Source organism: Pecten maximus, chromosome 2 (genome assembly GCF_902652985.1).
Source record: "Pecten maximus chromosome 2, xPecMax1.1, whole genome shotgun sequence".
In the NCBI taxonomy this organism is placed as follows: domain Eukaryota; kingdom Metazoa; phylum Mollusca; class Bivalvia; order Pectinida; family Pectinidae; genus Pecten; species Pecten maximus.
Window position 1 is genome coordinate 6,812,436 of NC_047016.1, and position 144,179 is coordinate 6,956,614.

General features: G+C 39.0%; 1 protein-coding gene, 1 long non-coding RNA gene and 1 other non-coding gene across 4 annotated transcripts; 2 read left to right on the forward strand and 1 right to left on the reverse strand.

Annotated features, from left to right (window-relative positions):
- Positions 1-25,339: 25,339 nt before the first annotated feature.
- Trnat-agu lies at positions 25,340-25,411 on the reverse strand. The gene has a single exon. It is a non-coding gene; the product is annotated as a tRNA-Thr (tRNA).
- Positions 25,412-41,156: 15,745 nt separating this feature from the next.
- On the forward strand, positions 41,157-91,377 carry LOC117315392 (LIM domain transcription factor LMO4.1-like). Of its 2 annotated transcripts, XM_033869568.1 has the most exons (4): positions 41,157-41,608; positions 46,774-47,041; positions 61,663-61,900; positions 89,417-91,377. In XM_033869568.1, the coding sequence occupies exons 1-4, from the start codon at positions 41,563-41,565 to the stop codon at positions 89,423-89,425; spliced, it is 561 nt and encodes a 186-aa protein (XP_033725459.1). In that variant the 5' UTR covers positions 41,157-41,562; the 3' UTR covers positions 89,426-91,377. The 2 variants fall into 2 exon arrangements, with proteins under 2 accessions (XP_033725459.1, XP_033725450.1); XM_033869559.1 differs by lacking the exon at positions 89,417-91,377 and having other exon boundaries at positions 61,663-63,021.
- LOC117315402 lies at positions 83,834-88,713 on the forward strand. The gene is made up of 2 exons (XR_004529697.1): positions 83,834-86,984; positions 87,073-88,713. It is a non-coding gene; the product is annotated as an uncharacterized LOC117315402 (long non-coding RNA).
- Positions 91,378-144,179: the final 52,802 nt, after the last annotated feature.

Genomic DNA, 144,179 nt, shown 5'->3' on the forward strand with positions numbered 1-144,179 from the left:
GTGTTTATACAGGAATGTTGGTTCCCGATATCGGGACTCGTGTTTATATCGGGACGTGTGTTTATACAGGAATGTTGGTTCCCGATATCGGGACGTGTGTTTATACAGGAATGTTGGTTCCTAATATCGGGACGTGTGTTTATACAGGAACATTGGTCCCCGATATCGGGACGTGTGTTTATACAGGAATGTTGGTTCCCGATATCGGGACGTGTGTTTATACAGGAATGTTGGTTCCCGATATCGGGACGTGTGTTTATACAGGAACATTGGTTCCCGATATCGGGACGTGTGTTTATACAGGAATGTTGGTTCCCGATATCGGGACGTGTGTTTATACAGGAATGTTGGTTCCCGATATCGGGACGTGTGTTTATACAGGAATGTTGGTTCCTAATATCGGGACGTGTGTTTATACAGGAATGTTGGTTCCCGATATCGGGACGTGTGTTTATACAGGAACATTGGTTCCCGATATCGGGACGTGTGTTTATACAGGAATGTTGGTTCCCGATATCGGGACGTGTGTTTATACAGGAATGTTGGTTCCCGATATCGGGACGTGTGTTTATACAGGAATGTTGGTTCCCGATATCGGGACGTGTGTTTATATCGGGACGTGTGTTTATACAGTAATGTTTGTTCCCGATATCGGGACGTGTGTTTATACAGGAATGTTGGTTCCCGATATCGGGACGTGTGTTTATACAGGAATAACAGGAATGTTGATTCCCGATATCGGGACGTGTGTTTATACAGGAATGTTGGTCCCCGATATCGGGACGTGTGTTTATACAGGAATGTTGGTTCCCGATATCGGGACGTGTGTTTATACAGGAATGTTGGTTCCCGATATCGGGACGTGTGTTTATACAGGAACATTGGTCCCCGATATCGGGACTTGTGTTTATACAGGAATGTTGGTTTCCGATATCGGGACTGGTGTTTATATCGGGACGTGTGTTTATATCGGGACGTGTGTTTATACAGGAATGTTGGTTCCTGATATCGGGACGTGTGTTTATACAGGAATGTTGGTTCCCGATATCGGGACGTGTGTTTATACAGGAATGTTGGTTCCCGATATCGGGACGGGTGTTTATACAGGAATGTTGGTTCCCGATATCGGGACGTGTGTTTATACAGGAATGTTTGTTCCCGATATCGGGACTCGTGTTAACACCTAAACGTTGGTTCCCGATATCAGGATGTGTGTTTATACAGGAATGTTGGTTCCCGATATCGGGACGTGTGTTTATACAGGAATGTTGGTTCCCAATATCGGGAGGTGTGTTTATACAGGAATGTTGGTTCCCGATATCGGGACGTGTGTTTATACAGGAATGTTGGTCCCCGATATCGGGACGTGTGTTTATACAGGAATGTTGGTTCCCAATATCGGGACGTGTGTTTATACAGGAACATTGGTCCCCGATATCGGGACGTGTGTTTATACAGGAATGTTGGTCCCCGATATCGGGACGTGTGTTTATACAGGAATGTTGGTTCCCGATATCGGGACGTGTGTTTATACAGGAATGTTGGTTCCCGATATCGGGACGGGTGTTTATACAGGAATGTTGGTTCCCGATATCGGGACGTGTGTTTATACAGGAATGTTTGTTCCCGATATCGGGACTCGTGTTAACACCTAAACGTTGGTTCCCGAATTCGGGACGTGTGTTTATACAGGAATGTTTATTCCCGATATCGGGACGTGTGTTTATACAGGAATGTTGGTTCCCGATATCGGGACGTGTGTTTATACAGGAATGTTGGTTCCCGATATCGGGACGTGTGTTTATATCGGGACGTGTGTTTATTTAAGCATTAAACTGTCTAGCTAGCGCATTATGAAATGATTGTCTGCAAAGCTCTGGCATCTATATAGACCATATAATCCATAAAAAGACAGTTTAATGCTTATATTTACGTTTTCTATATTAGTTTCTTTTCGATTTCAACTTTAATTTTCATTATAATTTGAAATCTGACTTTTACCGACGTTTCCATTGTCAGAGGTCAACAAATTGAACAGCCTATTGTGATTCACGTGCTGATTGGCAAAAAAAAAAAAAAAAAATAGTGCGTGGAAATAATTAAAAAAATACTGAAAACATCATCAGATATTTTAATAACAATATCAATAATATTGGTAGTCAGTATTTCAGAATATACGGATGAATTATTCAGTTTGTTAACGATTTCGGATTTTTTTTTAAAAATTTACCATCCGGAACAATTATGCGGATGGAAATTTCACCCGTCACCACGCGCAAGCAACGGCTGACAGCATTGACAGAGTTTAGCTATGGAAGTTGAATGTGCAGTAGGAGAAAGTGGAATTCGCCAAAAAAACAGATGTAAACATGTTCTTTGATTGCATGGAAACCTGATTACAGTTTATAGTAGCTACAACAGCACCGGTGTCAGGGATACGACCAATGAGAGAAGTGACAGTGGCCGAGGGAGTTAGACGAGCTTCAGCGACAACGTTGCTTGTGACGGGTACCAAAAAACTTCCATGGCTGTTTCAAGTTTAGGATGCGTTAGACACGATAATGCTTTCTTTTGTGAAGAAGAAACTGTTCTATTGTACGACCGGAGAGAAGCCTCTTTCTTATGATTTGACATAACCATGATGTGTCGGGTTTCAAAATTTTTGTCATTCAAACACTGGATGGCGGTGGCGCGCAAACAATGTGGTGTGTAATGATTTTCCACTCTGGCCCCGGAACAAATATCTGTCAACATATGTGTTTATTAAATCTTGTTTTATTTCCATTTTCGTGATTGTTAACCATTCTTACCTTTCTTTTCGTTTTACATTTTAAGATTTGTTTTCTGGTCTCGTACTCTATCCGATAGCATGATGAGCAATGATAAGATGCCATTTGTTTACATTGGTGCAAGCTTAAGTAGTTCCGGGGGATCCGGTCGCGTATGAATAACACCCGAATGCACGATTTGGGTGTCAGTTATGCATAGAATGGTGTCACGCTTTGGGTGTCAGTTATACTCTCATAGACTGCAAATTTGTTTAGTTTGTTTATATCATGGCTTTGCCATCCAAATGTAAATATTTAAGCATTAAACTGTCTTTTTATGGATTATATGGTCTATATAGATGCCAGAGCTTTGCAGACAATCTTCATAATGCGCGCTAGCGCATTATGAAATGATTGTCTGCAAAGCTCTGGCATCTATATAGACCATATAATCCATAAAAAGACAGTTTAATGCTTATATTTACGTTTTCTATATTAGTTTCTTTTCGATTTCAACTTTAATTTTCATTATAATTTAAAATCTTACTTTTACCGACGTTTCCATTGTCAGAGGTCAACAAATTGAACAGCCTATTGTGATTCACGTGCTGATTGGCAAAAAAAATAATAAAAAATAGTGCGTGGAAATAATTTAAAAAATACTGAAAACATCATCAGATATTTTAATAACAATATCAATAATATTGGTAGTCAGTATTTCAGAATATACGGATGAATTATTCAGTTTGTTAACGATTTCGGATTTTAAAAAAAAAATTACCATCCGGAACAATTATGCGGATGGAAATTTCACCCGTCACCACGCGCACGCAACGGCTGACAGCATTGACAGTTTAGCTATGAAAGTTGAATGTGCAGTGGGAGAAAGTGGAATTCGCCAAAAAATATCAGGTGTAAACATGTTCTTTGATTGCATGGAAACAGCATTACAGTTTATAGTAGCTACAACAGCACCGGTGTCAGGGTACGACCAATGAGAGAAGTGACAGTTAGACGAGCTTCAGCGACAACGTTGCTTGTGACGGGTACCATGGCTGTTTCAAGTTTAGGATGCGTTAGACACGATGATGCACCACTTGATGCTTTCTTTTGTGAAGAAGAAGCTGTTCTATTGTACGACCGGAGAGAAGCCTCGTTCTTATGATTTGACATAAACATGATGTGTCGGGTTTCAAAATTTTTGTCATTCAAACACTGGGTGGCGGTGGCGCGCAAACAATGTGGTGTGTAATGATTTTCCACTCTGGCCCCGGAACAAATATCTTTTATTAAATCTTGTTTTATTCCATTTTCGTGTTTGTTAACCATTCTTACCTTTATTTTCGTTTTACATTTTAAGAATTTGTTTTCTGGTCTCTTACTCTATCCGATAGCATGATTAGCAATGATAAGATGCCATTTGTTTACATTGGTTGCAAGTAGTTCCGGGGGATCCGGTCGCGTATGAATAACACCTGAATGCACGATTTGGGTGTCAGTTATGCATAGAATGGTGTCGCGCTTTGGGTGTCAGTTATACTCTCATAGACTGCAAATTTGTTTAGTTTGTTTATATCATGGCTTTGCCATCCAAATGTAAATATACAGGAATGTTGGTTCCCGATATCGGGACTCGTGTTAACACCTAAACGTTGGTCCCCGATATCGGGACTGGTGTTTATATCGGGACGTGTGTTTATATCGGGACGTGTGTTTATACAGGAATGTTGGTTCCCGATATCGGGACGTGTGTTTATACAGGAATGTTGGTTCCCGATATCGGGACGTGTGTTTATACAGGAATGTTGGTCCCCAGTATCGGGACGTGTGTTTATATCGGGACGTGTGTTTATACAGGAACATTGGTCCCCGATATCGGGACGTGTGTTTATACAGGAATGTTGGTCCCCGATATCGGGACTGGTGTTTATATCGGGACGTGTGTTTATATCGGGACGTGTGTTTATATCGGGACGTGTGTTTATACAGGAATGTTGGTTCCCGATATCGGGATGTGTGTTTATACAGGAATGTTGGTTCCCGATATCGGGACGTGTGTTTATACAGGAATGTTGGTCCCCAGTATCGGGACGTGTGTTTATATCGGGACGTGTGTTTATACAGGAACATTGGTCCCCGATATCGGGACGTGTGTTTATACAGGAATGTTGGTTCCCGATATCGGGACGTGTGTTTATATCGGGACGTGTGTTTATACAGTAATGTTGGTTCCCGATATCGGGACGTGTGTTTATACAGGAATGTTGGTTCCCAATATCGGGACGTGTGTTTATACAGGAATGTTGGTTCCCGATATCGGGACGTGTGTTTATATCGGGACGTGTGTTTATACAGTAATGTTGGTTCCCGAAATCGGGACGTGTGTTTATACAGGAATGTTGGTTCCCGATATCGGGACGTGTGTTTATATCGGGACGTGTGTTTATACAGTAATGTTGGTTCCCGATATCGGGACGTGTGTTTATACAGGAATGTTGGTTCCCGATATCGGGACGTGTGTTTATATCGGGACGTGTGTTTATACAGGAATGTTGGTTCCCGATATCGGGACGTGTGTTTATATCGGGACGTGTGTTTATACAGGAATATTGGTTCCCGATATCGGGACGTGTGTTTATACAGGAATGTTGGTTCCCGATATCGGGACGTGTGTTTATACAGGAATGTTGGTTCCCGATACCGGGACGTGTGTTTATACAGGAATGTTGGTTCCCGATATCGGGACGTGTGTTTATATCGGGACGTGTGTTTATACAGGAATGTTGGTTCCCGATATCAGGACGTGTGTTTATACAGGAATGTTGGTTCCCAATATCGGGACGTGTGTTTATACAGGAACATTGGTTCCCGATATCGGGACGTGTGTTTATACAGGAATTTTGGTTCCCGATATCGGGACGTGTGTTTATACAGGAATGTTGGTTCCCGATATCGGGACGTGTGTTTATACAGGAATGTTGGTTCCCGATATCGGGACGTGTGTTTATACAGGAATGTTGGTTCCCAATATCGGGACGTGTGTTTATACAGGAATGTTGGTTCCCGATATCGGGACGTGTGTTTATACAGGAATGTTGGTTCCCGATATCGGGACGTGTGTTTATATCGGGACGTGTGTTTATACAGGAACATTGGTCCCCGATATCGGGACGTGTGTTTATACAGGAATGTTGGTTCCCGATATCGGAACGTGTGTTTATACAGGAATGTTGGTTCCCGATATCGGGACGTGTGTTTATACAGGAACATTGGTTCTCGATATCGGGATGTGTGTTTATATCGGGACGTGTGTTTATACAGGAACATTGGTTCTCGATATCGGGACGTGTGTTTATATCGGGACGTGTGTTTATATCGGGACGTGTGTTTATACAGGAATGTTGGTTCCCGATATCGGGACGTGTGTTTATACAGGAATGTTGGTCCCCGATATCGGGACGTGTGTTTATACAGGAATGTTGGTTCCCGATATCGGGACGTGTGTTTATATCGGGACGTGTGTTTATACAGGAACATTGGTCCCCGATATCGGGACGTGTGTTTATACAGGAATGTTGGTCCCCGATATCGGAACGTGTGTTTATACAGGAACATTGGTCCCCGATATCGGGACGTGTGTTTATACAGGAACATTGGTCCCCGATATCGGGACGTGTGTTTATACAGGAATGTTGATTTCATATCGTAGTGAGACTAACATCCAGTGTCCTGACGGTACATTGTAGACATAGATTTAGGTTTCAGTATATCCAGTGGTACACAACAAGTCTATAAAGTGACTATGTCTTTTCCTTCAGAATTGAAAAAAGTATGCTGTGCCATTAGAACGATAACTACGTGAAAAACTAAAGTATATTATTTCCTCATATGTTCTGCCGTTGTGTGCTAAAGTCTTCAAGTCTGATATTATACGAGAACAGTTAAAGCATTAATGTGTGTGAAGTAATGAACATGAGAATGAGAGAATGAATAAGCTAATTGTACATATAACAGGAGATATAGATTTACACATCAAACCGATTATACAACTGTGCACTGAGTAGAGTGAACCCTGCGTTGTGTGCCTTCTTATATCTCGATTTGCTGACAAGCTTTTGTCAATACTTCTTGTTTAAGAAAATTATTTCTTTGTAAGTCTTTTAGAATATCAAATATGTTCTTTTGGCATGCTATACGTAGCTCGAAGTTTTCGTTTCGGAACAGTTTGAAGGTTTCAGAATCTTTACAAAAGCAAAAATAAATTCCAAAAAGTTAACGAATGACTTAAAAATGTACCAATATATCCTATTTCCTATCGGCGTGTAAGAATATCTGTTGATGCTGTGTAGGGGCTATAATCAAAGACAAATGAAGCCCTACAAATCACGCGCAGCTCTCGCGCGCTAACGAGATTGTGAATTGACGTACACGGGGAATTTCCTTTGATGTGAGTTTCCTATTATCCCAAATAAAGCAAAACATGGAGTCCTGTAGAGGAAGTCCTACAATACGTGAAAAACGGTTATATGGACGGACAGCTCGCAGCTTAAACACTTAGACAAGTCAGGGATATTTGGAAATCCCTCCTATTGAATTGTAGTCCAGGTACTTCAAATTGGACGATACGGATGTTTCTACATTGATAGGAAAGCCGAAATTGAGTTGTATAATTTGATATTCTGTAAAAGTGTCATCCTTTGTGACTTCTCGGGGACTTGATCCGAGTCGTACACATTTCCTAGAGGAGTTTGACCTACATGTAAGCAGTGAAATGTTTGTAATCAGCAACAGCTGTTCAGTGTGTACATGCTACTTGTCTTTATTTAAAGGGATATAATGGTAAACCAATTTTTATTTTGCATTTTTTTTCATGTTATTGCGTATATATTTAAAAAAAATATATAACCTTATGAACGATGACAATTTGATTTTGATGAAATCTGTACATAAAAACATAAATTATTAATTATAACAAGAAGTATCTTTAAAAAAGATAAACGACATAGTTTAAATGCTGGTGGTTATAATGTAAAACCTCTGGTGAAATAAATTAACGAACTACTTAATAAATGCGCAGTTTAAGCACGGATAACAAAATTATATCAGTTTGAATCATTTTTGGTGATAATAAGACTGCAATTGAATCAGGAATATGATTTTATTAATGTGTCATTTGAATAGATACATCCACTTATTCAGCTTGCATTCAATCTAAATTTTGTTTCGTCTTTAATTGCATGTCTTCATTTTGCATTTACCGCTACATTGACCAATCACACACTTCATCTTGACCAGTAACGCCACCTGTCGCGTCATATCCGGGAACAAAAGAAAATTATACGGCTATGCCGAAAAATGTAATCACAATTCGTTGATCAACAGTCTGGATATGTACATTTTGTGTCATACATAATGCATCCGCACAATAAACTACAACACTTGAAAAAACAAAAATGGCGTCCCGCGTGAGTCGACCGCGGTTGGAAACGGTAACAGCCTCACGAGCAACCAAACAGAAGAATTGCCAAATGGTCAAATACAACCCTAGAATTACACTGGTGGGAAGCAGTACAGTAGATGGGAACAGTTCACACAAGCGAACAATGAATACGTATACAGTCTGTACTAGCTACTTCGCTAATGTCTTCCACTAGATTTCTTCTATATTTACGACAGAATATATGCAGAACGTGTTGAAACATTTGAAACAATGTATAATATCGTTATCCAACTAACCCAGATGGAATATTTCGACTTGTTAGCTATCGTGTGTTTGTGTTTACGGATGGAAATGTCTCGATTTCAAAACAGTCACATGATGATTTAAAAATAATTTCCGCGCTAAATTTAGAAGGGGTTTCCAAACTAAATAGAATGGTCAAGCTGGGGGTTCGACTGTGAATATTGGGAAAGCACAGGCACATAACTGTAAAGGTACAAAACACGTACATTCAATGAAAATAACAAATGTAAAAAAAAAGGAGTTTTAATTCGTCGACACGAAATAGTCACAAATAATGCTCTCTTAAACGAGATTGTAGTAAATATACATATAAAAACTGAATTAGATTATTACAAAACTCCGTATTACTTCAAGGAGGATGTAAACCCATCCTTACTAAAATGCTGACCTCTGACTAAGACAAATTGTACCCAACCTAACTAAAATGTTGACCTCTGACTAAGACAAATTGTACCCAATCTAACTAAAATGCTGACCTCTGACTAAGACAAATTGTACCCAACCTAACTAAAATGCGGACATCTGACTAAGACAAATTGTATCCATACTAACTAACATGCTGACTCCGACTACGGGAAATTGTACCCATCCTAACTAAAATGCGGACATCTGACTAAGACAAATTGTATCCATACTAACTAACATGCTGACTCCGACTACGGGAAATTGTACCCATCCTAACTAAAATGCGGACATCTGACTAAGACAAATTGTATCCATACTAACTAACATGCTGACTCCGACTACGGGAAATTGTACCCATCCTAACTAAAATGCGGACATCTGACTAAGACAAATTGTACCCATCCTTACTGAAATGTTGACCTCTGACTAAGACAAATTGTACCCAACCTAACTAAAATGCTGACATCTGACTAAGACAAATTGTACCCAACCTAACTAAAATGTTGACCTCTGACTAAGACAAATTGTACCCAACCTAACTAAAATGCTGACATCTGACTAAGACAAATTGTACCCTACCTAACTAACATGTTGACCCCGACCAGGACAAATTGTACCCATCCTAACTACAATGTTGACCCCGACCAGGACAAATTGTACCCATCCTAACTACAATGTTGACCCCGACCAGGACAAATTGTACTCATCCTAACTACAATGTTGACCCCGACCAGGACAAATTGTACCCCTCGTTAGTATGATAGAGGTCTATAATGTATCAATGTAATGGTATGACTTTCTATAACCTCAGCCAGCACATTCACATTGTCACAAGGACCTTGAAACAGTGATGAAGAGTCACAAAATGTAGATCGAGATAACTCTCCAGACACTCGTTTAGAAAGGACAAATATGAAGACGTAGTTTTTGTTAATTATTTTTCGGTTCTGCCTTATTACCGAATGTAAATTCTTTTACATTTTGCAAAGATTCCTCGGTGGTTTTATTACTTTAACCAGCACTTGTAAGCTATGGTCGGGAAGCCAGTACTCAGAAGTTCCTCTTTCCCGCCATCAATACCTACAGTTTAAGGTGGGGCTGTGTTAACAATACCCGGAGGTGCCATCCAAACTACACAGACTCAAGTCACAATGTCACGTTTTCACCTGATGTGAGTATCGTTAGGTGAAATTGTAAATGAAATGTGAATTACAAGTCTGGAGGTGGTGCCATCCCGCCGCCATTGAACGTTACTGAAATGTGCATTTTAGTATGATTATACTTTCAGTAAAGTGGTGGAAATTATAACGATAAAAGTCACTTACAAAAAAAGTACATTAAAAACACATAATATATCATCTATTATCTATTAAACGGCGGCCTTTTTAATCTGGGTAGTATTGAAAGTGATCACGTGCTATTCTTACATAGTAATATTTAGAGAACTCAATACACGTTGCACCAACATGGTTGTCATGTGACTACCATCGTGACGATATCCAGATCATTTTCACAAACGTGCGTAAGGAAAGAGAAATAATCAAACTTGAAGCATGTGCAACTATTGTATTTACATGAAACTAGTGTATGTATAGGCGAATAATGCATTGATATATACTTATATGTTGATATGTAACTACTGTATTGATATATAACTACTGTAACTACTGTATTGATATATAACTACTGTATTGATATATAACTACTGTATTTATATATAACTACTCTATTGATATATAACTACTGTATTGATATATAACTACTGTATTGATATATAACTACTCTATTGATATATAACTACTCTATTGATATATAACTACTGTATTGATATATACATGTAACTACTGTATTGATATATAACTACTGTATTGATATATAACTACTGTATTGATATATAACTACCGTATTGATATATAACTACTGTATTGATATATAACTACTGTATCGATATATAGCTACCGTATTGATATATAACTACTGTATTGATATATAACTACCGTATTGATATATAACTACTGTATTGATATATAACTACTGTATTGATATATACCTACTGTATTGATATATAACTACTGTATTGATATATATCTACTGTATTGATATATAACTACTGTATTGATATATAACTACTGTATTGATATATAACTACTGTATTGATATATAACTACTGTATCGATATATAACTACTGTATTGATATATAACTACTGTATTGATATATAACTACTGTATTGATATGTAACTACGGTATTGATATATAACTACTGTAACTACTCAATCGATATATAACTACTCTATTGATATATAACTACTGTATGGATATATAACTACTATATTGATATATAACTACTGTATTGAAATATAACTACCGTATTGCTACATAACTACTGTATTGATATATAACTACTGTATTGATATATAACTACTGTATTGATATGTAACTACTGTATTGATATATAACTACTGTATTGATATATAACTACTGTATTGATATATAACTACCTTATTGATATATAACTACTGTATTGATATATAACTACTGTATTGATATATAACTACTGTATTGATATATAACTACTGTATTGATATATAACTACTGTATTGATATATAACTACTGTATTGATATATAACTACTGTATTGATATATAACTAATACTGATATATAACTACTGTATTGATATATAACTACTGTATGGATATATAACTACTGTATTGATATATAACTACTGTATTGATATATAACTACTGTATTGATATGTAACTACTGTATTGATATATAACTACTGTATTGATATATAACTACTGTATTGATATATAACTACTGTATTGATATATAACTACCGTATCGATATATAACTACATACTGTATTGATATATAACTACTGTATTGATATATAACTACTGTATTGATATATAACTACTGTATTGATATATAACTATTGTATTGATATATAACTACTGTATTGATATATAACTACTGTATTGATATATAACTATTGTATTGATATATAACTACTGTATTGATATATAACTATTGTATTGATATATAACTACTGTATTGATATGTAACTACTGTAACTACTGTATTGATATATAACTACTGTATTGATATATAACTACTGTATCGATATATAACTAGAAAACAAGATGGCGTCAACCGATACGGTCGATGAAACGGACGCTCCACAATTTTGTGAATTTTGAGGTGTTTCCAGAAGTACGCCGTTGTATAGAGACGGTACTGTGTGAAGATGTAATATCACTCATTGCAGGTATCTTGTCGATTTGACATATAATTGTCGCATTTTCGAACATTTTGAGATTGATTTGTGCATCATTACTATATATATACAGTTGTATGCTATAGATATCGACACAGGTGAGCGATACTCACCCCGAGGGTCGCGGTATAGCCGAGCGACCGTCACGCTCTACCATCATTTCATAATGAGTTTTTCCACCATTAGCGATACTCACGACGGTGATATTCAACAGTATGAACCCCATGAACAATCGTATACACCACAGTATACCGAACTTGTGTCCGTAAATTCCCTCGATTTAACAGAATGGGAAAATGGTCAGATTCCATTGACGTTTTACGATATGAACGAAACAATGAGTGACAGTTTACGGGATGTAAGTCTCGCGTCACAAAGTGAAGAGTGTAATGAAACCACGTCACAAACGATTGAAACGTCATCTTACCTCACTGAAATAGAAAAAATGAAAGATACTCCTAAAGACGTCATGATAGACCATATACGGAATATCACACGCGATAGTGTTCCTGATCTTGAGGCTCTACGTTATAAACTGTTTACAATTGCAGTTATTAGAGACGATTTCCCTAAGAAAGATGGTTACCTAAGGAAACGTCGCGTAGCCCGTAGTACCGGGGCAGCACCCGCATGTAAAAAGCTTGCGAAAGATTGTTTTGTTCTGACCCGCGCGTGCGAGGGTGAATACACAGAAGACCTGTGTGAAGTGGTGCCGTCCAAAAGCAGAAAAGCGCTTAGCACTGTCAGCAACAAAGCACAGAATACGGAACAATCCGATGTTGGTGGTATTGTATCTTTAAAAGAAACTGTTATCATCCTACAAAGAGAAATTCACGAAATGAAGTGCGAGTACAATAAAGTCGTGAACAACCTCGAACAGAAAATTGACAAGTTATATAAAGAAAAGGACACAGCACAGAAAAGAAGGGAAAAAACACAAACAGAAACGCGACAACAGCTAAAACAAGTAACAGACAATAAGCATGAAAACAAAGCCCTACTTGAAACTGTGAACGAGCTCCAAAGAGAACAAACAGCAAACAAGGCGGAAATTGAGGCTCTGAAACTAGAAAATAAAAAAATCAGAAACGAACTTAATGAAATTAATGTAATTTACCAAGATTCATGTAAGAAAATTGAAGATGTCGAGAAGCAGGTAGTCACCGTGAAAAAGGACATGAAACAGATTGTTGAATCCGCTTCAGACTTCAAAAATATGGCGAGTCGGTACGACAATGACCAGTTAAACGGCGTCGCAAGTACTAAAAAGTCGCTCAAACTATTATCGGAACGCGTTGGTAACTACATCAAATGCTACGATTCCGACATGACCAAAACTCAAGATTCAATACAAACATGTGCATCTTCTGTAGAAGGGATAAAAAAACAACTAGACAAGTTGAGGAAAAAAGTTGATAAGAGCGAGTCTCAAGGTTCATGTAAATCAAAGTCTACTATTGATGATCGCGCAAAGCATACTGTAGAAACATACAACAGATTCAGTGTGCTAGACGCAGACACAGTTCCTCAGTCGAGAGGTATACAACGACATGACCCCGAAACACAATCGAACGCACCCCTCAGCCACAGGTGCGTGGATATACCAGAGACTCACACGAATGCGCCTATCCATTCGAACTCCGCAACAACGTCAGGCGCGAGTCCACCCAGTAGTACAGGAGTAGAAAACAACGACAGTAAGGTTTGTGGAGAGAAAGCCAGAGAAAGGGAAAGTCGATCGTACTCCACGGTTGCATCAAGTGCTATCCCTGTACATTTTCCCACTTCGGCTTGTCGAAGTAACACATCCGCTCCCCGTTGTGAAAAATCTGATTTTGTAAAAGAACAGTCAAGCTTGGCAGACCGATTTGTTGGATACAAGGCTGTGTCGAGACAAAAAATAAGCCGGTTCTATATACATGGTATTAACAAGAGAATAGCGTCAGAATCAGCGATGAGGGATTTTCTTCATAAATCAGGTGTGCGCGTGACGCATATAAAGTATTTTCAGAACAGTTGGAAATCCACAGCCTCCGCCCAACTAAATATACAATCAGAGGACGTCGGAATCATATCGGCTGGTGGCTTCTGGCCTAGTGGAATCGGTATGAGAGAATGGGTTCCGAGACAAGTCTTTTACAACCAAATCAATGATGGTTGACTCAATTAACATGATGTGTTGGAACATAGAGGGCGTTATGGCTGGCTCTCCATATTTACTGGAATGTTTAGAAAAATATCATATAGATATTTGTGGTCTTTCAGAACACTGGGTGAGAGAATATAATTTATCTTTCTTCGACATGTTTAAACAGTATGGTTATACAGCTATAGTTAAACCGGTTCATGAAATTGACCCTTTCCGGTATAAATGTAACGTTAGAGGTGGTGTGGTAATTCTTTGTAAATCTAACAATTTTATTTTTTCGGAAATAGAGGTTGAAAGTTCAAGGATAGTTGGTGTGGAGATTCAAACTCCCAATAAGGAATATTTGTACTGTTTCGCAGTTTATATGCCAGCCTCATCAAGACCAATTGATGTTTTTATTGAGCATGTTGAAATTCTAGAGTCACTAGTTACAGTTTACTCAAAAAAGGGTAGGGTTTTTATAATTGGTGATCTGAATGTTAAAATCAGAGGGCACAGAAGTAATTTTGAAAAAAATGAAAGGTCAAGTGTATTCCAATCTTTTTTAGATAGAACTAATTTGTATTCTGCTAACGTTCAGTTAAATTGTAAAGGACCAGTGTACACCTTTTATCCTCAAACAGGGCACTGTACTACCATTGATCATATCTTAATTCAGTCAAACGTTTTTGACTTGATAAATTACTGTGAAGTACTAGACGATGATCTTCATAATTTATCGGAACATCACCCTGTCATATGTTCCATATCCATACCAGTTTCTGCCCCTCATTCTGCGGGATCTGCATATGTAAAATATAATTGGAAAAAGGCAAAAACAATCAATGCCTTGAAATGTTATACAATATGTCTAGATGATAATTTAAGTTCAGTGATTATACCTGAAGGTATTATATCGAATAACGACATTGACGGATATTATTCTAACATAGTATTGTCAGTCAAGAAAGCTGCTGACTTAACATTACCTAAAAGTGAATACAAAAGTTATCTTAAACCGTATTGGAACGACGAAGTATCACAAATGCATAAGGTAATGACTAATAAAAGGAAACGTTGGATCTTAGAAGGTAGGCCAAGATCCGGAAGCGTCAGTTTTTTGGAGTATAAACAAAACAAAGCTATTTTTCGCAGAAATTTACGTACTGCCTTTCATACTTATATGTCAAATCAGTTTTCTGAAATTGATAAGTGTGGTGAGATAGATCAAACATTGTTTTGGCAATTGTATAAACGTAAAGTTAATAAACGACCCCAATCACAAACTGAATTAAGGTACAATGGTAAAACCTTACGTGAGCCTGCTGACATTGTAGAGGCATGGGCGTTACATTTTGGTACGATATTTCAAGATAAATCGGATGAATGTTTTGAAACAGGCTTTGAAAATGATATTAACACGCATATTGACAATATTGAGTCCAATGTTAAGTTTGAACAGGATAATTTCCTGAATGACGTCATTACGTCAGTAGAGATATCGACGTCATGCAAGAAACTCAGCACAAATAAAGCTGGAGGGCATGATGGTTTAGTTTATGAGCATTTTAAGTACGGAAGTAATAAACTATTCGAACATATGGCTGCGTTGTTCAATATGATAATAAAAAATGAATACATCCCAAAACAGTGGAAAAAGGGATTAATTGTTACGTTGCACAAAGGTCAAGGGAAAGTAAAAGATGATCCCAATAATTATAGAGGCATCACCCTACTGCCAGTCATGTTTAAGTTATTTGAAATGTCTATATCAAATAGAATCAGCCCAGTCATATGTTCTGATACGTTTCCCAATAAGCAGCAGTCTGCATACCAAAGTAATCTGTGTAGCCTATGCACATCTTTTAACTTACAAGAATGTATTAATTATAATTTAGAAAATGGATCAAATGTATATGTTGCATTTTTAGACAGCAACAAGGCGTTCGACACAGTGTGGCACGCAGGTCTTCTTTTTAAAATACATGAAATTGGACTGAGAGGCAAGATATGGGTTATTCTTAAAGAAATGTATACACATGTAGAAAGTTCAATCTTATTTAATGGCTTAACATCACCTTTGATCAAAATGGAGAGAGGGATTTTGCAAGGGGGATCTTTGTCTGCCAAACTGTACCTAATTTTCATAAACGAATTATTGAATGAAATGGAAAATTGTGGAAACGGCGCAGTTATTGCAGATTTAAAAGTTAACATCCCAACTCAGGCAGATGACATTTGTCTTGTTAGTACAAATTTTCAAAGCCTACAAAAAATGGTTAATATATGTGAAACCTATAGTAAGAAGTGGAGATTCACTTTCTCATCTACGAAAAGTAAAATTGTATTGTTTTCTGAAAAACGCATATCCCATAATATACAAAATGTCTACCTATACAAATTTGTACTGCCTGTAGTTGAAGAAATTAAACATGTCGGAATATTGTTAAACGGCAGAAGAAATTCAGTTGAAAGAACTACTAGAGCATGTTGTAAATTAAAAACTGGTGTTATGTCTCTTCTAAAATCTGGGGCTCATCCCAACGCACTTAACCCTCTCACTGTTGCTAAAATAGTCAAAATTAAAGTGTATCCTTCTGCACTTTTCGGATGTGAACTATGGTTACTCTCCAAAACTGAAGTATTATTATTAGAAAAGGCACAAAATTTTATTGTGAAAAGTATTCAAAGGTTTGAAAAGAGAACTAGGACAGACATGTGTGTATCATTGCTTGGCTGGACTAGTATTGAATCTTATATTAATATCAAGAAATTATTATTTCTGGGACGAATTTATAATATCGATAATAGTATGCTAGTACACAAGATATTTATTACTAGATTTTTTATGTTCATTGTAAACAACGAAAAACAACAGGGATTTATACCCGACATTATTTCTATTTTAAGAAAATATTCATTGTATGAGACTTTTGTTGACTATATAAAGCTAGGGTATTTTCCGGGGAAACTACAATGGAAAAAAAGTGTCTATGAAAATGTATATAGAGTAGAGGAAACTGCATGGTTAGAACGTATGCATAACCACAATGACTTTTTCAGATTTAAATTTATTCATTCTAAGATTAAACCACATTATTTATGGAAATTGGCTATTAAATATCCTCAGTATTATAAATCTATACACTGTATCATAAAATTATGTACAACATCTCGTATGTTGGACCATATGGCTTTATGCCACTACTGTGGTATTTTATACAACGATACTTTAATGCATATAATTCTACATTGTGAAAAGAATACTGCTATTCGTGATAAATTATGGTGTTTTTTATTTAATATGTTGGGTATTGATTTTATTGCGTACCTTCACAATTTATCAGATTTTGAACTAGTTAATGCTTTATTAGGAAGCAAGTTAGACTATGACATGTCTAACGAAGACAACGAATATGTAAGATTAGCAAATGTAAATTTTCTGAATGAAATGCTTAAAAATATAACCCAATTTGCTAACAATTGATGTTTCAATATAATTACTTGTGTGTGAAATAACTTTGTATATGTATATTCAGACTATTCTTGTTTATATGTTGATTGTATGATGTAATTATTCTATTTGTGAATCTTCATTTGTGGAGGAAATAAAGAGAATAATAATAATCGATATATAACTACTGTATTGATATATAACTACTGTATTGATATATAACTACTGTATTGATATGTAACTACGGTATTGATATATAACTACTGTAACTACTCAATCGATATATAACTACTCTATTGATATATAACTACTGTATGGATATATAACTACTATATTGATATATAACTACTGTATTGAAATATAACTACCGTATTGCTACATAACTACTGTATTGATATATAACTACTGTATTGATATATAACTACTGTATTGATATGTAACTACTGTATTGATATATAACTACTGTATTGATATATAACTACTGTATTGATATATAACTACCTTATTGATATATAACTACTGTATTGATATATAACTACTGTATTGATATATAACTACTGTATTGATATATAACTACTGTATTGATATATAACTACTGTATTGATATATAACTACTGTATTGATATATAACTACTGTATTGATATATAACTAATACTGATATATAACTACTGTATTGATATATAACTACTGTATGGATATATAACTACTGTATTGATATATAACTACTGTATTGATATATAACTACTGTATTGATATATAACTACTGTATTGATATATAACTACTGTATTGATATATAACTACTGTATTGATATATAACTACTGTATTGATATATAACTACCGTATCGATATATAACTACATACTGTATTGATATATAACTACTGTATTGATATATAACTACTGTATTGATATATAACTACTGTATTGATATATAACTATTGTATTGATATATAACTACTGTATTGATATATAACTACTGTATTGATATATAACTATTGTATTGATATATAACTACTGTATTGATATATAACTATTGTATTGATATATAACTACTGTATTGATATGTAACTACTGTAACTACTGTATTGATATATAACTACTGTATTGATATATAACTACTGTATCGATATATAACTACTGTATTGATATATAACTACTGTATTGATATATAACTACCTTATTGATACATAACTACTGTATTGATACATAACTACTGTATTGATATATAACTACTGTATTGATATATAACTACTGTATTGATATATAACTACCGTATTGATATATAACTACTGTATTGATATATATCTACTGTATTGATATATAACTACTGTATTGATATATAACTACTGTATTGATATGTAACTACTGTATTGATATATATCTACTGTATTGATATATAACTACTGTATTGATATATAACTACTGTATTGATATGTAACTACTGTATTGATATGTAACTACTGTATTGATATGTAACTACTGTATTGATATGTAACTACTGTATTGATATATAACTACTGTATTGATATATAACTACTGTATTGATATGTAACTACTGTATTGATATATAACTATTGTATTGATATATAACTACTGCATTGATATATAACTACTGTATTTATATATAACTACTCTATTGATATATAACTACTGTATTTATATATAACTACTCTATTGATATATAACTACTGTATTTATATATAACTACTGTATTGATATATAACTACTGTATTGATATATAACTACTGTATTGATATATAACTAATACTGATATATACCTACTGTATTGATATATAACTACTGTATTGATATATATCTACTGTATTGATATATAACTACTGTATTTATATATAACTACTGTATTGATATATAACTACTGTATTGATATATACCTACTGTATCGATATATACCTACTGTATTGATATATAACTATTGTATTGATATATAACTACTGTATGGATATATAACTACTGTATTGATATATAACTATTGTATTGATATATAACTACTGTATTGATATGTAACTACTGTATTGATATATAACTACGGTATTGATATATAACTACTGTATTGATATGTAACTACGGTATTGATATATAACTACTGTAACTACTGTATTGATATATAACTACTGTATTGATATATAACTACTGTATTGATATATAACTACTGTAATTACTGTATTGATATATAACTACTGTATTGATATATAACTACTGTATTGATATGTAACTACTGTAAAAATCTATAAATGTACGAGTTGGGACTTTCACACTCTATAAATGTACGAGTTTGGACTGTCGCACTCTATAAATGTACTAGGTTGGACGGTCACACTCTATAAATGTACTAGGTTGGACTGTCACACTCTATAAATGTACTAGGTTGGACTGTCACACTCTATAAATGTACTAGGTTGGACTGTCACACTCTATAAATGTAATAGGTTGAACTGTCACACTTTATAGATGTACGGGTTTGGATTGTCACACTTATAAATGTACTTGGTACATTCTATAGATACTAGATAATATAACTTCGCTCCATAAACATTCAAAATAAATTACTATACTCTACAAATGTACCAAATTAGACTACTACATTCTATTAATATACTAAGCTGAAATCAAGTACGCCTATTACTTATACGAGTACTCTCCCTTCTTACTCGATAGGATTATTAAAGATATATAAGCTTGCTTATTTTGCACCGTTTATCAATTAAAAACAGCATTCGTATTTCAGTAAATTTAGAGAATGTCTATTATGTTTTGAAGTGATTTCGTTAGAATTAAAATCGATACGTTGGACGGCACTGTTGTTACTGTAATACAACAAATCATGCTATACTTTTGGTGGTTCAGTTTGCCCGAATAGCGTTAGTTACATATAGTATGGACAAAATATGCTTAAAATCCTATGCATTTTCAAAAATTAATTTCGGATATACTCTAACAATGTAATATAGGAGTATATATACAAAAGTGCGTTAGTCAAAGAATAAGGCGTCGCACTTGTTTCAAATTACTTTACACGCGAGGGAACCTTGCGCAAGAAGACCGTGCGAGACCCGTAAATTCGTTGGCGTTTTTGTTTGTTTGTTTTTGTTTTTATATAACTCACGTAGAGGAACTATAGGGACAGGCTGTGACCAGGGATTATACTTTTATCAAATAAAAGTTGGTCATTTGGCAGAAGAAATTGAAGTAACTTTTAAAGTGACACACTGTAGGCAGTATGGGATGTAAATCGGGTTGATGCCCACTAACAGTGATTGTATATAGGTTACAGTAGACTTTGCCTCATTACTGTAGGTCACGGCTCAATGGCCAACCCAGCTCTCCTGATCACTGGTTCATTAGAAGGATTACTGGTGAGTGGAGGTGAGGATCTTACCTCATAGCCACTTTGTTAACGTCCAGTAATGGCCAACTGGACATAATTACACACACATGGGTCACATTTAATTGGACAAAATCCCACGAAGGAATGTTAAGGTGTCTCTACCACTGACCACTTGACCGAGGCAGTATTATATATAAATCGACATGTTCGGTACCAACAGATATGTCAGAAAGTATGTACATACTCTATATGTACAAAGTCTTACAGTTACTTCAGAATAAGATAAAATAAAACAAAATAAAATCTCTGTATAATGTTGTTTGTTTTTTACGGTACAAAAATTGTATCCCCCCCCTAGCTGGAAATATCCTAGATGTGTATAATGTTAGCTTATAATAGACTGTAAACGAAATGATTATTTTCATTCTTCTTAACAAATGATTTGTTTTATTTTTGCTTCATGTTTGTCGTGAAACAAAAAATTTAAAAAAAAAATCAATAACTGATTTAGTCTCCAATCACAAAATCTGTAATAACCATTCAAATGTGTTGTTTGTTATATCTCAACCAAAATCTCCAGTTGATAAAATCGAAAGAATAACAATATCCATGGGAAATCCTGAGACATCAAACGTCAATAGGAAATGTACTGTAATTGAAATTCAAATCATATCAATTTATTTAAAATTCCAAACAAATCGAAACGCAACTTCATAAGGCATCTTGTCAATAGGAACAAACTCAACAATGCAATCTCAATAGACACAAACCTAAACAATGAAATGTCAATAGGCACAAACCTAAACAATGTCATGTCAACAGGCACAAACCTAAACAATGTCATGTCAACAGGCACAAACCTAAACAATGTCATGTCAATAGACACAAACCTAAACAATGTCATGTCAATAGGCACAAACCTAAACAATGTCATGTCAATAGGCACAAACCTAAACAATGTCATGTCAACAGGCACAAACCTAAACAATGTCATTTAAACAGGCACAAACCTAAACAATGTCATGTCAATAGACACAAACCTAAACAATGTCATGTCAATAGACACAAACCTAAACAATGTCATGTCAATAGACACAAACCTAAACAATGTCATGTCAACAGGCACAAACCTAAACAATGTCATGTCAATAGGCACAAACCTAAACAATGTCATGTCAATAGACACAAACCTAAACAATGTCATGTCAACAGGCACAAACCTAAACAATGTCATGTCAATAGGCACAAACCTAAACAATGAAATGTCAACAGGCACAAACCTAAACAATGTCATGTCGATGGGCACAAACGTAAACAATGCAATATCAAAAGGCACAATCACTAAAAAGACTAAAATATTTAACAATATATAGACAACTCTATGTATCATTTCGCTGTACATGGAACTATGTTCACTTGTAGCCTGTCAATGTCGCATCATTATCAACATAGCTATATGGTGATCTAGTCACTGCGTCATTTAATGTCTATACGCCATTGATATATGTCATAGGACATTTAACATGAAAACATGTAATTACATTTACGATTAATCAGTACAAAATCGCCTCACTTTATAACATAGCAAGGGACACCTGTCGCTAACAAAGACCTCTGACCTCTGACCTTAGACCTTGTGCATATGTATACAAAGAACAATTCATGGACGACTTAAAATAAGTCAGAAGAAAAGTAGACGAGCAGACAAATAGCGATTGAATTATTCTTGTCGCCGAAACATTAATTTACACGAAGTGGTGTTAGTGGCGGTCAATAGAATACGCTGCAGATTCCATTTACGAGAGTAGAACATTGGCTGTGTATTAACATATAAACGTCTGATATCGACGATGACACTCGGCAGGCTAGTCGGCCCAATTAACCCCAATAACAGTAGTAGTTCAGGCGCGTTTGATCAAATACCTCGACAACGTTGTGGAATTCGTTCGATTTGATGTAAATGGATAAATTGGTATCAGTTTCGGAAACCAATGCTCTCATGATAAAAAGTAGCGCATCACTATAGGGTATGCACCCGTCATCAGTCTATGTGCTGAGAGTGTATCCTGGTCGGGGAGCATTTTGTCCGCTCCTGTGTGCGAAGACAGATCTATATATATCCAGTCAATTTCTTTATTGACTATGGACCATACGGTCCAAAGTTACATATTATTATGGAGTACGGGTTAAAGATGGTATAGAACAGTAATACAAAGTGGAGTACGGGTTAAAGATGGTATAGAACAGTAATACAAAGTGGAGTACGGGTTATAGATGGTATAGAACAGTAATACAAAGTGGAGTACGGGTTATAGATGGTATAGAACAGTAATACAAAGTGGAGTACGGGTTATAGATGGTATAGAACAGTAATACAAAGTGGAGTACGGGTTAAAGATGGTATAGAACAGTAATACAAAGTGGAGTACGGGTTATAGATGGTATAGAACAGTAAAACAAAGTGGAGTACGGGTTAAGATGGTATAGAACAGTAATACAAAGTGGAGTACGGGTTATAGATGGTATAGAACAGTAATACAAAGTGGAGTACGGGTTAAAGATGGTATAGAACAGTAATACAAAGTGGAGTACGGGTTATAGATGGTATAGAACAGTAATACAAAGTGGAGTACGGGTTAAAGATGGTATAGAACAGTGATACAAAGTGGAGTACGGGTTATAGATGGTATAGAACAGTAATACAAAGTGGAGTACGGGTTATAGATGGTATAGAACAGTAATACAAAGTGGAGTACGGGTTAAAGATGGTATAGAACAGTAATACAAAGTGGAGTACGGGTTATAGATGGTATAGAACAGTAATACAAAGTGGAGTACGGGTTAAAGATGGTATAGAACAGTAATACAAAGTGGAGTACGGGTTATAGATGGTATAGAACAGTGATACAAAGTGGAGTACGGGTTATAGATGGTATAGAACAGTAATACAAAGTGGAGTACGGGTTATAGATGGTATAGAACAGTAATACACGTACAAAGTGGAGTACGGGTTAAAGATGGTATAGAACAGTAATACAAAGTGGAGTACGGGTTATAGATGGTATAGAACAGTAATACAAAGTGGAGTACGGGTTATAGATGGTATAGAACAGTAATACACGTACAAAGTGGAGTACGGGTTATAGATGGTATAGAACAGTAATACAAAGTGGAGTACGGTTATAGATGGTATAGAACAGTAATACAAAGTGGAGTAGGGTTATAGATGGTATAGAACAGTGATACAAAGTGGAGTACGGGTTATAGATGGTATAGAACAGTAATACAAAGTGGAGTACGGGTTATAGATGGTATAGAACAGTAATACAAAGTGGAGTACGGGTTATAGATGGTATAGAACAGTAATACAAAGGGGAGTACGGGTTCAAGATGGTATAGAACAGTAATACAAAGTGGAGTACGGGTTATAGATGGTATAGAACAGTAATACAAAGTGGAGTACGGGTTAAAGATGGTATAGAACAGTAATACAAAGTGGAGTACGGGTTATAGATGGTATAGAACAGTAATACAAAGTGGAGTACGGGTTATAGATGATATAGAACAGTAATACAAAGTGGAGTACGGGTTATAGATGGTATAGAACAGTAATACAAAGTGGAGTACGGGTTATAGATGGTATAGAACAGTAATACAAAGTGGAGTACGGGTTATAGATGGTATAGAACAGTAATACAAAGTGGAGTACGGGTTATAGATGGTATAGAACAGTAATACAAAGTGGAGTACGGGTTATAGATGGTATAGAACAGTAATACAAAGTGGAGTACGGGTTATAGATGGTATAGAACAGCAATACAAAGTGGAGTACGGGTTATAGATGGTATAGAACAGTAATACAAAGTGGAGTACGGGTTATAGATGGTATAGAACAGTAATACAAAGTGGAGTACGGGTTAAAGATGGTATAGAACAGTAATACAAAGTGGAGTACGGGTTAAAGATGGTATAGAACAGTAATACAAAGTGGAGTACGGGTTAAAGATGTACAGATCGGATCTTATCGTTGTCTGTCTTTGCGTCCGCTTCTATTGGGTTAGATATGTTACAGTCTGTCTATTTTTGATTTCCGTCCGTCGGTGTGAAGGCATGGTTAGTTCTCCCACTCCTGAATGTCACTATTTTGACTGGTATAAACGAGGTTTGTATCCGTCCGTTCCTCCTGTCATTATGTAGTAGGAGTGGAAACTGCACGGCCAGACCGGGGTTCGAACCCGGGACCTCCGAACACTAGCCGGATGCTCTACCAACTGAGCTACCTGGTCGCCGATGATCGACCCGTGTCTATGTATGTAGACTCTTTGTGCCGTCGGTCTGTGTTTTGATGTATATTTTTATTGAGGACTTCTGTGGTCGAAAGCGTATTGTTGCCCAGTTACGTTTTTTCTTCAGTTTCCATCTATTATAATTCGTAAGTATCTCGATATCTGTGAGAATTTTTTTTAATCTGTCTATTCGTCACGTTCTGTGTGTGAAGTTTAACCTCGTTGATCGTCCTTCAGTCTGTCTCGTAGCATGAGGAATGTCTCTCCGTCCGTTCCGTTTATAAAAAAAAAACTTCATTAACTCAAATTCGGTCGATGTCCGTCGTACGTCCGTTTTTGTTTGTGAGTTATGGACTAGTGTAGTTCGTAACCCTATCCGTTTGTGGGGTTTATTTCCAAATACTATATATAACAATGGTATCTGAGGATCTAACAATCGACGCGACGTAACGAACTATCTTCTCAGTATCCATATAATTTTCTATTAAATTCCTTTTCCTAAATCGGGAGCATTCATTCAGTCTGAACAAGAGCATACCCAAACACGACGAACAGCATAAAGGAGTTTGAAATGTTTGCTTGTTTGTGTTTAACGTCCTATTAAAAGCTAGGCCAGGTTTTGGAGGTGGAGGAATGCCGGAGTACCCGGAGAAGAACCACCGACCTACGGTAAGTACCTGGCAACTGCCCCACGAAGGTTTCGAACTCGCACCCCTAGAGGTGGAGGGCTAGTGATTAAGTGTCGGGACACCTTAACCACTCGAATACCGCGGCCCCATTTCAAAATGTGACACCGACATATCTTTTTATCGTAAACGAAGTCGTATGAAAATAACCTTTAAGGTAATAATTGAATTGCTTTATCGATAACAGATCATTGACTGATGTGGGTTGTCATACCTTTGACAATTCACAGTAAAGTGTGGCTGGCCGGATTCCGGACGGTGAGGGTGCCGCATTGATGTTTAAGATGACTACTCGTGACACTGCGGTCCTTACCGGGAGTGTGTTATCAAAGATAGGTCGGAAAATTGGAATTGAATTATCAAGATGGTTTTTATCGCTTCTAATGTTTGATTTTTAAATGCATGCAATCAAGTTATTTTCATTACAGCGCAGCATTATGTGCTATACCAGAAGAGATACGGCAGCCTTACGATGCCAGGCGACTCGACGATACCACACGGCCCGTCGGTATGTACTGTTTCACGGGTGTCATGTGACATAACGATGTCGTACTCCACAGTTACAGGGGGAGGGGGCTTATAATGCCATTGTACAATGTACTCATGATGTCAAGCTATCGATGTTATCCGAACTGTTAACTTGAAGCGTGCGATGCTGAACTGTCTCCCGATGGTGTGTGATACTGAACTGTCTCCCGATGGTGTGTGATACTGACCTATCTCCCGATGGTGTGCGATACTGACCTATCTCCCGATGGTGTGCGATACTGACCTATCTCCCGATGGTGTGCGATACTGACCTATCTCCCGATGGTGTGTGATACTGACCTATCTCCCGATGGTGTGTGATACTGACCTATCTCCCGATGGTGTGCGTCCTCTGTCGCGTGATTTCAATGCCAGTACAATCCTATTTGGATTTGTGATAACTCACAAGATCGATATATCGCGTTTTCTTGTGATATCAAGTGTGTTTGATATAAACAACTAAATAGGTCGGATAACCTTCCTTATTTCATTTTCAATCCACAAAGCTTCGCTCTGTTCATTATCTTTATGATCAGGATTTTAACCCACCATTTCTAATCGTAACGTTAGTCCGAGGTTTAACTATTAGTGTTTACACAAGAAATGCTTGCGAGTTGTTCGGAATTCTCGAACAAGGTAAAAATGTATTGAAATCAATTTTTAAATCATTTTTGTTCAAAAGTAATTGTTTCTTTCAGGTGTTACCTTGTCTACTAATGGGTCCCAGTTCTCAGCTCACATGACACGGTATTGAGAGTAAACAAACATCCTCGTTTAAATAGTAAATAAGTAAACATGAGTATTTGAATTTGTGATCCATCATAACAAGTATGGAAGATCTACAACGTGTGTGTGATAAGGGGAGATAACTGAACAATAACATTTAAGTTAGATTAACATAGACCTGTAATGACGAGGGTCTGTAATGACGAGGGTCTGTAACATAGACCTGTAATGTCCAGGGCCTGTAACATAGACCTGTAATGACGAGGGTCTGTAATGACGAGGGCATGTAACACAGACCTGTTATGACCAGGGTCTGTAACACAGACCTGTAATGACGAGGGCATGTAACACAGACCTGTAATGACGAGGGTCTGTAATGACGAGGGCATGTAACACAGACCTGTAATGTCCAGGGCCTGTAATGACGAGAGTCTGTAATGACGAGGGTCTGTAATGACGAGGGTCTGTAACACAGACCTGTAATGACGATGGTCTGTAACACAGACCTTTAATGTCCAGGGCATGTAACACAGACCTGTAATGACGAGGGTCTGTAACACAGACCTTTAATGACGAGGGCATGTAACACAGACCTGTAATGACGAGGGTCTGTAACACAGACCTGTAATGACGAGGGTCTGTAACACAGACCTGTAATGTCGGGGGTCTGTAACATAGACATGTAATGACGAGAGTCTGTAATGACGAGGGTCTGTAATGACAAGGGTCTGTAACACAGGCCTGTAATGACGAGGGCATGTAACACAGACCTGTAATGACGAGGGTCTGTAACACAGACCTGTAATGACGAGGGTCTGTAACACAGACCTGTAATGTCGAGGGTCTGTAACATAGACATGTAATGACGAGAGTCTGTAATGACGAGGGTCTGTAATGACGAGGGTCTGTAACACAGACCTGTAATGACGAGAGTCTGTAATGACGAGGGTCTGTAATGACGAGGGTCTGTAACAGAGACCTGTAATGACGAGGGTCTGTAACACAGACCTGTAATGTCGGGGGTCTGTAACATAGACATGTAATGACGAGAGTCTGTAATGACGAGGGTCTGTAATGACGAGGGTCTGTAACACAGACCTGTAATGACGAGAGTCTGTAATGACGAGGGTCTGTAATGACGAGGGTCTGTAACACAGACCTGTAATGACGAGGGCATGTAACACAGACCTGTAATGACGAGGGTCTGTAACACAGACCTGTAATGTCGAGGGTCTGTAACATAGACATGTAATGACGAGAGTCTGTAATGACGAGGGTCTGTAATGACGAGGGTCTGTAACACAGACCTGTAATGACGAGAGTCTGTAATGACGAGGGTCTGTAATGACGAGGGTCTGTAACAGAGACCTGTAATGACGAGGGTCTGTAACACAGACCTGTAATGACAAGGGCATGTAACACAGACCTGTAATGACGAGGGTCTGTAACACAGACCTGTAATGACGAGGGTCTGTAACACAGACCTGTAATGTCGAGGGTCTGTAACATAGACATGTAATGACGAGAGTCTGTAATGACGAGGGTCTGTAATGACGAGGGTCTGTAACACGGACCTGTAATGACGAGGGTCTGTAACACAGACCTGTAATGACGAGGGCATGTAACACAGACATGTAATGACGAGGGTCTGTAACACAGACCTGTAATGACGAGGGTCTGTAATGACGAGGGTCTGTAACACAGACCTGTAATGACGAGGGTCTGTAATGACGAGGCTCTGTAACACAGACCTGCAATGACGAGGGGCTGTAACACAGACATGTAATGACGAGGGGCTGTAACATAGACATGTAATGACGAGGGTCTGTAACACAGACCTGTAATGACGAGGGTCTGTAACACAGACCTGTAATGACGAGGGTCTGTAACACAGACCTGTAATGACGAGGGGCTGTAACACAGACCTGTAATGACGAGGGTCTGTAATGACGAGGGTCTGTAACACAGACCTGTAATGACGAGGGTCTGTAATGACGAGGGGCTGTAACACAGACCTGTAATGACGAGGGTCTGTAACACAGACCTGTAATGACGAGGGCCTGTAACACAGACCTGTAATGCCTGTAATACAGACATGTTATGACACAAACATGGAGATAGTCTTGACATGGATTCCTGGGCTATTCCGTATACATATAGACTTCCGATATACTAACAATTTGTTTGCTAGCAACAGTGTCATGGTCATATATACTGTATCCATGTTACTATTTGACTATCCAGACCAGCGAGGGGTACCAAAGGCTTCCGTAATATACGGCATGTTCCTTTATACACTGGAGAAAATTACGAATCTCATAGTCACGAAATTCAAAGGGGGGAAATGGTTTCCAATTTGAAAATAAAACGTCCATTAGAAATTGATTTTGACTAAAGATGAAATTAAGCTATAGGATCTAAATTAAGGCTATACACGACGGTATTGTACACTGCGCAACCCGACATCATAGAACTGCTGTATGTCGTTCCCAATCAGGGGGTAAGGTCCCTCATGAGACACTGACATAGAATTGCTGTATGTCGTCCCCAATCAGGGGGGAAGGTCCCTCATGAGACACTGACACAGAACTGCTGTATGGCGTTCCAATCAGTCAATCAGGGGGGAAAGGTCCCTCATGAGACACTGACATAGAACTGCTGTATGGCGTTCACAATCAGGGGGGAAAGTCCCTCATGAGACACTGACACAGAACTGCTGTATGGCGTTCCCAATCACGGGGGAAAGTCCCTCCTGAGACACTGACACAGAACTGCTGTATGGCGTTCCCAATCAGTTCCAAATCAGGGGGAAGGTACCTCACAAGACACTGACACAGAACTGCTGTATGGCGTTCCCAATCACGGGGGAAAGTCCCTCATGAGACACTGACACAGAACTGCTGTATGGCGTTCCCAATCACGGGGGAAAGTCCCTCCTGAGAAACTGACACAGAACTGCTGTATGGCGTCCCCAATCGGGGGGAAGGTCCCTCATGAGACACTGACACAGAACTGCTGTATGTCGTTCCCAATCACGGGGGAAGGTCCCTCCTGAGAAACTGACACAGAACTGCTGTATGGCGTCCCCAATCAGGGGGGAAGGTCCCTCATGAGACGCTAACATAGAACTGCTGTATGGTTAAGTATAGCTTAACCTCAAGTATAACAGGTTGTTTTAATGTAAACCCCAAATATAGCTGGTTTTTGTTGTAAACCCTAACTATACACTGTAGCTGGTTTTTGTGGCAAGGATAAACATCAAGTATAACTGGTTTTTGTTTTAAAGATAAACCTCAGGTATAGACGTTTTTTGTTGTAAGGATAAACCTCAAGTATAACCGGTTTTTGTTTAACCGGTTTTTTGTTGTAAGGATAAACCTCAAGTATAACCGGTTTTTTGTTGTAAGGATAAACCTCAAGTATAACCGGTTTTTTGTTGTAAGGATAAACCTCAAGTATAACCGGTTTTTTGTTGTAAGGATAAACCTCAAGTATAAACGGCTTTTGTTGTAACCATAAACCCCAGGTATAACCGGTTTTTTGTTATAAAGACAAATCTCAAGTATAGCGGACTTTTGTTGTAAGGATTAACCTAAAGTATAGCTGTGTTTTGGTTATAAAGAGAAATCTCAAGTATAGCTGGTTTTTGTTGTTATGATAAACCACGATTATAGCTGGTTTTTGTTGTTATGATAAACCACGATTATAGCTGGTTTTTGTTGTTATGATAAACCACGATTATAGCTGGTTTTTCTCCGAGTACTTATGTTATGGTTCAAGAAACATGAAAAGCGAGTACTTGAGTTTAGAATATCAAAAACAGTAAAATGTTATACAAAACGAACTTATACATAATCAAGGTACTTTTCACATTAGAAACCACATAAATAAATAAATAAATATATATATATATATATATATATATATATAGTAAAGCCATCCCTTATTTCTCCATGTCTGTGTCTTTTATATGAAAGTCTTCATGGTTCATTGATCTCCATGGAAACGTGGTCATAGTATGTCGAAATGATGTACATTTGTATATAAAACAAGTTATTTAAATTGGAACCATGCAGTAGATGTATTAATATAACTAGAAAAAATCAAATAACACCAGCTGAACACGTTTCTTATTTTGGTACCCTATCGTTTACATTTTGACATAAAGTTTATTTTAATTTTAGTTTTGTCTCAACTGAAGAACTGCGAAAATTTTCATTACGAAATTCAGCTTTGTGATATGTAAAGAGTGACAATTCTGTAGTGAAGAGGTTACTTTCACCTACTGGAAATGTAAATAAAATCGTCCAATAATGGTAAACATGTATTTATAATAATAGTGCATGATAATCTTGTAAACCCCACAATTACAACTTCAGTTGTGACAATCAAAATATGTAAATTGTATCTTTCGATCAACTATCTGGTAATTTTTATATTCAGGACGGGTTTCTGTGATGTTAATCTCTTTTTAGCACCCATCACCTCCAACCTGAAGTTCATGCCAACGTAATAAACTAGAATTGTTTTCGTAACATAGACAGGCATAAAGAAAGTTTTGTTTATTTCAATTATTAATTGCAATCATTTAAAAATAGGTCTGGGATATGTTTTATTGAAAAATTGCTTATATTCATGGGAAAATATCGAAGTAAAAAAACTGCGGTTTGATATAGCGCAACTTCCGGCTTCGTTTTTGCCGGGGAGAGATGCATGTGCTCGAGAGAAACAGAACTGTTACTTGAAGATAACTGGTAAATCGTCCAGGTTACTAGGTTAGACTTGATGGTATAATTGTATGGTCTAGGGCGTATCGATCTCCTGTACTCGATATCTAATTATGACAATACTTGTCATTCACAATGGCGACCATCTTTCCCATTCGCTTTAAAAAAATTGTTGTCAAATTGTCTCAAAAGTAGCAAAGAACGATAATGTTAAGCCCGTATGCACTGTCATGAATATTACAAATGCAAAATATATTGTTTCCGTAGTTGAAAACTGCTGTCCGACAAAGTTTTTGTTTCCCAATGACACATTGACAGAAATGTAATGGAACTGTACTTATTTCCCATACCACTTCTAATAGTGGGCCATCTATTTCAATATACTGTATGTCTTATCCGAAATCATAGTCTTGTCGCCAACTGTATACAATGTTACTGATCTCATTAGCTCATTCGCGGGGCTATGTCAACGCCATAGACTAACAAATAAACAATGATCACGTGATCCAGGCAAAGCATCTTAGACACCCAGATGTTTTCATAACATCCTGTCCCAGTCTTTATGCACGCTACTGCTCGAAGCATTCCTAAGACTTGGACGACGACATAAGCTTCTCATTAATTCGACTTTTCTCGTACAATTAGCATCAAGCGTAGGCAGCGCCGTAATGAGCTGAAAATTTATATACCGAACCAATCATCGGCCATTGTAAGCAAACAATCTCATTTTCCCATCGCGATAACTAATTATTTTTCGCGATTCATTCTATGCCATCCAGCTCCGAGCTTTGGGGGTAATTGGCAATTACGGTAACGATAAGAGCTCCATGGAGACCTAAGAAATGAAAACTCTCATTATAACCTAGACAAAATTGGTTTCAAATTAATTATTTAGACTTCGTCTGAATAATAAATTTTTCGGCTATATATGAAATATTTAGTATGATAGGAACTATAGAATGTTACTCACAAAGACCAAACTCACTGGAAATAAAATTCTGAAGACAAATATGGTTTATTAATTAATTCCATACATCGACCTCGTCTACTCATTGGCGTTCTTCGTCGACTAATCTACTTTCTAAAAAGAGCGCTGTGTTGACACATTTGGTACGTGTATAGTAGCAGTTGACGTGATAAACCTGTACCATACACAATAACGATACTTTGTGATTCTCGTACTAACTTATATCAAAATTATATATATCAACAGGCTTAAAACAAAACAAACAGATTCTCATACCAACTTATATCACAATCATATATATCAACAGGCTTAAAACAAAACAAACAGATTTTCCATGCTATCGTAGCTTGTACATATTGTGTACGTCTATTATTTTAGATAAATGCCACATTAAATATATATCTACAACCAGATGGAAGCAGCAAATCCCACTTTCACGTTTTTCTCCCTTTTTATTGATTGCAGTGTATTTAATTATTTGATCATATTGTTGTGTTATAGCATGTCTATGTTGTTATATTACGTCCACTTATATATAAAAGTGTCAGATTTATATAAGTGTCTTGACACTTGTTTCTGATTCCTTTTTGTATAATTGATGTATTGTATATATATTGTTAAATGGAAATCGACAACACAGTTTAAACTAAACACAACTTGTATACTATTGTTTGAAGCTTGCATCATGTCGAATACAATATGTTATAGACATTACAGTTTATGTATTATGCATGTAGTATAATTGTATTAACATAATTGTTTTTAGTTCTTTTGTATTTTGCTAATTGGACATTTTTTCCAAATTTTGTTATTCGGGACCTGTTATGAATCTACGTGTACTTCAGTAAAAACTTTTATATCTTTATACCACTACTCGTCACACGGAATTCACCTTAGATTATACCACCGCTCGTCACACGGAATTCACCTTAGAATATACCACTGCTCGTCACACGGAATTCACCTTAGATTATACCACCGCTCGTCACACGGAATTCACCTTAGAATATACCACCGCTCGTCACACGGAATTCACCTTAGAATATACCACCGCTCGTCACACGAAATTCACCTTAGATTATACCACCGCTCGTCACACGGAATTCACCTTAGATTATACCACTGCTCGTCACACGGAATTCACCTTAGATTATACCACCGCTCGTCACACCGAATTCACCTTAGATTATACCACCGCTCGTCACACGGAATTCACCTTAGATTATACCACCGCTCGTCACACGGAATTCACTTTAGATTATACCACTACTCGTCACACGGAATTCACCTTAGATTATACCACTGCTCGTCACACGGAATTCACCTTAGATTATACCACCGCTCGTCACACGGAATTCACCTTAGATTATACCACTGCTCGTCACACGGAATTCACCTTAGATTATACCACCGCTCGTCACACCGAATTCATCTTAGATTATACCACCGCTCGTCACACCGAATTCATCTTAGATTATACCACTGCTCGTCACACGGAATTCACCTTAGAATATACCACTGCTCGTCACACGGAATTCACCTTAGATTATACCACCGCTCGTCACACCGAATTCATCTTAGATTATACCACTGCTCGTCACACGGAATTCACCTTAGAATATACCACTGCTCGTCACACGGAATTCACCTTAGATTATACCACCGCTCGTCACACCGAATTCACCTTAGATTATACCACCGCTCGTCACACGGAATTCACCTTAGATTATACCACCGCTCGTCACACGGAATTCACTTTAGATTATACCACTACTCGTCACACGGAATTCACCTTAGATTATACCACTGCTCGTCACACGGAATTCACCTTAGATTATACCACTGCTCGTCACACGGAATTCACCTTAGATTATACCACCGCTCGTCACACCGAATTCATCTTAGATTATACCACCGCTCGTCACACCGAATTCATCTTAGATTATACCACTGCTCGTCACACCGAATTCATCTTAGATTATACCACCGCTCGTCACACCGAATTCATCTTAGATTATACCACCGCTCGTCACACCGAATTCATCTTAGATTATACCACTACTCGTCACACGGAATTCACCTTAGATTATACCACTGCTCGTCACACGGAATTCACCTTAGATTATACCACCGCTCGTCACACGGAATTCACCTTAGAATATACCACCGCTCGTCACACGGAATTCACCTTAGAATATACCACCGCTCGTCACACGAAATTCACCTTAGATTATACCACCGCTCGTCACACGGAATTCACCTTAGATTATACCACCGCTCGTCACACGGAATTCACCTTAGAATATACCACCGCTCGTCACACCGAATTCACCTTAGATTATACCACCGCTCGTCACACGGAATTCACCTTAGATTATACCACTGCTCGTCACACGGAATTCACCTTAGAATATACCACCGCTCGTCACACGGAATTCACCTTAGATTATACCACTGCTCGTCACACGGAATTCACCTTAGATTATACCACCGCTCGTCACAGGGAATTCACCTTAGATTATACCACCGCTCGTCACACGGAATTCACCTTAGATTATACCACCGCTCGTCACACGGAATTCACCTTAGATTATACCACCGCTCGTCACACGGAATTCACCTTAGATTATACCACTACTCGTCACACGGAATTCACCTTAGATTATACCACTGCTCGTCACACGGAATTCACCTTAGAATATACCACCGCTCGTCACACGAAATTCACCTTAGATTATACCACCGCTCGTCACACGGAATTCACCTTAGATTATACCACCGCTCGTCACACGGAATTCACCTTAGAATATACCACCGCTCGTCACACGGAATTCACCTTAGATTATACCACTACTCGTCACACGGAATTCACCTTAGATTATACCACTGCTCGTCACACGGAATTCACCTTAGATTATACCACTACTTGTCACACGGAATTCACCTTAGATTATACCACTGCTCGTCACACGGAATTCACCTTAGATTATACCACCGCTCGTCACACGGAATTCACCTTAGATTATACCACCGCTCGTCACACGGAATTCACCTTAGAATATACCACTGGCCGTCACACGGGATTCACCTTAGATTATACCACCGCTCGTCACACGGAATTCACCTTAGATTATACCACCGCTCGTCACACGGAATTCACCTTAGAATATACCACCACTCGTCACACGGAATTCACCTTAGATTATACCACCGCTCGTCACACGGAATTCACCTTAGAATATACCACTGCTCGTCACACCGAATTCACCTTAGATTATACCACCGCTCGTCACACGGAATTCACCTTAGATTATACCACTGCTCGTCACACGGAATTCACCTTAGAATATACCACCGCTCGTCACACGGAATTCACCTTAGATTATACCACCGCTCGTCACACGGAATTCATCTTAGATTATACCACCGCTCGTCACACGGAATTCACCTTAGATTATACCACCGCTCGTCACACGGAATTCACCTTATATTATACCACTGCTCGTCACACGGAATTCACCTTAGATTATACCACCGCTCGTCACACGGAATTCACCTTAGATTATACCACCGCTCGTCACACGGAATTCATCTTAGATTATACCACTGCTCGTCACACGGAATTCACCTTAGATTATACCACCGCTCGTCACACGGAATTCACCTTAGATTATACCACTACCCGTCACACGGAATTCACCTTAGATTATACCACCGCTCGTCACACGGAATTCACCTTAGATTATACCACCGCTCGTCACACGGAATTCACCTTAGATTATACCACCGCTCGTCACACGGAATTCACCTTAGATTATACCACCGCTCGTCACACCGAATTCACCTTAGATTATACCACTACTCGTCACACGGAATTCACCTTAGATTATACCACCGCTCGTCACACGGAATTCACCTTAGATTATACCACCGCTCGTCACACGGAATTCACCTTAGATTATACCACCGCTCGTCACACGGAATTCACCTTAGATTATACCACCGCTCGTCACACGGAATTCACCTTAGAATATACCACTGCTCGTCACACGGAATTCACCTTAGATTATACCACCGCTCGTCACACGGAATTCACCTTAGAATATACCACCGCTCGTCACACGGAATTCACCTTAGAATATACCACCGCTCGTCACACGAAATTCACCTTAGATTATACCACCGCTCGTCACACGGAATTCACCTTAGATTATACCACCGCTCGTCACACGGAATTCACCTTAGATTATACCACCGCTCGTCACACGGAATTCACCTTAGATTATACCACTGCTCGTCACACGGAATTCACCTTAGATTATACCACTACTCGTCACACGGAATTCACCTTAGATTATACCACTGCTCGTCACACGGAATTCACCTTAGATTATACCACCGCTCGTCACACGGAATTCACCTTAGATTATACCACCGCTCGTCACACGGAATTCACCTTAGATTATACACCGCTCGTCACACCGAATTCACCTTAGATTATACCACTGCTCGTCACACGGAATTCACCTTAGATTATACCACCGCTCGTCACACGGAATTCACCTTAGATTATACCACTGGCCGTCACACGGAATTCACCTTAGATTATACCACCGCTCGTCACACGGAATTCACTTTAGATTATACCACCGCTCGTCACACGGAATTCACCTTAGATTATACCACTACTCGTCACACGGAATTCACCTTAGATTATAGCACCGCTCGTCACACGGAATTCACCTTAGATTATACCACCGCTCGTCACACGGAATTCACCTTAGATTATACCACTGCTCGTCACACGGAATTCACCTTAGATTATACCACCGCTCGTCACACCGAATTCACCTTAGATTATACCACCGCTCGTCACACGGAATTCACCTTAGATTATACCACTGGCCGTCACACGGAATTCACCTTAGATTATACCACTGCTCGTCACACGGAATTCACCTTAGAATATACCACCGCTCGTCACACGGAATTCACTTTAGATTATACCACCGCTCGTCACACGGAATTCACCTTAGATTATACCACCGCTCGTCACACGGAATTCACCTTAGATTATACCACTGCTCGTCACACGGAATTCACCTTAGATTATACCACCGCTCGTCACACGGAATTCACCTTAGATTATACCACTACTCGTCACACGGAATTCACCTTATATTATACCACCGCTCGTCACACGGAATTCACCTTAGAATATACCACCGCTCGTCACACGGAATTCACCTTAGATTATACCACCGCTCGTCACACCGAATTCACCTTAGATTATACCACTACTCGTCACACGGAATTCACCTTAGATTATACCACCGCTCGTCACACCGAATTCACCTTATATTATACCACCGCTCGTCACACCGAATTCACCTTAGATTATACCACTGCCCGTCACACGGAATTCACCTTAGATTATACCACCGCTCGTCACACGGAATTCACCTTAGATTATACCACTGCTCGTCACACGGAATTCACCTTAGATTATACCACTGCTCGTCACACGGAATTCACCTTAGATTATACCACCGCTCGTCACACGGAATTCACCTTAGAATATACCACTGCTCGTCACACGGAATTCACCTTAGATTATACCACCGCTCGTCACACCGAATTCACCTTAGATTATACCACTGCTCGTCACACGGAATTCACCTTAGATTATACCACCGCTCGTCACACGGAATTCACCTTAGATTATACCACCACTCGTCACACGGAATTCACTTTAGATTATACCACTACTCGTCACACGGAATTCACCTTAGATTATACCACTGCTCGTCACACGGAATTCACCTTAGATTATACCACCGCTCGTCACACCGAATTCACCTTAGATTATACCACTGCTCGTCACACGGAATTCACCTTAGAATATACCACCGCTCGTCACACGGAATTCACCTTATATTATACCACCGCTCGTCACACGGAATTCACCTTAGAATATACCACCACTCGTCACACGGAATTCACTTTAGATTATACCACCGCTCGTCACACGGAATTCACTTTAGATTATACCACTACTCGTCACACGGAATTCACCTTATATTATACCACCGCTCGTCACACGGAATTCACCTTAGAATATACCACCACTCGTCACACCGAATTCACCTTAGATTATACCACTGCTCGTCACACGGAATTCACCTTAGATTATACCACCGCTCGTCACACGGAATTCACCTTAGATTATACCACCGCTCGTCACACGGAATTCACCTTAGATTATACACCGCTCGTCACACGGAATTCACCTTAGATTATACCACTACTCGTCACACGGAATTCACCTTAGATTATACCACCGCTCGTCACATGGAATTCACCTTAGATTATACCACCGCCCGTCACACGGAATTCACCTTAGATTATACCACCGCCCGTCACACGGAATTCACCTCAGATTATACCACCGCTCGTCACACGGAATTCACCTTAGATTATACCACTGCTCGTCACACGGAATTCACCTTAGATTATACCACTGCTCGTCACATGGAATTCACCTTATATTATACCACCGCTCGTCACACGGAATTCACCTTAGATTATACCACTACTCGTCACACGGAATTCACCTTAGATTATACCACCGCTCGTCACACGGAATTCACCTTAGAATATACCACCGCTCGTCACACGAAATTCACCTTAGATTATACCACCGCTCGTCACACGGAATTCACCTTAGATTATACCACTGCTCGTCACACGGAATTCACCTTAGATTATACCACCGCTCGTCACACGGAATTCACCTTAGATTATACCACTGCTCGTCACACGGAATTCACCTTACACACAAGTTCATAATTATATATCGTATCACTGCCACATTAAGCTATTAACATTTAAAAACTCCAATTACAGAGAAATTAAAATTTAAAATTTCAATTACTTTCTCGTGTAAGCAGCAACATTTATCCTGGCTTGCTGAGTGAATCTGTGAGCTGTTCTGTTCGCTGGTAGGGTAACTTGTCTCGGATCTCATAGACATGTATTTTAAAACGGTATGCATGTCGTGTGGTTTATATCATTACATGATAAAATATTGAAAATGCGCATTGAGGTATAAAAATCAAATTTCCTCCAAACTGTGTGATAGTCTGTGGTGTTGTAGTGCAGAATCTAACAGAGAGTACAGACGGGAGTCATGTCCGACATGATTTCCCAATATGTAACCAGCTGGTCTACTGAACTATTTAGAATGAAATTCCATTGTAAGATTGGTTAAAATTTAAATTATATACCGCCATCACGGTAATAATGGTAATGACTTCGCTTATTTACATCATCATATTTGTTTGTTATCAGACAAATTTGTAATAATTAAATTTGTGTAATGATTGACAGATGAGACTGAAGTGTGGTCGCCCACGGCGTATGGACTTTGTGTTCAGTAGTAAGGTGTAAAAATTCTTATCTAATGAAAAGTTTTCACTTTTCAATTTACATAACTTATGATAGATTACCGCTTATCAATGTTACCACTATATGAAAAAATCAGAGAAAGGATATTAACATTATAATTACTTCTCAAGATTACAACAAAACGGCAAAATATTCATAGCCTACCGTACCTTTATTAAAATTTATATAAAAATCGTCAATAATATTTTATAGTTGAATAAACATTGTCACAAATACATCGCCAATTTATTTTATCTTCGCAAAATGTTTTTCTGCCAAAATGCATGTAATTAGATTTATGTAAATCAATCTCTAACATATTCATTCGTGTCCTATTAGCATGTTTAAATCAGTATCTTTTCATGTACGGTACCACCAGAACTGTCCGTGTTTGATTAACGTCCATACAATAAAGCTGAGAATACAATTATTGCTTAAAAGCATTTAATATTATTATCTTGATCTAACGATATTAAATTTCGCATGGTTCATTTCCAATCGTTGGTCGGCTTTCGTTAATGCATTAAATCTACCATCTCTCAGTGAAAAGCTTTGCTCAAATTTATGGCAAGTGGGTGGAGCTAACGTTTTCTGCCAGAGTCACTTCATTTTGCAAGCGGCGTTCTGATTGGTGGAGAGGTAATAGTAGATGATCCATTCAAATGGCAGATGTGTCTCATTCACCGTAGATGCCAGATTTTGACGGTCTAATTTATTTAGCGGAGCGGTGTTATAGCCGAACACAGTGTTGTCTACATTATCACAATCCTTTCTGTTCGTAACAAAGTCTCGTTTCGCTGGACATATTTGCAGACGACAGTGAACGCTCGAGTTATGTACGTTGCAGTGTCGGGGTGATATGTGCGATGTTTACTTGGTGTGTACATAACAATCCCTAGTCGGCCACGTGAGAGACCACTGATCACAACAGTTATATATCGGCCTCGTGGACCGTGTACGGTCTCCTCGAGTTGTAAAGCATTACGAGGGATTTCTCGTCTCTGTGAAATTTACAAATAAACTCGGACTTAAACTGTGGACATTAGCCATACGGATTTAGCACGCATTTAGATGTCTAATGCTAAATCACCACACATCGTGACCAAAATGACGAACGGTAAGTGAGCGGAGCTGTTGTGGGGATTTGGAGGGTCGAGTGTAATGTGTTGGGAAGCTTCAATGGTAGTCCGGGACCGGATAAGAACGGATTCAGGGAGCTGTAGATGAATCAGGAGGGACGGTGGGGTAAATTGGTTTGGTGGAAGGGGAGAGGTATTTATTCATTAGGGAATTATGATGAAGAGTTCCGGGGTCGTGGTGAGAGCTGGTGGGTCCGAGGGGTCGACAAGTCTTTGAATATATGGTGATCAAGACGTATATGATGAAGGGTTAAAATGAGAGTCTGGAGCTGTGATAAGGGGCTGTGCCATTCCTGTAGTGATGGGATTGTCGGAGATTTACCGGGAAATAACGACGGGTCGTGCGAGAGCCTCTACTAAGAAAGCGAGGTACGGGTGTCATCGTTAGGGAATGGTTGGACCATCACTAATCCTGTCTCGCACGGATGTTTATCTTTTGGCGCTCTCTAATGATGTAGGGTCACGCATTCTCATTACGTAGGACTGTCGCTATCTCACGCACATGTATTTGTCGCGTATCGTCACATGCGTGTGTCCGTTATAATCTACCTACGTGTGATATTCTTACTGAATGTAGATCACACACGTGTACTTTCGTTTGTACAATCACGTAAGTAAACGCGCGTGTTGTTCAGTTTGTACCTACATGTAGTACCACATAACGGTGAATACCTGTACACAATTATAACGAATGAGTTGTATTGACGACGAAAAAAAATGCATAAAAGCAGATTATTTTACCGAATGTGTTTTGGTTCCACCGTACATCTGACAGTCTTTGTACAGTCTGTCTATTGTTTAGTATACCCATCGTACAGTCTGTAGTTTAGTGTACCCATCGTACAGTCTAGTTTACAGTGTACCCATCGTACAGTCTGTAGTTTAGTGTACCCATCGTACAGTCTGTAGTTTAGTGTACCCATCGTACAGTCTGTAGTTTACAGTGTACCCATCGTACAGTCTGTAGTTTACAGTGTACCCATCGTACAGTCTGTAGTTTACAGTATACCCATCGTACAGTCTGTAGTTTACAGTGTACCCATCGTACAGTCTGTAGTTTAGTATACCCATCGTACAGTCTGTAGTTTACAGTGTACCCATCGTACAGTCTGTAGTTTACAGTGTACCCATCGTACAGTCTGTAGTTTACACTGTACCCATCGTACAGTCTGTAGTTTACAGTGTACCCATCGTACAGTCTGTAGTTTACAGTGTACGCATGGTACAGTCTAGTTTACAGTGTACGCATCGTACAGTCTGGTTTGCAGTGTACCCATCGTACAGTCTGTAGTTTACCTTGTACCCATCGTACAGTCTGTAGTTTACAGTATACCCATCGTACAGTCTGTAGTTTACAGTGTACCCATCGTACAGTCTGTAGTTTACAGTGTACCCATCGTACAGTCTGTAGTTTAGTGTACCCATCGTACAGTCTGTAGTTTACAGTGTACCCATCGTACAGTCTGTAGTTTACAGTGTACCCATCGTACAGTCTAGTTTACAGTATACCCATCGTACAGTCTGTAGTTTAGTGTACCCATCGTACAGTCTGTAGTTTACAGTGTACCCATCGTACAGTCTGTAGTTTACAGTGTACGCATGGTACAGTCTAGTTTACAGTGTACCCATCGTACAGTCTGTAGTTTACAGTGTACCCATCGTACAGTCTGTAGTTTACAGTGTACCCATCGTACAGTCTGTAGTTTACAGTGTACCCATCGTACAGTCTGTAGTTTACAGTGTACCCATCGTACAGTCTAGTTTACAGTATATCCATCGTACAGTCTGTAGTTTACAGTGTACCCATCGTACAGTCTGTAGTTTACAGTGTACCCATCGTACAGTCTGTAGTTTACAGTGTACCCATCGTACAGTCTGTAGTTTACAGTGTACCCATCGTACAGTCTAGTTTGTTCTACCTGAAACTGTATCAGCTCAGACCAAATTATCTCAAGTAATCGCAATCTGATCAACCAGACCCTGGGCTTTTCACCATCTGTTACTCTCGGTACAAACTGATCAATTAATCATGTGCTTCTTAGTCAATAACAATGTCTTACTTCCCAAACACACAGATTCTACCGTAATACTCGGTGTTTGTTTACAAAAAATGTGACGACACATTGTTGTCGGTTTTTTGTCGATTAATTCGTTTTCCTTAGTAAAAACAAACATGCCCTCGCTACTAAATGGTTCGCACTAAACCGTACAGACAAGATACTCCGGGACACTCAGACGGAAGTAAAATGAAAACCGAACCTTTGATGAAGTACAATATTTCCGGTTTTGAGATTTTCAGCGTTAAAGGGAAAACAATATACGCATACCAATGTTTTGATAAATATATTAATACAAACACCCCTTATACTGGGGCTATTACAAACATGCTTTACATGTACCGTAGTTACATGTACATTAATAATGCCTGTGAATCTATACAAATCGAAAAGCAGTGGGTGAGGTCCGATTACAGTTTGTTCATTAACTCCATGCTTGGGGTATGCTTGGAGTTTGTTCTGATTAATTTAGCTTTGCATGTGACTGGGATATCAGTCGGGTGGTTACGTCAAGTCGTCTGCGTATCAGATTCCGTTCGATATTGTATTGACCTGTACCGCCACATCATACTGCCAACTCGTCCGACCAGTGTATACTTCATTCGTTATTGTGCCAACTCGTCCGACCAGTTTATATACCGCCCACCTTGTTTCCGTTCCCTTCCTTCGTTATTGTGCCAAGTCGTCCGACCAGTGTATATATCACCCCGCCTTAAAACGGTACCAATTTCTGTTCTCTTACTTCGAATTCGTTACAATGCCAACTCGTCCGACGAGTGTATCTACCACCGGTACCAATTTTCGTTCGCTACCTTCGTCACATATTCGTATTATTTGATTTAAAAACTCGTACCTGCTACCTAAGTATGAAGTGGGTCGAGGTGGCCGAGTGGTCAAGGTGTACGAACACTTTATCACTAGCCCTCTACCTTTGGGTCAAGAGTTCGAAACTAATAAATTGAGACAGTTGCCTGGTACAGACCTTAGGCCGATGGTTTTTCTCCGGGTACTCCGGCTTTCCTCCACCTCCAAAACCTGGCACGTCCTTAAATGACCCTGGCTGTTAATAGGACGTAAAACAAACTAAACCAAACCAAACCAAAACCAAGATTAAGAAAATAGAACATGCATGTCTTAAACTTAACTGCGGAACATCTGAAGGAAAGCTTAAGAGGAAAATTATTTTTAATGGATATTGCCAATCTTTGGATCAAACTAGATATGAAGAACACAACCAACATGATATTGTCCGGGTTAAGAATCGATGGTTCAGTTACATAATGTAAACATGTATTATAGTTTACGTAAGGTACGGCGTTCATTTGACGTATGGAGAGATGTTTTGTTTAACCTGGCCAGTCATTTAAGTCCTGTGATTAGTACGTGTTGGGAAGGTGTTGGGTTTGCATTCCGATATAGAATACTTAGTGTGGCAGGTGTGGAATACAATAGATGATCAGGATCAAAACCCTTGTTGTTTTGGTGAAATACAATAAATGATCAGGATCAAAACCCTTGTTGTTTTGGTGGAATACAATAGATGATCAGGATCAAAACCATTGTTGTTTTGGTGGAATACAATAGATGATCAGGATCAAAACCATTGTTGTTTTGGTGAAATACAATAGATGATCAGGATCAAAACCCTTGTTGTTTTGATATGAAATCACTATCGCTATGATAACCAGAAAAAAAGGTCAACACATGATAGCAGATCTGTATTACTTTAAATGGGGACAAACTATATAGGTCAGAGGGCAATGAACGTTTCCGCCCGCCATGGTTGTAACATTAAACGGGTGACATTAATCGTCCTCGGACCGGAAATGTCCAGGGAGGTACTCTCTGCACTAACTAGTTTGATGGAACCATCGAGGGGGGGGTGGGGTGGGGTGGGGGGGGGGGGGGGGGGGGGGGGGGTACGAAGAACAGAAATAAGGTATGGTGTGGTTTTAAATGACCCCGAGGGGACCGAGGACACTGAACGCCAAGGACGACTGCCCGGGGTGCTGTACCGTCTAACTGGTTCCAGCTGTTGGACAACGGTTGATGGATGGCGCGCTTGGGGGTCGTATGTCAAGTCAAGATTGTTTTCACTTGACTAAACAAACTGTCCTTCGTACTAAATTAACGTTTGAGACGGTCCCTTACGGGATATTTCCTGTGACAACGATTGTTCCGGTTCTTTTCGGATAACATATGAATGTGTATATTTGTTTATTAATTTGATAGCTTTTAGTCGGTGTTGGAAGAGTGCGTGGTTTTGGAAAATGAAATTGCGATGCTAAACTTTAGGTGATCTTTGGGGAACATTTGCAAATTGAACGAACCTTTTATTTATGTGACAAAAAAACAGTCGTTCAGTGAAACTGATCGGTAGCGCCAAGCAGTCATTTGGACAGGAAACAGTTGGGCCAGTTGGCCGTAGTATCACGCTGTGGTATTTAGTTCTCGATGCTACGTAAATATTATATGTATCTGACTAGCTGACAGCAAGCGCTAATGGCGTCCATTTTCGTACAACTTAAATTCGTTGATAACGGGGAAAGTTTTGCCTGTATCACGTAATTGAAGAGATAGTAAGTGTTGGGTCCCACGGTCCATCAGAAGCCACCTCGGATCAATAACTACATACACGTGAGGTAATTGCTGTGACAGAATCTCGCGGATGACTTCATCATTCTGCATTAGGAATTAATAAGTTTTCAAATGGAACTCTAATTATCCAAGAACATATCCTCACATTTATTTCTCTTTGATATCTCGTTCAAACGAAGGACATTTCCATTTTATGTATAATCATATTATGTATCACTAAACATAAAGACAATACATATTGATGTATAAAATCGATGGTTGATTTCTGAGAGTCGCCCATTGCTTATATACTATCTCATCTGCTGTAAGATTTGTGAGGACTCGTTAGAGCCTTGATCAAACTGGGTGATCATTCCTGTGACCTAAGTTTACAGTAGCTACTGGGCTAGTTATTATACCCGATTATCACCGCGATCGGGATTGCCCCAACTTCTTTTCTGAACAAATCTCTTCTTAACGAAATATATATTGTCTGTCCTCTATTACAGGGTCGGAGGAATGCTCTGCCGTTGTGAATGGAGTTACAATGCAGCAAACCGGAAATGACCAAACCGGAAATGGTTCCATGTTTGGCAATAATGTAAAGGCATGCGCAGGATGTGGTGGGCGGATACTTGACCGTTTCCTGCTGCACGCGATGGACAGATACTGGCATACGGGCTGTCTAAAATGTTCGTGCTGCCAGACCAAGCTAGAACATCTGGGCTCGTGTTTCTCCCGGTCGGGAATGATCCTGTGCAAGAACGATTATATTCGGTACGTAGTGTAGTTTCATAAGGCAATGTTTTGTTCGAGTCCAATCATAACAGGTAAAGTATGACTTTTACTATTTCAGCAGTTTTTTTATGCCTCTCGTGTTTTCTTTCCGAATAAACCGATAATAGTGTTGGGTTATCGCCCATTTTGTTCCTAGTTGTACAAAAGCCAGTAGCAACTTGAAGGTATTGCGAGTGTCTTTACAGAAATTATCACTGCAATAATTCTATCTGATTTATATTTTTCCAAAACGCGTTCATGTATTTCAAATACATGCTTGTTTCAGATAAAAAAAATTCAGTGTCTCGTCAACTTTCAATATCTTTTTGGAATGAAAGTGTGTTAAGTGTAAGCCGTCTCAATTAAAATACAGTTTATATAAACATATATCAAAGGTACCGGAAGACATTAAAGGATACCAATTTTAATCTTAAATTGAAAGTTATCTTTTTTCCTGATAATGACGTAAACTCAAGTCTATACCCTGTAAGATGACAAAGGAAGAGATAAACATCACACGTGATAAAGTCTACACGGGACACATGTCGCCTCGGGAATGGCTATACTACCAATCAGATATCAGAATTCAGTCAGCCGCAGCACACAACTGTTGATAAATGTACTAGAATGTCTTCATCCGTAAAATTATTATTATCCAAAATGACACAGATTTTCGTGGGAAAGATTTTGTCTTAAAGCTAAAACTAACAGTAATATATAATTCATATCTACTGTCTTTGTAAACTGGTGTGATTTTAGTCCTGGTGATTTTTATTACACGGTATAAATACTATACAGTTACACAAACAAAACGTTTGTTCTAACTAAACCCGATTTACTGTCACTTGGTGATAACCTTGTTTATTTTTTTCTAATATATTGAATATATAAACCTAAATGTCATATGTAGAGAGGAAAAATTTATACTCCTGAACAGGATTAATTTATTGATCATCCAAACGTGTATGTAATGTAAGCGTACCCGTATTTCAATCTACTTATGAAGCGTCTCGCTGACGGTGACTCATTACAATTATCATACACATTATTTGGTGCTATACTTGTTCGACGTAAACGGTGATAAATGAACGCGTGCACTTTGTTTGCTTCGTTTCGTGTCGCTGAACACTGTCTAATTAATTTTGCAAAAGTAAAAGCTACGAAACTACGAAACCAATCACAGTCATCCGGGTATTTGTGGGGCTTAACTTTACACAATGTACATCAATTTATCAATTAACATCGCCGTGAACGGTTCGCGATGAAAGCGCGTGTCAGACAAACCATATATTGGAAAGTAGTCTGATTAGCACCATGAATAATCAAATCGTATTGGGGATATCAGTTAAGTTTAAACATATTTTATTGCCATAATGTCAAAGGGATTGGTTAGTAAGTTTTACCAACTTACAACTTCTAAAGTATGATAAGAAAAGACAATGTAATAATAGACTGATCAGAAATATATGTATTTCATATTTGAAATGACTGTCGGGGAATAATCACATGAAATATTATGATTTTTATTGTGTTCTTTCTACTGTTAACTATCACTATATCATTATGTAAATATTATTATATCATTATATAAATATTACTATATCATTATATAAAATGTATAACTGCCAATCGAAATAATTCATTATGCCAATAAAAATGTCTCATTTTGTAAAATTTCGGCAACTTAGCCACCCTCAGGGAGAAAACAATATTTTCATATTATAGACAGTAGGGTACACTCCTGATATTATAGACGGTAGGGTACACTCCTGATATAGACAGAAGGGTACACTCCCGATATTATAGACAGTAGGGTACACTCCTGATATTATAGACAGTAGGGTACACTCCTGATATTATAGACAGTAGGGTACACTCCTGATATTATAGACAGTAGGGTACACTCCTGATATTATAGACAGTAGGGTACACTCCCGATATTATAGACAGTAGGGTACACTCCTGATATTATAGACAGTAGGGTACACTCCCGATATAGACAGTAGGGTACACTCCCGATATTATAGACAGTAGGGTACACTCCTGATATTATAGACAGTAGGGTACACTCCTGATATTATAGACAGTAGGGTACACTCCCGATATTATATACAGTAGGGTACACTCCTGTATTATAGACAGTATGGTACACTCCCGATATTATAGATAGTAGGGTACACTCCTGATATAGACAGTAGGGTACCCTCCCGATATTATAGACAGTAGGGTACACTCCCGATATTATAGACAGTAGGATACACTCCTGATATTATAGACAGTAGGGTACACTCCCGATATTATAGACAGTAGGGTACACTCCCGATATTATAGACAGTAGGGTACACTCCTGATATTATAGACAGTAGGGTACACTCCTGATATTATATACAGTAGGGTACACTCCCGATATTATAGACAGTAGGGTACACTCCTGATATTATAGACAGTAGGGTACACTCCTGATATTATAGACAGTAGGGTACACTCCCGATATTATAGACAGTAGGGTACACTCCTGATATTATAGACAGTAGGGTACACTCCTGATATTATAGACAATAGGGTACCCTCCTGATATTATAGACAGTAGGGTACACTCCCGATATTATAGACAGTTGGGTACACTCCTGATATTATAGACAGTAGGGTACACTCCTGATATTATATACAGTAGGGTACACTCCTGATATTATAGACAATAGGGTACACTCCCGATATTATAGACAGTAGGGTATACTCCCGATATTATAGACAGTAGGGTACACTCCTGATATTATAGACAGTAGGGTACACTCCTGATATTATAGACAGTAGGGTACACTCCTGATATTATAGACAGTAGGGTACACTCCTGATATTATAGACAGTAGGGTACACTCCCGATATTATAGACAGTAGGGTACACTCCTGATATTATAGACAGTAGGGTACATTCCCGATATTATAGACAGTAGGGTACACTCCTGATATTATAGACAGTAGGGCACACTCCCGATATTATAGACAGTAGGGTGCACTCCTGATATTATAGACAATAGGGTACACTCCTGATATTATAGATATTAGGGTACACTCCTGATATAGACAGTAGGGTACACTCCTGATATTATAGACAATAGGGTACACTCCTGATATTATAGACAGTAGGGTACATTCCCGATATTATAGACAGTAGGGTACACTCCTGATATTATAGACAGTAGGGTGCACTCCTGATATTATAGACAATAGGGTACACTCCTGGTATTATAGATATTAGGGTACACTCCTGATATAGACAGTAGGGTACACTCCTGATATTATAGACAATAGGGTACACTCCTGATATAGATATTAGGGTACACTCCTGATATAGACAGTAGGGTGCACTCCTGATATTATAGACAATAGGGTACACTCCTGATATAGATATTAGGGTACACTCCTGATATAGACAGTAGGGTACACTCCTGATATTATAGACAATAGGGTACACTCCCGATATTATAGATATTAGGGTACACTCCTGATATTATAGACAGAAGGGTACACTCCTGTTACTGGTTTTCTTTACGAGTTGTTACTGATGTGTGTACACTCTTGTTCTTAAAGTTTCTTGAAGAGTTTGTTGTTTAAGAACGACAACACTACCGCCTGTCTACCAGTACATTTGTACCAGCCATTGCACCCGAGTTCGTGTTTGTTCGCTTGTGGCCGTGGAGTAAATTGCTGTGCTTCTTCAAGATAACGCTGATTAAATGATCACCTAGCTTTATGTATATTTAAGGGATATCCGTGTTGTTTTGGCGCTTGTATTTTCATTTCCCCGTCTCCTTAAATTAATCAAAAGAAATATGTTGAGTTGGTTTTCTATTACAAGACGATGTGATTAGCTGTACATGCTGACGGTGCCCGGTACCTCGTTAGTGGCTAGAGCTGGTTATTTTATTAATGTCCATCGGAATTAATTTTACATTACAATCCAAATCGTCACTGCAGACCAGACGCATGTGTTAGTCCTGTCGGTTGGCATGGGCTGGCGATATCAATAATACATATCCACCATTAATTGTGTCTTAATTAAAGTTTTCGCCCTCATCCCCTCTGCTTGCCATTGCCAAGTACGAGTAGATTACGCTCGGTCGGCGATTCCAGTAAGACCTAATCATGGGTATTGACTAGGAGAGTTCCTGCTATCACGTGCTTTATATGTACTCCAAGTAAATGGCCTTGGTATCATCCGATTTCGTTCAGATTTTTTCCCGTTCAGTCTTTGAAACGTCAGAGCTTTAAAATATACTGAAACAGCGATTCCTTTGTGGCTTCTAAATTTTCTGACGGTATTTACAGAAATGTGTGCATGTCATAGTACCTTTGAGGCGTATGTAGATATTCATCTAAATATTATAATCCATCATGATTAAGAAATGTTTACCCGTCAGTATTAAAGGCGACAAGTTAAACGATCTCTGCGATTCTTTTTTAAACATAATCGGGATTTCTCTTTAACAGTTTGAGGTAAAGCAGCAGATACCACTGTACATCCTTCCTTTGTTGATTCGGAGTTACTGTGATATGACCTCTATGGTGTCTCTCCCCATGTTGATTCGGAGTTACAGTGATATGACCTCTATGTTGTCTCTCCCCATGTTGATTCGGAGTTACAGTGATATGACCTCTATGTTGTCTCTCCCCATGTTGATTCGGAGTTACAGTGATATGACCTCTATGATGTTGATTCGGAGTTACTGTGGTATGACCTCTATGTTGTCTCTCCCCATGTTGATTCGGAGTTACAGTGATATGACCTCTATGATGTTGATTCAGAGTTACAGTGATATGACCTCTATGTTGTCTCTCCCCATGTTGATTCGGAGTTACAGTGATATGACCTCTATGGAGTCTCTCCCCATGTTGATTCGGAGTTACAGTGATATGACCTCTGTGGTGTCTCTCCCCATGTTGATTCGGAGTTACAGTGATATGACCTCTATGTTGTCTCTCCCCATGTTGATTCAGAGTTACTGTGATATGACCTCTATGGTGTCTCTCCCCATGTTGATTCGGAGTTACAGTGATATGACCTCTATGGTGTCTCTCCCCATGTTGATTCGGAGTTACAGTGATATGACCTCTATGATGTTGATTCGGAGTTACAGTGATATGACTTCTATGTTGTCTCTCCCCATGTTGATTCGGAGTTACAGTGATATGACCTCTATGGTGTCTCTCCCCATGTTGATTCGGAGTTACAGTGATATGACCTATATGTTGTTGATTCGGAGTTACTGTGATATGACCTCTATGTTGTCTCTCCCCATGTTGATTCAGAGTTACAGTGATATGACCTATATGTTGTCTCTCCCGATGTTGATTCGGAGTTACTGTGATATGACCTCTATGTTGTCTCTCCCCATGTTGATTCAGAGTTACAGTGATATGACCTCTATGTTGTCTCTCCCCATGTTGATTCAGAGTAACTGTGATATGACCTCTATGTTGTCTCTCCCCATGTTGATTCAGAGTTACTGTGATATGACCTCTATGATGTTGATTCGGAGTTACTGTGATATGACCTCTATGATGTTGATTCGGAGTTACTGTGATATGACCTCTATGGTGTCTCTCCCCATGTTGATTCAGAGTTACAGTGATATGACCTCTATGTTGTCTCTCCCCATGTTGATTCAGAGTTACTGTGATATGACCTCTATGTTGTCTCTCCCCATGTTGATTCAGAGTTACTGTGATATGACCTCTATGATGTTGATTCGGAGTTACTGTGATATGACCTCTATGATGTTGATTCGGAGTTACTGTGATATGACCTCTATGGTGTCTCTCCCCATGTTGATTCAGAGTTACAGTGATATGACCTCTATTATGTTGATTCGGAGTTACAGTGATATGACCTCTATGATGTTGATTCAGAGTTACTGTGATATGACCTCTATGTTGTCTCTCCCCATGTTGATTCGGAGTTACAGTGATATGACCTCTATGATGTTGATTCGGAGTTACAGTGATATGACCTTTATGTTGTCTCTCCCCATGTTGATTCGGAGTTACAGTGATATGACCTCTATTATGTTGATTCGGAGTTACAGTGATATGACCTCTATGATGTTGATTCGGAGTTACTGTGATATGACCTCTATGGTGTCTCTCCCCATGTTGATTCGGAGTTACTGTGATATGACCTCTATGGTGTCTCTCCCCATGTTGATTCGGAGTTACAGTGATATGACCTCTATTATGTTGATTCAGAGTTACAGTGATATGACCTCTATGATGTCTCTCCCCATGTTGATTCGGAGTTACAGTGATATGACCTCTATGGTGTCTCTCCCCATGTTGATTCGGAGTTACTGTGATATGACCTCTATGGTGTCTCTCCCCATGTTGATTCGGAGTTACAGTGATATGACCTCTATTATGTTGATTCAGAGTTACAGTGATATGACCTCTGTGTTGTCTCTCCCCATGTTGATTCGGAGTTACTGTGATATGACCTCTATGGTGTCTCTCCCCATGTTGATTCGGAGTTACAGTGATATGACCTCTATTATGTTGATTCAGAGTTACAGTGATATGACCTCTGTGTTGTCTCTCCCCATGTTGATTCGGAGTTACTGTGATATGACCTCTATGGTGTCTCTCCCCATGTTGATTCGGAGTTACAGTGATATGACCTCTATTATGTTGATTCGGAGTTACAGTGATATGACCTCTATGTTGTCTCTCCCCATGTTGATTCGGAGTTACTGTGATATGACCTCTATGGTGTCTCTCCCCATGTTGATTCGGAGTTACAGTGATATGACCTCTATGATGTCTCTCCCCATGTTGATTCGGAGTTACAGTGATATGACCTCTATGATGTAGATTCTGAGTTACTGTGATATGACCTCTATGTTGTCTCTCCCCATGTTGATTCGGAGTTACAGTGATATGACCTCTATGTTGTCTCTCCCCATGTTGATTCGGAGTTACAGTGATATGACCTCTATGGTGTCTCTCCCCATGTTGATTCGGAGTTACAGTGATATGACCTCTATGTTGTCTCTCCCCATGTTGATTCAGAGTTACAATGATATGACCTCTATGTTGTTGATTCAGAGTTACTGTGATATGACCTCTGTGTTGTTGATTCAGAGTTACTGTGATATGACCTCTATGTTGTCTCTCCCCATTCGTTAATTACATCACGAGTTATCTCCTCCTTGGAAAGAGTCATTCCGTGTTATGTCAGAGTTAATTTCTCTTTGTTAATTAATATGAGTTCGTGGCATAACTGAGTTATTTTCGCAGTGTTAATTAATTATGTTGCGTCATACACACAGAGCACACGTTTACAAGTAGACGTGAAATATCACTCTTATTAATTAATAAATCCCACATAATCAGGTTTTCATCCAGTACAGGACCGCCAGAAACATCTGCCTGTGCCCGTCCCTCCAATTTGTTTGGTGTAAAGGGGGGAAGCTCTATTAGCTTAATATTCAATAATTGTATTGCAGTAAATCGCCGGCCCGGTAGGACCAATATCAATCTAGAGAGCGACTCATATACAATTTTAGCTTAATTGAACATATGTTAGCCGATGTTAATTTTAGCGCGTGCTTGTATTATATGCCACGGTTTGGTGATATACACAAATATGACTCGTGAGCCTCTGCGCAAGTCGGTTCTATGTAGCTATAGCTACATTAGGTATATTGCCTATATCCACGACTTAATTAACCCATACGGCCCTAATTAAACCAAGAATTAATGAGAAAATTGAATCTTTTGATCCACCAAGCCCTTAGGCTAGTTCTTTATCCAGTAATACGATTGAGGTATAATTATGATACATATATGTACATACGTACGGTAGATCCTAGCGCTTTTTCGTTGAACAACATACTTTCTGATAGATGTGTAAAACAAGAGTCACGTATAAAAATCTTGCCGACCAACATTAAAATAGTACCTGGACACCAGGTAGTAGTTATTAGTCAAGGAGTTGTAGACTGTGTTGGCTTCTATCTCGAAACATTTCCCTAGCAGGAGCAAGTACTTCAGCAAGCTAAACAGAATTGCTTTCGATTTTAACACATCGTAAAAGCTATTTATAAGTACTAACTGTCAAAATTGTCTTGATTTATGTCTAAAAGATACTAAATTGTGCAATTATCAAGTTACGATGCGTATTTTTGTTTACCACAAGGGTTCTTATTATCCCATATACACATGGATATAATACTGTCAGACAGAATTTGTTTATTTATGTAAGTCAGCACTGATTGGTAGGACTTGTAACGAGGATAACCACTTTCGTTTTCCATTAAGTTTGTGGAGTCAGCAACATGACAGAGCTAGTATACAGGCACCATGGCGACAGTTTCGCGGTTGTTGATATATAATGTTTATTTTATCGTACAACAGATAATGAAATTTCACGAAAGCTTATACCAGACTGCCATATTGTATGATCTGTGGCAGATAGCGAATCGAAGCTTTACCTGATAAACGACGAGGAGTTTGTTTTTAAATCGAACACGCCCTAAATTCTCGATCACAAGGAGGGTACACTAGTCCATTTTGCAATAAATTGCTGAATTTGAAGTGTTTGAACTACCTTAATATATAGAAAAAATATCTTACAAGGGACGTATGTCCCCTGATCTATGTCCCTGATCTTACTAACATATTCATTACTACAATTTCATCGCAGCATATCCATAGCACAACTTCCGGCATGTTTTGTCTTGGTATGTTAGAGAAGTTATATATTTTGCTCTTCCGGTTGTACTTGTGTCATGCGGAAAAAATATTTGTATTATATCTGTAAATTATGTTCTAAATCCAATGTATATTATAAAACTAAAACGTCACCACTCAGTCATCAAGTTTGTTTTTTTCTTCGTAAAATGAAAACGCATAACTACAAAAACAGATGTAATGGGTAACGTTTATTAGAGAAGCGGGAATTAAAATGGTTATCTGTGACATCAGTAGTTAGTATCGGTGACACGGTCGAGCGGGATGGATTGGTGTGCGAGATTTAATTCAGCACTGTAGACACAGGGTCCATATCAAATCAATTTATACAGCGGTGGGCCTGATTAATCGGGCATTATCACAATCATCTTCTCATGTTAACACTAAATTGCTTTATTGGGGTTCAAGACGGGGGAAATGACATCTAAATTGTTAAATCTTAATCTAAATTTCTCTTTCATCTCTCCGTGATAATGAAATAACATAGGAAGTAAAATTTGTGATGAGTATGATTAAATCCTTACCAACTATTGAGTTCGAAAATCTGAAAATCTCTTTTGGAAATAGCCATTTGAGGAGCAAGGGCGATGGTGGTGGTAGGGTGGAGGGCTACAAATCCATACTTGGAAGAACTTCCTTGCAGACACTGGGAATTAATTAGCCAATGGTTTCATCTAAATAATTGATGTTAGTAATCATGTACTTGTAACGGTTTTATTCCTGGGAGTAAGCTTTGCTAATGGAGGTTCCCAATTCATTATTGTACTTCCATGTATCGATAGTATTGTCAGTTAGCCTGGACCCGAAAGGGCACGCCCATTGAACCAGAGAGCTCACTTGTCATCACCGTGAAATTAATTATGTCAACCCATTGACGGGTACTCTGAACACGCGCTTTTCGTCCCTTCGGGGGTCAAGACATCTGTGTGACAATCGCTTGTGTCATTGTTAAATCGCCTATGCTCTTGATAATTATCAAAATTATGCTTCTATATCTGCTTGCTTGGACTAGCCCATGGCCGTCTACTGTAGCCATGTCATTTGGTCGGTTGATTGACTGACGCATTTTAGATGTTCTGGAATCCAACCACGACGACCGTGATGACCTTCAAAAATAGGTAGATGTAAACAAATGTCAGGATTATGATCCTTTTGGACAAAACTCTAGATACGCAATAGTAAAGCCTTGTAGAAATTGTGTATGACCGAATGGCGTTCTAGAGGGGAGGTAACTATATCCGAATGTCATCGATCCGAAAATGTCGATTCTGTTTGCGTGTTGGCCGTTGTACTTTTGCTTTTGTTTCAAATTAGGTTTTAAGATTAGCGCCAGTCCTAGATAAAAGAATTGAAATTTATGACATGTGTTGTGATATCCCGAAGCCTGAATATTGCCTCCAGCTTTTTATCTACAAATTCCGATATCACACATAAGGCCTATTGACAATCTTGCTTCGTAAATGTGCGGATGTTTTTCTTCCCTTAACGGCAGGCGTAATTGGTTTTGACAAGCGGGAACTTAATATTAGGTAGCTTGTCTGCCTGAAAATTAATTACACACTGATCAATAACCGGCATATAAACAGTCATTACTTAAACCTTAATGACCAGGACAATTATATAGAATCGAGTAGGTTGTATACCAATTAAGACCCGATTCAATTAAACGGCATAGATCGGAACTGATCATGAAAAGATCAGTTTGAAATGTCTGACTATAGTGGTTAGTAGACTCCATTGTGGTACACATTTTGTGAGAGCGGATGCATCTGACGGTGAGATTAGAAATCCATGTGGAGATTACCACGGGGTTGTTTAATGGACGGCGTACCTATATCAAACTGCTACATTAATGACGTCACGGCTCACCCCGCTTCGTTAATTACATAGATCCCTGTCATTCAAGGCTATGCTGCATTTATTAATATCGGATTATTAAAACATTTTATTAACCTCTGTTATATAAAGCAGAATAAGCTTTAAATCGCCGTGATCACGATTTTCTGTTGTACACGATTAACTAATTTAATTAAATACCTGTGGTTTATGTAGAACAAAGCTGTGCTACCAGGATTGGCACTATGTGGGAGTATAGAGTTTGTGTATAGGCAGTTGACACTTTCACTTTATAAATTTGGTTTGACTTTGTATGCTGCATAATTGTTTGGTACGACTGTATGTAGTATGGCTGTTCGATATGCTGTATGTCTTTGTATGTTGTATGACTTTGTGACTTTGTATGTAGTGTATGCTGTATGACTTTGTATGTAGTGTATGCTGTATAACGTTGTATGTAGTGTATGCTGTGTGACTTTGTATGTAGTGTATGCTGTGTGACTTTGTATGTAGTGTATGCTGTGTGACTTTGTATGTAGTGTATGCTGTGTGACTTTGTATGTAGTGTATGCTGTGTGACTTTGTATGTAGTGTATGCTGTGTGACTTTGTATGTGTTGTATGACACGTGAAGATGAAAACTGGCCAAGTACAAGTGTCTTAGCTACAAACTAATGGCCAACTACTTACGGAAGTATAACACAGCGCATGCGCAGGAAAATTTCGAATAAATCGGGCGTCGACCGGATCAGTTAGTATGATTTATTATCAGATGAGTATATCTATAACATTATAGGGTTGAGTTGGACGTTACAAGTGTAAGGTTTCGGGGTGAGTATCCCCACCCCGACTGTACCTATGGTACTCTAACGACACAGAGTGACTATTTATACCTAGTGTATGTACATATTTCTCCTCGAAAGTGTTAAATGATCTTCCTGTAATATCGCTTTTCATCTTGTTCAATTTCTGTTGGATCTCCGCTGATATGGTGTAATCTTACACAGCCCATCAGGACCTACAAAGACGGTGGCCATTGTCGGATCCTCATAATTATTCTTATCAAATCATTTAAGGATACGCCTACCTTTTCAACACGTTAACAACAATTTAAATGATTTACCCCGCTCGGTAGGCCATCGACTGTAGTCTTCACTATTATCAAAATCACCAATCCGTAAAATTGAACGACCCTGTACATCATCCCGAAAGATTAACGACACACGTCGTTGTCATTTACTTATCTCATTTTGAGACAAGGCGGAACGTGTAATTACGAAGGGGTTATTTAGGATGTTTAGAGATTATTTTTTTAAACTAATGGTCAACAACCCTCCATGCATGATTCTGACCTAGATATTAGGAAGCAAACGTTTTGATGATAAAAAAGACGTATACATTAATGGCGTCGATTCCTTTTATCGCCGCTATGTGGCGCGGTGGTAGTGTAGGGCGACAAGTAAGTGGAAGATCAGGCCGCTTCCGTTCCTAATGGATGCTAAATCCCAACAGCTTACTTATATTTCCGTACCAGACGTCTGTAATTCTGTTTTAGACAGGATTCCACTCTTCATTATCTTTATTCCCACCATTGCTCGATATGTACACTACACTACAGCTGTGTGGATTTGAGTAACTCACCTGAGTCTTTAACACGAAGAGTGTATCCTCCAACATACTGTCTTTTCGATAAAAGTGTAGAAGAACAAAAACACATCTTATAGAAGAGATAGGTGTCTTTTTCCTTGCGTTCTTGGTGATGAGTGGGAAAGTTTTAAGTCGATTTCTGGTAGGGCTTCTTAACCCATCTTTTGACTTTACTATTTTAAAGCAAGGGGGGGGGGGGGGGGGGGAGGCGTTTAATGTACTCCTTCAATACAGGTGAATGTTGTTTTTTTTACTTTATCTAGTAAACCAGATTATAGGTTGAGACCACTGATCAGAGATAATGCCTGGTCGTTCAGTCAACAGGGTTAGGGAACTGCCAACACAGAATATCTTGGTTATGTCCAGTTTTGTGTATTAATTTTTACATACAGACCATTTGGTCGGTTATCGCGTTATGTTGTGCAGTATTAGCTGGGATATACCCGGGTACGTTCGGACATTTGTAAGCATACTGAATGAGAGACAGAAGTTGTACGATGTCTTTTCCTGCAGAAACTGTCATTAGATTGGGAAGGGATGGGAGGGTAACAGCCACACTAGGCGTCCGTTGTGATCGGAAGGTTCCCTAAACTCTATGAATGTTTATATTACACTACCGCTATTAGTTTACATTAACCATGAAATGCGAGGGGTTGATTAATACATTATTTCGTCTGGAACGATGTAACAGTGCCTACCAATAACAAGTTTCGTTAGCAACAATAGTGAGGGCCGTCAATAAAGTTTCACACTTTGATTTATATATTTACGTATATACTTATACACCGTTTTATGTCATTACGGTGCAGCACGATTTCGGTGATGTTAGGATCCGAGCCGGCGGTACCGGATACGCTGTACCCCACAGAGTTTGATATAAGCCAGGTTCGTGTCACTTAGCGTCCGGACCCCTATGTTTGGTATGTCGGTGGACGTACTGTCTCACAAACCACGGGCAGCCATTAGTCCGCCCCTTGATAAAATTTGCCATAATTTCATGTTTTTCTACTCGTACATGCTATATTTCTAAATTACTTTTGACAGTTAAAGCTCTTGTTTTCTGTTCTGACACTATGCAGGAATTAGAAAGAAACTCGTTAGTTCATATAAAAAGTGGTTGTATTGTATTAGTTATGTAGCTATGACACGAAACAAATACAGTAATTACTGCATTCAACAGATTTGTTTAGCTGTATGCGATCGCGTCTTGATGCCTTTAATGTTAAGATAAGTTGATTTCAAAAGTTTTGGGTTCGACACTGGCATACCTTTATGTACTCAGATTACGGGTATACCTGATGATGAATGCGTTTTAGCTAATTTGATAAGTATATATTTTAATAAGTGTGTGTAAATTTATATATATATACATGTATATATATTTGGCATTAAAAACCACTTTACAGAACTCGTAGCACTTGTCTGTCCTGCTTTTAAGCAACCATTAACATATATGTAGTATTCGTTTTAGTTCTCATTTCCATTGTAAATTGTTTCCAAACATGCGTTTACTAAATCAGGAATATTTGATAAGGAAACTGGATGAAGCAGGCGAAACTCCGTCATTAGCTATATCTAAAATCGTTATAAATAAAATTACCACTACTTGTAAAAGTTTAACGTAAAAGGTACGTACCCATTACACGACGTGGGTTTAAAATCTCTTCTCAAAAATGGAAAAAATATATCAATATGTTTTATCAATAATTTATAAAATCTCATTATTAAATATTGATTTCTGTTAAAAGAGCGGTGTTTTAAAGCCATAATTGCAACGATTGTAGGCTGCCTCTGAGGAGAACAGGAATAGAAAGGAAACACCAAACCCGCTTATGAATAATAATTCCCAAGGTGACTGGCACTCGCGCTGGGAATCAGTCGGTTGAAATATCCGTAGAAATCACAAGGATCTACGTTATTAACGATTCAATTAGTGTAATATAATATTTAGTAACATAGCCTTTTTATAGATCACCTCGCTAGAATCTATGTAATATACATAAGCCTTTCCAATAAAAGCAACACCCCCATTAGTTGTTGTCGCTGGGAAACAAATGTTATGGAGGTGTAATTGGTGGAGATTTACTAAAAAGTTTCTTCTAAAGTGTCCAAAGCATTGTATTCACATAACGTGTCCAAAGCATTGTATTCACATATAACGTGTCCAAAGCATCGTATTCACGACAAATTAATATTGATACAGGCCATAGATACATGTAAACAAAGGAAATCCGCAGTGTTGTCCATTACCTATTGTGGTTGGTTGTTATGCTAATCTACCTTTATGGGACACAAATGAATGTATGTAATTGTCGTTTGGTCACTACATTTTCGATTAATGCCCGGTTTTGATACGATCTAGAAATTAAAGTGTTTTATTGTTTTTATTTACAGGTTATTTGGGTCCAGTGGGTCGTGTTCGGCATGTGGTCAGAGCATTCCTGCTAGTGAGTTTGTTATGAAGGCCCAAGGAAACGTATACCATGTCAAGTGCTTCAAATGTGTTACCTGTCACAATCAGCTTTCCACCGGCGACCGGTTCAGTATTTTCAATGGCGGACTATTGTGTGAACAGGACTATCCCAAAGTTATGAAAGGTCACGTGATGGGATCCACTAGGGGGAGCCACAAGGTACAGGGTAGTAGCACGCTAGAACTCCTCATAAGATCGACGCAGTCCATTTAATTTCATAGATAACATCTTCATATCTCTCATTATATATTAACTTCAACTTGTTCATATTTTTCTTTATCAATATTGAAGGATGGATGTTTTTTTTATCCGTTCCTGTTTGCTGCGGATTTGTACCGCTAGTTTTTTTTTGTTAAGTTCATATACCATTCGAATTCGCTCACGTAACCGGGAGTATGTCTATATTGTATTTGAGGTTTGTGATGCGTGATTTCCGCGATCGGCTGTGTTTAGCTGTACATAGCAGATGCATAATTATTTTGTTAAAATGTTATTTATTGCTTATTGATTCGTCATCATAGAACATGACCTCGTTTCAAGTTTGAGTGTAAAATTAAAAGCTGAAGATGCAATTTGGATAAAAAAATATAATGAAAGATTCGGGGATTGACAATGGTGGCCTGTTTACTCATTAACGGAAGACTGACGCCACATACGCGCTCAGCATCGGCGCATGTCACGTAATGCAGGCTTAATTCGATAATTGGAAATAGAAAAAGAGTTTAGTTGTAAAAAGACACAATTGCCTCTATTTAATCAATTTAAATCTGAATAATCTAGTCTTTTGTTTAACAGACTGTTACCTCGGTGAGGATTGCTACATAGTAATAGAATGTGATTATGTGAGGGCTAAAGTTAAAATTGAATGTAGCTCAATCCACGTGTATTTTGTCTTATATTACATGTATTCTACTATTTCCTATGGAAAATCGTTCAATATTGTCGTTAATCAAACTTTAATTGTTTGGAGCGAAAAATATCGTTGACAGATTTATTTGCAATGTTTTTTGAAAGTCTTTTGTTTCCACACCGGATCACCAGTGTATTGTTGTTTAGGTGGAACGGAACATTTTCTTGGCAGATTGAAATATGTTTTCCTTGGGGGAAAACGATTGTTTATTTGTAAAGGAGACGCAATTATGGTCAATAATAGGGCCACCTAGCCTTGACCTACTGATTACATTACAGTACGATATGTACACACATATGTTACACTGTGGATACTGATATGAAATATTATTACAAGAATGCTCACCAATAAACTGTCCATGTATTTTGAATGCTGCCTCGGTTTTATCCTTCTGTGACTTAATTTCTGGCTGAATCTGACAATGGAACCCTGGGTACTATACAGGAAGTACGTGATATGGCGGGAACCGTACTGAGTATAAAAGTGATGGTAAAAACTGTACCCTAATTACATGTCCATAAGGAGGAGCCTCAACAGGTCTGTTCCATTTTTCGATTGTGTTGTGTTCCTGTTGCGTGTCGGAGGGACACGTTGATTGAACGAATGGACACAAAATATCGAATGCAAAGGACATCCGGCATCACGGGCTCGCTCGAAAGGTCCGACATTTTGACTAAAGGTTAGAAAGTGTTTGTAGCCTTGATTGTAGGCCATAAACTGGACTTCTCGTTTGTACGTACGTCAATTAAATTAAGTCATGCTTGCCGCTAAGGGAATAGTGTAAACATGTCGAACGCTGCACTGACGAAAACCAAATGCTCCAGTAGAGAGCGAGCCATATGGCCCACAATAAAAGCTCAAAGTGCTATTAATTGGTGTTTATCTTGCTAGGTTAAAGTCCACGTCTCCGTTCTCGTCCCGACCCTGGACATGTGTAAAGGGAGGTAGAAATTTAATGGGTTATTGAATCTAGAAGCTATTAAAAGCGCTCTGGCTCATCAGCAGAACGTCCGAACGGTACAGGGGTTACCTGGTTCACATAACCTCCGCCTTGTTTTAAAAGGATATTATACAATTTGGCAGTTATTCTAAGTGATCAGATTTGAAGGACACGTGACTTAAAATGGCTCATTCTAACAGATTTTCGTCATCATTACAGCAGTATTATATCGATTCATGTAGCAAATACGTGGTTCACCAAATTATAGTTACTTCCCTTTGGCAGAGCTCTTTGGTATATTTAATGGACCATGGTTTGATTTCATTTACATTTTTTACGGATCAAGAAATAAGAAACCGAAAAATTAATGGAACGAATAGGATAGAGATTGTAATAATGTGTAGTATCTGTTGTGTCACTTGTGATCCAGGGACAGACATAATGGACGTCTTGTGATGGACGAACTATCGTGTCTCTATATAGATATTCGTGTACCGAGTAATAAAATCTTCGTTACTCTTATCTAGCTCGGAGCCATATTAAAACAGGGGTCGAATTAATGGCAATTATATACATATATATGTACTGCGGAAAATACGTAATGCATCGGGTATAATAACAACGACATCGATTTGGTTACCACTGCTTAATAATGGAAACGTTATTTCATCTTCATGGACCTTTACGTACCATTAACGGACGACTTAATTATCATATTATACTTACAGTGGAGCAGGGTACCCCACGGGGAGTCTCCTTTCCTCAAACTCGCCAATTAATTACACTTAATCAAGACCGATACAAGATGAAGAACGACGGATCAATCACGGACAAGTCGAACCACTATAGAGACACGGACTATAAGGCATTCAGTTGGTACATGCATTATATGGCAAAGTGTAATTTTAAACTAGCAATATAAAAAAGTACGGGTAGTAACGACGTCCGGGATAGTAAACAATAATCTAGGAACCAAAGTACAGGTAATAACGACGTCCGGGATAGTAAACAATAATCTAGGAACCAAAGTACAGGTAGTAACGACGTCCGGGATTGTAAACAATAATCTAGGAACCAAAGTACAGGTAGTAACGATGACCGGGATAGTAAACAATAGTCTAGGAACCAAAGTACAGGTAGTAACGATGACCGGGATTGTAAACAATAATCTAGGAACCAAAGTACAGGTAGTAACGATGACCGGGATAGTAAACAATAGTCTAGGAACCAAAGTACAGGTAGTAACGATGACCGGGATTGTAAACAATAATCTAGGAACCAAAGTACAGGTAGTAACGATGACCGGGATTGTAAACAATAATCTAGGAACCAAAGTACAGGTAGTAACGACGTCCAGGATTGTAAATAATAATCTAGGAACCAAAGTACAGGTAGTAACGATGGCCGGGATAGTAAACGATAATCTAGGAACCAAAGTACAGGTAGTAACGACGTCCGGGTTAGTAAACAATAATCTAGGAACCAAAGTACAGGAAGTAACGACGTCCGGGATTGTAAACAATAATCTAGGAACCAAAGTACAGGTAGTAACGACGTCCGGGATTGTAAACAATAATCTAGGAACCAAAGTACAGGTAGTAACGACGTCCGGGATTGTAAACAATAATCTAGGAACCAAAGTACAGGTAGTAACGACGTCCAGGATTGTAAATAATAATCTAGGAACCAAAGTACAGGTAGTAACGACGTCCGGGATAGTAAACAATAATCTAGGACCCAAAGTACAGGTAGTAACGATGGCCGGGATAGTAAACAATAATCTAGGAACCAAAGTACAGGAAGTAACGACTTCCGGGTTAGTAAATAATAATCTAGGAACCAAAGTACAGGAAGTAACGACTTCCGGGTTAGTAAATAATAATCTAGGAACCAAAGTACAGGTAGTAACGACGTCCGGGAAAGTAAACAATAAGTACAGGTAGTAACGACGTCCGGGATAGTAAACGATAATCTAGGAACCAAAGTACAGGTAGTAACGACGTCCGGGATTGCAAACAATAATCTAGGAACCAAAGTACAGGTAGTAACGACGTCCGGGATTGTAAACAATAATCTAGGAACCAAAGTACAGGTAGTAACGACGTCCGGGATAGTAAACGATAATCTAGGAACCAAAGTACAGGTAATAACGACATCCGGGATAGTAAACAATAATCTAGGAACCAAAGTACAGGTAATAACGACGTCCGGGATAGTAAACAATAATCTAGGAACCAAAGTACAGGTAATAACGACGTCCGGGATTGTAAACAATAATCTAGGAACCAAAGTACAGGTAGTAACGACTTCCGGGATTGTAAACGATGACTAATGGGGATATACCGACAATTAGAATGGTCGGTTTTGTGGACGTTGTGTTTTGAATGATAAGACTCCCCAAATCGATACTATCGAAGGTATTCTCTTCATTAGCTCTTGTGCTCCTGTTCGAATTGTGTAGCCCCTGGAATGACTCTTCAGGAATATCGCCTACTCTAAATATCACGTTTGATAGCCACCGATGTACGTAGTTATTGCTCTTTGGTCGACTTATGTAACGCACTGTGATGAGAGTAAACCTCAGTAGTACGACTACTTGGTCAACATCGCGGTTCACGGAGCGATATGTACAATATAATATTTACTGGGACAATCTTCATTCCACGATTCTTAACGGGTTCACCATATCGTTCAGATATTCTAGTTTATCATTGGGACAGATCTAGTTCTCTAATACTACTTTTCGTAGACCATGGTAAACGATTTCGTTGCCTTCAGTATCTTTTGCAAAAGGATAATTTTGCGTTTAATAGTCGGTCAGCCTGTTCTAAACGAAGATAAGTCCAACGGCCGACCAGAAGGAATATTGGCACTTATCAATGGAATTATCGTTGGGAAACAGCTGTATAAATTGTGAACTTGTGTAATCTGTAATTTGGACATGGAATTCGTCAAGTGGTCAGTTCATTACTACTACGTGTCATTACTTTGTGTATATCAGACGTATCGTGTCCCTGTGCTCATCGTTAACTGTCCCTGTGCCTATTACAGATATGCCATAATATTTTGCCTTTTACATACATGTCGTTTGCCTGTGCTTCATACAGACATGTCGTGTACCTGTGTATATTACAAACATAAGTCCCTGTACTGATTATTACAGATTTCTTTTCGGGTACTGAAATTGAGTTTGCAGTCGTTATCCAAAATATTACAAAGACTTTGTCCCGTATATCCGACGGATATGGTCCCGTGTATTACACTGACATGGTCCCGTATATTACACTGACATGGTCCGTATATTACACTGTCATGGTCCCGTATATTACACTGACATGGTCCCGTATATTACACTGACATGGTCCGTATATTACACTGTCATAGTCCCGTATATTACACTGACATGGTCCCGTATATTACACTGACATTGTCCCGTGTATTACACTGACATGATCCCGTATATTAAACTGACATGGTCCCGTATATTACACTGACATTGTCCGGTATATTACACTGACATGGTCCCGTATATTACACTGACATGGTCCCGTATATTACACTGACATGGTCCCGTATATTACACTGACATGGTCCGTATATTACACTGACATGGTCCCGTATATTAAACTGACATGGTCCCGTATATTACACTGACATTGTCCCGTGTGTTACACTGACATGGTCCCGTATATTACACTGGTATGGTCCCGTATATTACACTGACATGGTCCGGTATATTACACTGACATGGTCCCGTATATTACACTGACATGGTCCCGCGTATTACACTGACATGGTCCCGTATATTACACTGACATTGTCCCGTATATTACACTGACATGGTCCCGTATATTACACTGACATGGTCCCGTATATTACACTGACATGGTCCCGTATATTACACTGACATGGTCCCGTATATTACACTGACATGGTCCCGTATATTACACTGACATGGTCCCGTATATTACACTGACATGGTCCCGTGTATTACACTGACATGGTCCCGTGTATTACACTGACATGGTCCGTATATTAAACTGTCATGGTCCCGTATATTACACTGACATGGTCCCGTATATTACACTGACATGGTCCCGTATATTACACTGACATTGTCCCGTATATTACACTGACATGGTCCCGTATATTACACCGAAATGGTCCCGTATATTACACTGACATTGTCCCGTATGTTACACTGACATGGTCCCGTATATTACACTGACATGGTCCCGTATATTACACTGTCATGGTCCCGTATATTACACTGACATGGTCCCGTATATTACACTGACATTGTCCCGTATATTACACTGACATTGTCCCGTATATTACACTGACATGGTCCCGTATATTACACTGTCATGGTCCCGTATATTACACTGTCATGGTCCCGTGTGTTACACTGACATGGTCCCGTATATTACACTGACATTGTCCCGTATATTACACTGATATGGTCCCGTATATTACACTGACATTGTCCCGTATATTACACTGTCATGGTCCCGTATATTACACTGTCATGGTCCCGTATATTACACTGTCATGGTCCCGTATATTACACTGTCATGGTCCCGTGTGTTACACTGACATGTTCCCGTATATTACACTGACATTGTCCCGTATATTACACTGACATTGTCCCTTATATTACACTGACATTGTCCCGTATATTACACTGATATGGTCCCGTATATTACACTGACATTGTCCCGTATATTACACTGATATGGTCCCGTATATTACACTGACATTGTCCCGTATATTACACTGACATGGTCCCGTATATTACACTGACATTGTCCCGTATATTACACTGACATTGTCCCGTATATTACACTGTCATGGTCCCGTATATTACACTGTCATGGTCCCGTATATTACACTGTCATGGTCCCGTATATTACACTGTCATGGTCCCGTATATTACACTGTCATGGTCCCGTGTGTTACACTGACATGGTCCCGTATATTACACTGACATTGTCCCGTATATTACACTGACATTGGTCCCGTATATTACACTGACATTGTCCCGTATATTACACTGACATGGTCCCGTATATTACACTGACATGGTCCCGTATATTACACTGACATGGTCCCGTAATATTACACTGACATGGTCCCGTATATTACACTGACATGGTCCCCGTATATTACACTGACATGGTCCCGTATATTACACTGACATGGTCCCGCGTATTACACTGACATGGTCCCGTATATTACACTGACATGTCCCGTATATTACACTGACATGGTCCCGTATATTACACTGACATGGTCCCGTATATTACACTGACATGGTCCCGTATATTACACTGACATGGTCCCGTATATTACACTGACATGGTCCCGTATATTACACTGACATGGTCCCGTATATTACACTGACATGGTCCCGTATATTACACTGACATGGTCCCGTATATTACACTGACATTGTCCCGTATATTCACTGACATGTCCCCGTAATTACACTGACATGGTCCCCGTATATTACACTGACATGGTCCCGTATATTACACTGACATTGTCCCGTATATTACACTGACATTGTCCGGTATATTACACTGACATTGTCCCGTATATTACACTGACATGGTCCCGTATATTACACTGACATTGTCCCGTATATTACACTGACATTGTCCCGTATATTACACTGACATGGTCCCGTATATTACACTGACATGGTCCCGTATATTACACTGACATTGTCCCGTATATTACACTGACATTGTCCCGTATATTACACTGACATGGTCCCGTATATTACACTGACATAGTCCCGTATATTACACTGACATTGTCCCGTATATTACACTGACATTGTCCCGTATATTACACTGACATGGTCCCGTATATTACACTGACATGGTCCCGTATATTACACTGACATTGTCCCGTATATTACACTGACATTGTCCGGTATATTACACTGACATGGTCCCGTGTATTACACTGACATGGTCCCGTATATTACACTGACATGGTCCCGTATATTACACTGACATTGTCCCGTATATTACACCGACATGGTCCCGTATATTACACTGACATGGTCCCGTGTATTACACTGACATGGTCCCGTATATTACACCGACATGGTCCCGTGTATTACACTGACATGGTCCCGTGTATTACACTGACATGGTCCCGTGTATTACACTGACATTGTCCGGTATATTACACTGACATTGTCCCGTATATTACACTGACATGGTCCCGTGTATTACACTGACATGGTCCCGTGTATTACACTGTCATGGTCCCGTATATTACACTGACATTGTCCCGTATATTACACTGACATTGTCCCGTATATTACACTGTCATGGTCCCGTATATTACACTGACATTGTCCCGTATATTACACTCACATTGTCCCGTATATTACACTGACATGGTCCCGTGTATTACACTGACATTGTCCGGTATATTACACTGACATGGTCCCGTGTATTACACTGACATTGTCCGGTATATTACAATGACATGGTCCCGTATATTACACTCACATTGTTTCAAAGTAGATAACGTAATTTGGGGTTGGTTTCGATGTTGTCTCTCTGTGACTTCCTACTTTATTTTCATGTGATTTTTGATCAGCAAGCAGACATGTTTGATATGTACATGTACAATATCATCTCTTGTCATCAATCGAGTTGTGTTTGTGAATCGTAAGAAAACAAAGGACATTAACGGTCTAGTGTTTTCTCACTCACAGAGTCAGATGTCCCGTAATAAATCATGTTTGTGAGGTTTTATTTAGTTCATTAATGACAATCAATTCTCCAATTACTTGTAAACTGACTTCTACCAGCTTCATACAGGACATCCATTTGATAATGTATAAATACCCTACAATTCCGACTGAAAAAGCCTTTTATACAGAATTCTTTTTTGAATTATCAAAAAATTAAATATTAAACAAAAGCTGAAACATTTTAGCGTTGACGAACGGACGTGTGTACATTAGTGATCTACAGGCCGTACGTTACGCTGGGCTGACTGGAGCACTGACGACATGCCTAATAGATATTCGTAGTCAGCAATAAAGAAATTACTTTCATGAAACCAAATACCAAAAATATAGATCTATGGAGTAATGGAATAAAACTTCGATTGCAGCCAGGGGTATTTTAGTGTATTTAGTTTGAAACGTCCGTGCTATTTCCATGTAAAGTGCTTTCCGCATGTCTGTTTTCACACCACGCAGGTCGAGGCTAGGATGTGTAAAACACGCGCATTAAGCAACACTACTGACGTGAACCTCCACTTACACAACCCTTCACTTACAACTCACCAAGCTCGTAATTACATACACACATCTAATGATGTCTGATCGGTGTTACTTAACCCAACACTTCGGAGATAAGGAAATAAAGACCATATACATCTATACTATCAACGACGACTTACCATCCCCCGTAATTATCTCTTTGTACACAGATCCGTTCATGTTGGAATAAGCCATTTTGAAAATTACCATTAAGAGTGTTATCTGCTATACAAACAGGAGAGTGAAGTTGACAAGCGACGTGGATTAAAATGGATAATTATGCAATTTCCTTCTCCATTTGATGTGGTGGTTTATTTACAAAACTAATGGAGTTCTTAATAGCTTGAACATGTGGCAGTCCTTTCTCTAACAGTTTCTCGCTGGGCACAGATTGTCTTCAAGGCATCATCTCTCATCCAGGCTAAATACCGCGATAGGTTTTAATGAACGGAGAATCTTACAAACCCGCGAGAGTGTGACGGTTATTTAAATACTGTCTATAAACTAACGTGTCGGGGACCAAACATGACATTTTACCTTATATAGACGCACCTGTCTAAAATGAAGATTTTAGAATAATAAAAAGTGAATTTTTGTTTTTGTACGTATATGTGTTTTAAAGTTAGAATCTAATATTGAATGATTTATCGTGTGGCTAATAGCTTTATACATTTAATTTTAGCTCCTAAAATTTAATATATTTCAATCAAGGTATTCGCCGTGGCTGTTTGATTGACAGATCCGGAGATAACCGACACACATTGTGGTCGACTAAGATTAAACTTTGACATTGATTTGCTAATCTGTTTCAGTGAGTTAATTTGTCTCTGCCACCGTATACCTAATCTTCTAACACTGTGACGTCAGTTGATATCGGATGTTTATATTTGATATGAGAAAACTAATTAATTAATGTAAATCAATTAAAACATGTTTTTAATTTATTAAGTTTACTTCATATCCATGCGGTATTAAAAACTTAACCCTCAACTATAGACAGCTCATTCAAATTCAATTTAAAAACAGTACTATTGATTGAAATTAGACATCAATATATTACATTTTAATACATACCCATTTTTTATCAATGTGTGATTAAGTGGTATTACCGCTGATTTTGACAATGTAGACCCTACAGCGACAAATTCTACAGGAAGTGATTAAAGCTAGGCATTGTGGAGGTTAACGCTGAATACAGAACGCCAATATCGATACCCTAAACCAATACCATTATGGAGGTATTTAGCTACGACAACTATTTAGTGGTTTGACACGAGGGTATACCTAGCCACTTTGGGCTCGAGGCTAACTCTTTGGTTGTAATCCATCAACGGCCGTCACTACGGGCCCGATAACACTAGCTGTATTGACGCACATTTCATCAATCAATCAGAACATCCCGTAAATCAATATGTCGATAAAATCGATCATCTGCTGATCTATATAAAACACACTGACAGTGCTGACAGTCCTGATTGATACATACAATATTACATCTATATCCAATTATTAATAAGTCACTTGACCGGTGGCCTCCTGTATTCTACTGGTCATTTCCGACCTCTCTGTCTTACTAGCTCGTTTTACACAGGATATGTTGGTATTGAACATTACTCGTGACAAGTGTATACGCTTCCTATTTTGTTCCTATTAATGCTCCACTTTTGGTCCTTTGTATAAAGAGAGGTACTTCAGCTATATGATATCAATATTATATCATCTCTTTCCCCGTACACATGTCTATCAATATGTTCCCTTTCTTGATCTCCCTCGTACAACTCTACCGTACTAGGTTATATGTAAACATCCCCCATGTAAGTATACCGTACTAGATACTATGTAACGATCGTCTTCCTCTTTCCCTCGTACAACTATACTGTACTAGGTTATATGTAAACATCTTTCTCTTTCCCTCGTATAACTATACTGTACTAGGTTATATGTAAATATCTTCCTCTTTCCCTCGTACAACTATACTGTACTAGGTTATATGTAAATATCTTCCTCTTTCCCTCGTACAACTATACTGTACTAGGTTATATGTAAATATCTCCCTCTTTCCCTCGTACAACTATACTGTACTAGGTTATATGTAAATATCTTCCTCTTTCCCTCGTACAACTATACTGTACTAGGTTATATGTAAACATTTTCCTCTTTCCCTCGTACAACTATACTGTACTAGGTTATATGTAAACAGCTTCCTCTTTCCCTCGTACAACTATACTGTACTAGGTTATATGTAAACATCTTCCTCTTTCCCTCGTACAACTATACTGTACTAGGTTATATGTAAATATCTTCCTCTTTCCCTCGTACAACTATACTGTACTAGGTTATATGTAAACATCTTCCTCTTTCCCTCGTACAACTATACTGTACTAGGTTATATGTAAACATCTTCCTTTTTCCCTCGTACAACTATACTGTACTAGGTTATATGTAAACAGCTTCCTCTTTCCCTCGTACAACTATACTGTACTAGGTTATATGTAAATATCTTCCTCTTTCCCTCGTACAACTATACTGTACTAGGTTATATGTAAATATCTTCCTCTTTCCCTCGTACAACTATACTGTACTAGGTTATATGTAAACATCTTCCTCTTTCCCTCGTACAACTATACTGTACTAGGTTATATGTAAACATCTTCCTCTATCCCTCGTACAGCTATACTGTACTAGGTTATATGTAAACATCCCTCTTTCCCTCGTACAACTATACTGTACTAGGTTATATGTAAACATCTTCCTCTTTCCCTCGTACAACTATACTGTACTAGGTTATATGTAAACATCTTCCTTTTTCCCTCGTACAACTATACTGTACTAGGTTATATGTAAATATCTTCCTCTTTCCCTCGTACAACTATACTGTACTAGGTTATATGTAAACATCTTCCTCTTTCCCTCGTACAACTATACTGTACTAGGTTATATGTTAATATCTTCCTCTTTCCCTCGTACAACTATACTGTACTAGGTTATATGTAAACATCTTCCTCTTTCCCTCGTACAACTATACTGTACTAGGTTATATGTAAACATCTTCCTCTTTCCCTCGTACAACTATACTGTACTAGGTTATATGTAAACATCTTCCTCTTTCCCTCGTACAACTATACTGTACTAGGTTATATGTAAACATCTTCCTCTATCCCTCGTACAACTATACTGTACTAGGTTATATGTAAACATCTTCCTTTTTCCCTCGTACAACTATACTGTACTAGGTTATATGTAAACAGCTTCCTCTTTCCCTCGTACAACTATACTGTACTAGGTTATATGTAAATATCTTCCTCTTTCCCTCGTACAACTATACTGTACTAGGTTATATGTAAATATCTTCCTCTTTCCCTCGTACAACTATACTGTACTAGGTTATATGTAAACATCTTCCTCTATCCCTCGTACAACTATACTGTACTAGGTTATATGTAAACATCCCTCTTTCCCTCGTACAACTATACTGTACTAGGTTATATGTAAACATCTTCCTCTTTCCCTCGTACAACTATACTGTACTAGGTTATATGTAAACATCTTCCTTTTTCCCTCGTACAACTATACTGTACTAGGTTATATGTAAATATCTTCCTCTTTCCCTCGTACAACTATACTGTACTAGGTTATATGTAAACATCTTCCTCTTTCCCTCGTACAACTATACTGTACTATAGTACATTGTATGAGGCTCGGTGCGGACAGAAGACACATACAGAAGGAAAGAGCCGGAAAGAAAAGCAACATGAGGATCCCGAGTATTGGAATATTGGCAGCAATTATTGTATATGCCCGAGATTTTACCAGGATATAGTTGGATACAGCATGTCTGTCTCAATCAACTGAAGGCTTCAGAAAAAAACACAACAGATATAGTTGGATACAACGTCTGCCTCGATCAACAGAATGCTTCAGAAAAAGCTACCTTCTGTGGAGGTTAAAGTGCAGTGTCAACTCCGTTTTCCTCCATATTTTCCATTTCGACACACCTTTCCCCTCTCTCCGAGTCAACTCCGTTTTCCTTCATATTTTCCTTTTCGACACACCTTTCCCCTCTCTCCGAGTCAACTCCGTTTTCCTTCATATTTTCCTTTTCGACACACCTTTCCCCTCTCTCCGAGTCAACTCCGTTTTCTTCCATATTTTCCATTTCGACACACCTTTCCCCTCTCTCCGAGTCAACTCCGTTTTCCTTCATATTTTCCTTTTCGACACACCTTTCCCCTCTCTCCGAGTCAACTCCGTTTTCCTCCATATTTTCCTTTTCGACACACCTTTCCCTTCTTTCCGAGTCAACTCCGTTTTCCTCCATATTTTCCTTTTCGACACACCTTTCCCCTCTCCGAGTCAACTCCGTTTTCCTCCATATTTTACTTTTCGACACACCTTTCCCCTCTCTCCGAGTCAACTCCGTTTTCCTCATCATTTTACTTTTCGACACACCTTTCCCCTCTCCTCCGGGTCAACTCCGTTTTCCTCAATATTTTACTTTTCGACACACTTTTCCCCTCTCCTCCTGATGACTGTATCCAAATGCGGGTGTTAATTTACCATTTTCCCGTCTCTTTGCCTAGAGCACTACATCCCTTTCATCGGGTCGCATAGTCATATCCCCTGATTCCCTGGGCCGATGTACTATATCCCGTCCCCGGGTCAGTGTACCGTGCCATTGTTCCTCCGGTCGGTGTGCCACAGCACCTGTTCGCCCGGGCCGGTGTACCGTACTATTGTTCCCCCGGGATGACGTACCGTACCCCCCATCTCCCGGGCCAGTGTACCATGCCATTGTTTCCCGGGACCGATATGAATGTCTCCCGGAATTATGTGGCATACAGTGTACGTTCATTCCTGTTCATGCAAGTACTGACGAACCCCCCCCCCCCCCCCCCCCCGTCCCCTATGCTACCCCATATAACCAATATGTGTATGAAACAGACGACTGAGCGAGATACGGCACAGATAATAACTCTGATGTCGACGGAGCAGACGGAGTCGTATGACCATAATACGGTGTCATACAATTTGTGTGTTCATTCATTAATAAGTAAACTGGAAATTTGATAGCAACCAGTAGTAACACACATTGTTATCTTCTTATACGGGAGGATGGTGATTGTTTTATAATATGGGGCGATACAAACGAGACATACGTATGATTCTAATAGAGAAAATATCACCGACACCACGACCTATCAATAGCTCATAAATGTCTTTGTTTCCAAAAATTGAAATTACAATACAAACTGTTATCATTGTACTGGTGATGAATTATTTTGTCCGAAATACCGTTCAAGCGGAAGTTAGACAATGGATTTTATCATACACCGGAAATGGTAATAGTATACGAGGGCTATACAGGCATGGGTCATATTTAGAACCCGGATGTAACCGTGTCCGTTAAAGGTCACGGGACCCTAAAGTAACTGTAGTATAGGCCAAGGTGACGTAGCGATAGATGTCATTTTCACTGTGGAGGTGCGACTACCATTGTCTAAAGAAACATTATTCTAAACATGCCAATATATTTTAATATTTAAAGAGTTATTCTTGTTGAGCAACCCTATTTGGATACTATTTACAATAATTAATACAATACAAAATGTGAGAGGTGTTGAGAGATTCATTAAACTGATAACTCGGCCAGTATTTGTATGTACCCAATATATTATTCAGAATGAAATGGACCGAAGTCTCGGCTCCACAATGAATCGGTTCCAATTAAATCTTACACTCATATTGCCTAATGGGCATCTGTTAGAATAAATAAGCTCCTTTGTTGACCAAATTTGATTTGGAGTTGTAATAATGTCATTACATTGTTAATTACGTTTAAATCTGTTTGCCCGATTTAGCGTATTTTCGTTTTAATTACCAATTATGTTTGTATATATATACACTCGGGTATATGCCAGGGAGGCGACATTGTGACACCCGAGGAGAAATCCTCGTCAAGTGGCTCATTAAAAAGCAACAACAATACCCAGGGAAGTCTGTCAGAGACTGGTGATAGAGTGATTCAGAACCTCTGACACCTGTCTATAAACGACATGCGAATCCTTCCGGGAAGGCATATCTGTACAGCGTAATTTATTACATTTATAACTTAAGAGGCATTTTACTAAGATAAATGTACCATTTAAAAAAAACTTACAATAAATTATACAGTGTGCGTTTAAAAAAGAAAAGATAAATAGTCATTGTTCAGGTCTATATGTTTTAAAAAAATAACCTATATAATGTACTGTATGTTGCTGATTTTAAATCGGTTAATAATATATGGGAGAGGGAATGTGCATTCAGTTTCTTTATGGAGGACGAGTTTGAAGTGTCTTCTCATTAAGAAACAATGTCACGGTCGACAGCCGAGGACAAAACTGGTATAGGCTGATCTAGAAGTAGCGAGCCTATCAACCACTGACACCATGGTCTTGTAGCGGCTGGACCAGAAGTAGCGAGGCCTTCAGCCACTTACACCATGGTCTTGTAGCGGCTGGACCAGAAGTAGCGAGCCTATCAACCACCTACATTCACCATGGTCCTGTAGCGGCTGGTCCAGAAGTAGCGACCCTATCAACCACTTACATTCACCATGGTCCTGTAGCGGTTGGTCCAGAAGTAGCGACCCTATCAACCACTGACGCCATGGTCTTGTAGCGGCTGATCAAGAAGAAGCGAGCCTGTCACCCAATGACACCATGGTCCTGTAGCGGCTGATCAAGAAGAAGCGAGCCTATCATCCAATGACACCATGGCCCTGTAGCGGCTGATCAAGAATAAGCGAGCCTGTCACCCAATGACACCATGGTCTTGTAGCGGCTGATCAAGAAGAAGCGACCCTATCAACCACTGACGCCATGGTCTTGTAGCGGCTGATCAAGAAGAAGCGAGCCTGTCACCCAATGACACCATGGTCCTGTAGCGGCTGATCAAGAAGAAGCGAGCCTATCATCCAATGACACCATGGCCCTGTAGCGGCTGATCAAGAATAAGCGAGCCTGTCACCCAATGACACCATGGTCTTGTAGCGGCTGATCAAGAAGAAGCGAGTCTATCAACCACTGACACCATGGTCCTGTATACGTAGAGGCTGGTCCAGAGGTAGCGAGGCCTTCAGCCACTAACACCGTGACCTAGTAGCGGAGTGACAATTTTGAATATGAGGCCCCTTTACTGTAATGCCATCGTTTGATCTTCTTGTAGGGTGTACGGTTAGGTTTATATTTAGCCCTTTTCAACATATGTAGTATTTATTGGTGACTAGAAATACTCATGCAAAGGGTTAATTTATGTATATTAAAGTACCTGGGGATATTATGAAAGCATGTTGCATAACGTGTATCATATCCTCAAATACTACTACAATCGGATGCAGTCAGCGCATGAGTAGAAAGTGGCCGGAACAGCAATCGTTTAATTAAATGAGGATTCAGAGATGCTCGAGGAGCGATTTCCCACCAATATTCGGTTTTCTGTAGACTAATTCCACTATGCCCCGGATACGTCAGCACATTCTGTGACGTGGTGTGACGCTCGTGCTCTCAGTACGCATGGCGTTCATTCACCAGTTTTAGCTCAATTTAACTACATAAAAAAAAACTAAAAATAGTAATCGACTGCAAAAAATACTTGGCGCTTATTTTTCTTCTCATCATTACTTGTTAATTGGCACATTAGCGGCGTTTTCTATTAAAGTAACTAGGAGTCACTAATTAGCGCGTGATGTATGAAGGCCGCCATTACGACGTCATTGACCTTGAAAGGGGTAATGACGCGAGAGCTTGTTAGCGCGAGATGTCAATAGATCACGTGACGGTGGTGTAGTCCCCAGGGAGAGAAGGAGGGGGCTTGCTCCTGATGACAAACATCATAGCTTCAGATAATTGAATCCCGTCTGAAGAATTTAAGTAGACTAATTAGGGAAGGTGTGAATGTTATTAGCCCCGTTTAGATGATAGCCCCTCACTCTTGGAATGGAGGCAGTATGTAATTATTTGTTCAATTAAAGTTTAAAAGCCAATTAACGCGTAGATTCGACAAGGCTATTTTCATAACTCTCCCCAATAATTATTTGTATTTAGGAGTCCATTAGCCGTAGTGTTGTCGACGCTTCAGCGTTTATTTAACTAAGACCCTGTGTACATTTCCTCCTATTATACTCGCACGGATCGTTTCCAAGATCTATTTACACGGTACAGATTCATTTTCAAGCTACTTTTTCTCTGATGTAGACTAAACAGTGACACCGGGCTGTTTTACAGAACAGCATGGGTTACAGTGAGCACATTACTACTCACACAGTCTGACGGCCAATCCATTGTGTACTCATTTCCTCTCAAACCAAGCACCGATTGAATTTCGGTAAATATACGTCTGAACAAATATATACAGTCGATTAAAATCTTAATTATAAAATGTGAAATCTCATTTGGCAGATTCAATATTGCTTTTAGAGCGTGTATGGTTTTACCGGGGACAGGTTGTGAATTTTATAATGGACTCATTTTAACATTGAAAGGGACAGCTTTACTCGGGAGAGAAGATATGGATATATCATAGCGATATTATCGCACGCTTCCTGTGTGACAGTGGCTATTGTCTCACACGGGCGTGCGTTGTACATGCGTAGTGGTAAGGCACGGCAGAGGTATGTACAGACGGATAACAGACAACACGTGGGCTAAGATGAGTGAGTGAAAGACAAAAGGACAATCCAAAGGAGACATAATTTTTTTGACAAACAATTAATCTTTATTTTGCGCCTTATATTTTTACATATTTCTTAGGTGTATCCGTACTGAGAACAGAGTCGACGATAATCTTAACCATTCCGTACAATATGGTGTATATCATGTCGGGAATATGTCATTTTGGGAAAAAAATTAATATGAAGTAAGAACATGAAAGTGAAAAAGGTCATTGTATCCAGATCAAAAAAATCCAACGTGGAATTCTGTTAAAGGATTGCGAGAAAGACGCCATTCACGGCTAGTTTCACAGGCCTGAGTGTCAAATCTGTACAGCGCATGCTTAACTGTACAAATTCATTAGTTTCCAACATTTTATATCAGAATAATATAAACTTAATCATATAACGTTTCCTTACGTGATTTTAAAATGCTTTCTTTCGATGAAACATTATGGATATTATGTCTGTCAAATCAGTCTCCACGTGATTTTCAATTTCAGAAGAACATATTTTGAAACTAATTTGGTGTTTTCTCGAAAAAAATCCTATTTGAAGTCGGGTTGAGTGGTAATTGCTGCAATAAAAATGAAAATTAATTTGGTGTTGTGGGTAGATTGGATTTTATTTTTGCTCCTGAATCATAAACTGGCCGAGTATATGTTGTTATGTGTCCTCAGATGTCATTAGCACTTCATGTCATTGTGAACAATAGATACGCTCTCTCATTATTTTACTGTAATGGGTAGAAGACCGACCGGTTTTCAATCAACCGAGCGTTGAAGCATACTTGTTGATATCTACAGACCAGTGCCATATAGTCAGTGCTCAAATATACAAAATTTACGTGATTTTGTTATTTCCCCCTTTTTGATGGTATATTTCCGTAATATAATTTTCACTCTTATGAGTATTTTAGTTTTGTTTATCGATTATGTTGTTCACCAACATAAAGAAAGCTGTTCATTTTAAAGTCAAGTCTGATTAATGCAGAATAAGATTGAAATAGAAAAGAAAATTATCCCGATTTCATGAAGAGAGTCGTTGAAACACAAATACTGAACTTAATATGTACAGCAGACGAGATGACACCGTCATTTTTAATTTCAACCTGGGAAACGTTGATATTGTTTTAAAAGCGTTTGATGAGTTTTTATTAGGTCAAAGACGAAGTCTCAAGTGACCTATTCTAATATTTTGTCCGTTGTCGTGCGTCCGTAAACAATTTACATTTTCGACTTCTCCAAAACCACTGAACTAAATTCAATGAAATTTGGCAGGAAGCTTCTATGGCTAAAGGTCAACCAAACTGTGAATCATATGGTCCCTTCCCTCCCAGGAGCCTGAGGGGTGGGGGCCAAAAAGTGTCAAATTGACTAAAACTTGTCTTTACCGACAATGTCTAGGATCGCCTGTCTTTACCGACAATATTTAGAATCGCCTGTCTTTACCGACAATGTCTAAGATCGCCTGTACTTACCGACAATGTCTAAGATCGCCTGTCTTTACCGACAATGTCTAAGATCGCCTGTCTTTACCGACAATGTCTAAGATCGCCTGTCTTTACCGACAATGTCTAGGATCGCCTGTCTTTACCGACAATGTCTAGGGTTGCCTGTCTTTATCGACAATGTCTAGGATCGCCTGTGTTTACCGACAATGTCTAGGATCGCCTGTCTTTACCGACAATGTCTAAGATCGCCTGTCTTTACCGACAATGTCTAGGATCGCCTGTCTTTACCGACAATGTCTAAGATCGACTGTCTTTACCGACAATGTCTAAGATCGCCTGTCTTTACCGACAATGTCTAAGATCGCCTGTCTTTACCGACAATGTCTAATCTCTCCTGTCTTTACCAACAATGTCTAGGGTTGCCTGTCTTTACCGACAATGTTTAGGATCGCCTGTCTTTACCGACAATGTCTAGGATCGCCTGTCTTTACCGACAATGTCTAGGATCGCCTGTCTTTACCGACAATGTCTAGGGTTGCCTGTCTTTATCGACAATGTCTAGGATCGCCTGTGTTTACCGACAATGTCTAGGATCGCCTGTCTTTACCGACAATGTCTAGGATCGCCTGTCTTTACCGACAATATTTAGAATCGCCTGTCTTTACCGACAATATTTAGGATCGCCTGTCTTTACCGACAATGTCTAGGATCGCCTGTCTTTACCGACAATATTTAGGATCGCCTTTCTTTACCGACAATGTCTAATCTCTCCTGTCTTTACCGACAATATTTAGGATCGCCTGTCTTTACCTACATTGTCTAATCTCTCCTGTCTTTACCGACAATGTCTAATCTCTCCTGTCTTTACCAACAATGTCTAGGGTTGCCTGTCTTTACCGACAATGTCTAGGATCGCCTGTCTTTACCAACAATGTCTAGGGTTGCCTGTCTTTACCGACAATGTCTAAGATCGCCCCTCTCTACCGACAATGTCTAGGATCGCCCCTCTCTACCGACAATGTTTAGGATCGCCTGTCTTTACCGACAATGTCTAAGATCTCCTGTCTTTACCGACAATGTTTAGGATCGCCTGTCTTTACCGACAATGTCTAGGATCGCCTGTCTTTACCGACAATGTCTAAGATCGCCTGTCTTTACCGACAATATCTAGGATCGCCTGTCTTTATCGACAATGTCTAATCTCTCCTGTCTTTACCGACAATGTCTAGGATCGCCTGTCTTTACCGACAATGTTTAGGATCGCCTGTGTTTACCGACAATGTCTAGGATCGCCTGTCTTTACCGACAATGTTTAGGATCGCCTGTCTTTACCGACAATGTCTAAGATCGCCTGTCTCTACCGACAATGTCTAGGATCGCCTGTCTTTACCGACAATGTCTAATCTCTCCTGTCTTTACCGACAATGTCTAGGATCGCCTGTCTTTACCGACAATGTTTAGGATCGCCTGTGTTTACCGACAATGTCTAGGATCGCCTGTCTTTACCGACAATGTCTAAGATCGCCTGTCTTTACCGACAATGTCTAAGATCGCCTGTCTTTACCGACAATGTCTAGGGTTGCCTGTCTTTACCGACAATGTCTAGGATCGCCTGTCTTTACCGACAATGTCTAGGATCGCCTGTCTTTACCGACAATGTCTAGGATTGCCTGTCTTTACCGACAATGTCTAGAATCGCCTGTGTTTACCGACAATGTCTAGGATCGCCTGTGTTTACCGACAATGTCTAGGATCGCCTGTCTTTACCGACAATGTCTAAGATCGCCTGTCTTTACCGACAATGTCTAAGATCGCCTGTCTTTACCGACAATGTCTAGGATCGCCTGTCTTTACCGACAATGTCTAGGATCGCCTGTCTTTACCGACAATGTCTAAGATCGCCTGTCTTTACCGACAATGTCTAGGATCGCCTGTCTTTACCGACAATGTCTAGGGTTGCCTGTCTTTACCGACAATGTCTAGGGTTGCCTGTCTTTACCGACAATGTTTAGGATCGCCTGTCTTTACCGACAATGTCTAGGATCGCCTGTCTTTACCGACAATGTCTAGGGTTGTCTGTCTTTACCGACAATGTCTAGGGTTGCCTGTCTTTACCGACAATGTCTAGGGTTGCCTTTCTTTACCGACAATATCTAAGATCGCCTGTCTTTACCGACAATGTTTAGGATCGCTTGTCTTTACCGACAATGTCTAATCTCTCCTGTCTTTACCGACAATGTCTAAGATCGCCTGTCTTTACCGACAATGTCTAGGATCGCCTGTCTTTACCGACAATGTCTAAGATCGCCTGTGTTTACCGACAATGTCTAAGATCGCCTGTCTTTACCGACAATGTCTAAGATCTCTTGTCTTTACCGACAATGTCTAAGATCGCCTGTCTTTACCGACAATGTCTAGGATCGCCTGTCTTTACCGACAATGTCTAGGGTTGCCTGTCTTTATCGACAATGTCTAGGATCGCCTGTCTTTACCGACAATGTCTAAGATCGCCTGTCTTTACCGACAATGTCTAGGATCGCCTGTCTTTACCGACAATGTCTAATCTCTCCTGTCTTTACCGAAATTGTCTGATCTCTCCTGTCTTTTCCGACAATGTCTCGGGTTGCCTGTCTTTACCGACAATGTCTAGGATCGCCTGTCTTTACCGACAATGTCTAAGATCGCCTGTCTTTACCGACAATGTCTAAGATCGCCTGTCTTTACCGACAATGTCTAAGATCGCCTGTCTTTACCGACAATGTCTAAGATCGCCTGTCTTTACCGACAATGTCTAAGATCGCCTGTCTTTACCGACAATGTCTAAGATCGCCTGTCTTTACCGACAATGTCTAGGATCGCCTGTCTTTACCGACAATGTCTAAGATCGCCTGTCTTTACCGACAATGTCTAAGATCGCCTGTCTTTACCGAAAATGTCTAGGATCGCCTGTCTTTACCGACAATGTCTAAGATCGCCTGTCTCTACCGACAATGTCTAGGATCGCCTGTCTTTACCGACAATGTCTAAGATCTCCTGTCTTTACCGACAATGTCTAAGATCGCCTGTCTTTACCGACAATGTCTAGGATCGCCTGTCTTTACCGACAATGTCTAGGATCGCCTGTCTTTACCGACAATGTCTAAGATCGCCTGTCTTTACCGACAATGTCTAGGATCGCCTGTCTTTATCGACAATGTCTAGGATCGGCTGTCTTTACCGACAATGTCTAGGGTTGCCTGTCTTTACCAACAATGTCTAGGATCGCCTGTCTTTACCGACAATGTCTAGGATCGCCTGTCTTTACCGACAATGTCTAGGATCGCCTGTCTTTACCGACAATGTCTAGGATCGCCTGTCTTTACATGTTGTTGCTTGTTTGATACAATTTCGGACATCATATGATGAGATTTTATTTGCCAAAACTGCCCGAAGCGTCCTACTTTCAGTGAGTGTGTCAAAGATCAACTGCGCTTACTGATCTACTGGTCCACAGGTCTAAATTCACCCAGAAAAAATCTCATCTCACCTGGGATTCTTACTGGGATCGCCGAGACTACTGTACTACGTTTGACCATTGCTTACTGTGAGGATTTTTCGGACTGCGAACAAATTCCTAGGAAACAAGTTTTCATAGTTAATCAGTCGCATTGAATACGTTTCTCTTTCTGGTGCAAACCTGCGTTGATACAAATGAGCCACATTGGGTACACATATATGTAAAAACCATATGTCTAGGAGTATGTTTACAGTATATGTAGCTTAGACACCAGAGTCTGTCGCCTCATTACTGACGGCGCACAGATAAAAATGATAAGATTTTCAAATCAAAATAGAATTTTCCTCATTAAGTCCTAATTGGACTAACTAGTGGAGGCAGGCAACTCGTAGGAAGCAATTTGTCGGGGTGCCTTCATTATTTGTGCCAACCCCTCATGAAAGAGAGGAGTTAAGCAACTGATATTTTCTTTCTTATTTTTCACAGGATTTTCATCCAAATTGGATGTTTAATGAATGCCCGCTATGTACAGGCATAATGCTGACTACTATATCTGTAACATCCCTTACAGATAAAGTTTGGGATGTGAAGGACTGCTCGGTCCCCGGAGATATTCGTTATATGACGGCTTGGATTCTTATCATTAGTTTGTAATTGGTCATTAGTCCCCCCTCCCCCCTCCCCCCTCCTTCTCCCTCACTACTCTCCCCCAGAGTTGAGATAACGATCGTACGCTGAACCTCAAACCACACCGTCCTAATATAAAAAAAATAGCCACTCATTTTCAAAAGACGCACCATTTTATGTTGATGGTGTGAGAATTCTTTGTGAACGACCGCCTTAATTATCGTGATGTGTGACTCTTTACTGTGCCCGGTAGTATTTTGCTTTCATTTTAAATAACCCACTAGTTAACGCCGATTTAGAATTTCGGCTGAAATAAGTTTCAAATAATCCCAGATGGTGCGAGTGACAGCCATGGAGGGCCTTAATTAAACTTCCTGCCTGGAGAGTTCCAATGAAGCACAAATTGGGACCTAATTATGGCTATTAGGAGAAAGAGCCTTTTCAGATGCCTTAAATTTGTTTAGCAATGTATTTAGTTTACTAGCCTTAACCCTGTAACAAACTTGCTTTCTAACTGACTTTGAAAGATGAATACACAAGGAGAACGACTCGATACGCTTACATTTGTAGTTACCAGCATGAGAAGTGCGAGGTAATTCGGCGCGTTTCTAGGTGTCAAATTAACCCTTAAAGTTAAATACGTAAACCAATATTCAAATCACTCTAACGAACATCAGCTGTCAAAATAAGTTGCACGTGTTATAAAGAAGTTGCCAGTTAGTTTATAAGTAGTGTTGTCATGGCCACAGACATATACGATATAATACATTCGGGTTTTCTAACTGTTTCACACGAGTAACTATGAGAAGATCAAGTACTCTATAGTGATTACGTCATCTCCGGACAAATCCACGTGACGTGCTGGTTATAGACTTGCTCATGTTTCAGTATATCACGGGAGATTTGTATAAGAAGACTATCGCTATTGGAGATTGCTATAGCCAATGTCCACGTGAGAAGACTATCGCTATTGGAGATTGCTATAGCCAATGTCCACGGCAGTGAGAAGTCTATCGCTTTTGGAGATTGCTATAGCTAATGTCCACGGCAGTGAAAAGACTATCGCTATTGAAGATTGCTATAGCTAATGTCCACGGCAGTGAGAAGACTATCGCTATTGGAGATTGCTATAGCTAATGTCCACGGCATTGAGAAGACTATCGCTATTGTAGAGTGATATAGCCAATGTTCACGGCAGTGAGAAGACTATCGCTATTGTAGAGTGCTATAGCTAATGTCCACGGCAATGAGAAGACTGTCGCTATTGGAGATTGCTATAGCTAATGTCCACGGCAGTGAGAAGACTATCGCTATTGTAGAGTGATATAGCCAATGTTCACGGCAGTGAGAAGACTATCGCTATTGTAGAGTGCTATAGCTAATGTCCACGGCAGTGAGAAGACTATCGCTATTGTAGAGTGCTATAGCTAATGTCCACGGCAGTGAGAAGACTATCGCTATTGTAGAGTGATATAGCCAATGTTCACGTGAGAAGACTATCGCTATTGTAGAGTGCTATAGCTAATGTCCACGGCAGTGAGAAGACTATCACTGTTGAAGAATCACGCAAACAAAACCTTTACCCTGCTCTATATCAGAACAAGTAGGGAAATGAAAGAACATTTATTCGGGATTAAGTAGGTTCCAATGATCATATGAGAAAACCGGAGGTTAACATGATAGTCGGCTTTTATTTAGTTCTCTTCTTATCAGAAAGGATAATACCATGATTTATGAAAACGTGACAAGCACATATCAGAAAAGTTCGAGACATGGTCATAAACCAGGAGAGGTATATTTGTAGCCAACCTCGCCATCCTATGGTCATCATAAGGTCATCCTATGTTCATCCTAAGGTCATCCTTAGGTCATCCTACGGTCACCTTAAGGTCATCCTAAGGTCGTCCTATGGTCATCATAAGGTCATCCTATGTTCATCCTAAGGTCATCCTAAGGTCATCCTTAGGTCATCCTACGGTCACCTTAAGGTCATCCTAAGGTCGTCCTATGGCCCTCCTAAGGTCATCCTATGGTCATCTTAAGATCATCCTATGGTCATCCTATGGTCATCTTAAGATCATCCTATGGTCATCCTAAGGTCATCCTATGGTCATCCTAAGATCATCCTATGGTCATCCTAAGATCATCCTATGGTCATCTTAAGGTCATCCTATGGTCATCCTAAGATCATCCTATGGTCATCTTAAGGTCATCCTATGGTCATCCTAAGATCATCCTAAGGTCATCCTATGGTCATCCTATGGTCATCCTAAGATCATCCTATGGTCATCCTAAGGTCATCATATGGTCATCCTAAGGTCATCCTAAGGTCATCATATGGTCATCTTAAGGTCATCATATGGTCATTATAAGATCATCCTAAGGTCATCCTATGGTCATCTTAAGGTCATCCTATGGTCATCTTAAGGTCATCCTAAGGTCATCCTATGGTCATCTTAAGGTCATCATATTTTCATCCTAAGGTCATCCTAAGGTCATCCTTAGGTCATCCTATGGTCATCCTAAGATCATCCTATGGTCATCCTATGGTCATCCTAAGGTCATCATATGGTCATCCTAAGGTCATCATATGGTCATCCTAAGGTCATCCTATGGTCATCCTATGGTCATCCTAAGGTCATCCTAAGATCATCCTATGGTCATCCTAAGATCATCCTATGGTCATCCTAAGGTCATCCTAAGGTCATCCTATGGTCATCCTATGGTCATCCTAAGATCATCCTATGGTCATCCTAAGGTCATCCTATGGTCATCTTAAGGTCATCCTATGGTCATCCTAAGATCATCCTATGGTCATCCTATGGTCATCCTAAGGTCATCATATGGTCATCCTAAGGTCATCCTAAGGTCATCCTATGGTCATCTTAAGGTCATCATATGGTCATTATAAGGTCATCCTAAGTAAGAGGAACTACTTCAACGACAACGGAGTGAAACTAATTTGGAAAGTAGTTCGTTGCTGAATTTTCTGTTATTTTACGTTAATATCAGAAAATGACATATATCATATTGAATCATTGAAAATGTAATAGATAAGTAAATCAGACCCGTAAACACTTATATACAAACAGATAGATACTTTACATTCAAAGTCAAACGATCTGTTAATAAACAAGGAAATGAAGCCTTGTTCTAAATGATGATAATTGATGGAAACACTTGTGGTGTTATATCCCATATAGTAATCAGTAGTTGTCTTCTTCTTCTTCTTCTTCTTCCTCTTCTTCTTCTTCTTCTTCTTCTTCTTCTTCTTCTTCTCTTCTTCTTCTTCTTCTTCTTCTTCTTCTTCAGTGTAAACTGAAAGGAAAACTAATATTTTGCATGCCAGATTAAGATGTAGATCGAGTACTCTAAATGACGACTTATTTCATGCTAATTTGATTGATTTCCAACTTTGTCAATGTGGACACTATATAGAAAATGCTTACCATTTCTTCTTTAATTGTAACAAGTAGTCAGAGAGTAAAATGGTATCGCGAGTTAAATGAGTTCATCCCACTAGACCTGCAACTTACATTACACGGAAGTCCTGATTTAACAAAGGAAGAAAACGAAAACATATGTCTGCACACTCAGCAATATATTCGTGATACAAACAGGTTTTGATTTCTGTACCTCCCTCCGCACAATTTCTCTCCCTCTATCACTTCCTCCCTATCAGCTTTCTTTCTCTTCCTTTAATCAAATATGTTCCTTCAATGATATATATGTATATATAACTAAGGACAGCGTCTTTGATCTTTCTCGATTCATATGCGAAACAGATATATCAGAAGGAAAGGAAAGACAACGGTGAAAGCAAAACATGGCATGAGATATGATGAACATTGAACAGCTGAAAGTATGGAATAACGTAATGTCAACAAATGTCAGCTGAGTCGAGAAAGATCACCCACTCTGTCTAAAATCAATACTTTAAAACTTTCTTGTCAAAAATGTTCTAATTATTCTTCAAAAACTGTAAAATAAATTGTAAATGAAGGAGACTTCTAAATTCTCTCCCTCCATTTCCCTCTAATTATCACCCTATCTCTACTCTTCTTACCGCACACTTTCAAAAATTAAATCACTTTATGTAAATTATAATGTCATCTTGTGTAAATATTTGTGTTATATACTGTTTTTGGGAAAGTTTGAAAACTTCTGCCCGATCCCTTTGTATATTTAAGATACAATAAAATATGTTTAAACTAAGAGTAAATGATGATATCAGAATTATAACGTGGGACTTTTCTTTTTTTACAGGTATGTTGAATTTGTGAGAGGAAGGTGATGACGTCACGACGAGGACATGTTCAACTTAATTCGCTCAACTCCATGAAGGAACTTTGGGATCTGTACGCTGTTAAGAGACTACGTACTGAACTGTTACCGAGTTTCTGTATCCTTTACGTGGTCATGGTGTTAGGTCACGCGGATCTGAAATGCTAACAGTTGTTTTATCAACCGGAAATGCTTCTGACGCATGTCAAAAGACTACAGAGATATCCGGTATGGGACCAATGGACATCAGTAAGTGATGACGACTGTCTGATCTGACGTCAACTCGCATGTACTGGCGGCGTTACAGTCGTGATTCAGTTTAGCTTTCTGTAATACTGTTTCTATGGCATTTCGTTTCTACAATGTAATGTTGTATCGGGAGGACGATATTCCGAAACTTGTGAAGTTAAAACGAGGCTTGCTGAAATCACGCGAGACACTTTGTGACAAACCACGTGTTGATTGTGTGTACAGGACTAACTATACAGTTTCCTACGTACTAATGTAGTGTCATCCGTGGTACCGACGTATACTGGTACTGTCGAAATTAATGTGCAATCAAATTCAGACTTTTATCCTGAAAGGTAATCCGTGCAATGAAATACATGTAACATTAATCATCCGTGAACATGTTAGTGATATTTACACAGTTCTGTAGAGTGATACATGTGTCTGTTTACAGAAATTTATTCCTGGGAATGTGACAATGCAAAAACTATGTATACCCGCTAAAACAAACTGAACATCAAGCTATACTTCATACTAACCTGGCTTATTGCAATAATGTTCTGGCCTTTTTAAAGTGAAATGTTTTGAGTTTTAACTTAAATTCCAACAGGGAATCTGATGAGTAAATTGTGATTGTCACAATGATATCAGCAGAGTCCTTTATGCTGTAGATAATGTGAAACGTATCCATAGGACCTGTCACAGGGACATGGCACACAATGTATGTCTCACATACATGTAATACGTATCACATAGATATAGGTATGGATTATGGGTGGGACTTTTTGTGCAAAGTCCCTGTGTGATGCATACACAATGCGGGTGACCAGTTTTCCAATGCCTATCCATTATAACCGTGGGCTATCTAGTTGTGGAATAGGATAATTAACAGGGAAATATATAACATACATATTTCCATAGAAAGTGGAAATACGCTTTTGTTGTGTGTGATTATATTTATGTTACCCGGTACTGTACAATTTCTACATATTTTGTTAATACTCATTTTTTGTTTTATTTGACGTCACAGTAAAGGGGACGTTAGGATGCCACAGAAATCCACACTCATTTAAAAATTATCCAAGCCTTTCAGGAATTAGTGGTGAAAGCTGTTTCTATCTGTGAAAATTTGCAGTCTCTGTACTCGAAGGTTGATTGCACATTCGAGGAAAGATATCGCACGTATATATAATAAAATATTTTAAAAATAAATAAAAACCTTTAAACAAGTCTATTAAACAATAGAATACCCTAGGCTATGGGGTATGATACTTCTTATCAATTTGACAAAATAGTTAAATTTTAAACATGAACAATTTGAGTATCCGCAAACAGAAAAACAATGTTATACAATCATATCTACTGTGCTGGGTAGTGCCTTCCGTAGACATCAGCTGATATAACGAGTGTTACGCACGCTTGTAATTTTCACCAATTTACGTAATGGACGTGCGGCTACAAGTAGTTTTATACAATATAATGGGGAATTACGCAGACAAGTTGATATCAGTTTGTTACAAATGTACTCAGACGTACACGTGAAGTATGCGTGTGTACAAATGTGTGTGGTCGCGCCACGTGTTATAATTACACGATTTATAATTATGTACATTTGTATAGGAGACATTGTGATGTGAATTATGTTACGTAAGAAAAATGTGCTGTGAATTTTTCTTGAAATCCATACAGAAATAAACCTGTTACGAAGAAAACTACAAATTGTTTTTCTCATCATTTGCTATTGCCTATTGTTGACCTAGATTGGCAACCATTGAATCGGTTACTTAAAGTCATACAAAATTAAAGACCATAAAAATGCAAATAATGACACTTAATTGATTTAAAGACTCTATTGACCATACGTTTTAAGATGGTGTTGAGGGAGATAACTCTAACAGAAATCATACGTGATATTCCCCCTTAAGCTGTTAACATGTACATTGGTGTAAGCCATCTGGCTTTTATCCTTGTGGGTTTTGGGAAGACTCCATATCTAGCGACCACTTCTTATATCTGTAATGTACATTGATTTACATTGGTAACTACATGTACCAATGAGAATGTTAACGGAGGAAAAAAAACTTACCAAATCGAGTTCTAAAACCGGTTTACAACAATTCGTTCTTTTTATTATAGAGAAGAAGAATGTCGATTACAATCTACAACACAAGTGCCTATATTTTCCTATCAACGTTATTATTGGTAATAGTCGGTACCGTAAGTCCGTGATCCCAGTACGATATTATTGGTAATAGTCGGTACCGTAAGTCTGTGATCCCAGTACCATATTATTGGTAATAGTCGGTACCGTAAGTCCGTGATCCCAGTACGATATTATTGGTAATAGTCGGTACCGTAAGTCTGTGATCCCAGTACGATATTATTGGTAATAGTCGGTACCGTAAGTCTGTGATCCCGGTACGATATTAATGGTAATAGTCGGTACCGTAAGTCTGTGATCCCGGTACGATATTATTGGTAATAGTCGGTACCGTAAGTCTGTGATCCCAGTACGATATTATTGGTAATAGTCGGTACCGTAAGTCTGTGATCCCGGTACGATATTAATGGTAATAGTCGGTACCGTAAGTCTGTGATCCCAGTACGTTATTATTGGTAATAGTCGGTACCGTAAGTCTGTGATCCCGGTACGATATTATTGGTAATAGTCGGTACCGTAAGTCCGTGATCCCAGTACGATATTATTGGTAATAGTCGGTACCGTAAGTCTGTGATCCCGGTACGATATTATTGGTAATAGTCGGTACCGTAAGTCCGTGATCCCAGTACGATATTATTGGTAATAGTCGGTACCGTAAGTCCGTGATCCCAGTACGATATTATTGGTAATAGTCGGTACCGTAAGTCCGTGATCCCAGTACGATATTATTGGTAATAGTCGGTACCGTAAGTCCGTGATCACAGTACGACATTATTGGTAATAGTCGGTACCGTAAGTCTGTGATCCCAGTACGATATTATTGGTAATAGTCGGTACCGTAAGTCCGTGATCACAGTACGACATTATTGGTAATAGTCGGTACCGTAAGTCCGCGATCCCAGTACCATATTATTGGTAATAGTCGGTACCGTAAGTCCGTGATCCCAGTACCATATTATTGGTAATAGTCGGTACCGTAAGTCCGCGATCCCAGTACCATATTATTGGTAATAGTCGGTACCGTAAGTCCGTGATCCCAGTACGATATTATTGGTAATAGTCGGTACCGTAAGTCCGCGATCCCAGTACCATATTATTGGTAATAGTCGGTACCGTAAGTCCGTGATCCCAGTACCATATTATCGGTAATAGTCGGTACCGTAAGTCTGTGATCCCAGTACGATATAATCGGTAATAGTCGGTACCGTAAGTCCGTGATCCCAGTACCATATTATTGGTAATAGTCGGTACCGTAAGTCCGTGATCCCAGTACCATATTATCGGTAATAGTCGGTACCGTAAGTCTGTGATCCCAGTACGATATAATCGGTAATAGTCGGTACCGTAAGTCCGTGATCCCAGTACCATATTATTGGTAATAGTCGGTACCGTAAGTCTGTGATCCCAGTACCAGATTATTGGTAATAGTCGGTACCGTAAGTCCGTGATCCTGACACGATATTATTGGTAATAGTCGGTACCGTAAGTCCGTGATCCCAGTACGATATTATTGGTAATAGTCGGTACCGTAAGTCCGTGATCCCAGTACGATATTATTGGTAATAGTCGGTACCGTAAGTCTGTGATCCCAGTACGATATTATCGGTAATAGTCGGTGCCGTAAGTCCGTGATCCCAGTACCATATTATTGGTAATAGTCGGTACCGTAAGTCAGTGATCCCGGTACGATATTATTGGTAATAGTCGGTACCGTAAGTCCGTGATCCCAGTACGATATTATTGGTAATAGTCGGTACCGTAAGTCCGTGATCCCAGTACGATATTATTGGTAATAGTCGGTACCGTAAGTCCGTGATCTCAGTACGATATTATTGGTAATAGTCGGTACCGTAAGTCTGTGATCCCAGTATATTATTGGTAATAGTCGGTACCGTAAGTCCGTGATCCCAGTACGATATTATTGGTAATAGTCGGTACCGTAAGTCTGATCCCAGTACCATATTATTGGTAATAGTCGGTACCGTAGGTCTGTGATCCCAGTACGATATTATCGGTAATAGTCGGTACCGTAAGTCCGTGATCCCAGTACGATATTATTGGTAATAGTCGGTACCGTAAGTCCGTGATCCCAGTACGATATTATCGGTAATAGTCGGTACCGTAAGTCCGTGATCCCGGTACGATATTATTGGTAATAGTCGGTACCGTAAGTCCGTGATCTCAGTACAATATTATCGGTAATAGTCGGTACCGTAAGTCCGTGATCCCAGTACGATATTATTGGTAATAGTCGGTACCGTAAGTCCGTGATCCCAGTACGATATTATTGGTAATAGTCGGTACCGTAAGTCTGTGATCCCAGTATATTATTGGTAATAGCCGGTACCGTAAGTCCGTGATCCCAGTACGATATTATCGGTAATAGTCGGTACCGTAAGTCCGTGATCAAAGTACCATAGTATTGGTAATAGTCGGTACCGTAAGTCTGTGATCCCAGTACGATATTATTGGTAATAGTCGGTACTGTAAGTCCGTGATCCCAGTACCATATTATTGGTAATAGTCGGTACCGTAAGTCCGTGATCCCAGTACGATATTATTGGTAATAGTCGGTACCGTAAGTCCGTGATCCAAGTTCGATATTATTGGTAATAGTCGGTACCGTAAGTCCGTGATCCCAGTACGATACTAATGGTAATAGTCGGTAATGTAAGTCTGTTATCCCAGTACGGTATTATCGGTAATAGTCGGTACCGTAAGTCCGTGATCCCAGTACCATATTATTGGTAATAGTCGGTACCGTAAGTCCGTGATCCCAGTACGATATTATTGGTAATAGTCGGTACTATAAGTCCGTGATCGCAGTACGATATTATTGGTAATAGTCGGTACCGTAAGTCCGTGATCCCAGTACGATATTATTGGTAATAGTCGGTACCGTAAGTCCGTGATCCCGGTACGATATTATTGGTAATAGTCGGTACCGTAAGTCCGTGATCCCAGTACCATATTATTGGTAATAGTCGGTGCCGTAAGTCCGTGATCCCAGTACCATATTATTGGTAATAGTCGGTACCGTAAGTCCGTGATCCCAGTACGATATTATTGGTAATAGTCGGTACCGTAAGTCCGTGATCCCAGTACCATATTATTGGTAATAGTCGGTACCGTAAGTCCGTGATCCCATTACGATATTATTGGTAATAGTCGGTACCGTAAGTCTGTGATCCCAGTATATTAATGGTAATAGTCGGTACCGTAAGTCTGTGATCCCAGTACGATATTATTGGTAATAGTCGGTACCGTAAGTCCGTGATCCCGATACGATATTATTGGTAATAGTCGGTACCGTAAGTCCGTGATCCCATTACGATATTAATGGTAATAGTCGGTACCGTAAGTCTGTGATCCCAGTACCATATTATTGGTAATAGTCGGTACCGTAAGTCCGTGACCCCAGTACGATATTATTGGTAATAGTCGGTACCGTAAGTCCGTGATCCCAGTACGATATTATTGGTAATAGTCGGTACCGTAAGTCCGTGATCCCAGTACGATATTATTGGTAATAGTCGGTACCGTAAGTCCGTGATCTAGATACGGTAAATGAGCTGAGTCCCTTGATGTAATCAGTTTAGATATAACAGGCCGCGCACAGTATCAATTTGATCCCGATATAAACAGGAAATATTCTGAAAAAAATGATGTGATCGTTCAAATACTTAATCTTATTTGTTTTTAATGCTATCTAGATGTATTTTTCCTGTCTAGAATTTAAGTGTCAGTATTGATAAACAGCTGATGGTATTCTTATATAGGTCACACTAGTACGTACCCTTTATACTAGTACTTATATCATACCATCATATGGTCTACAGCAATTTATATATGGCTGATGTCAAATTTAGGTCGAGCCTCCCTAATCAGACCAGTTCTCATAATTATCTCTTTGTTTGGTCACTTTAGGAAATCAACTACACTATTCTCTCTTTTTTGTGTGTGAATTTATCTTGATGTATAAAACAATTCTCTCTATGATAACTAGTAAACTTGTATTCCTGTTTAGTTGTATCCACTGACAAAAACGTAAATGCATGTCAATGTTTAATGAGTTCACTTTCTTTATATGTACGAGTATATATGGATTTTGTTACCTCTCGATATCATTCTATATTTTTGCTTGATCATGAGATTCGTGGTTCTGTTACAGATCGTCAAGCTGTCTTTGATCATTAGATCTTTGGGATAAAACATGTAATATTTACATGCTATATCACTGCAGGCATGATGAGTTTTATGTCGTTTATTTACTGTATACACACTGCGCCACCTGGTAGTAAAAGATTGAAATCTTCAGGAATCAACCACGTCAAAATGAGCTGTCCTTACTTCTTAAAGAAACTAGAGTTAAATGTGGATGTTAGAAATTACAACTGAAAACTAAAGTCAGCAGGGTTTTCCTACATTTAAATACGGAGCGCAAGCGATAGCCGTTAAAACGGGGACAGGTGCCAAGTGGAAGTATTGTATTTGGCCGATTTGGGGAGAAAGTATCGGGAAAACTTCTTTCATGGTATTGTGTATTTAATGTATGTTCACGATCACCATGACACAACCCGCCTTATTGACCGGTAGTGACGTTAAAACCAACATACATTGCGTTTAAATGAGTGTTTTTGTGATGACTCGGGAACCTTGCAATCCAAAAGCACCGCCATGGAACCTGCTGACTATAGGATAGGGAAGCGTTAGGTTGATAATTGTTGTATGATTCGCTTTATCGGTTATCTTGAGTTCAGGTATGTAAATAATAATAATAACATTAATAAAAAAAAAAAAAAAAAAAAAAAACAACAACAACAACAAACAAACAAAACAAAAAGAAAAAGAAAAAGAAAACAAAGAAACAAAGACAAACACAAGAAAAAAAGAAACATCACGAACACACTAAACAAATCCCGAAAAGCAAACGGCAGAAATCCCAAAGATGCTGCCATGCTTGACTGGGGCGCTTTCATTTATGATATCTTAACGGATTAACAGCTTCTAGAGCTGTTGTTTTCTAAAGGGGGTAAGCAATGTTCTAACGGTATAGCTATCTCGTTGATTCTTTAATTTTTATATGGAGATTCAAGAGATTGCAAACCTAAAGCACGTTTAAACATGGCGGAAAAACCAACTTTACGGCAAAGGTGGCTTGGGGTTCGGTGTTCAGAGGAGGTAATACTCCTGATAATTCGTGTTAAGTCCCTGTGACTACAATCCATTATTACCGACCTTCCCTCATTGGGCGTTCGTGGAGACATAGCCGTCACACGGACAACATTTGACTATGTGACGTCAGAACGGACGGACATACAGTCACACGTCCGACACCATACATTGCATAACATGAAGACGTGATCACTGCTCCCTCGGATTCTGATATTTATAGCCGACACGTAAGTAAGCTGTATATTATTACGTTCCCGGAGAGCACACTGATGAAGCGGCCCCGCGACAGCTGTTTCCAACACAAGTACACCTCTCACACATCAAAGGCAATGTCAATTGAAATATATCACCATATCTTGCGCATGCGGGATAGATGTGTTTTATCATGATTTGATGACATAGTGTTAATTTGATAGGGACATTCTTTAGGCACTAAAGACTTTTTATTTATATCTACTTGAGTCAATTATTCAATCTACCCATCACTTGGTTGTGTTACAAATTATATTGATCAGAAGGAGCGATATATATCACAATATCAATGTTTAAGTCTGATGGTAGTGGTGTGTGCCCCTAGGGACAGGCGAACCACAGGGGCCTGGGAATTAATCACAGTTGTATATTTGTAACTCTCTTGATGGGCTTGGTGTATAGGCATTTAGAAAAAAAACAAATTATCATCAGTAGTTGTCGATATGTCGTTTGTGTCGCACTTGTTCCTCATTAAATTATCAAGAGTGTTAAGCATATGACGTCACAATTATGCACTTTTACGGTTTCTACTGTCGGCGCAATCTTTGATGTTTGAAGTTTAAACTGTTCAAACCTCTTATCTCGATGTCGCTATGAAAAAAAAGAAGAAAGAAATTCGTGGCGTTTGGAATTCGCCTGGAAAAGACATAAAACATCACACATACAAAACGGACATGACATAGCCCTGACTAACGACGTCATACATACATACACGCACGCACGCACGCACGCACGCACGCATACCTTTACCCTCCTCAACATTACCCTACCATTCATAACATTACCCCTCTCAGCATTACCCTACCCCTAACAACACTACCCTCCTCAACATTACCCTACCCCTAACAACACTACCCTCCTCAACATGACCCTACCCTCCTAAACATTACTCTCCTCAACATCACCTACTCAACATTACCTCCTCAACATTACCCTAACCCTAACAACACTACTCTCCTCAACATTGCCCTCCACAACATTACCCTCCACAACATTACCCTTCCCAACATTACCCTTCACAACATTACCCTCCTCAACATTACCCTCCACAACACTACCCTCCACAACATTACCCTCCACAACATTACCCTCCACAACATTACACAACATTACACAACATTACCCTCCACAACATTACACAACATTACCCTCCACAACATTACCCTCCACAACACTACCCTCCACAACACTACCCTCCACAACATTACCCTCCACAACATTACCCTCCACAACATTACACAACATTACACAAAATTATCCTCCACAACATTACACAACATAACCCTCCTCAACATTACACAACATTACACAACATTACACAACATAACCCTCCTCAACATTACACAACATTACCCTCCACAGCATTACCCTCCACAACATTACCCTCCACAACATTACACAACATTACCCTCCACAACATTACACAACATTACCCTCCACAACACTACCCTCCACAACATAACCCTCCACAACATTACACAACATTACACAAATTACCCTCCACAACATTACACAACATAACCCTCCTCAACATTACACAACATTACCCTCCACAACACTACCCTCCACAACATTACCCTCCACAACACTACCCTCCACAACATTACCCTCCACAACATTACCCTCCACAACATTACCCTCCACAACATTACCCTCCACAACATTACACAACATTACACAAAATTACCCTCCACAACATTACACAACATAACCCTCCACATAATTACACAACATTACCCTCCTCAACATTACACAACATTACCCTCCACAACATTACTCTACCCCTAACAACACTACCCTCCACAACATTACCCTCCACAACACTACCCTCCACAACATTACCCTCCACAACATTACCCTCCACAACATTACCCTCCTCAACATTACTCTACCCCTAACAACACTTCCCTCCACAACATTACTCTACCCCTAACAACACTTCCCTCCACAACATTACCCTCCACAACACTACCCTGCACAACACCACCCTCAACATGACCCTACCCTCCTAAACATTACTCTCCTCAACATCACCTACTCAACATTACCTCCTCAACATTACCCTAACCCTAACAACACTACTCTCCTCAACATTGCCCTCCACAACATTACCCTCCACAACATTACCCTTCCCAACATTACCCTTCACAACATTACGCTCCTCAACATTACCCTCCACAACACTACCCTCCACAACATTACCCTCCACAACATTACCCTCCACAACATTACACAACATTACACAACATTACCCTCCACAACATTACACAACATTACCCTCCACAACATTACCCTCCACAACATTACACAACATTACACAAAATTACCCTCCACAACATTACACAACATTACCCTCCACAACATTACACAACATTACACAACATTACACAACATAACCCTCCTCAACATTACACAACATTACCCTCCACAGCATTACCCTCCACAACATTACCCTTCACAACACTACCCTCCACAACATTACCCTCCACAACATTACCCTCCACAACATTACACAAAATTACCCTCCACAACATTACCCTCCACAACATTACCCTCCACAACATTACCCTCCACAACATTACCCTCCACAACATTAACCTCCACAACATTACCCTCCACAACATTACCCTCCACAACATTACCCTCCTCAACATTACACAACATTACCCTCCACAACATTACCCTCCACAACATTACCCTCCACAACACTACCCTCCACAACATTACCCTCCACAACATTACCCTCCACAACATTACCCTCCACAACATTACCCTCCACAACATAACCCTCCTCAACATTACACAACATTACCCTCCACAACATTACCCTCCACAACATTACCCTCCACAACATTACCCTCCACAACATTACCCTCCACAACATTACCCTCCACAACATTACCCTTCACAACATTACCCTCCACAACATTACCCTCCACAACATTACACAACATTACCCTCCACAACATTACCCTCCACAACATTACACAACATTACCCTCCACAACATTACCCTCCACAACATTACCCTCCACAACACTACCCTCCACAACATTACCCTCCACAACACTACCCTCCACAACATTACCCTCCTCAACATTACACAACATTACCCTCCACAACATTACCCTCCACAACATTACACAACATTACCCTTCCCAAAAAGACAGCACTTAACGATCGTCCTGGTATGCCATCCATGTAACCATCAAACGTGAGGGACACCTTAGGGCAGACACATCAACATCAAACGTGAGGGAAACCATGGAGCAGACATATTAATAGCAAACGTGAGGGAAACCATGGGGCAGACATATTAATAGCAAACGTGAGGGAAACCATGGGGCAGACACACCAACATCAAACGTGAGGGAAACCTTAGGACAGACACACCAACATCAAACGTTAGGGAAACCTTAGGACAGACACACCAACATCAAACGTGAGGGAAACCTTAGGACAGACACACCAACATCAAACGTGAGGGAAACCTTAGGACAGACACACCAACATCAAACGTGAGGGAAACCTTAGGACAGACACACCAACATCAAACGTGAGGGAAACCATGGGTCAGACACACCAACATCAAACGTGAGGGAAACTATGGGGCAGACATATTAATAGCAAACGTGAGGGAAACCATGGGGCAGACACACCAACATCAAACGTGAGGGAAACTATGGGGCAGACATATTAATAGCAAACGTGAGGGAAACCATGGGGCAGACACACCAACATCAAACGCGAGGGAAACCATAGGGCAGACACATTAACATCAAACATGAGGGAAACCATGGGACAGACACATCAACATCAAACATGAGGGAAACCATGGGGCAGACACACCAACATCAAACGTGAGGGAAACCATGGGGCAGACACACCAACATCAAACGTGAGGGAAACCATGGGTCAGGCACATTAATAGCAAACGTGAGGGAAACCATGGGGCAGACACACCAACATCAAACGTGAGGGAAACCATGGGGCAGACACATCAACATCAAACGTGAGGGAAACCATGGGGCAGACACATCACCATCAAACGTGAGGGAAACCATGGGACAGACACATTAATATCAAACGTGAGGGAAACCATGGGGCAGACACATTAATATCAAACGTGAGGGAAACCATGGGGCAGACACACCAACATCAAACGTGAGGGAAACCTTGGGACAGACACATTAACATCAAACGTGAGGGAAACCATGGGGCAGACACATCACCATCAAACGTGAGGGAAACCATGGGACAGACACATTAATATCAAACGTGAGGGAAACCATTGGGCAGACACATCAACATCAAACGTGAGGGAAACCATGGGGCAGACACATCAACATCAAACGTGAGGGAAACCATGGGGCAGACACATCAACCTCAAACCTGAGGGAAACCATGGGGCAGAAACATCAACATCAAACGTGAGGGAAACCTTAGGACAGACACACCAACATCAAACGTCAGGGAAACCATGGGTCAGACACACCAACATCAAACGTGAGGGAAACTATGGGGCAGACATATTAATAGCAAACGTGAGGGAAACCATGGGGCAGACACACCAACATCAAACGTGAGGGAAACTATGGGGCAGACATATTAATAGCAAACGTGAGGGAAACCATGGGACAGACACACCAACATCAAACGCGAGGGAAACCATAGGGCAGACACATTAACATCAAACATGAGGGAAACCATGGGACAGACACATCAACATCAAACATGAGGGAAACCATGGGGCAGACACACCAACATCAAACGTGAGGGAAACCATGGGGCAGACACACCAACATCAAACGTGAGGGAAACCATGGGTCAGGCACATTAATAGCAAACGTGAGGGAAACCATGGGGCAGACACACCAACATCAAACGTGAGGGAAACCATGGGGCAGACACATCAACATCAAACGTGAGGGAAACCATGGGGCAGACACATCAACATCAAACGTGAGGGAAACCATGGGACAGACACATTAATATCAAACGTGAGGGAAACCATGGGGCAGACACATTAATATCAAACGTGAGGGAAACCATGGGGCAGACACACCAACATCAAACGTGAGGGAAACCTTGGGACAGACACATTAACATCAAACGTGAGGGAAACCATGGGGCAGACACATCACCATCAAACGTGAGGGAAACCATGGGACAGACACATTAATATCAAACGTGAGGGAAACCATTGGGCAGACACATCAACATCAAACGTGAGGGAAACCATGGGGCAGACACATCAACATCAAACGTGAGGGAAACCATGGGGCAGACACATCAACCTCAAACCTGAGGGAAACCATGGGGCAGAAACATCAACATCAAACGTGAGGGAAACCATGGGGCAGACACATCAACATCAAACCTGAGGGAAACCATGGGGCAGAAACATCAACATCAAAGTTGATTGAAACCATGGGACAGACACATCAACATCAAACGTGAGGGAAACCATGGGGCAGACACATTAACATCAAACCTGAGGGAAACCATGGGGCAGAAACATCAACATCAAAGTTGATTGAAACCATGGGGCAGAAACATCAACATCAAAGTTGATTGAAACCATGGGGCAGAAACATCAACATCAAAGTTGATTGAAACCATGGGGCAGAAACATCAACATCAAAGTTGATTGAAACTATGGGGCAGAAACATCAACATCAAACGTGAGGGAAACCATGGGGCAGACATACCAACATCAAACGTGAGGAAAACCTTAGGACAGACACACCAACATCAAACATGAGGGAAACCATTGGGCAGACACATCAACATCAAACGTGAGGGAAACCATGGGGAAGACACATCAACATCAAACGTGAGGGAAACCATGGGGCAGACACATCAACATCAAACGTGAGGGAAACCTTAGGACAGACACACCAACATCAAACGTGAGGGAAACCATGGGTCAGACACACCAACATCAAACGTGAGGGAAACTATGGGGCAGACACATCAACATCAAACGTGAGGGAAACCATGGGGCAGACACATTAATATCAAACATGAGGGAAACAATGGGGCAGACACATTAACATCAAACGTGAGGGAAACCATGGGGCAGACACATCAACATCAAACGTGAGGGAAACTATGGGGCAGACACATCAACATCAAACCTGAGGGAAATCATGGGGCAGACACACCAACATCAAACCTGAGGGAAACCATGGGGCAGACACACCAACATCAAACGTGAGGGAAACTATGGGGCAGACACACCAACATCAAACGTGAGGGAAACCTTGGGACAGACACATTAACATCAAACGTGAGGGAAACCATGGGGCAGACACATTAACATCAAACGTGAGGGAAACCATGGGGCAGACACATCAACATCAAACGTGAGGGAAACCATGGGGCAGACACACCAACATCAAACGTGAGGGAAACCATGGGGCAGACACATCAACATCAAACGTGAGGGAAACCATGGGGCAGACACATCACCATCAAACGTGAGGGAAACCATGGGACAGACACATTAATATCAAACGTGAGGGAAACCATGGGGCAGACACATTAATATCAAACGTGAGGGAAACCATGGGGCAGACACACCAACATCAAACGTGAGGGAAACCTTGGGACAGACACATTAACATCAAACGTGAGGGAAACCATGGGGCAGACACATCACCATCAAACGTGAGGGAAACCATGGGACAGACACATTAATATCAAACGTGAGGGAAACCATGGGGCAGACACATCAACATCAAACGTGAGGGAAACCATGGGGCAGACACATCAACATCAAACGTGAGGGAAACCATGGGGCAGACACATCAACCTCAAACCTGAGGGAAACCATGGGGCAGAAACATCAACATCAAACGTGAGGGAAACCTTAGGACAGACACACCAACATCGTGAGGGAAACCATGGGTCAGACACACCAACATCAAACGTGAGGGAAACTATGGGGCAGACATATTAATAGCAAACGTGAGGGAAACCATGGGGCAGACACACCAACATCAAACGTGAGGGAAACTATGGGGCAGACATATTAATAGCAAACGTGAGGGAAACCATGGGACAGACACACCAACATCAAACGCGAGGGAAACCATAGGGCAGACACATTAACATCAAACATGAGGGAAACCATGGGACAGACACATCAACATCAAACATGAGGGAAACCATGGGGCAGACACACCAACATCAAACGTGAGGGAAACCATGGGGCAGACACACCAACATCAAACGTGAGGGAAACCATGGGTCAGGCACATTAATAGCAAACGTGAGGGAAACCATGGGGCAGACACACCAACATCAAACGTGAGGGAAACCATGGGGCAGACACATCAACATCAAACGTGAGGGAAACCATGGGGCAGACACATCACCATCAAACGTGAGGGAAACCATGGGACAGACACATTAATATCAAACGTGAGGGAAACCATGGGGCAGACACATTAATATCAAACGTGAGGGAAACCATGGGGCAGACACACCAACATCAAACGTGAGGGAAACCTTGGGACAGACACATTAATATCAAACGTGAGGGAAACCATGGGGCAGACACATCACCATCAAACGTGAGGGAAACCATGGGACAGACACATTAATATCAAACGTGAGGGAAACCATTGGGCAGACACATCAACATCAAACGTGAGGGAAACCATGGGGCAGACACATCAACATCAAACGTGAGGGAAACCATGGGGCAGACACATCAACCTCAAACCTGAGGGAAACCATGGGGCAGAAACATCAACATCAAACGTGAGGGAAACCATGGGGCAGACACATCAACATCAAACCTGAGGGAAACCATGGGGCAGAAACATCAACATCAAAGTTGATTGAAACCATGGGACAGACACATCAACATCAAACGTGAGGGAAACCATGGGGCAGACACATTAACATCAAACCTGAGGGAAACCATGGGGCAGAAACATCAACATCAAAGTTGATTGAAACCATGGGGCAGAAACATCAACATCAAAGTTGATTGAAACCATGGGGCAGAAACATCAACATCAAAGTTGATTGAAACCATGGGGCAGAAACATCAACATCAAAGTTGATTGAAACTATGGGGCAGAAACATCAACATCAAACGTGAGGGAAACCATGGGGCAGACACACCAACATCAAACGTGAGGAAAACCTTAGGACAGACACACCAACATCAAACATGAAGGAAACCATTGGGCAGACACATCAACATCAAACGTGAGGGAAACCATGGGGAAGACACATCAACATCAAACGTGAGGGAAACCATGGGGCAGACACATCAACATCAAACGTGAGGGAAACCTTAGGACAGACACACCAACATCAAACGTGAGGGAAACCATGGGTCAGACACACCAACATCAAACGTGAGGGAAACTATGAGGCAGACACATCAACATCAAACGTGAGGGAAACCATGGGGCAGACACATTAATATCAAACATGAGGGAAACAATGGGGCAGACACATTAACATCAAACGTGAGGGAAACCATGGGGCAGACACATCAACATCAAACGTGAGGGAAACTATGGGGCAGACACATCAACATCAAACCTGAGGGAAATCATGGGGCAGACACCAACATCAAACCTGAGGGAAACCAGGGGGCAGACACACCACAAAAAAGTGAGGGAAAATTGGGGGCAGACACCCCCCAACATCAAAGTGAGGCCCTTTGGGACAGACCATAACATCAAACGTGGGGGGAAAAACCATGGGGCGACACTTAACTTTAAAACGTGGGGGAAAACCCAGGGGCAGAACTCAACACCCAAACTGAAAAGGGAAACCCAGGGGGGGCAGACACTTTAACATAAAAACGTGAGGGAAAACCAGGGGAGACACAAAACATAAAAACGTGAGGGAAACCATGGGGCAGACACACCAACATCAAAGGAAAAAACCCAGGGGGGCAAAACACACCAACATCAAAAACGTGGGGGGAAACCTGGGGCAGACAAAACATCAACTGGGGGAAAAACCAGGGGGCAGCCCCAAAACATAAAAACGTGGGGGGAAAACCGGGGGGCAGACACCCCAAAAAAAAAAACAAAAAAAAAAAAAAAAAAAAACCTTAGGACAGACACACCAACATCAAACGTGAGGGAAACCATGGGACAGACACATCAACATCAAACGTGAGGGAAACCATGGGGCAGACACACCAACATCAAACGTGAGGGAAACCTTGGGGCAGACACACCAACATCAAACGTGAGGGAAACCATGGGGCAGACACATTAACATCAAACATGAGGGAAACCATGGGACAGACACATCAACATCAAACGTGAGGGAAACCATGGGACAGACACACCAACATCAAACGTTAGGGAAACCATGGGGCAGACACATTAACATCAAACATGAGGGAAACCATGGGACAGACACATCAACATCAAACGTGAGGGAAACCATGGGGCAAACATATTAATAGCAAACGTGAGGGAAACCATGGGGCAGACACATCAACATCAAACGTGAGGGAAACCATGGGGCAAACATATTAATAGCAAACGTGAGGGAAACCTTGGGGCAGACACATCAACATCAAACGTGAGGGAAACCATGGGGCAGACACACCAACATCAAACGTGAGGGAAACCATGGGGCAGACACATCAACATCAAACGTGAGGGAAACCATGGGGCAGACACATCAACATAAAACCTGATCCATGTCATCGAGTAACTCAGCATCTAGTGCAGTCTAGATCTTAACAAGTGTCATACTCAGGTATGAAATTTTACCCACCAAACTTTGTTCAAAAGATCGCAAGGTAGCCATAAGTATTGAGAGTAGACCAGTAACCAGCTAGAACAAGAGCTACCCAGTAGAGAGGAGGTAACAGTGTTGAGATGAAGTCAGTGGTAGAAACAATTCTAACAATTAAAGCTCAAAGTACTGATCCGATCAAAGTCCGAAATACTGGGCAGGTCCACACAAAGTACGGCCCCTTGTGTCCTAGAATGGTAGACATATTACACTCAGCTATGTAGACGTAGTTACACATGAAATATACGGCTCCTGAAGTCTAACAACTGAGACTGAGAAGAAGACAATAGATTCTAGACAATGACGTTGTGCCACAAACTTAATGGCGTTAGAGAAGAGGAAACTAGGATCAGGCCAGCCGTCGTAAGCCCTTACCACTTGTGAGGTGAAGTAGGACGTCAACAACACACGTCCATTAGGATGAATGTGTGACGCCAACAACACACGTCATTAGGATTTATGTGTGACGTCAACAACACACGTCCATTAGGATGAATGTGTGACGCCAACAACACACGTCATTAGGATTTATGTGTGACGTCAACAGCACACGTCCATTATGATTTATGTGTGACGTCAACAACACATGTCCATTAGGATTTATGCGTGACGTCAACAACACATGTCCATTAGGATTTATGTGTGACGTCAACAACACACGTCCATTAGGATGTATGTGTGACGTCAACAACACACGTCCATTAGGATTTATGTGTGACGTCAACAACACACGTCCATTAGGATTTATGTGTGACGTCAACAACACACGTCCATTAGGATTGATGTGTGACGTCAACAACACACGTCCATTAGGATTTATGTGTGACGTCAACAACACTCGTCCATTAGGATTGATGTGTGACGTCAACAACACACGTCAATTAGGATGTATGTGTGACGTCAACAACACACGTCCATTAGGATTTATGTGTGACGTCAACAACACACGTCCATTAGGATGAATGTGTGACGTCAACAACACACGTCCATTAGGATTTCTGTGTGACGTCAACAGCACACGTCCATTATGATTTATGTGTGACGTCAACAACACATGTCCATTAGGATTTATGCGTGACGTCAACAACACATGTCCATTAGGATTTATGTGTGACGTCAACAACACACGTCCATTAGGATGTATGTGTGACGTCAACAACACACGTCCATTAGGATTTATGTGTGACGTCAACAACACACGTCCATTAGGATTTATGTGTGACGTCAACAACACACGTCCATTAGGATTTATGTGTGACGTCAACAACACACGTCCATTAGGATTTATGTGTGACGTCAACAACACTCGTCCATTAGGATTGATGTGTGACGTCAACAACACACGTCCATTAGGATGTATGTGTGACGTCAACAACACTCGTCCATTAGGATTGATGTGTGACGTCAACAACACACGTCCATTAGGATGTATGTGTGACGTCAACAACACACGTCCATTAGGATTGATGTGTGACGTCAACAACACACGTCCATTAGGATTTATGTGTGACGTCAACAACACTCGTCCATTAGGATTTATGTGTGACGTCAACAACACACGTCCATTAGGATTGATGTGTGACGTCAACAACACACGTCCATTAGGATTTATGTGTGACGTCAACAACACACGTCCATTAGGATTTATGTGTGACGTCAACAACACACGTCCATTAGGATTTATGTGTGACGTCAACAACACACGTCCATTAGGATTTATGTGTGACGTCAACAACACACATGTCCATTAGGGTTTATGTGTGACGTCAACAACACACGTCCATTAGGATTTATGTGTGACGTCAACAACACACGTCCATTTGGATTTATGTGTGACGTCAACAACACACGTCCATTAGGATTTATGTGTGACGTCAACAACACACTGTCCATTAGGATGTATGTGTGACGTCAACAACACACGTCCATTAGGATGTATGTGTGACGTCAACAACACACGTCCATTAGGATGTATGTGTGACGTCAACAACACACGTCCATTAGGATTTATGTGTGACGTCAACAACACACGTCCATTAGGGTTTATGTGTGACGTCAACAACACACGTCCATTAGAGTTTATGTGTGACGTCAACAACACACGTCCATTAGGATTTGCCAAGCGGATATCGAAAGCCATAAAACTTGGATGCATACTCTAGAACACCATCCAGGAATGGATAAGATCATATCGAGAAGCTTAAAACAAAGAAAAACAAAACGGAGGAAAATGTTGTTGATGGTGATGATGTCTACTGTAGGGTGACTTATTTTGTAATACGTTAAGTAGTCTATTGGCTATAGACACTTGTGAAGTGCTGCACTTCCTCGAAATAACTTACTGCTAGATTATTATGATGACACTTAAACAATAAAACATTATGATATACTAAAATACCGCAATCTATATTATCTTCGCTCGCTCATAACATCGTATTCCCTGGAGACAAATGCAGGCCGATATCTTGTTAAGCATCCCATCATTATTTTGAATTGAATTTAATTGATATTAATTTTTATACTGTGTTACAGGCTTTCTCCAGCTTATCTAACCCTCCTTTGGCCTCTAAATTGTGTAATATATCAGATTCACAATTTATGATATAAACTCTTTGCTGGTTTTAATATGAACGAGATGTATATCGCCGATAACAGTTGAGCGTTGAATTTGTTTGTATCAATTTTCATCAGCTTGTGAAAACAGGGAGCACAATGAAAAAAACTTAGTTACCAAACCTCTATCGGGCTTTGCTTTCAAATCAACAACAGAACGCTGTAACACGAGTTCACATTTTATCATGGTAGCGAGAACTTTAAAATAAAATTCCAATTTACGTTTAATTTAGAATCACTATCGTTCCGTTGATATCTAAACACTGATAGCCTTTTTTCACTCAATTGCACCGGTGGTTTTCAGAGACTCAAAGCTCTGGAATTTTCAATTAAATAAGAAAATAAATTGGGAAGAGAAAAATCCACTCTGATCATAGATGACATCAGTGCGTTTATGGCTGCCTGTCACAGGAGCTCTCACTAATTTCATCTTAGACCGGAAATGAGCTATTTTACTGAAACCTACATCAGTCTGCTAGGTCACTTACTCAATATATTCGGGTGGCGCTACAATGTGGAATACATGCACATAGAATTCATAAAGATAAATACTGTATGTGTCAATAGCTTGTATTTAAACGAAATTATCAATCTTTGATAAACGACAAATTGCGAAGACATCCGCTCTCGTAATCAGCTGCCCTCACTTAGCATATTCACACGAGGAGCATTTACAGAAAAGCTTTTCTCTTGGCGCAGTTTTAGCTCTCTTATTATTTCTATTCCAGCTTGAAATAACTGAGACATATGACACCGAAGACGGGTCAAGGGTCACTTGGTGTAGTGAAGAACTATTAAACTGCTACAAACAACATGCGTGTAAATTTCGAAATACGTCATTAATGACCTTTTAGTAAAAAGTGTGAAGTTTGAAATCCTAAACATGTACCGACAACTTGTAGAATATAACTAATATATTACTATCCTTGTCAGAATGATCAAGCTACTACTGATGTTAGACAGATCAAGGAATTGTCTTATGTCAGACAGATCAAGCTATTGTCTTATGTCAGAGAGATCAAGTGATTATCTTATGTCAGAGAGATCAAGTTATTGTCTTATGTCAGACAGATCAAGTTATTGTCTGATGTCAGACAGATCAAGTTATTGTCTTATGTCAGACAGATCAAGTTATTGTCTGATGTCAGACAAATCAAGTTATTGTCTTATGTCAGACAGATCAAGTTATTGTCTTATGTCAGACAGATCAAGTTATTGTCTTATGTCAGATAGATCAAGTTATTGACTGATGTCAGACAGATCAAGTTAATGTCTTATGTCAGAGAGATCAAGTTATTGTCTGATGTCAGAAAGATCAAATTATTGTCTTATGTCCGAGAGATCAAGTTATTGTCTTATGTCATACAGATCAAGTTATTGACTGATGTCAGACAGATCAAATTACTGTCTTATGTCAGACAGATCAAGTTATTGTCTTATGTCCGAGAGATCAAGTTATTGTCTTATGTCAGAGAGATTATGCTATTGTCTTATGTCAGATAGATCAAGTTATTGTCTTATGTCCGATAGATCAAGCTATTGTCTTATGTCCGACAGATCAAGTTATTGTCTTATGGCCGATAGATCAAGCTATTGTCTTATGTCAGACAGATCAAGTTATTGTCTTATGTCAGAGAGATCAAGTTATTGTCTTATGTCAGATAGATCAAGTTATTGACTGATGTCAGACAGATCAAGTTAATGTCTTATGTCAGAGAGATCAAGTTATTGTCTGATGTCAGAAAGATCAAATTATTGTCTTATGTCCGAGAGATCAAGTTATTGTCTTATGTCATACAGATCAAGTTATTGACTGATGTCAGACAGATCAAATTACTGTCTTATGTCAGACAGATCAAGTTATTGTCTTATGTCCGAGAGATCAAGTTATTGTCTTATGTCAGAGAGATTATGCTATTGTCTTATGTCAGATAGATCAAGTTATTGTCTTATGTCAGACAGATCAAGTTATTGGCTTATGTCAGAGAGATCAAGTTATTGTCTTATGTCAGACAGATCAAGTTATTGTCTTATGTCAGACAGATCAAGTTATTGTCTTATGTCAGACAGATTATGTTATTGTCTTATGTCAGACAGATCAAGTTATTGTCTTATGTCAGACAGATCAAGGTATTGTGTTATGTCAGACAGATCAAGTTATTGTCTTATGTCAGACAGATCAAGTTATTGTCTTATGTCAGAGAGATTAAGCTATTGTTTTATGTCAGACAGATCAAGTTATTGCCTTATGTCAGACAGATCAAGTTATTGTCTTATGTCAGAGAGATCAAGTTATTGTCTTATGTCAGAGAGATCAAGTTATTGTCTTATGTCAGACAGATCAAATTACTGTCTTATGTCAGAGAGATCAAGTTTTTGTCTTATGTCAGACAGATCAAGTTATTGTCTTATGTCAGAGAGATCAAGTTATCGTCTAATGTCAGACAGATCAAGTTATTGTCTTAATGTCAGACAGATCAAGTAAATGCTTGATGTCAGACAGATACAATTTTAAAGTTATTTTTGTGTTTCTTTTGGTAAATTTCAAGTAGTAAGTGGTCGCTTACTTTTTCCAAGTTTGAAGTGTCAGTTTTTAAGATTATAAGGATAAAGGATACATTCATAGCACAGTTCAAGTTCATCGAAATGTAAGTAATTTATAAACAACATGCTGGTTGATCATTAAACTATTTACGTATGTAAATTCTTTTTCGGTATATTGCAATAATATATAAATAATGTATCGACCCTAAGGTACATATTCTATACACTCTAAGGTAAAATACTGTTACCTCCCCAAGGTAAATCATGTATCCACCCCAAGGTAAATCATGTATCCACCCTAAGGTAAATCATGTATACACCCTAAGGTAAATCATGTATACACTCTAAGGTAAATCATGTATACACCCTAAGGTAAATCATGTATCCACCCTCAGGTAAGTCATGTATCCACCATAAGGTAAATTATGTATACACCCTAAGGTAAATCATGTATACACCCTAAGGTAAATCATGTATCCACCATAAGGTAAATTATGTATACACCCTAAGGTAAATCATGTATCCATCCTAAGGTAAATCATGTATCCACCCTAAGGTAAATCATGTATCCACCATAAGGTAAATTATGTATACACCCTAAGGTAAATCATGTATCCACCCTAAGGTAAATCATGTATCTACCCAAAGGTAAATCATGTATCCATTCTAAGGTAAATCATGTATCCACCCTCAGGTAAATCATGTATCCATCCCAAGGTAAATCATGTATCCACCCTCAGGTAAATCATGTATGCACTCTAAGGTAAATCATGTATCCACCCTAAGGTAAATCATGTATCCACTCTAAGGTAAACCATGTATCCACTCTAAGGTAAATCATGTATACACCCTAAGGTAAATCATGTATCCACCCTAAGGTAAATCATGTATCCATTCTAAGGTAAATCATGTATCCACCCTCAGGTAAATCATGTATCCACCCCAAGGTAAATCATGTATCTACACCAAGGTAAATCATGTATCCACTCTAAGGTAGATCATGTATCCACCCTAAGGTACATCATGTATCCACCCTAAGGTAAATCATGTATCCACTCTAAGGGAAATCGTGTATCCACCCCAATGTAAATCATGTATCAACCTTAAGGTAAATCAGGTATCCTCCCTCAGGTAAATCATGTATCCACCCTGAAATAAATCATGTATCCACCCTAAGGTAAATCATGTATCCACCCTAAGGTAAATCAGGTATCCACCCTAAGGTAAATCATGTATCCACCCTAAGGTAAATCATGTATCCACCCTAAGGTAAATCATGTATCCACTCTAAGGTAAATCATGTATCAACCTTAAGGTAAATCATGTATCCACCCTAAGGTAAATCATGTATCCACCCTAAGGTAAATCATGTATCCACTCTAAGGTAAATCATGTATCAACCTTCAGGTAAATCATGTATCCACCCTAAGGTAAATCATGTATCCACCCCAAGGTAAATCATGTATCCACTCTAATGTAAATCATGTATCCACCCTAAGGTAAATCATGTATCCACCCTAAGGTAAATCATGTATCCACCCCATGATAAATCATGTATCCACTCTTAAGGTAAATCATGTATCCACTATCAGGTAAATCATGTATCCACTCTAAGGTAAATCATGTATCCACCCTAAGGTAAATCATGTATCCACCACAAGGTAAATCATGTTTCCACCCTAGAGTAAATAATGTATCCGACCAAAGGTAAATCATGTATCCACCCCCAGGTAAATCATGTATCCACCCCAAGGTAAATCATGTATCCACCCTCAGGTAAATCATGTATGCACTCTAAGGTTAATCATGTATCCACCCTAAGGTAAATCATGTATCCACTCTAAGGTAAACCATGTATCCACTCTAAGGTAAATCATGTATACACCCTAAGGTAAATCATGTATCCACCCTAAGGTAAATCATGTATCCACCCTAAGGTAAATCAGGTATCCACTCTAAGGTAAATCATGTATCCACTCTAAGGTAAATCATGTATCCATCCCAAGGTAAATCATGTATCCACTCTAAGGTAAATCATGTATCCATTCTAAGGTAAATCATTTATCCACTCTAAGGTAAATCATGTATCCACCCTAAGGTAAATCATGTATCCACCCTAAGGTAAATCATGTATCAACCCTAAGGTAAATCATGTATCCACCCTGAAATAAATCATGTATACACCCAAAGGTAAATATTCTATCCACCCCCCAGGTAAATCATGTATCCACCCCAAGGTAAATCATGTATCCACCCCAAGGTAAATCATGTATCCACCCTGAAATAAATCATGTATCCGACCAAAGGTAAATCATGTATCCACTCTAAGGTAAATCATGTATCCACCCTAAGGTAAATCATGTATCCACCCTAAGGTAAATCATGTATCCACCATAAGGTAAATCATGTATACACCCTAAGGTAAATCATGTATCCACCATAAGGTAAATCATGTATACACCCTAAGGTAAATCATGTGTCCACCCTGAAATAAATCATGTATCCACCCAAAGGTAAATATTCTATCCACCCCAAGGTAAATCATGATATACCCTCAGGTAAATCATGTATCCACTCTAAGGTAAATCATGTATACACTCTAAGGTAAATCATGTATCCACCCTAAGGTAAATCATGTATCCACCCTAAGGTAAATCATGTATCCACCCTAAGGTAAATCATGTATACACTCTCAGGTAAAGCATGCATCCACTCTAAGGTAAATCATGTATCAACCTTAAGGTAAATCATGTATCCACCCAAAGGTAAATACTGTTTCCTCCCCAAGGTTATTATTGTAGCCAACCTTAGCAAATAATGTATCCAATCTAAAGTAATTAATTTATCTACCCTAAGGTAAATAATGTATCCAATCTCAGGTAAATTATGTTTCTCACCCTAGAGAAATAATGTATTTACCCTAAGTTAAAATAAGAATCCACCAAATATAATATCCGAGATCATTAAGTCTATAAAGCACCCATATTACTTTCGCCTAACTACGCCACTGGCAATACATTAGCGGCCATAACTGGAACAGCCTAAACACTTGTAGTTGTGCAGGTAAAAACGACAACTCAGTGCCGCCGCTAGGTGGCAGTGGAGAGAAATTAAAAATAAGTCTAAATCCGTCAAGGGTGAATAGAGAATTATGAGTCCTTGACGAGCAGAGATACCCTACCATGGGAATGACATATTTTCATGACAAAAGATCGTGTTAAAATGGCCGTGTTGTTTTCATTAGAATCGCATTAATGACTTGATTCCGAGCACTGCCGGGATTGGCCGAGATGTTGCGATTGTGTTCAATGCTGTCGCCATTTTTGTTACGTCACGTACACACCGAGCATATTTTGGTTATGCTCCTGAAATTGTTTGTGTCTCACAAAAGTGTCTGTCACAATCCCCATCTTCTGTATGTCAGCATTAATATCATCAAGTGCTTTTATACTGTCTCCTCTCTGGAAAAGATCATACTTTCCCTATCTCAGGAAATCCGGGTTGAAAATTCATTAAATATGGAGTAGTAAGGATTTATCTTAATGGGTTATTTGCGTGTGTTGGGCAACGGGATGAGGGAATTAAATAATACACGATGGGAAGGTATAATATGACATCCCTCAGCATTATTGTCACCATCGACCAGAAACGACAGGCCGATCTCATCTAACGCTTACCGATTATACCATCGAACCTATCTCTCACCAGTGCTAATTCTCTTTGATTTTTAGTAATGAAAATTATCATTAAATTAAATCTGTGTAGAATCTGCTAACAGTAGTTCAAGTTATGAATTATGAAAATGATTGCCCTTTTGTTTTCTTTCCTCTCATGTAGCATCAAACGGCATGGACCCATAATTAACCACCGGGTTTAGATTGGCTTTTTAAATTGACTGTATTTAATTATAAATGATGTGACAAATTGAAAAAGAACACCGGAAAATGTGTTGCACCACGAGTCGAACCAGCCGGTCTTATCAGTAGAGAAAGGTTATTTTCTACCCGACAAAGCTCTCATCGTTACACAGGCGTGCCAACCACTGGGAGACACGAATGTACTAGTTTTTTCATATTTTCTACTAATTCTGAAATTTTCACCAATTTTACCATAAAAGATCTAATTTAACCCAACCCAGTCCATTTTTTCAGCAACGTATCTAATTATGAATTTTCATGGCTAATTTTCGACGGTCAAAGCTAGTTCTGTGAATCATATCCAATTTAACATGACCACCGTCTAATTCTATCGAGCTATCTAGAAATCATGAACTTTACTCTATTTATTTCATGACTATCTAAAAGTTTCCCCGACAGTCTAGAAATGTCCGACAGGGTCTATTTTGTTCTCCACTGACGCTAATTCTGCTCCTCGAATCTAGTATTGACGGAGCAATCCAGTTTTCGTGAAAATCGCCTAATATTAAACGTCATGACGAATATTGCGAGATTCGCCTCGGGCGGTTCTGTCGCGCGGCAATACCAGCACTGCCAGCCGTAGACTACTTTACCTGGACAGCAGCCATCCGTGACCATCGAGTCCCGCGGCTAGCCTCGACTTGGGAGCGCTCAGCCGTGAAGCGGTCCTACCATAATCACCTATACTTACGATGTCGGTACCGACTCAAATGATACAGACGATTCGTTCTTCCACAATTAACAATATTATCGGAAATAAATACACTACATTTAACTAAATTTCATACGTCTAATTTAAAAATTCGTATCATGACAGGAAGGTGGTATAATATATATATAAAGGAGATTTTTGCAATGAAAGTATTGGAGACGAGTTCTATCATCTATTTATGTTAAAGTGTACCCTGAACGAAAAACGATAATCAAATGTGTTATTCTTTGTAACCACCAAAGAAGAATGTCGCAAACCGCATCAAAATCGGTTGGCCGAGTGCCGAGATATCGCACATCGAAGTACGCGATTTGCACCTGTCGATCGACTGCTAATCAGCGTATCGGTCAGTCACGCTGATTTGGAACTCTTCAGTCTATGACGTCACAGGTTGAACAGAGTGACTGGTATGGTGGCCAGTAGCATAGAGGACAGTGTGAACAGTATCAGTACAAATATGTTTGAATACGATCTGGACATGAGATTTGAGGTTGTTGAATTTGGCGAATATTGCCGACGAGAAGTCGGAATCCAACAATATAAGTTTGAGTTAAAAAAAAAATAATAACATAGTGAAATTGACTCTGAAAATGACCGCTTGGTTTACACAGACTGGTGTAATAATCGGTCAATCACCAATAAATGTATATTAGTTATGTGTTTACCATTTCTTACTCGTTACCAAAGAAAGCAACACAGCATCAACAAATTAAACTAAGATAATGTGCCATTTCATTCGCAAATTAATATTCAAATAAACATACCAACAATACAACAGTTCTGGATACTCTGGTTTGTGAGAAAAGACGAACACACGTACAGTAAATTCAAGCGTTATATTCTATGCAAAACCCGCTTTAGTCTTGAAGGACACTTAATTTAGAAAGTAATATATTATAATCATCATGATCTACAATATACTAAATCTCTCTCCCGTATGAATACCAGTGTTAAAGTCTACAACAAACTTCTACATATACAGATTTTACCCTTATTTTACATGTCATGGTCTCAGGGATCAAGGACGATTAAATGCTTGAGAAAGACATAATTTATATACGATCGTTGTCAGTGAAATTATATAAAAGTGATTCGCAACAATTATAATATAATTGATACTTTCTGTACAGGTATAAAGCATAGGTACTTATTAAAACCATTATTTTAGCTCCGTTTTTAATGATAAAACACAAACAATTTATTTCATCGTGACTAATCATAATTAATACTAAAATTTATAAACTCGTAATGATTTTCGTGTATGATTTTTTTTTCCCTCCAAATTTTATGTATTTTTTTGCTTTTATTTTTGTAATTGTGTCATTATTATGAAGTGATCGAGACCCTGGTGGTTTTGCTTTCAATTCGTGTCGCAAGTCATATCTTCACTTAAAAAAGGACTTTTAAAAGATGTATAAACATGTTCGGAGAATTACGAATTCTCAAGTTTGAATTGGTTAGTATACTGCTAAACAATTACCAGGTGTGAAATTAGGTCCACAAGCTCGTCACACCTGTCACTGCACCACAGGTGTCTGTGATTTCTGGTGTTCTATAATCAGCACACGCCGTGAGTTCACGCGTTTGGTTTCTGTGCACTTCAAAGGAGTTCCGAAAACATGGTTTTACAGGTTGTTTGTACATAAATTGAGCTTGAATTTTATTAAGAATTGCGTTTATACTATAGGGAATACATTTTGTTGAAATCAAACACATTATTTTTGGAATTCAGTGAGTTTCGTTTTCTATACAAACGAATAAAAAAATCATATCTCAAACGTTTGTCTATAGAATAATTAACCTAAATTACCTCATTCATATATGTTCCCATGATGTTGAAATTTATTCTATGAATCTTGTCTGGGAGTTACTGAGCTTTCATGGACACGTTTTATCAATTGCGGACAATTACCCAAAAATCACAAATAACGGTATAATTTCTGTTTTGGCTAATAAAAAAAAAAACAAAATGATTAGCATTTATTTCACATCTTGAATGAATTGCATTTTAAACTTGTGTTACTAGAAGTATTATAACCGAAATCAATACTGGTATATGTGTATGTAACAAACCTGTCATGCCCCCATAATAAAGGCTATATGATGTAAGTCATTATAAACGGCCGGTTATTCAAATGTCATACATGTTACAACGACCCGTTAAAATAAAAAAAATATGAATAAAATATTTTAATATAAATGTTATCAGGGACATATATAGACTTATTATACGTCCCTGATGTTATATACGACCTGTTATAATAGAAAATAGGTAAGATGATACACGCTGTATTTGGCCCGTTATAATAGAAAATTAGTAAGATGTTACATGTTGTGTATGGCTCGTTATGAGAGAAAATTAGTGAGATGCTACATGTTATATATGGCACCGTTTAAAAAGAAAGTTATATGTCCCTGGTTTCGGTAGCACTTGTTATTAACTAATTCACAAATATAACTCAGAGAGTTTATTCAGCACTTTCCTTTTTTTTTTGTCTTATTCGCATTAATTACAGGCACGTGTTCACGTTTGTTTCTATATATTTCCTATATGGCGGCTCCGATCGTGTTCAACCTGTGACGTCACAGGTCAGAGGTCACCAAAACGAGGTATTCGGCTTTGGGCTTCAGGTGTGTTTTCGAGAAAAATCACAATTACTCGGAAATGGGTCGGCCGATTTTGATGCGGTTTTCTGCATTCTTGTTTATTAATCAATACCAATAACATATTAAAATGTAATTTTTCATTCAGGGTACACTTTAACATATTGAAATGAAAATTATTCGTTCAAAATGCATCCCACAGTATTACTGTATTAACCCAAGTATTCATAAAATGAGAGGTCTAATATCTATATGTCATACATGCAATTACTGAGGGTTTATGTCCCTGTTGTAAACCTATATTATATTACCTAGCAGGAGCTTGATTATCAAAAGGAGAACGATTAAGGAATGAGCATGAAAGGACAATGATAAGATGAAGGAGCGTGCAAACGTAGTTAGTTTGTTCTAGGCAGATATTATGTTATTGTGTGTAAATCAAATATTTTTGTTAGACATAAATTCATTTTGTATAATTATCTGTATTCCTTTCACTTTCTCTCTTGAGTCTTCCTTTCTAATTTGTCAATCGTAAAATTAATGTAAATGTCCATTGTTTGTGTCACATTGTTGTAAAAATGTTTGAAGGAGGGGGCTTTAATAAGTTGTATAACTTCTGCCCAATCCTCATGCCTACATTTGAAGCAATAAAAATATATTGTTTTTTTTTAAAAACCTATATTTGCTTGTATATTTAGGTAAATTACATTTTTACTTTATACATGATTCCAACAAGGAATATGTAAGAAAACATATTTAAATATCTTGCATTTCTATAGCAAGTTTGCCTAAATTGTCTTATTATTTAGAAACAGAACTAATGGAATCCCTATGATGTCGCACACATCGCTCGGCGACTCTCATCAGGCAGAACGTTTATCATTTGTTGACCATTCAGTGTACAGTGGACCCGCGATAATCCGGACGCCGATAGTCCGGAAAACTCGCAGTCCGGACGGAAATGCACGGGAACGGATTTCCGTAACGTTATTTGTACTCACCAGTCAGGAAATTCGGATTCCGATTCTGGAAGCCCATTTTGGGAACGGAATGTACTTTTCATTAGTAAATTTCCCGCAATAATCCGGACGATTTTTTCACCACGAGGAGAAAAAATGTCGGAGCAAGTCACCCGTGTCGACAGCTGTACACAGACTATTGCTTGACACTGTGCGTAGTCATAGCGACCGCTGCCAGGTCATAGCCCCGGGTGTTTACCTGTGTTACAAAGTGTAACTTTTGTTTTTATAACGGTACATTACTTTTTCTCTACGACCTTTTTAAACTTTACAGTATTAAAGGATTTTATAGTATAGCCTGGTCTTGCTTTTATCAACTTGACGTACAATATCTATTATAGTTATTTTACAGACGGCAACTTTCATAGGAACACATATTGCTATTTCGTAATTAGCAAGAATTTACGCACAAACATACAGTACGTGATACCATAATTAATCAATCTCAAATACATGTAATAAATTTATGATCGGTAATTAACATCATGAACTCTTGTATTGGGTAAACACGGATATCGGCTTTGTAACACCGTTACGTGAAACGACGACTCATTGAAAGATGCATGTTATTAATTACATACACATTTACGTATTAAGCAGTGATCACAAGAACTGGGTTGATTACACACAAATTAGTCAATAGTCGTATGATACTTAATTAAGCGTCACATTGTTAAGTTAATACGGGTTCAATAATTATCGGACTTCTTCGGTAGTTCTCGCTGGTGTAGCGTACTTTTAGATATATAGCTTGGGGTTTCTGGTACGTAAAAATCATAAAAAAACATGGACTGATGGTAAGTTGTAAAATCCGGGTCTTTTATTTAAGGTATTTAACGTTTGTAATTTCTACTTGTTTGTGAACCTCCGGGACGTGACACATGTGTGGTGTTTGTAGGACACATATGCCCGCTATAAATAAAACAACTTTCACTTTACATGTTCTTTTAAAAACAAAGTTTATTTTTTACTTTCTACAAAAGAAATCAAAAATCATATCAGAAACATAAGTATATTTATTGTTAAAAAGTCTGACAATTAGACGTGTTTATGAAACGTCCCGGATTGTATGTAATCAAGGGAGATAACTCTTACACGACAATTTTTTTGACCTGGTAGACGAAATTCGGCAGTCCGGAAAACTCGTAATCCGGACGGTTTGGACTGGGAACGAAGGTGTTCGACTTATCGAGGGTCCACTGTACATCACAAGTTTGAATACAAACGTTTGATTCACGGTATCGGAGACATATGACATATCTGACGGTATTATAAAGATGAACGTGTTTTTGATAATATCAATATAATTGTGCATGTACATTTTTGTATGTGTATATGTATTTAGTGAAAATATTCTATTGTTCTGTGTAGGGGGGGGGGGGGGGGGGGGGGGGGGGGGTCATATGTACAAATATGTGTAGGTTATTTTCGAATCCCATGAGATCCAAATTGTACATAATATGTATATATCTAACCCGTACTCCACTTTGTGTTTGTATTTCTGTTATATATACCAATACAGCTGACCCGCTAAATCTGGACGCCGATAGTCCGTAAAACTCACAATCCCGACGGAAATGTCGGGGAACGAATTTCCGTAACGTTATATTTGTACTCACAAGTCCGGAAGTTCTGATTCCGAATCCGGAGCTCCATATCGGAAACGAAATGTTAGTTAAGTAAAATTCCAGCAGTAATCCGGACGTTTTTCTCATCACATAGATAAAAAGTCTGAGTTGGTCACCCGTGTCGACAGGTGAACAGGTAGTAGATCGCGGTCGCTTGACACACAGAGTAGTCATAGCAACCGCTGCGAGATCTTAGCCCCCGGCATTAACCCGTACAATTTAGTTTTTGTAGCGGTACCTTGGTTTTCTATACAGCGATCGAATCAATTAAAGGATTATAGACCGGTCTTTTTTTGTTTAAAATGTTTATTCAATTCAATCCTTACGACTTATAAGCATGCTGAAAATGACAGAATACAATTCTTTATCTTCACTATTTTTAAAATGCAATTTAACGAAAGATAGACAGCATCAATATACAATGTAATGACGATACATATGTTATGACATTTCTGAGCGGTAATATCGAATGAATGAGTGGTGTGTGGAGTATACAATAGTGTAGTCATATTGCAAACATAGAAACTGATAAGAGTGAAAACAAAAACAGCTAATTCAGGCGATATCTAGAACGTGCTGTAAAACACAATTTCAAATTCTCTGATATCAATATATGTTATTCCGTAGTTAGCACGTACGAATCCATAAAGCTATATAGGATTATCACTGATCATATATAAGGAAAGAATATCTTTAATAACACGAAACGTTTTATCAAATTTCAAATTCTTTATTGACTTTAGGCCATACGGCCCATAAGTACATATTATAAACATATTATTATTATCAGGTGTTTCACAAATTGAATTAAAAACATCGGCTTGGAACGACGACGCTTTGCTGATAATACTACTGATAAACCGTAAGGTTTAAAGTAATAAATGAATTGAATTGAATTGAAAGATTTTATTATATAACACAGTTGTTTTCTTTATGTCAAACGTAAGACATGATAGTTCAACACATCTTTTTTTTTTTTTACAAATCTTCTATTTCATGTTTGATTCGTAATGACTATACTGGTCACACTATACACAACAAAATATGCACAGAGAAGTCGGTTTCAACATGTTACATGAAATGCATACATATTATACCCTCGGCGTCATTATAAATGTATGGATAATAAAAAACAGTTCAATATTCAGTAAGAAACATCTATAGAATATCGGAGACACTATATAGGATTTATAGTTTAGTTGTTTTTCTATATCTCATCAGAGACTTGTATATCACAAGTCTCTAATCTCATCGATGTGATACATACAGTTTCAAATTTTCTTATTAGTAAGCTTGTATATATTAGAGCTCGGATAGTGTAACCCATTGGTAATTACAATATTCCTCTATATATAACCAGGGACGTATATAGTGGATATATAGGTCTCTGATGCAGGCATCTGTTCCAAAGAAGATGTACTTAGAGGTTCGGCAAATAACAAAAATGTTGATACCCGACAATAAACGTAAAAGATAACGTTTGTACCTTCGAAGTCTTATATTGTAGGACTAATATACTTGTCATGTTAAATACAGAACCAGCTTATAGTTCATCCCAAAAAGGGGGCGGGGATTTACCTGTGCTCCCGCCTAAGGCAGGAAGCCAACCAGCAGGTTCAATTTAGAAATGCCCCAGGCCTTGTAATCAACAACTGTCCAGGTGTCCTTGTGAAGTGGATGACAAGAGGTTTTCGATACAATATTCTTTCTTTTATTAATACAATACAATACAATACAAAATATTTTATTAACGTGTCACGTGTCAATATTACAGATATATAAAATACAGTAGAAGTCATAAAAACTTTACAAGTTGCATTAAAATTATATTCACATCCAGACTTATGAGACACAATATAGTAAAAAGTTCTGTTAAATATAGGTAAAACAGGATCTTCTGCGATACATCAGATAGAGTGAAGAAGCTAAAATAGGCTGAAGATCATCACTTGTCATAAGATAATGAAATTGTTCATATGGGTCTAATTCTAAAAAGTTTGGACAATAATTGCTTGCTTCACTAAATAAAATTCGCCTAATATCTGAATAAAACTCACAGTCAATTAAAAAATGGCGCTCGTCTTCTACTAATCCTGACTGACATAAAATACATTTCCTCTCATGTAATGCTAAGGGAGGACGAGAATACCGGCCTGTCTCTATTTTCAATTTCAAATTACCACAACGGAACTTGGCTAACGTTTGCCTATGCTTAAAATTTACAACAGTATATATATATGATTCTGGGGTAAAAACAGATTTAAACGTACGGTAAGTACGCAACTTAATCGTTTATTGATACAAAATTTGCCTCAATTGAATAACAATAAATATGTAATCGTCGTATTGTGAATGTAATACTTTTATTTTTTCAGGTGTCTTATGATATTGATGTACATGCAGCACATTTAATGAAAATTTAACTGGAACAATCTGCAAAAAAAGTGAATGTATCGTATGTGATATCAGAAATATAGATATACATCATGTGATATACATAATGTATGTATCTTATCGTGTATGTATCGCATATTTATAGCTTGAACACTTAATTCGAGTTGGTACCGACACCGTATAGGTGATTATGGTAGGACCGCTTCACGGCTGAGCGCTCCCAAGTCGAGGCTAGCCGCGGGACTCGATGGTCACGGATGGCTGCTGTCCAGGTAAAGTAGTCTACGGCTGGCAGTGCTTAAAGTAGAGACGGGTCGGTATTCTCATCCTGTTACGCCTTTACAGGAGAGAAAGTGTACTTTATGTCATTCAGGCTCTATAGAAGATGAAACTCATTTTCTCATAGATTGTGACTTTTACTCAGATTTGAAACTTTCTTTATACAACAAAGCATTATTTTATTTACCAAATTTCACAAATCTTGATTCTTCAATCAAATTACAATTTCTTATGCAAAATGCGAGCTTACAATCCACGTTAGCATCGACATTATACAACATGTACAGACGAAGATTATGTTTTAATTTTGTTTAATATGTACATTATCATGTATTTTTACCCAAATATGGAGGTTATGTTACTACACTGGTAGTTTTTACTAATCTTGCAATTTTAGATAAGTCGAAGTTGTGTTCTTAAATCCTAAATAAATTTAAGAAGATACTTGATATTCTTAACAGGTACAATTTTTTAAGTGTCTCGTAAGCCAAATATGGCTGGACATTTTTTACTCTAATTGGTATTTTTATCTATCATGACTGTGTTTTTACCATGTTGTAAAAATGTGTGACACTCTAATAAATAAAATATTGTATTGTATTGTATATTGGTATTGCCGCACGACAGAACCGCCCGAGGCGAATCTCGCAATATTCGTCATGACGTTTAATATTAGGCGATTTTCACGAAAACTGGATTGCTCCGTCAATACTAGATTCGAGGAGCAGAATTAGCGTCAGTGGAGAACAAAATAGACCCTGTCGGACATTTCTAGACTGTCGGGGAAACTTTTAGATAGTCATGAAATAAATAGAGTAAAGTTCATGATTTCTAGATAGCTCGATAGAATTAGACGGTGGTCATGTTAAATTGGATATGATTCACAGAACTAGCTTTGACCGTCGAAAATTAGCCATGAAAATTCCTAATTAGATACGTTGCTGAAAAAATGGACTGGGTTGGGTTAAATTAGATCTTTTATGGTAAAATTGGTGAAAATTTCAGAATTAGTAGAAAATATGAAAAAACTAGTACATTCGTGTCTCCCAGTGAACGCTCGACCCCAGTCCGATATTAATGTTTGCCATTGTCCATTCGTAACTTATTTATAATTTCAAAAATTAATACAGGCAATATCATTTTGCGAAATCAGGGTATATGTAAACAAAATAACGGAACGCAAAAGCAATTTCAGTTGTGAGTAAGCGTGACTACCGTGCTTTTATTAACAGCACATGATGTACGCAATCGCTCTGTCGACAATTCAATTAAGTCCGAGATATTTATTGCTCTAATGAGATTGGATACAAAATTAATAAGCCTGCCTCACAACAATACACGGCACTGTTTGGATGGAAATGATGTCGTAACGATAGACAAGCTAATTTCCAAATGGCACAGACTACCATCGTACCAGATAAACAGGCTATATTCCATCGATGTATGGAGGCGCAGAATATCCGCCATGTTGGAATGTGATATACACGGAGAAAACTAGAATTTAAAATGAATCTGTCCCTTGGACAGGGATATCTCAATCCGAGTTTAGAGTTTGGCTGGTCAGTACAAGGGACGAGGTGTAAACTCTTACACGCGGGTTGAGATGCTCATGTCTCACCTACATGGGGTGGAAGGATTCTGTTTTTCTCACATACGTCAGAAGGCGATCCCGTGGTTGCTAGGGATGTGGTAAGTCGACACGGAATAGGGAAAGACAGCTGGCATGCGCTATGACGTCACTCACAATAGCGTGACGTCTTCATTTTATGCAGCGTACCATCGTTTGTTGACTTATTTTTGATTAAGTATGTGAAAATAAAAATAATAATCAAACATGGGCCAGTGTCGTGGACAACCCAATATCTCAACCCTCGTGCAGAGTTTGTCTGCATGCGCTGAAATTAATTGCATTGACCTTAACCAGGAGGCCAAGAAGCGAATATACGCTTATAAAAGGCCGTTAACTGCTATTGCTATTGGTAGCACTCGGCATGATTTGTGCAGACCAGCCAAACTCTTATACTTCGAAATGTTTTCACCACTTAGCATTTTAAATTTTGATTACTCGGTGCATTTATAAATATATAAACCTCGCCATCAACGTTAACTGTTGAGTCGCCATTTTAATAACGAGATCAAACATCTACGTCGAACTGAACATGAATTATCGTCTAGATAATAACATTCACGCCATGTTGAATTATCCGCACAGAACATAAAACATATGAAGAAAGAGTACATCTATAGTCTGAATTATATAAACTTTAATACGGAGAAGATGAACTTTATTACGAAGAATATAAACTTGGGTACGGATAATACATGTATAAACTTTGGTACGGATAATATAAACTTGAGTTCTGAGAATATCAACTTGAATATTGAGAACATAATCTTAGGTACCGAGAATTGAAACTTGATTCTTGAGAACAAAAACTTGTGTACGGAGAACATAAACTTGGGTACCGGGAATAAAAACTTGGGTATGGAAAATATAAACTTGGGCATGGAGAATATAAACTTGAATACGAAGAATAAAAACTTGGGTATCGAGAACATAAACTTGAGTACGGAAAAAGTATAAACATGGGTACGGAGAACAAAAACTTGGCCAAGGAGAATATAATCTTAGGCACGGGGAATACAAACTTGGGTATTAAAAATATAAACTTAGGTACGGAGAATTTAAACTTGGATAAGGAGAACATAAACTTGGGTACGGAAAAAGTATAAACTTGGGTACGGAGAACAAAAATCTTGGCCAAGGATAATATAATCTTAGGCACGGAGAATAAAAACTTGGGTATCAAAAATATAAACTTAGGTACAGAGAATATAAACTTTAATATTGAGAATATAACCTTGGGCACGGAGAATATAAACTTGGGTAAGGATAATATAAACTTGAAAACGGAGAATATAAGCTTGGTTATTGAGATTATAAAACTGGATACGGATAACTTAATCTTGGGTAGGGAGAATATTAACTTGGGTACGGGAAATATTCACTTTGATAGGGATAATATAAACTTGGGTATGGGAAATATACACTTTGGTTTGGAGAATATTAACTTGGGTACGGGAAATATACACTTTGATAGGGATAATATTAACTTGGGTACGGGAAATATACACTTTGGTTTGGAGAATATTAACTTGGGTACGGGAAATATACACTTTGGTTTGGAGAATATTAACTTGGGTACGGGAAGTTTGGAGAATATTAACTTGGGTACGGGAAATATACACTTTGATAGGGATAATATTAACTTGGGTACGGGAAATATACACTTTGGTTTGGAGAATATTAACTTGGGTACGGGAAATATACACTTTGGTAGGGGGAATATAAATTTGGGTACGGGAAATGTACACTTTGGTTTGGAGAATATAAACTTGGGTACGGGATATATACACTTTTGTAGGGAGAATATAAACTTGGAAACAGAGAATATAAGCTTGGTTATTGAGATTATAAAACTGGATACGGATAACTTAATCTTGGGTACGGAGAATATTAACTTGGGTACTGGAAATATTCACTTTGATAGGGATAATATAAACTTGGGTATGGGAAATATACACTTTGGTTTGGAGAATATTAACTTGGGTACGGGAAATATACACTTTGATAGGGATAATATTAACTTGGGTACGGGAAATATACACTTTGGTTTGGAGAATATAAACTTGGGTACGGGAAATATACACTTTGGTTTGGAGAATATTAACTTGGGTACGGGAAATATACACTTTGATTTGGAGAATATTAACTTGGGTACGGGAAATATACACTTTGGTTTGGAGAATATTAACTTGGGTATGGGAAATATACACTTTGGTTTGGAGAATATTAACTTGGGTACGGGAAATATACACTTTGATAGGGATAATATTAACTTGGGTACGGGAAATATACACTTTGGTTTGGAGAATATAAACTTGGGTACGGGAAATATACACTTTGGTTTGGAGAATATTAACTTGGGTACGGGAAATATACACTTTGGTAGGGGGAATATAAATTTGGGTACGGGAAATATACACTTTGGTTTGGAGAATATAAACTTGGGTACGGGATATATACACTTTTGTAGGGAGAATATAAACTTGGAAACAGAGTATCTAATTCTTTAATAAGGTTTAATTTTAAGAAAATAATAAAGTAAGGATCATAAACTAGTATCTTAGTTTTTAAGCAAAACAGAAAGCAAAAACAAAAACAGAAAAGAAAATCTCTCAAATTAATACACATGCAGGTGCTGATCATTATCCTTGGTTGGTGTTCAGAACTACAAATATACAGGAAAAGTGGGGACTTGCAAATGACTTTCGACTTTCGATTGTAATCGATGATCGTTTCATCACTAATTATAATCATTTTTTCTGTTGAATCCTATTTATCATAATAAAAAAATATTTCATTTAATTTAATTTTGAATTTCATCAAAACCAGATAATATTGATATAAACCTGTAACAACACGGTTATAAACGGTCAGGACTAGATTTATAATTAATTACAGTAGGACAACGCCTGGTAGTTCTAAGATTTGTCCGAGATAATTCAGTATCCTGGCAATGAAATCAGGACTTCCGGTGAAGTCATCTTTGAGAAGATTTTTGGCAATAAAGGGTCAAATGTACCCCAGCTAATTTGGTCATGAATGATCAGCAGAAAACTTACAGAGAAATCGAGTGGATGCTGTGCCACTCACCTGCCTGATAACATATCTATAAATCCGACAGGCGTATAAAAAGATACGATAATCAATAATTTCCATTAACATTGTACAAAATAAGGTACCCTGATTTAGGTCACTTTGGAATAGAAATTGTTACTTTGACACATGTCAATGCCTGGTTTTACCTTTCTGTTACAAAATATGATCAATGAAAGGAAAGGTGTTTCTGTCTTTAAAATATAGAAATCTAAAAAAATAAAAATAAAAAAAATAAAATAAAAATGTTATACCAAGAAACATTTATGTACAAGACCATTCGTAAGAGCATAAACAATATGAAGTGGGTGAAATCCTAAGACTTTTTTTTCCAAAAGTATTTTGTTTAAACAGGATTTAATCAGTGTTAAGTTCTCAATTGAATGATAATTTTACATGCTTACACTTTTGAATATATCATGATGAAATTAACATCTTTGCATACAACTTCCGCTAACAATAAGTTGTAAAACTTACAGAAATTAATTGAACTGAACTCATCAAAGATATTTGAGTTAAGAAAATGTAATCATCATATGATACAGTTGTAGGTCAAATTGCCATGAGATCTACTGCAAGCTTCAAAGGAATAATAATGACATGGAATTGTGTTGTATCCTACTATACATAGTTTTGACCTTCTCCCTATGGACGGATCAGTCGAAGACAAACTATGAAGAGGTCCAAAGGGCTTGTATTGTTTGACTGGACCTTGACTTGTAATAGGGTGTTATACTACAGGAAACTGGGTCAGTATAAGGGTGGGTCTAGACACATGGTCAATTATTACTGTATGATGATGTCCGTGTCTTGTTTCTCAGCAAATGCAAGGTTCCAAAACTCACCCACAATGGACAACATTAGGCTCAGACCATGGCCGACATCATTAGACTCAGACCATGGCCGACAACATTAGGCCCATACCATGGCCGACAGCATTAGGCCCAGACCATGGCCGACGACATTAGGCTCAGACCATGGCCGACAACATTAGGCTCAGGCCATGGCCGACAACATTAGGCTCAGACCATGGCCGACATAATTAGACTCAGACCATGGCCGACAACATTAGGCCCAGACCATGGCCGACATCATTGGGCTCAGACCATGGCCGACAGCATTAGACTCAGACCATGGTCGACAGCATTATGCCCAGACCATGGCCGACAGCATTAGACTCAGACCATGGTCGACAGCATTATGCCCAGACCATGGCCGACATCATTGGGCTCAGACCATGGCCGACGGCATTAGGCTCAGACCATGGCCGATAACATTGGACTCAGACCATGGCCGACGGCATGATGCTCAGACCATGGCGACGGCATTATGCTCAGACCATTGGCGACATCATTGGGCTCAGACCATGACCGATAACATTGACTCAGACCATGGCCGACATCATTGGGCTCAGACCATGGCCGACAACATTAGGCCCATACCATGGCCGACAGCATTAGACCCAGACCATGGATGACGACATTAGGCTCAGACCAGGACCGACAACATTAGGCTCAGACCATGGCCGACATCATTAGACTCAGACCATGGCCGACAACATTAGGCCCAGACCATGGCCGACGCATTAGGCCCAGACCATGGCCGACGGCATTAGGCTCAGACCATGGCCGATAACATTGGACTCAGGCCATGGCCGACGGCATTAGGCTCAGGCCATGGCCGATAAAATTGGGCCAAGACCATGGCCGATAACATTGGGCCGATACCATGGCCGACGGCATTAGGCTCAGACCATGGGCGACATCATTGGGCTCAGACCATGACCGATAACATTGACTCAGACCATGGTCGACATCATTAGGCCCAGACCATGACCGACGGCATTAGGCTCAGACCATGGGCGACATCATTGGACTCAGACTATGGCCGATAACATTGACTCAGACCATGGCCGACATCATTAGGCCCAGACCATGACCGACGGCATTAGGCTCAGACCATGGGCGACATCATTGGACTCAGACTATGGCCGATAACATTGACTCAGACCATGGTCGACATCATTAGGCCCAGACCATGGCCGACGGCATTAGGCTCAGACCATGGGCGACATCATTGGACTCAGACTATGGCCGATAACATTGACTCAGACCATGGTCGACATCATTGGGCTCAGACCATGGGCGACGGCATTGGGCTCAGACTATGGCCGACAACATTAGGCTCAGACCCTGGCCGATAACATTGACTCAGACCATGGGCGACATCATTGGACTCAGACCATGGCCGATAACATTGACTCAGACCATGGCCGACATCATTGGGCCCAGACCATGGCCGACGGCATTAGGCTCAGACCATGGGCGACATCATTGGGCTCAGACCATGACCGATAACATTGACTCAGACCATGGTCGACATCATTAGGCCCAGACCATGAACGACGGCATTAGGCTCAGACCATGGGCGACATCATTGGACTCAGACTATGGCCGATAACATTGACTCAGACCATGGCCGACATCATTAGGCCCAGACCATGGCCGACGGCATTAGGCTCAGACCATGGGCGACATCATTGGACTCAGACTATGGCCGATAACATTGACTCAGACCATGGTCGACATCATTAGGCCCAGACCATGGCCGACGGCATTAGGCTCAGACCATGGGCGACATCATTGGACTCAGACTATGGCCGATAACATTGACTCAGACCATGGCCGACATCATTGGGCTCAGACCATGGGCGACATCATTGGGCTCAGACTATGGCCGACAACATTAGGCTCAGACCCTGGCCGATAACATTGACTCAGACCATGGGCGACATCATTGGACTCAGACTATGGCCGATAACATTGACTCAGACCATGGCCGTCATCATTGGGCTCAGACCATGGGCGACATCATTGGGCTCAGACTATGGCCGACAACATTAGGCTCAGACCCTGGCCGATAACATTGACTCAGACCATGGCCGACATCATTAGGCTCCGACTATGGCCGACATCATTGGGCGTAGCAATGGTCAGTTTCCGCGTGTGCTTGAGATGTAATTTATATAATTTTACGCCAAATATAACCGTAGTATTCAGTAGAGTAATGTAAGGATTGTATATACAGGAACAACTTTATCGAAATAACAAATCTGACATGAATGAAAATAAGGGATCAATCTACTTATTTCAACCAGATGAGAAAATAACATGCGAATGTAAGATCTACTTTTTATGTTTATAATTAACAAATGTCACTTGCTCAGATAATATCAAAACCATTGTCAGGCAACCATACGTTTTGTCTAGCGCTTTCCAAAAAATACTTAAAGATGGTTTATTCCATTTAATTATATATTCAATCAATATTTGCACACAACATTTAATGTAACCTTATGAACAGTGCCTTTCTCATGTTTCAGCATATTAATTAGATTAGTGCCCCCATTCCCCATGACCCCAACCCGTCATAATGGATAGTAACCAAATTAACATTAGACCGAAAACAGTGTCTTTTAATGGTCATCACACTATTTTATATTAGACATAAACATCTCACTTTTTCATATTAAATATAAACATCTCACTATTTTATATTATACATAAACATCTCACTATTTTATATTATACATAAACATCTCACTATTTCATATTATACACAAACATCTCACTATTTTATAGTATACATAAACATCTCACTATTTATATTAAAGATAAACATCTCACTATTTTATATTAAAGATAAACATCTCACTATTTTATATTAATGATAAACATCTCACTATTTTATATTATACATAAACATCTCACTATTTTATATTAAAGATAAACATCTCACTATTTTATATTAGACATAACTATCTCACTATTTTATATTATACATAAACATCTCACTATTTTATATTATACATAAACATCTCACTATTTTATATTAAAGATAAACATCTCACTATTTTATATTAGACATAACTATCTCACTATTTTATATTATACATAAACATCTCACTATTTTATATTAAAGATAAACATCTCACTATTTTATATTATACAAAAACATCTCACTATTTTATATTGGACATAACTATCTCACTATTTTATATTATACATAACTATCTCACTATTTTTTATTAGACATAAACATCTCACTATTTTATATTAGACATAACTATCTCACTATTTTATATTATACATAAACATCTCACTATTTTATATTAAACATAAACATCTCACTATTTTATATTAAAGATAAACATCTCACTATTTTATATTATACAAAAACATCTCACTATTTTATATTATACATAAACATCTCACTATTTTATATTAAAGATAAACATCTCACTATTTTATATTAGACATAACTATCTCACTATTTTATATTATACATAAGCATCTCACTATTTTATATTATACATAAACATCTCACTATTTTATATTAAAGATAAACATCTCACTATTTTATATTAGACATAACTATCTCACTATTTTATATTATACATAAACATCTCACTATTTTATATTAAAGATAAACATCTCACTATTTTATATTATACAAAAACATCTCACTATTTTATATTGGACATAACTATCTCACTATTTTATATTATACATAACTATCTCACTATTTTTTATTAGACATAAACATCTCACTATTTTATATTAGACATAACTATCTCACTATTTTATATTATACATAAACATCTCACTATTTTATATTAAACATAAACATCTCACTATTTTATATTAAAGATAAACATCTCACTATTTTATATTATACAAAAACATCTCACTATTTTATATTAGACATAACTATCTCACTATTTCATATTATACATAAACATCTCACTATTTTATATTGGACATAACTATCTCACTATTTTATATTAGACATAACCAAACTAAGATAACATATAATCACGTTAAAGACCTTAAACATAATGAAAAAAAAAACAACAAACAAACAAAAAACCGCAATAACATTGATCTTAATTACTGCTTGTAGAATATACCTGCCAGCACCTCTCTCACTCAAAAACTGACATAAATAGTTTACAGATCACTTACCAGATCTTTACCAGATCAAGAGTTGTCGTTCCTTACATATATAACCTACATTTGATAATGTGCAGTTTGATTAAAACAAATATTGGTTACAAAGAGCATTTGTCAACACTGTTTGACTCTCAGATTATTTTAGCATTGGTGTGATAATAATCTACAATCAGTTCTATATAATTCAAAAGGTTTTGTCAACTTTAATTCAGAATATGTCATTATACAGGACATCAGAAAACTATCAATATGGTCGTCATTTCATTTTTGTTTTGTATCAAATCACGGATAAGATATAGATTTAAGTCACCGATTAAATTCATTACTTTATACCGTACCACCTTTTATTCTACTTAAACCAGATACAATACATAAATGTGAAAATGTTGAACAAACCCATTGCTCCATGAAAACAAAAGGCACAAAATAGCAGAAATAACAGAATATGCAAATGACATTAAAGTCTAGAAAAAAACTGAATGATATTCTAATATGAACATGAAAAATTTTCATTAAAAGAGAACAGCATCTTCAATATTACATACAAAAATGTATTAGTCCCCTGCCGTTTGAAAAACGGGGGGACTATAGGTTTACCCTCTTTCCGTCTGTCCGTCCGTCTGTCTGTCTCACGCAATAGTTGTCCGGACAACTCCTCCTAAAGTACTACTCCGATCTTAACGAAACTTGGTTTACATGATCAGTATAACATGTATTTGTGCATCCCACATGTTTTTTGCGAAAAACCATTTAAAAAAAAAAAAAATAAAAATGGGAAATGAATAGGTGTACTTCTAGCTCAGGCAGGGGACTTTGTATTGCTGTTCAATACTATCCATCCTTATTTTCTATGAATCAAGTGGGATCGAGTAAAAAGTTTCTTTTGATTTTTCAATCTGTTTCTCTAGTTTTGTCTTGTAATGTTTAGCCTCTTAAATGAGAATACAAATTTAATTTGATATTGAATCAAAAACAGCAACTACAAATACAATCTTATTCTGGATATGCAAACATGGATACAACTTTATCAATAATAGATTCGTCTGTCTGTACCTGATAAATTAACATGGAGACAACCTTGGCAATGATAGATTCGTCTGTCTGTACCTGATAAATTAACATGGATACAACTTTATCAATAATAGATTCGTCTGTCTGTACCTGATAAATTAACATGGATACAACTTTAGCAATAATAGATTCGTCTGTCTGTACCTCATAAATTAACATGGATACAACCTTGGCAATGATAGATTCGTCAGTCTCCAGATCATAAATTAAGCAAGCCTGGTTTGTATATACGTCCAGTAAAAACAATTATAATCATCACGATGAGTCTACATATTGCTGGTATCAGTGCTTTTACAGCACTTCTATCCAGATATGTGACATAAACAATTGTGCTCTTCAAAAGATGATTCACTTGTGTCTTCAGAAGAAAGATATGCATATTTTGATGTCTTTTGGTTATGATTGAGTTACATGTAATATTTTTTGAATTACCTAATCGAGAAGCCAAATGCTTAAAATATTTGTGTTTTGCCTCAAATCACACACATCAACATGTTCCAATAGTGCCAACATTAATTATTACTTCTGGGCATCGGAAAATGATGCTTTGCTTTCAAAGTCTCGTTTGGAAAGATTTCTCTCAAAAGCTGGCGTTGATCAATTATCAAATGTTTAAGGTTAGCTGGCGTTGATCAATTATCAAATGTTTAAGGTTAGCACACATGACATGTGTTAATTTAGGAGACACTACTACTTCTGTAACGTCGTTCAGCAATAAAAGAATCTTCCATGCAAGATCACCTTCTGGGGCACGTCTTCCAATCCTCAATGGTAAAAGACGACTATGTATCCCTTGCTTTCTAATAAGTGTAATACAAGAGGAAGTTCATTTTTAGCAGCACCTAACAAATCATGCATACAGTCAGGTGGTAATCATGCTGTGATATAAAAATATTTGAATTTATTCAGCCTTAGAGTAACGTTTGACTCCGCATTTGTTGTTTTCCTCACTTTTATTAAACACATTAAAATGTTTCTTCGGGACACGGGAAATATAAACTTCGACACGGGAGATATAAACTTGGACACGAGAAATATAAACTTGGACACGAGAAATATAATCTTGGACACGAGAAATTAAAACTTGGACAGGAGAAATTAAAACTTGGACAGGAGAAATTAAAACTTGGACACGAGAAATTAAAACTTGGACACGGGAAATATAAACTTGGACACGAGAAATTAAAACTTGGACACGAGATATTAAAACTTGGACACGAGAAATTAAAACTTGGACACGAGAAATTAAAACTTGGACACGAGAAATATAATCTTGGACACGAGAAATTAAAACTTGGACACGAGAAATTAAAACTTGGACAGGAGAAATTAAAACTTGGACAGGAGAAATTAAAACTTAGACACGAGAAATTAAAACTTGGACACGAGATATTAAAACTTGGGCACGAGAAATTAAAACTTGGACACGAGAAATATAAACTTGGACACGGGAAATATAAACTTGGACACGAGAAATTAAAACTTGGACACGGGAAATATAAACTTGGACACGAGAAATTAAAACTTGGACACGAGAAATTAAAACTTGGACACGAGAAATTAAAACTTGGACACGAGATATTAAGACTTGGACACGGGAAATTAAAACTTGGACACGAGAAATATAAACTTGGACACGGGAAATATAAACTTGGACACGAGAAATTAAAACTTGGACACGAGAAATTAAAACTTGGACACGGGAAATATAAACTTGGACACGAGAAATTAAAACTTGGACACGAGAAATTAAAACTTGGACACGGGAAGTATAAACTTGGACACGAAGGAAACTTCAAAATGAGGAATATAAATTTAGCTGCGGGGATCAAAATACATGTATGCAGAGGTTAATGCTTAGACCGGAAGGGCCCCATCCTAACACAAACCGTTACAGAATCCGGGTCACGCAGAAAGTACAGCTCTGACAACGGTCCAATCAGTATACATGTATATAAATGCGTCGCGTGCACTGCAGACATCCAATCAATGAGTATTTTACATCTGATAATAGACAGAGGTAATGAAAGTTTCTGTTTCAAGCAGACTTCCGGTGCCGTAATTGTCATTACACTTGCTTTTTGCTATGTTACTATGGAAGTAATTAGTGGCTGTATTACAGACGAAAACAAATCACGTCTCCGTATTACACTATATTCGCCTTCTGGCTGGTTCAAATTTTGTGGCTGGGTTCATAGCCTGTTGACAACTGCACTGGGTATTTGTAATTTCAACAAAATTGATCTGTTTTTAAATTTCAGGGGTTAAACGATTTAAAATTCCCAATTTGTTTTCTTGTCTGATAGCCAGGTACGGTGTAAAAGCTGAAACGGATCTGTCTCAGGCCCCGTATTACAAGCGTGACGCAAATCGTTGACATGGAATGAGATTTTAATGGGTTTTCTTCCTAATTCTTTTTGAATTCAATTTGGAAACAATTTTCAAAATTCGCTAGTGATTTTACTTTCAATATGTCACAGAGCAAAATTTCTTCACCAGACTTAAATGAATCGACTGAAAAAAGAAAAGAATAATAAAATTCTATTTCTTTTCCAATAAGAGTGTTTGACATGTTGCCCTTGTGAGTTCGCTTTCACATTTAGAACTGGTTCGTGTATAACTTGACAAGAGGTATTAGACAAGGGCGACCTCCACGCCATCTCTCATTACATCAATCAAATTGGAGTTTAAATTCTCAAGATGGTTATTGTTTTTAAAGTTTAAACTGCCATAATGAAAAATTGATGGGAAATATTTTTTACAGAGTTTTAAATCACGTTTGTATCAGAATTAAAATGATATTTCAAGTTATTGCCCCGACCATATAAGGTAATTATAGATTTAAGAAATCTATTTACAATCGAGGGTCGAGTGTCATATCGTCAACATATTTTATATAATTGTAAATGATAATCATTATAATCTCGACAATATGGGTTTGCGACAAAACATACACGTATCAACATGTTATTCACTCTGGTAAGTATGTATGTGAATCTTCAGCCTGATAAGTATGTATATGAATCTTCAGCCTGATAAGTATGTATGTGAATCTTCAGCCTGGTAAGTATGTATGTGAATCTTCAGTCTGGTAAGTATGTATGTGAATCTTCAGCCTGATAAGTATGTATGTGAATCTTCAGCCTGGTAAGTATGTATGTGAATCTTCAGCCTGATAAGTATGTATGTGAATCTTCAGCCTGGTAAGTATGTATGTGAATCTTCAGTCTGGTAAGTATGTATGTGAATAATCAGCCTGGTAAGTATGTATGTGAATCTTCAGTCTGATAAGTATGTATGTGAATCTTCAGCCTGGTAAGTATGTATGTGAATCTTCACTCTGGTAAGTATGTATGTGAATCTTCAGTCTGGTAAGTATGTATGTGAATCTTCAGTCTGGTAAGTATGTATGTGAATCCTCAGTCTGGTAAGTATGTATGTGAATCTTCACTCTGGTAAGTATGTATGTGAATCTTCAGCCTGGTAAGTATGTATGTGAATCTTCAGTCTGGTAAGTATGTATGTGAATCTTCAGCCTGGTAAGTATGTATGTGAATCTTCAGCCTGGTAAGTATGTATGTGAATCTTCAGTCTGGTAAGTATGTATGTGAATCTTCAGCCTGGTAAGTATGTATGTGAATCTTCAGTCTGGTAAGTATGTATGTGAATCTTCAGTCTGGTAAGTATGTATGTGAATCTTCAGCCTGGTAAGTATGTATATGAAAATTTAGTCTGGTAAGTATGTATGTGAATCCTCAGTCTGGTAAGTATGTATGTGAATCTTCAGCCTGGTAAGTATGTATGTGAATCTTCAGCCTGGTAAGTATGTATGTGAATCTTCAGCCTGGTAAGTATGTATGTGAATCTTCAGTCTGGTAAGTATGTATGTGAATCTTCAGCCTGGTAAGTATGTATGTGAATCTTCAGTCTGGTAAGTATGTATGTGAATCTTCAGTCTGGTAAGTATGTATGTGAATCTTCAGCCTGGTAAGTATGTATATGAAAATTTAGTCTGGTAAGTATGTATGTGAATCCTCAGTCTGGTAAGTATGTATGTGAATCTTCAGCCTGGTAAGTATGTATGTGAATCTTCAGTCCGGTAAGTATGTATGTGAATCTTCAGTCTGGTAAGTATGTATGTGAATCTTCAGCCTGGTAAGTTTGTATGTGAATCTTCAGTCTGGTAAGTATGTATGTGAATCTTCAGTCTGGTAAGTATGTATGTGAAAATTTAGTCTGGTAAGTATGTATGTGAATCCTCAGTCTGGTAAGTATGTATGTGAATCATCAGCCTGGTAAGTATGTATATGAAAATTTAGTCTGGTAAGCATGTATGTGAAAATTTAGTCTGGTAAGTATGTATGTGAATCTTCAGTCTGGTAAGTTTGTATGTGAATCTTCAGTCTGGTAAGTATGTATGTGAATCTTCACTCTGGTAAGTATGTATGTGAATCTTCAGCTTGGTATGTATGTATGTGAATCTTCAGTCTGGTAAGTATGTATGTGAATCTTCAGCTTGGTATGTATGTATGTGAATCTTCAGTCTGGTAAGTATGTATGTGAATCTTCAGCCTGATAAGTATGTATGTGAATCTTCAGCCTGGTAAGTATGTATGTGAATCTTCAGCCTGGTAAGTATGTATGTGAATCTTCAGTCTGGTAAGTATGTATGTGAATCTTCAGCCTGGTAAGTATGTATGTGAATCTTCACTCTGGTAAGTATGTATGTGAATCTTCACTCTGGTAAGTATGTATGTGAATCTTCAGCCTGATAAGTATGTATGTGAATCTTCAGTCTGGTAAGTATGTATGTGAATCTTCAGTCTGGTAAGTATGTATGTATGTGAATCTTCAGCCTGGTAAGTATGTATGTGAATCTTCAGTCTGGTAAGTATGTATGTGAATCTTCAGCCTGGTAAGTATGTATGTGAATCTTCACTCTGGTAAGTATGTATGTGAATCTTCACTCTGGTAAGTATGTATGTGAATCTTCAGCCTGATAAGTATGTATGTGAATCTTCAGTCTGGTAAGTATGTATGTGAATCTTCAGTCTGGTAAGTATGTATGTATGTGAACTTCAGCCTGGTAAGTATGTATGTGAATCTTCAGCCTGGTAAGTATGTATGTGAATATTCAGCCTGGTAAGTATGTATGTGGTATATCACAAACGCGTGGAAGATCACACATAAAATCCAATCCTGGTTGTAATATACATTCTTCTCAAATCCAATTAGCAAAACGTAATGTACATTTTGTGTACTAGTTTCCCTATGGCAACAAAGTTTGACATTTATTCGGGGAACAATTTCGCTCCTGTATATCATGACACTATATACCTGTACGATATCTGATATAAACCCGTTTAATGAAATATGTGTGTCTTTTAGAAAACGCTTATATGTCAGGATATATTTCATAAAAAAGTTATAAAATACAAATATACGCTCATGGAATTCGTAATTAGATATTAAAGTAGATATATTACATTTTTGCGAAATATCTTACATTATTATAATTTATAAAATGCTATAAAGAATAACACGAATTAGATAGATAAAAAAATCTACCAGGTACACAATGTATCTTATACAGATATCGAGTTAAATAAAAAGAAAAGAACCCTCCCGAATGAGCTGGTGTATTATTATAAAGGGATCACGGATGGTGATATGGGGATTGGATAACGGAGCGCGATATAGGTAACTGAAGTTGGCAGGTCACGGATTTGGAAAAAGGGATGACAGAGGGTGACATAGGTATCACAAAGGGTGACATAGGTATCACAGAGGATGACATAGGTATCACAGATGGTGACATAGGTAACACAGAGAGTGACACAGGTATCACAAAGGGTGACATAGGTATCACAGAGGGTGACATAGGTAACACAGAGGGTGACACAGGTATCACAGAGGGTGACATAGGTAATCACAGAGGGTGACATAGGTATCACAGAGGGTGACAAAGGTATCACAGAGGGTGACATAGGTATAACAGAGGGTGACATAGGTATTACAGAGGGGGACATATGTATCATAGAGGGTGACAAAGGTATCACAGAGGGTGACATAGGTATCACAGAGGGTGACATAGGTATCACAGATGGTGACATAGGTAACACAGAGAGTGACATAGGCATCACAGAGGGTGACATAGGTAACACAGAGGGTGACATAGGTATCACAGAGGGTGACATAGGTATCACAGAGGGTGACAAAGGTATCACAGAGGGGGACATAGGTATCACAGAGGATGACATAGGTATCACAGATGGTGACATAGGTATCACAGAGGGTGACATAGGTATCATAGAGGGTGACATAGGTATCACAGAGGGTGACATAGGTATCACAGAGGGTGACATAGGTATCACAGAGGGTGACATAGGTATCACAGAGGGTGACAAAGGTATCACAGAGGGGGACATAGGTATCACAGAGGGTGACATGGGTATCATAAAGGGTGACATAGGTATCACAGATGGTGACATAGGTATCACAGAGGGTGACATAGGTATCACAGAGGGTGACATAGGTATCATACAGAGTGACATATGTATTACAGAGGGTGACATAGGTATCACAGAGGGTGACATAGATATCACAGAGGGTGACATAGGTATCACAGAGGGTGACATAGGTATCACAGAGTGTGACATAGGTATCATAGAGGGTGACATAGGTATCACAGAGGGTGACATAGATATCACAGAGGGTGACATAGGTATCACAGAGGGTGACATAGGTATCACAGAGGGTGACATAGGTATCACAGAGGGTGACATAGGTAACACAGAGGGTGACACAGGTATCACAGAGGGTGACATAGGTATCACAGAGGGTGACATAGGTAACACAGAGGGTGACATAGATATCAAAGAGGGTGACAAAGGTATCACAGAGGGTGACACAGGTATCACAGAGGGTGACATAGGTATCACAGAGGGTGACATAGGTAACACAGAGGGTGACATAGATATCAAAGAGGGTGACAAAGGTATCACAGAGGGTGACATAGGTATCACAGAGGGTGACATAGGTCAGATGGTGACATAGGTATCACAGAGGGCGACATAGGTATCACAGAGGGTGACATAGGTAACACAGAGGGTGACATAGGTATCACAGAGGGTGACATATGTATCATAGAGGGTGACATAGGTATCACAGAGGGTGACAAAGGTATCACAGAGGGTGACATAGGTATCACAGAGGGTGACATAGGTATCACAGAGGGTGACATAGGTATCACAGAGGGTGACATAGGTAACACAGAGGGTGACATAGATATCATAGAGGGTGACATAGGTATCACAGAGGGTGACATAGGTATCACAGAGGGTGACATAGGTATCACAGAGGGTGACATAGGTATCACAGAGGGTGACATAGGTATCACAGAGGGTGACATAGGTCAGATGGTGACATAGGTATCACAGAGGGTGACATATGTATCACAGAGGGTGATATAGGTATCACAGAGGGTGACATAGGTATCACAGAGTGTGACATAGGTATCACAGAGGGGGACATAGCTATCATGGAGGGTGACATAAGTATAACAGAGGGTGACATAGGTAACACAGAGTGTGACATAGGTATCACAGAGGGTGACATAGGTATCACAGAGGGTGACATAGGTATCACAGAGGGTGACATAGGTATCACAGAGGGTGACATAGGTATCACAGAGGGAGACATAGGTATCACAGAGGGTGACATATGTAATACAGAGGGTGACATAGGTATCACAGAGGGTGACATAAGTATCACAGATGGTGACATAGGTATCACAGAGGGTGACATAGGTATGACAGAGGGTGACATAGGTATCACAGAGGGTGACATAGGTATCACAGAGGATGACATAGGTAACACAGAGGTGACATAGGTATCACAGAGGGTGACATAGGTATCACAGAGGGTGACATATGTATCACAGAGGGTGACATATGTATCACAGAGGGTGACATATGTATCACAGAAGGTGACATAGGTATCACAGAGGATGACATAGGTATCACAGAGGGTGACATAGGTATCACAGAGGGTGACATAGGTATCACAGAGGGTGACATAGGTATCACAGAGGGTGACATAGGTATCACAGAGGGTGACATAGGTATCACAGAGGGTGACATAGGTATCACAGAGGATGACATAGGTATCACAGAGGGTGACATAGGTATCACAGAGGGTGACATAGGTATCACAGAGGGTGACATAGGTATCACAGAGGGTGACATAGGTATCACAGAGGGTGACATAGGTATCACAGAGGGTGACATAGGTATCACAGAGGGTGACATAGGTATCACAGATGGTGACATAGGTATCACAGAGGGTGACAAAGGTATCACAGAGGGTGACATAGGTATCACAGAGTGTGACATAGGTATCACAGAGGGTGACATAGGTCAGATGGTGACATAGGTATCACAGAGGGTGACATATGTATCACAGAGGGTGATATAGGTATCACAGAGGGTGACATAGGTATCACAGAGTGTGACATAGGTATCACAGAGTGTGACATAGGTATCACAGAGGGGGACATAGCTATCATGGAGGGTGACATAAGTATAACAGAGGGTGACATAGGTAACACAGAGTGTGACATAGGTATCA

Excerpts from the sequence above, each read along its gene's own strand:
- LOC117315392 (XM_033869559.1), top strand. The coding sequence starts at position 41,563 with ATGTCTAATGCTAAATCACCACACATCGTGACCAAAATGACGAACG. Across the intron at positions 41,609-46,773 it reads CGTGACCAAAATGACGAACG|GGTCGGAGGAATGCTCTGCC; the intron begins GTAAGTGAGCGG and ends CCTCTATTACAG. Across the intron at positions 47,042-61,662 it reads TGCAAGAACGATTATATTCG|GTTATTTGGGTCCAGTGGGT; the intron begins GTACGTAGTGTA and ends TTTTATTTACAG.